This window comes from Xenopus laevis, chromosome 8S (genome assembly GCF_017654675.1).
Source record: "Xenopus laevis strain J_2021 chromosome 8S, Xenopus_laevis_v10.1, whole genome shotgun sequence".
In the NCBI taxonomy this organism is placed as follows: domain Eukaryota; kingdom Metazoa; phylum Chordata; class Amphibia; order Anura; family Pipidae; genus Xenopus; species Xenopus laevis.
In genome coordinates, this window is record NC_054386.1 from 21,397,915 (window position 1) to 21,542,093 (window position 144,179).

General features: G+C 39.5%; 2 protein-coding genes across 4 annotated transcripts; one reads left to right on the forward strand and one right to left on the reverse strand.

Moving 5' to 3' along the window:
- Positions 1 to 331: 331 nt before the first annotated feature.
- On the forward strand, positions 332 to 72,762 carry ttc7b.S (tetratricopeptide repeat domain 7B S homeolog). 3 transcript variants are annotated; one of them, XM_041575346.1, is made up of 21 exons: positions 337 to 618; positions 2,049 to 2,203; positions 4,458 to 4,626; positions 9,581 to 9,711; positions 11,322 to 11,443; positions 21,182 to 21,260; positions 22,692 to 22,864; positions 24,695 to 24,758; positions 26,485 to 26,622; positions 28,274 to 28,357; positions 28,811 to 28,915; positions 31,042 to 31,159; positions 33,289 to 33,346; positions 34,900 to 34,972; positions 41,144 to 41,304; positions 45,023 to 45,139; positions 46,023 to 46,120; positions 50,580 to 50,633; positions 56,507 to 56,647; positions 61,097 to 61,299; positions 70,893 to 72,762. In XM_041575346.1, the coding sequence occupies exons 1-21, from the start codon at positions 498 to 500 to the stop codon at positions 71,112 to 71,114; spliced, it is 2,586 nt and encodes an 861-aa protein (XP_041431280.1). In that variant the 5' UTR covers positions 337 to 497; the 3' UTR covers positions 71,115 to 72,762. The 3 variants fall into 3 exon arrangements, with proteins under 3 accessions (XP_041431279.1, XP_041431280.1, XP_018087918.1); XM_018232429.2 differs by lacking the exon at positions 50,580 to 50,633 and having other exon boundaries at positions 339 to 618; XM_041575345.1 differs by lacking the exons at positions 50,580 to 50,633; positions 56,507 to 56,647; positions 61,097 to 61,299; positions 70,893 to 72,762 and adding an exon at positions 47,967 to 48,787 and having other exon boundaries at positions 332 to 618.
- A 41,481-nt stretch (positions 72,763 to 114,243) lies between these two features.
- On the reverse strand, positions 114,244 to 125,033 carry calm1.S (calmodulin 1 (phosphorylase kinase, delta) homeolog S). Its single transcript, NM_001095590.1, is given in 6 exon segments — positions 114,244 to 114,628; positions 116,278 to 116,413; positions 118,062 to 118,168; positions 119,232 to 119,375; positions 121,097 to 121,127; positions 124,938 to 125,033. Coding segments are annotated over 6 exon segments (450 nt in total). The 5' UTR covers positions 124,941 to 125,033; the 3' UTR covers positions 114,244 to 114,599.
- Between the last annotated feature and the right edge of the window lie 19,146 nt (positions 125,034 to 144,179).

A 144,179-nucleotide genomic window follows, 5' to 3' on the forward strand; every position in this document is an offset into this window, starting at 1 on the left:
TTCTCTTTTAAAGCACAACATGGTTAGAGAATATATTTTCACATAAGAAATAGAACATTATTCTAGGCCTGTCTGTCCCTTGCTGCACCTTTGGTTCTGTCTCTTGAAACAATGTAGTGGAAGGCTGCCTTGTGTTACATCTTTTCAGAAGTCAGAGCCACCAGGTTAGAGAATAGAAGTGGGCAGAGTTGCTTCAAGTAGCAGTTTTATTTACAAATGACTATAAATGTGTAATGTACTAGTGGAACGTTGTGTAGTGTTGGTTTTATTTACTTGTAAAGTTTTCCTGAAAGTGGAGGGTTGTGGGACAGAAAGGCTGATGTGCTGTGACTGAGCAATTTGCTTGTGTAGTTCCCTATTCCACAGCCTGGCGCCGCTCTCCTCTCAACTCTCCTGTCAGAGACTCTTTGTCGGCCGGTAGCTTCTACTACTTACCCGGGCCTCAGCTGGGGCCTCCCCGCCCACCGTCTCCAGTTTACTCCGCAGTCTGACTCGCCATGGCTACCAAGAAGGCCGGTTCCCGCCTAGAGACGGAGATTGAACGCTGCCGATCTGAATGCCAATGGGACCGTATCCACGAGCTAGTGAAGCAGCTCTCCGCCAAGCTCATCTCTAACGGTACGGGGAATTCTAGGAAAGGCCCGTGATTCAACTGCGGCCTACTCGCCCTCGGCCTTTCCTAAGCAGCCGACCGATGTGAGGTGGCAGTAGACGAAATTCTTTATAGCCCTAACATAGTTCTAATTGTACCTCAGGGCTTGTATCAGATATCCCTGTGTTGTGCAGGTGTATTAGGTAAATTCACCCGGAGAAGGCCCTGCTCTCACAGGTCTCTCATATAGTTTAGTTTCAATGCAAGATTTATACAGAAGCCTTTGCAGTCATGGTGGCAATTTATGCTTAGGCCGGGTTGCCAGGTGTAATTTTCAAAACCAGCCCAAGTCAGCTGCAAAACCAGCCTAAAACTAGCCAAGAGGCATTCAACAGTAGCCCAAAATTAGCCCAATATGTGCAGTGATAAATAAATGAATATATGTGAATATTCACCTTATTTTCACTGGTTCGCAAATTTTTCCATGAAGCAAAATTGGACAGATTCACCCATCACCAGGGGCCTAACTACAGAGTTGGGTCCAGGAAATATAGGGGCCCCATAAGGCCTAATACATATACAACTTTAATAAATATTGGTAAAACAGGTCAGCCTCAAGACATTTTGGTAGCCAGCAGATTTTTGTCCCAAAATTTTCTCAAATTGAGGAAAGTCATCGGAAAATGCGAGAATGCTTAAAGGGATACTGTCATGGGAAAATATATTTTTTTTCAAAATAAATCAGTTAATGGTGCTGCTCCAGCAGAATTCTGCACTGAAATCCATTTCTCAAAAGAGCAAACAGATTTTTTAATATTCAATTTTGAAATCTGACATGGGGCTAGACATATTGTCAATTTCCCAGCTGCCCCATGTCATGTGACTTGTGCTCTGATAAACTTCAATCACTCTTTACTGCTGTACTGCAAGTTGGAGTGATATCGCCCCCCTCCCTCCTCCCCCCAGCAGCCTAACAAAAGAACAATGGGAAGGTAACCAGATAACAGCTCCCTAACACAAGATAACAGCTGCCTGGTAGATCTAAGAACAACACTCAATATTAAAAACCCATGTCCCACTGAGACTCCTTTACATTGAGTAACATTGAGTTACATTGAGAAGGAAACACAGCAGCCTGCCAGAAAGCATTTCTCTCCTAAAGTGCAGGCACAAGTCACATGACCAGGGGCAGCTGGGAAATTGACAAAATGTCTAGCCCCATGTCAGATTTCAAAATTGAATATAAAAAAACCTGTTTGCTCTTTTGCTCTTTTGAGAAATGGATTTCAGTGCAGAAGTCTGCCGCAGTAGCACTATTAACTCGTGCTTTTTGAAAAAAAAACAAAACATGTTTTCTGATGACAGGATCGCTTTGAAGGAGAAATTAACCTGTGGCGGAATAACCCCCAGGTATCCCTCCCTCCTCCTCCTTCTTAATTATTTATTTTCTATTCAGATGACATGGCTGAACTTCTTCTGGGAGAGGCCAAACTTGAACAGAATCTTAAGGATAACCCCATCAGACAAGGAAGAAGTCCTCGAGGACCACGGCCTAAGCTCACAGATGTCCGCAAGCACCTCACAGCTGCACTGGACAGAGGCAATCTTAAGGTACCAATATTGTATTCTATTTAAGCCAAATTAAATGTTAATGTTTGTTCATGGAATCAACTTATCCATGATGCAAAGATGTCCATCAGATTGTCCATCCAACATACATGTGCAAACATATTTCCCTTTTTGTTTTATGTTATGTTTGTTTCAGGCATACTTGAGAATCGTGTTTCTTCACAAGATCTAATAGAATTCTATAAGAATTCTTTTCCATTTTTGCTCTTCCTTCTGAGGAACGGGGGGGGGCGGAACATAATTCATAAGCATGATAACCCTCTGATCTAATAATGCATATTATGGACAGGTCTCTATTGTAGTGTTGGGTAAACTTATTTTTGCAGAGAAAAAATATTAAATGTAATGTCACATTATGTGCTTAATATGGTATTTTACTCTTTTTCTTAAATTAATTTCTAGTGTGCTGTATTAACACTTTCTTATTACAAGTAAGAACCAGGGGTAAATGGAGAAAACTGCACATATCATTGCCCACTCAGCAATGAAGAAAACAATTAGTTTAATGAGTCTTGATTTGGTATGAAGCCAGTTGGTTAATACCATAAATAATCTAGATAGATGCAATGTGTTCAGCTTCTCACTAACAGCAAGAACTGCCTAGAGCTGCATTAAAAATCTTGTCTAAATCTTGTCTAATATCTTCCAATTCTGTGTTAAATAATTATTTTGGTTATGTGAGGGTAGCGATGAGGATTAAGCCAAACTATGCATGGAATTCTACTAATTTGGACTGGACTTTAATTCTGTACTGTGACTGGTATTATGGGGTACTGTAATGGCCTAAGTCATGATAACTCTCTCAGTACTACTACTACTGATATGTAATACTATGTAACTGATTTTCTAGTTTAGTTAAGCGTCTTGTCAGGCTGAGCCACCAAGGTTACTAAGGTGTCCAGCAGGATCTGAATAGTTGTAGTTAGCTTTAGTTAGGAGCCATGTATTTTGGCACATGGGCCACGGTATATAAAAAGTGCACCTATTCTAAAATTTCTAGATAGCTAGCAAAAGCATGAGTAACAGTCAAAAAACACAAGCAATTGAAATATTACACTTAGTTACACTATATAGTAATTATATTATTACCATATTGTGCAAGAGGCAAGTGTTAAAAAGATTGTACCAACAGGGCATGACAAGGCTTTTCCTACAAGTTTCCCAGTCAAGTTTCTTTGCATTCGTTTGCTTAAAGGGGAACTCCACTACAACATAACTTAAGCCTTTTGAAAAGTAAACATAATTTCAAGAAACTTTGCAATATACATCAATTAAAAAATATGCAGACTTTTCATGATTTTTAATGAATTCTGACAGTTCCCTGAGCCTAGCCCCCTGCTCTCCATCTGATCTGACTGACTACTTTGCTGAGCTGGCTGACTACTGTTACTTTGTATAAACAGCCAGCTGTCCTTAGCCTACATCATCCAAACCCCACAATTCCCTGCACACGTGAATTCAATAAGGAAAGGAACATCACAGTGCAATGCATTGTGGGTTATGTAGTTCCTGCATGCTGTCTGTAAGCTGTGAAGAAGTTTGTAACATCAGGGTTTTAGTCCCTCCTTCCCTGCCAGGATTTCAAATGATGCAGAAAGAGAAGAACTGTTAAACAGCTGGATTTCAGCATAGGAAATGGCATTTATTCATTCTTTTTGAAGAAACAGGTGACTGTGATGGATATATTAGGGATTTCTGTGTTATGTGGGCCTCTTTATCAAATTTTGATTTGGAAGCCAGAGTTCCCCTTTAACCATTGATTAGCAAATTAACATATATAAATCTCCAATACCTATATTGAGTTCAATAAAAAACAGAATTTCTCCTTGAATCATATGGCCATATTGTCCTTATCTGCAAAGTACAACATAGGATGAATTCTATGAAAAGAAAAACAGCAGTTGGTTATACGCCTGAAAAACAGTAAGATCATAGCTTGCATGTCTCACTATATAGCATCTGAATTGTCCAACTTCTGTGTAAGAGATGTGTTTTGAGGGTTCTAAATCACTGGGTTCATTTCCCAGGGTTCCACAACTTGTAATTGAGAAAATTGCAAAAGTATATCAGTTAACAGTAAAATTCTAAATATTCAATCTGCCATTGTTTTCTGTTATTGTTCTGTTCTTCAGTGGCTGAGAATACCCCATGTGTACTGCAGTGGAGTAGAGTGTTTTGACACGCTTAACCTTTCTATATACCACAGGTACTAATTAATTATTTTTTCTGCTTGTAGCAAGATTTAATGCAAGAAGTCAACCTGCTAATGGCAAAGCTGAATTATGTTGAAGGTGACTACAGGGAAGCCTTAAGCGTTTATGCCAGAGTAGGCCTGGATGACCTACAGCTTGTGGCCTCTCCTGCTTATAAGCTGAGGATGATTGCTGAAGCCTTCTCAACTAAAGGTAGGACTGTTGGTGTTGAGACCAAATGCTTATTAATAAGACCAGTTTAAATAGCAATATATTTTCATGGTACATTTAAAGAGGATGTTCACATGTTACAAAGTCTTATCAGAGTGGTAGGAATTTGCACAACTTTACATCTTAAAATAAAGCATTACCAATTAAGCGCTAATATGCATTCCTGTGTTGTCATTCCTTTAAACAGTAATCAGGTTGGCTGATGATTAGTCCATCTGACGATCTCTGTTAAGCTGGCCATAGACGGAAAGATCCGTTCGCACGAATTGAGGATTCGTATGATTTACGGACCGTGTGTAGAGAGTCCCGAAATTTTTCGTCAGGTCGATATCAGTCATTTGGTCGATCGGACAGGTTAAAAGATTTCTGTCAGCTGTCGATAATATCTCTGCATGTATTGCCGATCATACGATTTTCAGTGGGAGACTGTCCCCAGCTTTGGTCGGACATAACTTTCGTATGATTGCTGTCAGGGGCAGAACATCGGCTGATCTGTTCTTTTACTACTGTATGTGATCGAAATGGTTAGTGGCAGGCCGTGAGATGGGGAAGTCTGATCGAGGATTCGAACGATTGGATCTTTGCATCTATGGCCAGCTTTAGTCTGAAGTGAAAGACAGAGTTGCTGCCCCTGCTCCAGAGGCATAACCACTAGCCTCTATGGGGCAGATTTATCAAGGGTCGAATTTCGAGTTCATGGGATTTATTTTAAACTGCAATTTGTTTAAAAAAAATATCTAATTTTTTTGTACTTGGATGAATAGGATCGACTCGCAAACTCGAATCGAATTCGATTACGGTTTTTTCTCAGAAAAAGCCTTGATTTTCAGGAAGGCAGCAAACAACAAATTGATCCCAGGATGTCCCCCATATGCTAAAATAGCAATGTGAAATTTGAATTTTCACTTTCGACCCTTGATAAATCTGCTCCTATGTGTAAGGCCACCTAAAGGCAGGCATTTTTTAAAGCATTATAATGGACAATCTTTTACTTTTGAACATCTCCTTAAGTATCACCCACTTTTTTATTTATTCGCATAATGAAAGAAAATATATTTTACCTATGTACTGTAATCAAAATATTTTAATGTTAGTTGCTATTGACAGCAGTATTTGTCTGCCAGTTTTAGTCTTTTTATGGCTAGTCTTGCATCTTGAAACAATTCAGCAAAAGCCAAATACTGTACCTTTGAAGAAACATGAACAAAAGCATCATGAGAGCTGCAGGCTTTGCTAGAATAGAGCCGGGCTGTGCTACACTGATTCAAGTGTCTGAACTAAATGTAGAGAAAGGAACAACCATGTATTGCTTTAAAATTACTTTTACAAATACCTATAATCCACTTTTTTGGGGGTAGAATTTCCAGAGTCACATGTATTATAATATAGGGCATAGGTGCTCAATGCAATTACAGTATCATTGGGGTGTATGTGACCAACTGAAGGGGCAACTTGTTCACATCCCTGACTGTTAAAGGAACAGTAACGTCAAAAAATAAGTGTTTTAAAGTAATGAAAATATAATGCAGTGTTGCTGTGCACTGGTAAAACTGCTGTGTTTGCTTCAGAAACACTACTATTGTTTATATAAATAAGCTGCTGTGTAACAATGGGGGCAGCCATTCAAAGGAGAAAAGGCTCAGGTTACACTGCAGATAGCAGATAAGCTCTGTCTGTCTAATTGTGTTAGTTAACCTGTGCCATTTAGCCGTTTTTCAATTTCCGCCATTGCTCCACAACAGCTTGTTTATATGAACTGTAGTAGTGTTTCTGAAGCAAACAGATCAGTTTTACCAGTGCAGGGCAACAGTACATGATATTTTCATTACTTTAAAACACTTACATTTTTTGGTGTTACTGTTCCTTTAAACAGCTGGATTTCAGCATAGAAAATGGCATGTATTCATACTTGAAGAAACAGGTAACGATGGATATATTAGGAGTTTCTGTGTTATGTGGGCCTCTTTATCAAATTTTGGTTTGGAAGAAAGAATTTCCCTTTAACCATTGATTAGCAAATTAACATATAGAAATCTCCAATACCTATATTGAGTTCAATGAAGGTTAAAGCAGAATTTCTCATTGAATCATATGGCCACATTGTCCTTATCTGCAAAGTACAACATAGGATGAATTCCATGAAAAGAAAAACAGCAGTTGGTTATACACTGAAAAACAGTAAGATCATAGCTTGCATGTCTCACTATATAGCATCTGAATTGTCCAACTTCTGTATAAGAGAAATTATGTGTTTTGAGGGTTCTAAATCACGGGGTTCATTTCCCAGCGTTCCACAACTTGTAATTGAGAAAATTGCAAAAGTATATCGGTTAACAGTAAACATTCTAAATATTCAAATTATAGCATTCTGCAGGCTTATGGTTCAAGGGCAACTTGTACACATCCCTGTTTTTCTAGAAAGTTTTTTTCCTTTCAGCCTAAGTAATAAGGGAGTATTAGGGATGACCTATATATATATATATTCGTAGCAAGCTTTTGGTCCATGCCTTTTCTTCAGCTTCTGGCCTATACATTAGCAGACTTAATGTCATTGGTTATATTTAAATGATGCGGATGCCATAAGGTGAGTTTGTCACAACCACCTCTGACCCGCTTTCAAATTTAATGTTGTACTTGATGAGCTGAGTGGTTGGCTTTTAATGAGTTCTATTTCTAGAAAGGCTGTGCATGACAGGTACAGAGAAAGTATCAAATGAAAGAGAGAGGGGTGGGGGATAGGTGCAGAAAACAATACTCCAATTAACTGCTGTGGAAAAAACAATGTGATGCATGAAAAGGACAGACAGGTCAGTGGGAAGGTCTTTCCCTGTAACCTGAGAATGGAGGAAATAAAAATTGTATTTCACATGCTGTTGGGAACAGTGTAATAACTTCATTTATAAAGTGTTGCTTGTGTAGTAGTCACATTTTAGTTTTTAATGAGTACTTTCGTCCCACCTGGTTTTGGACAAGCCAGACTTGCATTTATAAAGTGCAGTGTCGCACTTATGCAGAACAAGTTGTAGAAAATCACTGGGTAATGCACAGTCCAGCAGACAGGTCAAGTCAATCGGCAGACAACGCCAAATTGCCCCACAAGCACGGAAAGGATTAAACAGACACACCTTTCCATGTAACTAGCAAAAGGGGTTAAGATACATTTAACATACACAATTCCCTTCGGGTAAAAAGGTTTGTTTGCAAAGACAAACGTATTAAATTTTATATGTAATAATCCAAAGTGGACCGTGCGTAAACTATACAAAAAGATCAGATAATATTACAAAATAACAGACAGAGTAGCAAACAGTTACAAAATAAAAAAAGGATAAAAATATAAAATACAAAAACCTACATGCTGTACATCACCCACACAAGGGTCTTCCATGAGTTCTGTTCCGGGAGGACAGAAGAAATAGTGATATATACACCTCCCAATGCAACTTGGTCCCCAAAGGCCTAATGTTTTCTACAGTAACTGGTACTTCTGTTGTGGCTATTGCTGTAGCAGTACCAATGTGCCTTGAAGTATCCATTTTTGTATAACATACAAATTGTCCACTACAATCCTCTAAACATGTACTGAATGTTAGCATAGTATTTGGGATGGCTTTGAATATTGCAGTTAACATGTGCCCTGGTATAGCAGAAATGTAATTACAGTGACAGCTGTAAACGCATCATACTGAATGGTACAATCCTGCAGTGGGTCGGGTACCCAAGGGTTACCCGCAAAAACCTGTGGTACCCTGCGGGTTGCAGGTAGACGTTTTGCGAGCAAGTATAGATGCGGTTCGGGTCACGGGTCTTCTCAATAGTGAGTTTTACTCCTTTTTTTCTGATCACGCCTACTTCTAATGATGTCACTTCCAGTTTACAATTACAACACTTCCTGTTTCTTGATAAAATGATACCTCTTCCAAATGGAAAGAGGCAACAGTTAAAGCTCAAACAAAGAAAAATTTTGATTTATGATTATTTGTGAAGTTCTGTGACATGCTAAAGAGTTGTTTTGGCATATTTCTTTAAACAGAACAAGATTTAATTTGGACACTTTCCTGCACTACAGATTAACTGGGGCATGTATTTACTTTACTCCATGGATGACCAACCCCAGCCCACCACCTCTTTCACCCAATATGCCCCTCGAGTGGTTTCCCTGCTTTAAGTACTTTGGAATCACTATTCATATTCACCCCAATTTAGACCACCTCAATTTACAAACTCTCTTACTTCACTCACAGCGCAACACTTCGGCAGGTGAAGTTACGCTAACGTTACTGCGCCAAGCAAAGCAAAGTTGCGCTAGCGTTGCCTAATTAGCATACAGCGGGAAGTTAAAGTACAATGGACGTATATGTTGCAGCAAATACATTGCACTGCACAAGCCCAGGGAAGCTAGATAGAGTTGTTATATTGCCCTACACATGAGTTTATGTGCCATATGTTAGGAAATGTAGGGGGAAGCAGGTTACCCCAAAAAAAATTTACGCCTATCACCCTGAAAAAAGAAAAGTCAACAGCGTTTTTTTGGGACTTTTTCAACTAAATTTAGAGGAAGTCCTAGCTACTCTATTTCACTTCTGGTCTGAGGTGGCGAAGGCAAGTCTGGCGCAAGAGGTGTTAGAACCTGCTGTGTTAAATTGTTGTAATCACACAGCTGTGTTGTGTATTACACAACTATCATATTTCATATTTCAGGGGGCAAACTTGTTTTATTAGTGACCTTGGGCTAATGCACACTACAACCCGCTCATTTTCTACTGTGTATAAAAGTTTGCAAGATAGCTTTGGAAAATAAGGTACCACACTTGATTTTATACTTGTAGTATCCAGTAAAGCAGATTTAGGAAAGCCAGTTTAGTGTGGCTGACTCTAAAGTGTCAGCCTAAAATGGGCATGGTTAAATTTTGACTTTTGTGTGTGTTTGTTTTAGGTCTTTGTTTGGAGAAACTGCCAAGCTCTTCTTCCACTAATAGTCTCCATTTGGATCGTGACCAGGAAATTATCACTTGCTATGAGAAATCTGGAGATATTGCACTGCTGTACCTTCAAGAGATGGAGAGGGTATGTATCAAAGAATCTGACCCCATTGTTTTTTTTGTTTTGTTTTTTAATCCTTCCCCTTTCAAAGCTACTGACATATGTCTAGGTATTTAAAGGTAATGTAAACTCAACAATAAGGGGGTTATTTATCAAAATCCAAATTTTTCAGATTTTTTTTAAATAAAAAATGTCCGACCAAACTAGAAAGAATTACCAAACACACGATGGCAAGTGTAGCGGGGCGAACCCCTGCATGTTTAATTCACATCAATGATGTAACGTTTCGGGGGCGGACCCCTTCGTCTGACGTAGGGGGTCAGCCCCCGTAACGTTACATCATTGACGTGAATTAAACACGCAGGGGTGCGTCCCGCTACACTTGCCATCGTGTGTTTGCTCATTTCTTCTATATGTGCATATTGGAGAGGTGCCTCTTTTCCAAACACCAAGCATAAATCTTGGGAGAGGCTGGGGAAAATAGGAATCGTTTCTGCACGACCAAACTAAAGTCCACTATTTGCCCTTATTTATCAGTAAAAAAACTCGGAAAAATTAGATCGGGAAAAAAACGCGACTTTTTCGGATTGTTGCATGAAAAACCCGAATTTCATGAGGGTTAAAACATCTTCAAATGTTTAAGGGGACATCTGCCATTGATTTTTACATGAATTGGGCAGGTTTTAGATGGAGTATTTTCGGATCCAGACTTAGAACAGATTTGGGCCATAATTAATCGAAGAAGTCACGTTTTTGTTTTTTTTTGGTGTTTGCAGTGTGAAAACGGACGCCGTTACAAAAAAAAAAAAAAAAAACTTGATAAATAACCCCCTAAATGTTTGTCCAATGAAAGAAATTGGTATTCAAATCAAATTTTTATTATAGATTAAAACCAATAAATATATGTCATTATTTATTTGTAAATAAGCAATGGCTGCCTCTGCCTCTTTCTATTTTGTACCATGGTGGGACTACATTCTGAACATTTTATAAAAAAAAAAAAAGCCTGATAATTTTAAAAGAAGCCAACTCGTTAACAGACTTGTGAAGAAGTATCACTTATGCTTCATTGTTCCAGAAGAGACAACGAACAGTGCAGGAAACAACAGAAAAGTAGTGTTTCAATTGCAATTAAATTTATACAATTTGTTCCTACAAAGAATCTAACTCGACATAAGCCTTAAAATGTCTGTGTCCTGAAAAATCATCTTTGTCTGTGGAGAGCAGTTTGTTGCAGATATTCCTATTTTTTCAACTGGCCTGGATCGACAATATTTCAGATTTACACCTTTTATATTATAACATGGCAGGCTGCAGTATGCAAAACATTGAATCTCTCCAAGTAGCTGCACCTCTAACAAGTTATTATAAAGGAGAGAACTGCTGCCTCAACTGAATGGATGATGGCTGTACTGTGATACTATGTATTGCAGCTTTTGTTTCCAGCAAGCCATCCTGTCTTCACCATTTAGCTACATGCTCCACTTTTCCTGGTGTTTAAACACCTACTCTAATAACTTTGAACTGCATTGAGTTCATAAAATAAATATGTAGCCAGCCAACGTCACAGTTCAGCTATCCAGTGCCTGACCCAATACCAACAAAATTTTTTTTCTTTTGATTTCATTTATCAGGTACAAACAGTCAATCTCCAGAACCGGAGTCCCAAGCCGGGACCTGCAGCCCCAGACCAAGAACTGAGTTTCTTCTTGGAGACTGGCCTCCAGCGAGCGCATGTTCTCTACTTCAAGAATGGGTAAGTTACAGCTAAATTACCATCTGTAGTCATTGTTCACTATTGAAGCCATATTTTTCCACAAGCCAGAGTATATGAATGGGTCAGTTGTTCTTTTTTTTTTACCAAAGTGACACTATCATTTTTAATGTTATTGAATAGTCAAGGACATTTCATGTAATATCAGTGATTGTTGCACAGGTCTAACTTGTTTTTATTGAGTCATGAATATCACAAATTAGTCACTATAGCCCAATGCAATGTATACATGCAATGTGTATACTGAGTAGGCATGCACCGAATCCACTTTTTTGGATACGGCCGAACCCCCGAATCGTTCGTGAAAGATTCGGCCGAATACCGAACCGAATCCGAACCCTAATTTGCATATGCAAATTAGGGGCGGGAAGGGGAAAACATTTTTTACTTCCTTGTTCTCTGACAAAAAGTCACGCAATTTCCCTCCCCGCTCCTAATTTGCATATGCAAATTAGGATTCGGATTCGGTTCGGCCGGGTAGAAGGGTTCGGAGAACTAAACACTCTTGCCAATAAAAACCCCTACCCTCCATAGTCCCCCCGCACAGGTCTTAACACATATAAATGCCCCTAAGCCGGTAATTACCCCTTGTTGCAGAGTCAGTGCAGCGGAGCTCATGGGGGCCATCTTTGGCGCTTCGGTAATCTTCAGGAAGTTAGCGCCGTATCTGCGCATGGCAAGTTGGAGCATTTTCCTGGTTCGTTTCAACTGTGCATGCGCCGAAAGTGGAGAAAATTACCAAAGCGCCAGAAGAAGACCTGAAGATTACCGAAGCGCCGGAAGATGGTGCCTGTGAGCTCCACTGCTCTCTCTGCAACGAGCAGTAATTACCGGCTTATGGCGCATTTTGTTATAACTCACAGCTTGTTCACATTGTATTCCCTCTCACCACTGTCTACATACAGACAATCACATTTGCTGCAATAGTCTGTGCTTTGCCTCAGAGGGATCAGAGGACCCATCGGGAGCCACTGTTAGTGGTTGCTGTGGCATATTCCATTTGAGAAATATAGTGCCTTTTATTACATATCGGGGTTAATTTCTCTTTAAAGTCATCTAAAATTATGCAAAGCTTTTCTATATTTTTTGTAAATAGAATATTTGCTCAATGTAGAAGTGTGAGTTAAAATGATAGGGACACATTGCCATTAATAAGAGGAATTGGGTCAGTGTCACATAGGGTAATGACACGCATATTGTTTTGTCTTCTATTTCTTAGCTATTTCAGTATTTATCCAGTGAAAAAAAAGCTACAACATGCAACAGTAAATGCAGGAAAAAGACTAGTTAACCAACCTTTTGGAATGTCCAGTGTCTCTTATTTACTTTCTTACTTTTTTCTTTTTTGCTTTTATATGTTTTTATCACAATTTTCTCATTTATCTGTATATTAATGAAATTCTTCTGCAGTATGCATTTGCATGAAGATGAACAGTATGTATACTAAATTAACAACCTCTGTCAACCCTGTAGATAGTCATTAGATTTCTGCATGAACATCATGTTAAAAGTAATTCGTAGCGCAGAAATAAATTCTAGAAAATACAAATCAAACCTTGGTTTGTAAATGATTAAGTGGTATAGTCACTCCAGCACATGAAAATGGATAGAGGACTTTGGTTCTGTATTCATTTTGGAGAACTTCAAACCTTGGAGCCTTTAGATTTTTCTTTATCCTATAATAAATTAAAGGGGCTTTATATATGAATTTAAAATACTATTAAAATATATATCATTTTTCTTGTGTGATGTTTAGCAGAGTATTATATGCTGATGCCTGTGGACCATATTATAGGTATAGGACCTTTATCCAGAATGCTCGGGACTTGGGGTTTTAAGGATAACAGATCTTTCCATAATTTGGATCTTCATACCCGACTTCTATTAGAAAATAATTTTAACATTAAATAAATCCAATAGGCTGAAGGATTAATTATATCTTCGTACAAGGTACTGTTTTATTATTACAGATAAAAAGGAAATCATTTTAAAAAATTTGAAATATTTGGACAAAATGGAGTCTATGGGAGACGGACTTTGCGTAATTCGGAGCTTTCTGGATAATGAATCCCATATCTGTACAATGAACTTTGAAAACTACCTTTGGCTGTACTTGATGCCTAACTGTTTAAGTAACTGTAATCACAACCTGCTCCAAGTTTTGAAATTTTAGTTTAAAAGCATTGTCAAATTTCAGTGTAAATTGTATCTATGCGTATCTAATAAGCATGAATGAAACTAGTTAAAACACAGTAGACCTAATAGGGATTGACTGTGTCATTCTTAGATTATGCTCATGATTTCAGTTGTTTCTCAAAGCTATGAAAATGCAAAAGGTATGCAAAGTCATCCTTGTTCTTTATCTTCGGCAGGCTTACCATCACTTCACAGTATTTCTTGCCATAAATTCTGGGGATAAATATAAATTGAAATAGATTCTCACCCATATTCTTCTTCCCCAAGAGTCCCCCGTCACCACTAATGTCTATCATAGGCAGTGTTTATTAACCACATCACAACTGTGTACCTGAGGAAGGGGTCGTTTGCCCATAAATGTTATACAAAAGACTGAAAATAATAGTTGATAACCTCAATAGCAAGAATAGAATGTGTGTTGGGTTCCATAATTCTGTGTATATGAACTGTGGCTCGCTAAACAGATGCTCCCAGCACCACTCAGTGGGTGGGCCAGACTTTGAAAAACAAAAAAGAGTCAAGAGGAGTGAGCAATGTCATTCCATATCACAGATTACAGATTGGTAAGGCACAAGATGCATAACTCATTAGGCAGCAAATCGGAGTCAAGATCTGGCTGGCTCAGTGCAGGCATTGGGATTTGCGGTGTAGGTATCTTCCCATACTTGCCAAATCCTTTCGTATCTCTGGGGACAGCCTCTAGTCCAATATGTGAGTTTAAAGGAAAATTCAACCCGTAATAAAAACAATCCCTACCCTGGGTAGAACCCCCACCCTCCTCCCCCCGGGCAAATGCCTATAATTTTTTACTCACCCTGCTGTTCAGATTCTGTCCTCAGAGTTCACGGCAGCCATCTTCTTTCTTTGGTATTTTTTGGAAGTTTTCGGCGCATGCGCAGTTGGAGTACATTTCCAGTCCGAACCACTGCGCATGCGCTGAAAGTCACAAAAAATGCGCATGCACAGTGGTTTGGGACCGGAAATTTACCGTCAAGATTTCCGGAGAAGAAGATGGCTGCCGTGAACCCGAGGCCAGAATCTGCATGGAGGGGTGAGTAAAAGGTAGGCTGGGGGAGGAGTGAGGGGGGTCTACCCAGGGTGGGGGAGGGTTTTTTTTTAAATTCTCTGTTCGTAAGAGACCGTAGACTTGCAATTGTTACCCTCCGTTCCTTGAGCATTGGTGCTGTGTTTACTAGCCACTTTCTAATTATCAGTTTTCGTGCATAGAATAGGAGTGTACAGAACATAACGCTTTGATTGTTTTGGGGAATAATGTCGTCAATAACTCCCATGAGGCAAATCTTAGGTGAAACGACTCGGGGGAACTCTAGATTGGAATGTAATTCACCCACTATATTCCCCAGTAATGTTGTATGTGTGGGCAAGAGAAACAAGGCACTGGGCTCCTGGCATCTTGGGCAATTTGCCATGTTTCCTTGTTGAAATTTGGCCAGTCTCTCAGACGAATAGTATAGTTGGTGTAGGATTTAGAACTGTATTAATTTGTCTCTGGATGAGATTAGGTAATTGTATGCTTTGGTTGTGGCTTCGTCCCAGGCCACGGAGTTCAGACTGATCATCGCTGCTTTCCATTTTTCAAAGGAGGTTTGGACAGGGGGTGGTTTCATTGCTATTAGGCTCCTATAGCATCTAGTCACTAGTTTATGTTGGTTGTCAGCCCAGAGGATTCCCTCTTTTCCCGGTGGTTCATACGATGTTTGCAGTTGCTGGAATTGTTGGTAAAAAGCATGGCGTAGTTGTAGGTAGGCACAGAATTGGTGTATTGCATTTTTAAACTGTACCAGATTGTAAAAAGATTTACCGAGTGGTAAATACCATTACTGTTTTGTAAAACAGGATCATTGGCATTGTAATCTTTATTCAACAGCTGCATCTATGGCCTTTTTGCTTGGCAATGACCAAAAATAATGGCCTTTATTTGGCTGGGTATGTTATTATTATTATTATTGGGAAATATTTTCTTGATGGTTTTATTCTCCAGTGTCAGTATGAAGTATTTATTATTGTTATTCAACAGTAAAAAAAAGCCAAAAACAGAAGAATTGCATTCTCATTGTAGTTTCTGGATGGCAGGTAGGGTGTAATGCACAGTAGCTGCAATCAATTCTTGTGGCTATGATTCAGTTACCAGGCCCTATAATTACCTGCGGTTACTAATAGCTACCGTTGCTTCAGAGGAAAATAAAACATTGACCGTGAGAAACACAAGGCACAGAGTTGTTATTGTGTTCAATGTGTCCCATGAGACCTGTTCTAGGAGGTTTGATTTTTTTAAAAACTCTCAAGGCGTAATAGAAGGTCAGATATTTAATTAATACAACTTTGTCAGTAATGAGTTGCATTTTACTTGTCACTTTTTAGTCTGTGTGTCAGATCAGTTTATTTTCATTTGTTGTTTTTCTAAAAAATGTAATATTTATGATTGCAAGCGCAGTTGCAGGCCCATATATTTCCCTGCCATCAGTCCCTTGAAAAACCCCATTCAGATGTTAATCCTCTTGGTAACCACATAAAAAAAAATGTTTAGATATTTAAAATGGGAGTAAAGGCAGGTTGTTTCAGTTATGTGTTGCCATCCTTGTGGCCCATACATAGACCAATAGGTTGCTGACTTGGTCTGGAGCTCAGACAGATTTGTGCCCATCATTTTGCACAAACATGCAGATCTTTATTTGTATTTCCTCATTCAGAAACCAACAGGACATAAATGGACAGATTTATTTCCAAGGGTCGAATTTGACCATTTTTTTCATGGTCAAAACTCTCAAATTCGAATTGTGAATTATCCAAACTCGATTCGAGTTTTTATTTGGATTTAAAGATTTATCATGCTCTGGCCCTTTAAGAACTCGATTTAGACTGTTCGCCACCAAAACCTGCCGAGTTCATCTATAAGTCAATGGGAGACGTCCAGGGACCAATTTGGATATGTTCGTAGTAGGGATGCACCGAATCCACTATTTTGGAATCGGCAAAACCCCCGAATCCTTTGTGAGAGATTCAGCCGAATACCGAACCGAATCTGATTCCTGATTTGCACATGCTAATTAGGGGTGGGAAAGGGGAAAACATTTTTCCCCTTTGCATATGCAAATTAGGATCCAGATTCTGTTCGGACAGGCAGAAGGATTCGGTCGAATATGAATCCTGCTGAAAAAGGCAGATTCCCGAAACGTATCCTGGATTTGGTGTTTTTTTTTTTTTTTTAGAGAAAAAAAACTCAAATCAAGTCTAATTCAAATTTTCGACTTGGAAAAATTTGTTTGAGTTTTAGATATTCGTTTTTTTTATTTTTATTAAATAACCCCCCAGTCGAAGTTCGAGTATATTCGAATTGAATCGAGTTTTAAAAACTCAGGGGAATTCGAAATTCAAACTTTGATAAATGTGGCTCAAACTGTCTTTTCTCTTTGCATGAATGTTAGAAATTGTTCTTTTACATTAAAGCGGTTGTTCACCTTCCAAACACTTTTTTTTCAGTTCGGTTGTTTTCAGATTGTTCCCCAGAAATAAAGACTTTTTTCAATGACTTTCCATTATTAATTTTATACTGTTTTTCCAAAATCTAAGTAGTTGTATGTTCCCGTCTCTTGTGTTTCAGTCTGGCAGCTCAGTACTTCAGGTGCAGACTCAAAGGGTAAGGCCAGACGAGAAGATTCGGGGAGATTTTGTCGCCTGGCGACTTATCGCCACGTCTTTTGCGCGACTATCTCCCCAAACTGCCTCAGCGTCTTTTTCCCATAGGCTACAGCGCAAAATCGCCTGCGCTAATGCACACGCGGCAATGCGTTTTCAATAGTCGCCCAAAGTTGCTTCACTGAGGCGACTATTGAAAACACATCGCCGCGCGTGCATTAGCGCAGGCGATTTTGCGCTGTAGCCTATGGGGAAAAGACGCTGAGGCAGTTCGGGGAGATAGTCGCGCAAAAGACGTGGCGATAAGTCGCCAGGCGACTAAATCTCCCCGAATCTCCTCGTCTGGCCTTACCCTAAAGTGTTACGATTTTGCAACATTTAGTTGATACATTTCTCGGCAGCATCTCTGGAGTATTAGCAACTATTGTATCAATTCTAACAGCTGCCCGTAATGAAACCCAGAGATTTTGCTCAGCAGGGACAAAGATAAGAAATGTATAAACTAAATGTATCAATTTATAACAGTTTACAGAGTCTGCGACCCTTCTCACCGAGCTGCTTTAGAAGGTGAAAAATTACACTTTACACTTCAATATTAGAAAAATGGTGACACAAAGAAAATAGAAAGTAATCGGAAAAAGTCGTTATTTCTGGTGATTTAACTGAAAACAACTCCTTTAAGAATGACTTATGATTTGCTATTTACTCTCATTTGTATTGCCATTTTAAAAATGTTTTGTCGGTCTGCATAAACTAAAATGTTTTTCTAAATAGTAAATGTAAACTCATTTGATCTTGCAAGGATCCCACATTCTGCTTCATGGCATGTTGTCAATAAACTGCTTGGGAAGCTTTCTTTCTCCCTTAAGACACACAAGCTATCACAAATATAATTTCTGTGTAAATTTTTGAGCGCCAGCACTGACCAAATCTAACAACCACTGAAAGTAGAGTCCTGCATCAGGTCAGGTTCCCGCAGGTACCCGTGGAATACCTGCAAAGTGGTTGGCTTTAGGGCAAAAAGTCCCCGATTCCTTGACTTAATCCCTCCCACCCTCCCTTGTGGTTCTTCTAGTTTTTTTATTTTTGTTGTGAAGATTTGACGCGCTGGAGTGACGCCACTTCCGGTCAAATGTGACGTCACTAACGATTGAGTGCCCCCCTGGTCGGAGCGTTAGTTGTCCTATTGCAGGTCGGGTAGCGGGAAAATGCAGGTCAAATTGTGGGTACGGGTTGGTTATAGGTTTCAAAAAATGGACCTGCACAATACTCTAACTGAAAGTGCTTTGTAAACTATAAAATTCTAGTTACCATGAATTAGTCTGTAATATGCCACTGTGGTGGATTATACATTACTTCACAATTGAGACCCACTAGAATTTAAGCTTGGATTTATTAGAGGCTGTCTATTTAATGCATGGCATAGAGAATCAGTCAGTAGTTAATGCACTGCTGTTTTCTTTAGTGTTGGAAGAGTTGATCACTGTCAGCAGTGAGTGCATTGCTGAACTCTGTCCAATGCTTCTCATCTCTTTGTTGGAATTTTTAATTTGAGATAGAGGCAAATGTGCAGGGGTTGTTTTGCGCAGTTTGGAACTGCTGACAGGATTTATGCTCCACTTTCTCTGCATCCAATTTCATTAAAAACAAGCATTATTGACCTAAAATTCCTCCCCTTTGCAGAGGTAGGGAGGGGAAAGCAGTATGGACAGCTGTCAGTCAGGATCTGTCATTGCTAAACCCTTACCCATGTTCATTTGAAGTTTACATTCTGTATTTTGCGCATACTTAGCGGGTTCACTTGGTGCAGATCATAGTAGAACAGTGGGTATGCCATACTTTTTATATGCTTGCAGTTTTTATATTCCAAAGTGAATGATTGGATGGAAGTGCAGTGATATTATGGTGGCCAATTCTATGTCAAGCTAGCTAGGTTCTGTTTGGGCATAGGCCTTAAAATACCAAAGTTGTGAGGGTAATGTTGTTGCAGGTTAGATTCGAGTGTAGGTTGATACCTCCCAACTGTCCCGTTTTAGAGGGACAGTCCAGTCCCTCTTTTGACAGCTGAAACCGCAGTCCCTCGTTTGTACTGGAAAGTCCTGTTTTTCTCTGCACTGAACAGCCAGAAAAAGAAACAAAGTTTCTAACTTAATTGGCTTTTGGCAGAGTGCCCAGAACAGCCACAGCAACAGATAAGATAATTTTGTAACAATTTTGAAAAAAGTAATTTTAACAATATAAGATAACAGGTCCCTTGGGGAAAGTTAAGGCCCCCATACACGGGCTGATAAAAGCTGCCGACTTGGTCAGTTGATCCGTGTGTAGAACCCCCCGATGGACTTTCTCAATCGATATCCGGCCGAAAGTCGGGCAGGTTAGAAAATGAAAAGATGCGGTCGCGCGATCCGACCACCCATTTGGCCTGTTCTGATTGTTGGTCCCTAGAGACCAAGATCGGATCAGCCCGATATCGCCCACTTCAATGTGGGCATATCGGGGGGAGAGATCCGCTCGTTTGGCGACATCACCAAACGAGCGGATCTACACGTCTATGGACACCTTAAGACTCACAGCTTAAAGGGCATTTCACCTTCATTAGAAAAACTGAAATAACTGAAAAAAACACAGAAATATTTGCAAACTTTCATAACCTGCCAAATTTTGTAACATGGACATGGTAACTACGGGGTGTGGCCACAAAATGGGCGTGGTCAAAAAATGGCAGCGCTCAATGATTTTCTGAAATGTTGGGAAGTATGGGTTGAGTTTTTTTCTGACCTAATTATTCGAAGATACTGCACATGATTGCTTGGAAAGGATTTAAAATGGTGGGCTTTTTAATGCCTTTGCGTTTTTTAACTCCGGAGGAAGTTTGGATATTTTGCATTCTTTATAGGCCGTGAACTAGCATCTAGCGAGCAAGTTGTTTTGAAAAGGTTCTTCTCACCACTGTTTTTTTCAGCAATAAGAAAAGGTTTTAAGGCCCATTTAATAAGGGTCGAAGTTAATTTTCGAATTTTTGGGTCCTTCGACCATTGAATAGACCAAAATTCGATTTGAATTGAAAATACTTCACAAAGTCGACCATTGAAAATCGAAGTACTGTCTCTTTAAAAAACTTCGAATTTGACACTTCGCCACCTTAAACCTGACGCATGAATCAAAATTTTCTCCCAAAAAAAACCTCAAATGTCAGGAAGGCTATGAACTTCTCCAAATGACTCAACGGACCTCTGCCATGTGAACTCGGCAGATTTTAGCTGGCGAATATTCAATTTAGGACTGTTTCCGTGGTCGAGGTGTGATAAATCTCACATTCAAATGCACATTTGATTAGGGGGCTTAAAATGTGAATGTGTGAATTTTTAAACTCAGAAATTCTAATTTGAATTCAAATTGGCTATTCGTCCCTTGATAAATCTGCCCCTTAGTGAGTACAAGTTGTGCAGGATAATGGCAGAGGCATGTGTGGAAATTTAGGATAATATTAAAATTAATCTATAGGACTCTTCAATTTTAAACATTGATTTGGATATTGTTGCATTGCCCTTAAGCACGATCCAGTTTATTTAGCTAATATTAAGGTACATAATTTGCTTTTATATGTCTATGTATGAGTCTTTAGTGCATTTATTGTGTTTATTAAGTTCAATATCAAAGTGAAAAAAGAATGAATTTAAGTTACAATAGTGTATCTGTCTAATTACTTAATTATTTATATAAAATGTCTCCTATAAAAATAATATTCCGCTCTGTATTCTCTAAAATTTATATTAGAACTAATAAACTAGTTTGTAAGTTCAGTATTCCAAACCTATTTACCATACAAATTTCCAAGTTCTAAATGCTGCTCTCTTGTGTATTCAGGAACCTAACACGAGGTGTCGGCAGATTCCGAGAGCTGTTAAGGGCTGTGGAGACCCGAACTACACAGAACCTGAGAATGGTAAGAACTTTTAAACAAAACGTTATTGTTATTGGTGTGACTTAAGCATTTTCATATCTACAAAAATAAAAAGGCATTGGATTTTTTTATGTAATTTAAAGCATTGCTTTTCACAAACTTTACTAATATCACAACAACACTGACAGACAGCGATGCTTCATATTTTTAATGACATTGGTTATTGGCATTGCGACTGATCACGTAAATACTGGAAACCTGCCGAACTGCTTCAGGGTTTAGATAGGTGGCTAGTACAGTAGTGGGTTTCATGTTTGTGTATCTTTTCAAGAAGCTTATTTTGATTCTGAAAATGTATTTTAGCTGCTAACTTGTGCAAATGCTGCCTCCCTTCTTTCTTACTTCTTCCTTAATTGTTAAACCAGATTACCGGTAGATGGAAAACAGTGAAATCTATTTATAAATCTATAAGCACCGTTCTTTAGAAATTGTATCTTTCTGTCTTTAGACAGAAATTGTATCTTTCTGTCTTTTTAGACAGAAATTGTATCTTTAAGTCAATAGTACAGATTAGAGTCCTGTGCGGGTCCAGTTTTGCAGACCCTGCAGTGCCCTAATTTTAGGCCTGACCCGTGAAAACTAGAAGTGATGTCACTGGCATACGGAAGTGACATCACTGTGGAGGTGGATCAGCCAGCTTGGGGGAAATAGTTACATTTAACTGCAGGATGCTTAAAGGAGAAGGAAACCCTTTTGGCACAAACCCCCCCCCCCCTGGGCAAAAGGGCAAAAGCCCCTAACTTGTTAGTCACCCCTCCATGCAGGTTCTCTCTTGGCGAGTTCATGGGTGCCATCTTCGTCCGAGCTCTCTTCTTCCTGTACTGATCGGCGTTTGGCGACGCATGCGCAGTAGGAGGCATTTGCTGGTTGGATCTACCGCGCATGCGCCTGAATTTCACAAAGTTTCCGATTTCTTTTTTTTTGGAAACTTCGTGACTTTCGGCGCATTCGCCGTAGATCCAACCGCCAAATGCCTCCTACTGCGCATGCGCCGCCAAATACAAGAAGAAGAGCGATCGGACAAGATGGCACCCGTGAACTCGGCAAGAGAGGACCTGCATGGAGGGGTGACTAACAAGTTGGGCCATTTGCCCGGGGGGGAGGTAAGCTGGGGGGGAGGAGGGAGGTAGGGGGGCCTACTTGGGGTAGGGGTTTTGCACCAAAAGGGTTTCCTTCTCCTTTTAACATAGGTGGGGTAGAATGCAGTCTGCAATCAGCCCGAGTACTCAGGGTACCTGCGGACAGTCGGTCTTTCCGCCCTAAACTACCTTGCGGGTATTCCGCGGTACCTGACCCCGATGCAGGACTCTAGTACAGATAACCAGATTTTGCTTGCTGACTGAAGGATAAAAGAGAAATTCACATTATTGAACTGCACTTTCCATAACGTTTAGTTTCTTTCTCTTGTTTCAGACAATCGCCAGGCAGCTAGCTGAGATATTGCTCCGTGGCATGTGTGAACGGAGTTACTGGAACCCACTAGAAGAACCACCCAACCAGTCCCCCTTGGATGACCCTTTCCGACATGAATTTAACACAAAAAGTTATACACTCAGCAGGAGACCTAAAGTTTACATGGGAGAAAAGTAGGTCGCTATGTATTGTGAATTTTTGCATTGGAAAACATTTTCATTTAAAGGCCACCTGGCCCTATGAAATGTGTGACACATTTATTAGTAGAGAGCAAAACTAGTAACTTATTTAAAGACAAATACCTATAATTTTGTCAATTTTCTTTTCCCCGACAAGTTAAAGAAAAACTTTACCCCTAAAATAAATATTTAAGCAACAAATTAAGTGGCATATCAAAGAATCTTACCAAACTGGTATATATATTTAAGTAAATATTGCCCTTTTACATCTCTTGCCTTAAACCACCATTTCGTGATGGTCTATGTGCTGCCTTAGAGATCACCTGACCAGAAATACTACAGCTCTAACTGTAACAGGAAGAAGTGGGGGAAGCAAAAGACAGAACTCTCTGTTAATTGGCTCATGTGACCTAACATGTTTGGTTTGTCTGTGTTCACTGTGAATACGACATCCCAGGGGGCAACCCTTTAAAAATGGCAATTTTCTTTTAGGATTACCCAATGGCACATACTATTAAAAAAGTATATTGTTATGAAAATGATTTATTTACATGAAACAGGGTTTTACACATGAGCTGTTTAATGCAATATATCTTTATAGAGACCTACATTGTTTGGGGGATATAGTTTTCCTCTTTCCAGTGAGGTCCATTGGCACAGCTGTACAGGGTTGGATTGGGAAAAAACGCTGTGGGACCCGACACTTGTGGGCCCAGCTGGTTAAGATCCTGTTTTTTGCTTCTTGACCTTCCACTGCCCTGATTGCGTCTGCAAGAAGAACTAAAGGTGGCCATGGATGCAAAGATCCTATCGTACGAATCGAGGATAGGGCCGAATGTTCAGATTACCCCCAATATAACCATGCCCGTTAGTGGCATATCGAGGAAAGATCAGCTCGTTTGGCATTGCCATACTATTTCAGTGGTTTTAACTTGTTTGTAAATTAAATTGTATTTGTTTTTCTGTCCCTTTGTGCATTGCAGAATATAACTCTTGAAACTTTGTAGCAGGTCACTAGTGATGGGCAAATTTGACCCGTTTTGCTTCCGCAAAAATTTGAGAGATTTGTCAAAATGCATTGAAGTCTATGGATATTTTTTTTGATGCTCGATGCGCCGTGTCAAAATGTTTTTGTCGCACAACAATTTTTTTCGCCCATTGGAGTCAATGGGCGTCATTTTTGTTGTGAAACTCGCGGAAAAATTGCGCTCATCACTACAGGTCTAGAATAGAAAGAGATGGCTTACAAAAGCAGTTGTACTTAAAAACATTTTTAAAACTATTGAAGATTTATAATTAATGTACATTGGCAAGTTTCTTATAAAGGTATAGGACCTGTTATCCAGAATGCTCGGGACCTGAGGTTTTTGGATAAGGGTATTTCTGTACTAAAAATTTATTTAAACATTAAATAAAGCAATTAGGATTGTTCTGCCTCCAATAAGGATGAATTGTATCATAGTTGGGGTCCAGTACAAGGAACTGTTTTATGATTACAGAGAAAAAGGAAATATTTTTTTTACAATTTTGAACTATTTGATTAAAATGGAGTCTATGGGAGACGACCTGTAATCCTGAGCTTTCTGGATAATATATATATAATTTAATTAAGGCTTATTTTTAGGCTTACATATCCTTTAATGTATCTCTCTGTACATGCTATGAGAAATTGTATGTTTCAGCTTTGCTTAAATATAAATGCAGCCTAACTGGTACCAGACCAAGCACCTTTATAGAAATTATGAAAATGGAAGTGGTATCATTTTGCATTCACCTGTTTATTTCTATATTTCTCAAATGTTGATCATTAAATCTATTTTACAGCATTTTCTGCCCACAAGAAAACACAGAAGAGGCTCTCTTGCTCTTGCTCATCAGTGAGTCCATGGTAGGTGATTGCTTTAAAAGTAGGGCTATGGGCACACAGGCTGTTGGCTCTGGCTATTGTCAGTCTGTGTATTTGTGCAGGCTGAGAGAAGCAGATCTGCTCAGCGCCCCTGCTCCATTGATTTGAATTGATCAGCCTGTGTGCACTCACACACAATGGAGCTGAAGCAGAGGTCAGTATTTGGGCTGACCTTAACCTGTCTGTGACCGCACAGGCTGATTGGATTCAAATCAATGGAGCAGGGGCACTGAGCAGATCTGCTTCTTTTAGCACATCCTAGTCCCAAAGAGCAGTTCACAGAGAGACACCTAGGGACCGAATTATCAAAATTTGAGATTAGAACTCCCCACAGAATAACTCAGAAAAACTTTTTTTTTAGAATCGTATTTATCGATGGAGTTCATTATTTGATAAATATGCTGTTAAAAATCGCACATTTTGAAATTCACACACATTTTGAAATTCTGCCCCCTAATGATGAGTTGCTCAAAGGCTTAGTTTAAGCTTTGTGTGTTCAAATGTAGAGAAGCAAGAATGCAGAACAGTTGAATATGAAAAGAAAAAATACGCTAAGGGGTTCCGATTTTTCTTCTGGTCAGAGTTTTAAAGGAAAAAACTAGAATATTTTGTGATTTATCAAACCCTGATGGTGTTAAAAGTCCGAATTAAAAAAGTACTCCAACTCAGACCTGCCGAGTTAATGCATAAGTCAGTAGCAGATGTCCCGTTGATATCCTGATCTGCGCTGGGTTTCGTTCAGTAATCAGAAAATTTAGTGGTTTTCCGAAGTCCGAAAAAGTTGCAGGTTTTAGTGACAAATCCAAAAAAGTTGCAGTTTTCAGCAACAAATCTGAAACATTTGTACGATTCGGATTTTTTCAAGATTTTAACAATTTCTCACACAAAAATTCAATTATTTTTAAATACTTCGGACTATTGGTACATAACAGCTCAGAAACCAGCGCAATTAGCATGAGAATTTAATAACTGTCACTGTAGCATCAGCTTAAATGACTGATAAACCTCATTTTCTGGTTGTTTATTTGCAATGACCCCTAAGCTTAACTTCTCAAAAAATGCTCAAAGAACACGGAGCTTGTGCATGTCACAGACACTCCCAACAAAATCCAAAATAGGAAACTCCTGTGACAGCCTTAAAGGCCTGGGTCATTGTTATTGTAGAGATACTGATCCTTTAGGCTGGTGCAATAAGTTCAGTATATAAAATATGGCATTTCTAGCCGTATTCATTTTTAGCTCTTTTTGGTTCAGTGCCTGTTACCTATAATCATTTTTTCCCCACAAACTTTAATAAGGATCCTTCAAAAAATGTTTTTGCTTATTCAGCCTTATCCATGGCAATTAACTTCCACTCCTATAATGAAATGAAAGACCTCCCAAGGCAAAAGTATAACCCATAATATCAAGCAATTGATTCTGCTGTGTGTCTTGTGAGCCATTTGCTCTGATCTGTGGTCAGAAAGGAAATATAAATATTTTTATGTAGAAAATATAATGCTTTCAGATGTTGACTACATAGTATTACACTGTTTTCTGGTGCATGTAACAGTTTTTATAACAGCATGGAGAGAAGGCGATCGTGTTCTTGGCTTATTGGCACAACAGTTTATTAACCTGCTTTGCCATCAGCTATAGGATGTTTGATTAAGTTACATAGATCATTATAGAGAGATTAACCTGGAGATCTTTTTGTGATTTATTTCAGGCTAACAGGGATGCAGTGTTAAGTAGGATCCCAGAGCACGAGAATGATCGGATTATTAGTCTTCAAAGTGCTTCTGTAGTGTACGATCTCCTCACTATTGCCCTAGGTAGAAGAGGCCAGTTTGAAATGCTTTCTGAGGTAAGTTACTTTTCTTTTTTTTTACTTGACAGGAAAAAATCAAGGCATTTTCAGACTATAGGCAAATCCATGTCTGTGCCATTAGTTTTGAAATTCATACCCATCAGTATACAATGCACACAGCATTTTGCCTAGCACCGGTGCTGAACAGCTTTGCTTTGTACATTAGAGGGCAGGAGTTACTTTTGTTATATTTGTCTCTGCCCTCTCATTCATTCCCTACCTTCAAACACTTACTAAATCATGCTGCTTTCACCTTCCTTTTTTTTCACTCTCCTCTGGGTGTGTAAATGCCAAGTTCTTAAAATTCTTCTTAAAATTTAAAAAGACAGGCCAGTGCATAAATTGTTTAGAAGACAAACCGATGCAAGAATTTTATTATAATGGCGTAATTTTTTTTACAATGCTACACCACTATACATCATCTCTTTCTAATTACCAAGTACACCCCAAAATGTAACCTTCGGTTTGCTCATGACCTCCTCCTCACTCATAACTTCTTCTCATTCTAGCATTCACACTACACCCACTTTTCTTAACTCTCTGTCTGCCCATTAGACCCTTATGTGACTGTTTTCGACCATCGAGTGGGCTACTATGACCTTCGACCACGACTTCGAATCGAACGATTCAAACTAAAAATCGTTCGACTATTCGACCATTCGATAGTCGAAGTACTGTCTCTTTTAGAAAAAACTTCGACCTCCTAGTTCGCCACCTAAAAGCTACCGAGCTTAATGTTAGCCTATGGGGAAGGTCCCCATAGGCTTGCCTAAGTTTTTTTTTGGTCGAACGATTATTCCCCAGTCAAATATCGAAGGTTAATTAACCCTTGATATTCGACCCTTGATGAATTTGCCCCTTAATGTGTAAGATATCTTTCTTAATCCAATGTGTGTGCATCCTCCTAAAGGTCATGTGAAAATATCTAAATTTGCAGTGAAACTGTCACTAAAATAAAAGTTGTTCATGTATTAAAAAGCTTTGGTTTCCATTGGCCTGTAAAATAGAAGAGATGACTGCACCATAGAGAATATTTACTTTTAAAGATTGTGCTAAATCTGCAAAAAAATGTCAGTGTATTAAATATACTTACTTACAGATCCCCACTGTAAATAGTTTAAAGTCTAGTGAGGCCATGATCCGCAAATTAAACCACCATTAGTTGCTCTGGGATCCTGAGGGTTATGGTTCACAGCTGTTCATTGTATTGGCATATTTTGAGTTTGATTTTGCAGGGTAGAACTCCATGAGTGATTTCGGCTCAATCCGATGTGCTGCGCAAAAAACACAGGCGTCAAGTCGGATGCGATGGAAATAAGGTAAAAGATGGAAATGTTGGATGAAGTCGCAGCGTTCATCCAACGCGACACGACTGTCGGATGCAGACGCAGCGCGTCGGCTCGCACTGAAATCGCCGGGGGAGTTCTACCCTCAATGTCATTGTTCATTTGCAGCAATACTTATACAGAAATATGCTTTTTTTGCTTTGAAGCTTATATTTTAAAAGACCCTTTAGATGTCATGCCTGCTGGGAACTGTTAATCTATGTTCTAATTTCCATCTGCAGCTTGAAAGTTAATGTAAATGTTGTGACCTATAAAGCAGAATGCTATCCCTAAACATTTCAGCTTGTTTGTTGTTGTTTCAGTGTTTGGAACGTGCCATGAAATTTGCATTCGAGGAATTTCATCTTTGGTATCAGTTTGCCCTCTCTTTAATGGCTGCAGGGAAGGTAATCAAGTTTTGCCTTTTGCTTTCTTGCCTTTCAATAAAGTCAGGCCTTTGTTTAAACAACTCCAGGTATTGTAACATTTGCTCAAAACATGCTTTTTAGTTATTGCAAACACATTATCCAGCAGTGTGCATTTGCTAGTAGTGCTTTAATATTTTCGTGCACACAGACAAAGGGCTAGGTTACTGCCTAGTAATAATTACAGCATGTTATAAATTGTTTGTCTTTTGAAATGATTAGGGCTGCTAGCTATTTGTTACTTGGAATTATTTTCTGCTTGCAATTATCGAACAGTTTATTTAAATTGATTTGAGCTGGTAAAATACTGGATAAGTTGTAAAGATAGTAGTTTACCATGATGCATGACATTGCCTCTTCATTCATGAACATCTTAAATGGCTTTATTTGAAGAAAAAAAGGTACACTGACAAGCTCCTCAACTTTTTTTTTTAGTCTGCCCATGCTCTGAAGGTTTTAAAAGAATGTATACGCCTGAAACCAGAGGATGCCACCATCCCTCTCCTAGCTGCCAAGCTGTGTATGGGATCCTTGCATTGGGTAAGCTCACATATTGCATGATTGCAAATCTGCTTATCTGCATCTTGCAAATATACAGTGACACAAGTGCATCCTTTCTACATAGATAAAGTTGTGCAATGCATTGCAAGCCTTGATAACTCTTGTACAAGGAATGTCTTATAAAATATATCAGAAAATACAGTAGGTAGTAATTTATTGCAATTGTAGATACATGTGTTTACTTTAAAGGGATACTGTCGTGGGAAATGTTTTTCCAAAACGCATCAGTTAATAGGGCTGCTCCACCAGTATTCTGCACTGAAATCCATTTCTCAAAAGAGCAAACAGATTTTTTTATATTTAATTTTGAAATCTGACATGGGGCTAGGCATATTGTCAGTTTCCCAGTTGCCCCCAGTCATGTGCTCTGATAAACTTCAGTCATTTGCTGTATTGCAAGTTGGAGTAGAGCCAGCATTACACAATGGAACTTCTTTCAAATAAGCTATTGTTTTCTCCTATTCACTGCAATCTCTCAAATCTCAAAACCCAACTTGGTTCGTAGTATATTTTGATCTGTACAATGCAGAAACGTCTGATTTTTAGCAGAGTACGGGAGATCTGAGGCACCAAGAACAATTGCCCCCACTGTATACAACGTATCTGGGGCAAGTTCCTACTGTCTTCCACTGCATTTAAAGGAAAACTATACCCCCAAAATGAACACTTAAGCAACAGATACTTCATATCATATTAAGTGGCATATTAAAGAATCTTACCAAACTGGAATATATATTTAATTAAATCTTGCCCTTTTACATCTCTTGCCTTGAGCCACCATTTCGTGATGGTCTGTGTGCTGCCTCAGAGATCACCTGACCAGAAATACTTCAACTCTAACTGTAACAGGAAGAAGTGTGGAAGCAAAAGACACAACTCTGGCTGTTAATTGGCTCATGTGACCTAACATGTATGGTTTGTTTGTGAGTACAGTGAATCCTACGATCCCAGGGGGCGGCCCTTATTTTTTAAAATGGCAATTTTCTATTTATGATTACCCAATGGCACATACTACTAGAAAAGTACATTATTATGAAAATGGTTTATTTACATGAAGCAAGATTTTACATATGAGCTGTTTTATGCAATATCTTTCTATAGAGATCTACATTGTTTGGGGGGTATAGTTTTCCTTTAACATATTTGGCGAGGAAATTCCCACTGCCTCTCATTGTATTTAAAGGGGAACTATGAAAATGAAAATTTAATATAAGCTTCAGCATACTGAAATAACAAGTTTTGTAAATACAATCAAATATTCGGTACTGTTTCTGAAATAATCAAGTTTATGTTCACTATCCCTCTCTCTGCATCTGTTTCTCTTCATTCTCTTTTCATGCAGCAGTTGGGTGTCAGATATTCATTGACAGTTAGATCCAATATATCTTATAGTGGGCTCCCTTTCCTAGCAGATGTATTAAAGCTCACTCAAATAACTGATTCCAGTACAAACAAAATTTAACAAAGTAACTGCCTTTTGAGCAAATTCTGCATGTACATCTTCTAGCCAAAAGGAGCCCCCTATATGATATATTGGATCTAACTGTCAATGATTATTGGACACTCAATTCCTGCATGAAGAGAGAATGAAGAGAAACAGATGCTGAGAGAGAAATAGTGAAGATGGACTTGATTATTTCAGAAACAGTACAGAATATTTAATTGATTGTATTTAGAAAGTTTCTTATTTCAGTATGATGATAGAGCAGATTTATGACTGGTGACATATCTGGTCTGCCATCACCCTTAAGGGTTTTGACACATTGGGAGATTTGGTGATCATGGGAGTGGGTGGGTGACAAATCTCCTGAAAATACCTTTTCTTTGGTTTCCGTGTGAATTGCAGGTGGTAAGACATATTAATTGCATAACTGCCAGGAATTGCAGAAGAACTCAATTTTGGTGGTTACGTGATCTGTATGTTTAAGGAGATTTCTTCAACACCAGCATTGACATTGATGCTATTAACTAATGTGTTTAACCAGTTACAAAGTGCACTTCTATGTCCAAGTTAGTTTTCATGTATACATGCTAACATTTCAGATATGTTTTGCAAATGTTTTATAATTTGGATGTATTTACTGACAGTTTATCTGACATTTTAGATGGAGGAAGCTGAAAGATTTGCTAAGATGGTTGTTGACTGTGGTGGGAAGAGCCCAGAATTTAAGGCCAAAGGATACCTGGCCTTGGGACTCACATACAGCCTGCAGGCCTCTGATGGTAACTCTCCATTCATATTTCTTTCCATGTAATGCTCGTAGTGGAGATACTTTGGATCATTGCAAATATGTATTTGGTTTTTTTTATTGGCATTTTATCCTCTCACTCCCCTCCCATCTTCTGTGACTGAGATAGAGACATAGTTTTTTTTTGTCACCATTCCAATGTGTGTTCATCCTTCAAAAGGTCATGAGAAAATATCTGCATTAGCAGTGATACTGTCCCTAAAATAAATGTTGTCCATATATTAAAATGTTTCCATTGGCCTGTAAAATAGAAGAGATGACTGCACATAGAGAATATTTACTTTAACAGATGATTAGTTTGTGCTAAATCTGCAACAACAAAAAAATTCACTGTTTCAAATATACTAATTTACAGATCTCCACTGTAAACAGTTTAAAGCCTAGTGAGGCTATGATCAGCAATTTAAACCACCATTTGTTGCTCTGGGATCCTGAGAGTTATGGTTCACAGCTGGCCATGGTATTGGCTTATTTTTTGTTTGATGTTTAAATGTCATCATTGATCATTTGCAGCAATACTTATATGGAAATATGCTTTTTTTGCTTTGGAGTTTGCTTATTGCCTATACAGAGAGTGACTGTCCATTTGTGTCATCTTTAGGGATGCACCAAATCCAGGATTCGGGCAGGATTCAGCCTTTTTCAGCAGGATTCGGCCAAATCCTTCTGCCCAGCCGAGCCGAATCTGAATCCTAATTTGCATGTGCAAATTAGGTGCGGGATGGGAATCGCATGACTTTTTGTCACAAAACAAGGAAGTAGAAATGTTTTCCCTTTCCCACCCCTAATTTACATATGTAAATTAGGATTCGGTTCGGTATTCGGCAAGGATTTGGGGTTCGGCTGAATCCAAAATAGCGGATTCTGTGCATCCCTAGTCATCTTAGTAGTTTCTTTGCAGTAAGCAAAGTTCAGCTGGTAGATTTTTAAAGATAGTGCGCCTTTACGTTTTTTTTTCCTTTCTTTAAGCCATGATGATTTGTGGCAAACCCCAAAAATATTTCAAAAACAACATCTTTACACAATATCTATGGTGTTATTTAAAGGAGAATTAAACCCCCAATGAGAAAAGCCCAATCCACTACCCCCCATAGTGAATTAATTTAAAAAAAAAGTGTCCCCAAATGTCAATCTCACTTGAGCTCCAGGGCTCCATCTTCCGCATCTTCAATTTTCTTCGGGTCCTCTTCCCTCACTTTGGCAATTGCCAGCTTTCCAGTTGGCGAGAGTACCGGATTGGCTCCAACTGCACATGCGTCAAATAGCTCAGTGTGGGCGGCTCCGAAGAAAAGAAGATGGCAGAAGATGGCACCCTGGAGCTCTGCTACACTACTCTGCATGGAGAAGTGAGATTGATATTTGGGGACACTTTTTGCAATAATGCACTATGCAGGGAGGCAGCGGAAGGGGTGGGGACTTTGGGGGGGGTAGTGGATGGGGCTTTTTTCATTGGAGGTTTCATTCTCCTTTAACATATTTTACCCATAAACCTGCATAGCCGCTAATTATTTATCTTGTGCAGACCGTCCGATATCTGGTAAAGGAAAAGTAACTTAAAAGATTAGTGTTTTAAAGTAATGAAAATATTATGTACTGTTGCCCTGCACTGGTAAAATTGATCTGTTTGCTTCAAAAAACAATGCAATAGTTCATATAAACAAGCTGCTGTGTAGCAATGGCGGAAATTGAAAAAGGGCTAAATAGTGGATAACCGATAACATCATTATGTCCTATGTCCTGTGTAACCTGTGCCTTTTCTCCTTTGAATGGCCGCCCCCATTGCTACTCAGCAGATGCTTTATATAAACAATAGTAGTGTTTCTGAATCAAGCACACCAGTTTTACCAGTGCAGGACAACACTGCATTATATTTTCATTACTTTAAAAACACTTTCATTTTTGATGTTACTGTAACCTTTGCCTTCATTTTTTACAACTCAGCAGAGATCAGTTACAGTTTTAAAATAACATAATTATTATAATAGATTTTCCTTGACGTGCATACACAATCCATTGTATATGGGAATTGGTGAAAATGTTGACATGCCCAGCCTGCACAGTGACATGGATCAAGGACAATAACTGTAACTTCTTGTCTTACAGCCTCATTGCGGGGTGTGCAGGAGGACCTGCAGCGGAAAGCTCTACTTGCATTCCACAGGTGAGTAGCAGGATTGCACTATGTGACATCGCTGGAAGTCTAGCTTCTCGTTGTCAAACGTGTACTGAGATAAGCTGTGTATAAAGTGCATGTATAGCAGAGTTCTAAAAAAAACTTCAGTTGTGTATGATTTTTTTTTAAAAAGGAATGCTACAGGCTTTTTTATTTTTACCAATTATTTAGTTGTCCTAAATATTCAGGTAGCAGTCTTCTGTCCTGTAAAATGTTTTCCATGAAGCAGGTGGAATTCACATTTTTTAGTGCTATTTTAATATATTGCTGCATTTGTCTGGATAGTGGTAAAATTAGAACTAACCTTATATTGTGCATACTCTTTCATTTGCCTGTGCAATATACCATTTTTTGACTGAGTAGGGTCTAATAATTATTAAAAAAAAATGTAGAATTTAAATTTTTCTCTGGATAATAGTTTTTTTTTATCTCCCTGTTATGTTGGATACCTTTTATGATGATTGAAATGGTACTTGTACGACCCATTGCAAAGGTTTTTTTGTCAACTTGGGGGGGGGGGTGTGATTTTTCACAAATTAATTTTTTTTTTTTTGTTTTTGCTATAATGGCTTATTAAAAATCAGTACTGGTCCAGAAGCCACACACAGCTAAAGAACATGTGATGACTGGCAGAGGGATCAACCTTTCATAGCTGCACTGCACATGGTGCTTTGAATTTAATATTATAATGTGTGGTAATGGAGCATTTTAGCTGCCACTGTCTTCTGGCAAACAAATGTATGGTAAAGGCTATATTTAGGTAAAAAAATCTTCATATCATAGATCAAGGATCCCCAACCTTTTTTTACCCATGAGTCACATTTAAATATAAAAAGTTGGGTGAGCAAGCTTGAAAAGGTCCCAAGGGTGCCCAGTAAGGACAAAACTTGGTTATTTGGTAGCCCCTATGGGAACTGGTAGACTACAGGTGGGTCTTATCCCTCCAAAACAATTTGCCATGTAAAAAATGAGCACCAGCTTTGAGGCCACTGGGAGCAACATCAAAGGGCTTGGTGAGCTTGATGTTGCTCGCAAGCCACTGGTTAGGGATCACTGTTCTAAATATATTATACAGTGGAAGGCAGTGGGTACTGACCCCAAATACATCAAGAAATGTATCCCTAAATTCACTATATACTATGACAGTCAGTTGGTCTTTACACCACAGACCCCCCCCCCTTACAAAAGCATGTTGAAGTCTGGAGAAGGATTTAGCATTCAAATTTAGGCATAGGGTTAAAATTAGATGAGAAATGGTCTGCACACCTAAAAGATCCACCTAGTGGGGAGAGAATTTAGAGATTAGCATTGAATACCAAAGGTAGTGGCTCCCTGAAAGGATTTGCATGATGATTTTGTGGTTATTTCTGCAAGCACAGGACCATACATAATGAACTAAGATGGACATCCACACTCTATTATCATATGCTTTGAAATTAACTTTTTAAACTGGTAGGATGATCAATGCATGCAGCGTGATATCTTATTAAAAACTACACATCACAAATCTTATCATTCATTTCTCAATCCTTTCTTTCTAGGGCACACAGCTTGTCTCCTACTGACCACTTGGCAGCTTTCTATTTGGCACTACAATTAGCAATATCCAGACAGGTGAGTATCTCGATTTATATATGTTGAGCTCTGCAGTGACAGGGAATTACTATTATCTGTGTACTCTTAGTTTCTAGTCTTTCTGATATTCCATTCATAGTTCAGTGTTGTAGATGGCTGGCCACTGTATCGAGGCCACTTACAAACCCTCTTATGAATGAAATATATAATTTCACAAGTAATTCACCAATGGCCACCAAACATTGTAATGTTTCTGTTGAGTAGTAGTATGCTTCAAACACTAACAGCAGTATATGAATCTACAAAATGAGGTGGTGCTCTGTTGATTTCCTTTTGTCTTCAGGATGGCCTTTCGACATGAAGATGTGGACAGTATACTTATAACATACCAAAAACTCTTGCTAATCTGTGAAACAGAGAAGTAAAGATAAGTACTGTATGTCTCTAAAGGCCAGTTGAAACAGATCTTTAGCTCTCCTGCACAGAAGTAGAAACTAGGGATGCACGGAATCCAGGATTCGGTTCGGGAATCGGCCTTTTTCAGCAAGATTCAGATTCGGCCGTATCCTTCTGCCCGGCCAAACCGAATCCTAATTTGCATATGCAAATTAGGGTGGGTGGGGAATCGCTTGACTTTTTGTCACAAAACATGGAAGTCAAAAATGTTTTCCCCTTCCCACCCCTAATTTGCATATACAAGTTAGGATTTGCTTCAGTATTTGGGGATTAGGTCGAATCCAAAATAGTGGATTCGGTGCATCCCTAGTAGAAACTAGGACCACAGAATGTGTGGATCGAAAATGTTCACATCTCCAAGAAATTACATAGTAAGTTAGGTTGAAAAAAGACACATGTCCATCAGAGGAAGGCAAAAAAAAAACCCCATCTGAAGCCTCTCCAATTTGCCTCAGAGGGGGAAAAAGATTCCTTCCTCGCTCCAAAATGGCAATCGGACTAGTCCCTGGATCAACTTGTACTATGAGCTATCTCCCATAATCCTGTATTCATTCACTTACCCAAAAAGCCATCCAACCCCAATTTACAGCTATCTAATGTATCAGCATGTGAAAGCATGTGACCTTGTGTTAGCTGGAAAGACCTACTGGTAACTAAAGCATTAGAGAGACTATTATATGATCCCCTTATATATTTATACATAGTTATCATATCACCCCCTTAAACGCCTCTTCTCCAGCGTGAACATCCCCAATTTGGTCAGTCTTTCTTCATAGCTAAGATTTTCCATACCTTTTACCAGCTTAGATGGGGCCTTAAAGGTGCTCTATAAAGTGGAAGAATGACCGCTTTCTGCTGTGAATCAATGCCCCTTTTAATACAGCTCAAGACCTTATTTGCCCTTGATGCTGCTGACTGACATTGCTTGCTACAGCCAAGTTTATCATCTACAACAGTGATCCCCAACCAGTAGCTCGTGAGCAACATGTTGCTCTTCAACACCTTGGATGTTGCTCCCAGTGGCCTCAAGCAGGTGCTTATTTTTGAATTCCTGGCTTGGAGGCAAGTGTTGGCTGCATAACAACCAGATGCACTGCCAAACAGAGCCTTAATGTAGGTTGACAGTCCACATAGGGGCTACTAAATGGCCAATCACAGCCCTTATTTGGCACCCCAGGAACATTTTTCATGCTAGTGTTGCTCCCCAACTCATTTTACTTCTGAATATTGCTCACGGGTTCTAAAGGTTGGGGATCACTGATCTACAAGGACTCCAAGGTCCTTAAGGGTATAAGTGGCTTGAATATTTTTACATCCCAGGTGCATGACTTTACATTTATTACCATTGAATCTCATTTGCTACTTAGCTGGCCAGTTTGTCAAGATCCTGTTGCAAGGTTGCCACATCCTGGATGGAATTTATTGGGCTGGATAGTTTTGTGTCATCGGCAAACACTGATACATTACTTACAATACCCTCCCCTAAGTCATTAATAAAAAAGTTAAATAAAAGTGGACCCTATACCGAGCCCTGGGGGACCCCACGAAGAACCTTACTCCAAGTAGAGAATGGACCATTAACAACTACCCTCTACCCGATCCTGTAGCCAGTTTCCTATCCCTGTGCAAACAACTTCATTAAGCCCAAAAAAACCTTAGTTTAGAAAGCAGTCGTTTGTGGGACACAGCATCAAATGCTTTGGCAAAATCCAAAAATATCACATCTACTGCCCCCGCACTGTCCAGCATCTTACTTACCTCATCATAAAAAGCAATCAGATTAGTCTGACATGACCTATCCTTCATAAAGCCATGTTGCTGCTGCTCATATTGTCATTAACTAGGACAAAATTTTGAATGTGATCCCTTAACAAGCCTTCAAATAATCTGCCCACCACAGATGTCAAATTTACTGGCCTATAATTACCAGGCTGAGATCGTGTATGCCATCAGACCCTGGAGCCTTGTTTACATTACTTTTTATTAAAGCTTTATGGATCATATCCTGAGTCAGCCGCTGACTAGATTGAGCTGAGCCATCAGTGCAGCTATGAAGTGAGCCTGGTAACTCAGACTACTCTATTGTATACACTGAAGAATTGTCTATTGCGATAATGTTACAGAGTCATGCTTCTGTCACTAGGCATGCATTGCAAGAAAACCCATGTGTCCTGTTATTAATAATTTTCTGCTCTCTATAGGAAGGATCACAATAGTTTCTCCTTAATTTTCTATTCTAATGTTTGTTCTTTTATTTGCTTTTGTATGTCTTGGCCAAAACCTACTTCTCACAATCTGTAAACTTGAAGCACTTTTATTCTTCCAGTTAGTTTCGTTTAGAGGCTTGTTATCCCTTCAAGCTGCAAGTAATAATGTTGCGGAGTCATGCTGCGAGTAAGGTTTCTCTGTTACTAGGCCTCCTACTGTCACTAGGCATGGATTGTATGAAAGCCCCATATTTCCTGTTATTAATAACTGCTCTCTGTGGGAAGAATCAACATACATGTCCCCTTCATTTTCTGTTCTTTTGTATTTCTTGTCCTTAACCCACTTCTCACTATCTGTAAACTTGGTGCAATTTTACTCCAGCAGTTTATTTCAGTTAGAGGCTTGTTATCCCTTCATGAAAACACTGTTCTGTACTAAAGAAATATGAGTGGCTACACATAATACCATTGAAGGCCTTGGGGTTCTTATTTGTTGAGGTTTAATAATACTGATAGAATGGTAGGTGTGCTTAGAATAAATAGACCAATTATGTTGCATGATCTACTGTGTGTTGTGCAAACTGTGACTGAGCTTCATTGGCAGAGCTATAGCAACAAATAATGCAGTCTTTACCTATCAATGACTTAAAGGACATGTTAACACTCCCCCTTAGTAAATTTGATATGTTACCAGACAGTTTATATGCTTTAAATATCTGCCACTCTGGGCACTCACGGGTTAAAATTCAGCTTGTGGAATTCCAATAGTCCATTCACTATCCTTCCAATACAGCAATCACCCCCCTTCATGATGGCCTTGGCCTTTGGCTCATTACTCATGAGCAGTTTGATCTTCTTAACTTGATGCATGCTCATTAGTTTCAAAGTCCTCTTCACTCTGATTGTAGCCGTGTTCTGATTCACTGTCTGCAAATTGCAGATCGCAGGTATCGCTGTCCCCTCCTGAAACTTGATCTTACTGAGAGGAGACAGCTATACTATGAGAACTCCTTCTGCAAGAAATTTAAATCAGATTTAAAGGACATGTAAACCCTTAACACAAAAATGTAATCACTGAACAGCCTCTTTGAAATCTTTAGATAACTGCCATTCTGGTTGTTCAAGGGTTAATAGTAAGGCTGCAACATCCCCTTAATCACTTAGGATTCATTCTGCTTCTCTAACCCACTCTGCCCCCTCCCTGCTGCTGAATAAAAAGCTAAATAACTCAAATAACCACAATTTTTAAAAATATGAAATGAAAACCAATTGCAAATTGTCTCAGAAAATCACTCTTTACAGCATACTAAAAGTTAATATAAAAGTGAACAACCCCTTTGTAAAATGAGAGCACCTATTTTATCAAATTATCATAGCATAGAGATTTGGTAACCTGGCTTGCTTGGCTGCTATTGCGCAGCGTGAGGGGGAATAGAAAAGAAATCTGAAAACCCTGCTCCCACTAGCCTTGTTATGAAGTTCCCCTAAATGAATGTGTGTAATCCGGATTTTAATCTATTATTCACAGCTTTTAATTTGCAGTATAAAGGATGTTTCTTTCACTGGCTTAACAATGTTATTTTAAAGGATTTTTTTATTTTCTAATAATCTGCAATCTGACATAAAAGCCTCAGCGGGTAAATCCTTAAGGGCCTCCACCTTCACATTTAATTTCACAGATTGAGATTGCCTGATCCAGGCCGTGGTGGTATTTATTGCAGCATCTGTCAGTCTAGTGAATTGTAGCAAGGCCGACACTTTCTAGGAGTGGTATGGCCTAAAAACATCTTTAATGACTTAGGAGTTCAACCCATTTCATAAAAAAACATTATGAAGACTATAACTAGTTAATTGTGAAATGGCATTTGTCTCCGCTCATTGGTATTTATGAGTTTGCCTGGTGTATTATATCGGTGAATAATGAAATTACCCAGTTACACTTGACTATGAAGTGTAGTGTGTTAAAGGAGAAGGAAAGGCTAAAATGAAGTAAGCTTCATCAGAAATGTCTATATAAATATACCAGTAAACCCTCAAAGTAATGCTGCTCTGAGTTCTCTGTCAAAAGAAACACAACATTTCTTTCCTTTTATTGTGTATACATGGCCTTCTTTATCAGACTTCCTGTTTTCAGCTTAAACCTCCAGGGCTATGGCTTGAGCATGCTCAGTTTACTCATTTCTCCCTGTTCCCCTCCTTTTTGTCCCCTCCCTCCTCCCCTCCCTGCTGTAATATGAGCTATGAGTTAGCAGGGAGAGACTTAGGCAGTGATGTCACACCAAGCTAATATGGCAGCTACTATCCTAAACTAACAGAGAGAGCTTCTAGAGCTGTTTACTCAGGTATGGTAAATCATTCTGCAGAATAAATATAGTTTTATAGCTTGCACAATTGTGGCTTATCTATTGGCAATAAACTGCTGTTGTAGCTTTCCTTCTCCTTTAAAGGAATTGTTCAGTGTAAAAATAAAACCTGCGTAAAAATATAGGCTGTGCAAAATAAAAAATATTTATAAGTTAGGCAAAAATGTAATGTATAAAGGCTGGAGTGACTGGATGTCTAACATAACAGAACACTACTTCCTGTTTTGCAGATCTCTTGGTTTACACTGATTGGTTACCAGGCACTAACCCATCAGAGACTTTAGGGGGGGCCCCATGGGTCATAACTGTTGCTTTTGAATCTGAGCTGAATGCTGAGGATCAATTGCAAACTCACTGAACAGTTATGTCCCATGTGGCCCCCCTTCAAGTCACTGACTAACTCAGAGTTAGAGAGCTGAAAATGAAATGAAAAATTTTTGGCTAACTAACTATTTTAGAAACATTTTTTATTTTGCACAACCTATCTATTTAGACAGTTTTTAGTTTCACACTGAACTGTCCCTTTAAGGAGGCTTGTTTTTAAAGGAATTGTTTAGTGTAAAAATAAAAACTGGGTAAATAGATAGGCTGTGCAAAATAAAAAATGTTTCTAATATAGTTAGTTAGCCAAAAATGCAAAGTATAAAGGCTGGAGTGATTTGATGTATAACAAGTCAGTCAGAACACTACATCCTGCTTTTCAGCTCTCTTGGTTTACACTGACTGGTTACCCTGGCTACAAGGCTGTAACCAATCAGAGACTTGAGGGGGGGCCACATGGGTCATATCTGTTGCTTTTGAATCTGAGCTGAATACTGAGGGTCAATTACAAACTCACTGAACAGAAATGTACCATGTGGCCCCCCTTCAAGTCGCTGACTAGCTCAGAGTTATAGAGCTGAAAAGCAGGAAGTTGGATTCTGGCTGTTTTATTAGACATCTGTTCACTCCAGCCTTTATATATTACATTTTTGGCTAACTAACTATATTAGAAACATTTTTTATTTTGCACAGCCTATCTATTTACCCAGTTTTTATTTTCACACTGAACTATACCTTTAAGGGGTGACGTGCCATTTCAGAGCTCACACATATAAAACATGAGATGAACCTTCATGTGCATTTTAATTGTAATGTACTTATGTTGCATAGCTTTGCATAACATGTTTTTGGTTTGCATGTAGATCCCAGAAGCTTTGGGCTATGTCCGTCAGGCTCTGCAGCTCCAGGGAGATGACTCCAACTCTTTGCACCTGCTAGCACTCTTGCTTTCAGCTCAAAAACACTATCATGATGCTCTGAACATTATTGACATGGCACTCAGCGAATATCCAGAGAACTTTATGTAAGTACAATGACAGCGTAGAAATTGTCCTGCTGGTAACACATCATCACCGCCCCTATATTATAAGTGACAGTAACCAAATATGCACATTATCTTGGTTTTCTATTCCTCTTTACTTTAAAGGTATCCTTAACCTAAAATAATGTAAATTTTATGGCATAACAAAAAAATAGTAATTCTAAACATATAACAATTTCCATTTGTTTTATAGTTTTTTTTGTAAATGTAATTGCAGTTGAAACTAAGGGGCAAATTTACTTATCTCCGAAGTTGTGCCAGCGTTGGCTTTGCCGCACATCGCCAGGCGTAGATTCGTCAGGGCTGCGCAAATTCACGAAGATCGGAAATTGCGCACAAGTTACCGATCGTTTGCGAAGTTCCACTAGTGATGTTATGATCAGTGGTTCGAAGTTATGCTAGCGATGCCTAATTTGCATACTGTGGAAAGTTAAATTTCAATGTATATGTTGCAGCAAATACATTACACTACACAAGCCTGGGAAACCTTCATAAAATAAGAGTTGTTATTTTGCCCTATACATGTGCCCACTGTATAGTTTAGGTACCATATGTTAGGAAATGTAGGGGGAAAGGAGGGTACCCCCCAAAAAAATTTACGCTCTTTTTCAGCCTATCACCCTTAAAAAAGTAAAAGACTCCAGCGTTTTTTGGGACTTAGAAAAAATGTTAACTTTTTTTGAAGCAAGTCCTATCTACTCTATTGCACTTCGCCTGGTCTGAGGTGGCAAAGTAAAGTCTGGCGCAAGAGGTGTAACGTTCACGAAAATCCGCAACTTAGTGAATTAGCGTAGTTTTTTCACTGAAAAAAAAACTCGAATGTCAGGAAAGCTGCAAACAACTCCAAATTGATCCCAGGACCTCTCCCACTGTTTAAAACAGCAATTCGGCAAGTTTTAGGTGGCGAATAGTCTAATTTGAGTTCTTAAAGTGCCAGAGTATGATAAATCTCGAAAATCAAAGTAGAAATTTTTAAAAGAACTCAAATTGAATTTTAACAACTCCCTAGTCAAATTTGACCGTTTTGGCCAAATTCTAAATTTGAATTTTCAATTCGACCCTTGTAAATCTGCCCATACAAGATTCATTCATTCACTGGTATGGGTGCTATAATGCACCATAGATTAGGGTGTCATATTATTTTTCTCTTCAGATTCTGCCAGCTCTGATATTTATTGATGTATTGGATCATTCATCTGACACCAAACTCCTGCAAGAAGACAGAATAAAGAGAAACAGATGCTGAGAGAGGGATAGTGAAGATAAACTTGATTATGACAGAAATGATGCAGAATTTTTAATTGTTTGTGTTTAGAAAGTTTCTTACTTCGGTATGAAGAAGCTTATATTAAAGGTTCATTTTCGCAATAGTTCCCCTTTAAGCAGAGTATTCAGATGTAAACCCTTAAAGCACTTAACCTAAACCCCTCACCTCTCCTTGCGCATACCCTTTAAATGTGAAAAGATTACATGCCAACATCCACTTCACTCCCTTAAATTATCAGATGTAGATGTGGAAACTCTAAGTACCGTTTTCTGTTCAGCAACTGATGCGCTTACATTAGTTACTGACCAGCTGCTGCTGGGGCTTTGTATTTCTCAATAAAATATTCATTGCTTGCTTCATGTATGAGGTTTTCATTGTTAATCATAAAGCATTGCCTTACAGTGTCAATATGCTTATGTAACCTGAGAAAAAGACACTTTAAAGAAAGATAGCTGGTATTTCCATGCAGCTGTCTAGCAACAATAGTATCTGACATGCAGGAGGCAAGTAGAATTGAGAGAACACATTAAAGGAGAAGGAAAGGCACTCCAGCCTTTATACCAGGGATCCCCAACCTTTTGAACCCGTGAGCAACATTCAGCAGAAAAAGGAGTTGGGGAGCAACATAAGCATGACAAATTTTCTTGGGGTGCCAAATAAGTGCTGTGATTGGCCATTTGGTAGCCCCTATGTGGATTGTCAACCTACATTGTGGCTCTGTTTGGCAGTACAACTGGTTTTTAGACAACCAAAACTTGCCTCCAAGCCTGGAATTCAAATATAAGCACCTGCTTTGAGGCCACTGGGAGCAACATCCAAGGGGTTGGGGAGCAACATGTTGCTCACGAGCTACTGGTTGGGGATCACTGCTTTATACACTAACTATATTAGAATCATTTTTTATTTTGCACAGCCTATCTATTTACCCAGTTTTTATTTTTACACTGTACTGTTCCTTTAAAATGGACTGGCATATCTTTGTGGGATTAAAGGAAAGTAAACCTCAGAGATTTTTCCTTTGCCGAGTTCCTCCACTGGATCACAAAATCAAGATATAATTATAAATCAGCACCACAACGCCCGTTTTTTTTTTCTTCTTTTCTGGGCCCACAAGAAATCCCGGGTCACACACGATTTCATAACATGCATCAAGGGCCACATAATTAGAGGAAACATATGCAGGGCCCCACGGTTTGGGGACTTAAACACCACTGCAGCTTGGAATTTTGCAAGGTCATGGTGTGTGTGTGTGTGTGGCTGCTCACCCTCTTACAGCGATTTTGTTACTTTTCCAATTAAAGGAGAAGGAAAGCTACCAAAGCAGTTTATTGCCAATAGATTAGCCACAATAGTGCAAGCTATAACACTATATTTATTCTGCAGAATGTTTTACCAAACTTGAGTAAACAGCTCTTTCTGTTGTTTAGGATAGCAGCTGCCATAAGAGCTTGGTGTGACATAACTTCCTGCCTGAGTTTCTCCCTGCTCACTCATAGCTCTGGGCTCAGATTACAGCAGGGGGTAGAGAAGCAAACTGAGCATGCTCAAGCTCTAGCCTGGAGGTTCATGCTGAAAACAGGAAGTCTGATACAGAAGCCCATGTGTACACAATAGAAGGACAGAAATGTTGTGTTTCTTTTGACAGAGGACTCAGTGCAGCATTACTTTGAGGGTTTACTGGTGTATTTATATAGACCTTTCTGATAAAGCTTACTTAATTTTAGCCTTTCCTTCTCCTTTAATGTGCTGATATTGCATCTAGACATAGTTTGAATCTTGACAATGAGTGTTTCAACTGAGGACATTTTTCCGTACATTGTGGTTCCTTTCTTTGGGTTATTGCGGCCTGCCACTTTTGGTACTAAACATTTAGATGCTTTCACTCCAAACTCACTTCACTTGGACAGGGCAGAAATTTGACAAAAGTGACCCGCTAGAAAGGTGTCATCCTATGATAGTGCTAAGTTGAAAATCAGAGTTTTTCATAAAATATTCTACTGCCAATCTTTGTTGCTGGATAATTGATAACTGAGTGCTTAATTATACACGTCATCACTGGGTGGAGGTTAAAAAGTTATTCTACTAATAAGAAGTGAGTGGATAATTTTGGCCATATAGTGACTATAATAAGAATAACAATTTTACAATAAAATATTTTAGAAGAGTTGAGTTGCCTGCCTTTAACCCATTGTGTGCTGGACCATTTTTATCTTTCTTAGCATAACTGCCCAACACACACACAGGGTGAAAGGCATAGAGTCTACTTTACTGGCGTGCTAGTACTTTGTATCATATATTTTATATTGCCTGGCATGCAAAGGATTCGCTTCCATTTTGTTTTTGGCTCAAGGCATGTTGCAAATATATTTATTTAGATTAGCTTTAATATCTTTCTAAAAATATGTTAATTTTAGATTTTGTTACCAATTCCAGATTGTTATTTTCCAAAGTAAAACTGGAGTCTTTATGTCGGGGTCCCGATGAAGCCCTCCTGACTTGCAAACATATGCTTCAAATATGGAAGTCCTGTTACAACCTCACCAACCCAAGGTATGGCCTGTGTCAACCTGAGCCTTTTATTGCTGTTAGAACTACCTCTCTGTTATAGTCAGGTTGCAAAATTTAATTTAACAGATTATGATAATTGCATGTTAACATGTTTATTTAGACGGTGAAATTTTCTGCCACCATGTGCAAAGGGAGCCAGAAAAACATGGAATATAAATATATTGTGGAGAAAATGCTGTTGTGATATGATATGCTCTGTCATATTACATGATGAGAGTGCCAAAAATGGGAAAAAAAACTTAACAGAATCTTGCAAATGTTGCTGGAATTCATGTGAATCATGTGTTCAATGCATTACTGCTATTCAATAAACCAAATTTGTTCTAAAAACATAAATAACAAGTTTAATTTGTGAATATCCTGAGTTTAGCTCCACTAGTGTGCAGCTTTTAACGATTCAAATGTTAAGTATAGTAATACTTTTCTCTGCCCAGTACTGGATCCTTGAGCGAAAAGTATAAATAAATAATAGAATTCTGGCTTATATTACAGGATTTTGAAGGCAGAGGTGAGAGCCTGGTAATTTTTTTCAGGAACTTTGTCTCTTTTAGTAAAGAGAGCATAATTGCATTCCACGTAGTAGTGTTTTTCCTTTTGCACTAGTATAGAGAGACATGCTTGATAATGCTGATTAATATATAATCTACTTTTGATGTATTTAACAGTCAGACGTTTGGTTGAATCTTCAGCAAAACTCTTGAAAAATATAAAAAAGTTTTTTAAGAATTTTAAAGCAGGTATTCTTAGATTCTTATCTATGTTGGTAACATGCACTTACATATACCCAATATATTATGTTTATTGTCATTGAGTTACTTGATGTCGGTAAAAGGATTATGAAGTCTGTTGTTCTGATGTTTTACAGTGATTCTGGCCGAGGGAGCAGTCTGTTAGACAGAGCCATTGCTGACAGAAGACAGCTGAATACAATGACCTTACCTGATTTCAGTGATCCAGAAACAGGTGAGCTTTTATTTTCTCGTTGCTACATTTTTGCAGAATTCAGAACATTATATATAATAAAGGTACACTTGTTTTCTAGCCATAAGGGCTGAACCACACCGTGCGCATTCTTCAGATCCGACGCGATGAGAGGAAGCGCAGGCAGCACGTCGGATGCGCCGAATATAATGTAAGTAATACAAATGTCGCATGTACAAACTGTGTGCATACGACACGAATGTCGGGTGCAAGCGCTGCACGTTGCGTCTTCATCCGATTGACGTGTCGGATGCACGCAGTTTGTAGATGCGTCATTTGTATTACTTACATTATATTCGGCTCATCCAACGTGCCGCCTGCGCTTCCTCTCATTGCGTCAGATCTGAAGAACGGGCACCGTGTAGTTCAGCCCTAAATCCTAGGAACAGTTGTAAGCAGTAAGCCATGTTTTTACAATTATAAATACAAATTGAACCTGCTCTGCAAGGTATATGCTATATGGTATTTTGAGATTTCAGACATCTGTCATTATCTTAATCTGTCGTAATCCACATAAAATCCAGTAACAAAATAGAATTATCTTTTACATTAGGTGCAACAAAAATAACACAGGATCAGTATTCTACCTGTCAAAGCTAGGTAGTACAGCATTCTTACAAAATGTTCAACTTCTTAAAATACAGATGGGAAAAAGCTTTTATGTGCTATGCACACAATTCAGGAAAAAGAAGGTCCAAGAAGCAATAAGAATCTCGAATTCTTACTTGGAACCTCTGGACCAGTATACCTGACTGAAGCCTGCAAAAATGGCCAACCATTTTGTTATGTGTGTGCTTCAGATAAATTAGCTTATTCACTACTTTGGCCAGTTCTTATTTCTTAGTACCATTTTTATGTGAATACATGTGGTGTATATTAGTTTTATCCTTGTATATTGGAATATTTATTTTTCTAGGTTGACAGTTTTGTGGTTAGCATAAGTCCACCGGTTAAAGTAGTTGCTGCATGGTTTTCAGTGGACCATCCAATTTAGTTATTTTTACAAGCATGAGATGTTTTATATGGAAACATATTATTTAAAAGTAGAAGGTCATCTTATATAGAGTAAATTTTAAGCAAATAATTCTAATTGTTTTTAAATGATTTACTTATTATCTGTAATAATAAAACAATACCTTGTAGTTAATGGTAACTTGGTAACATAAACTCATATTGGATTTTTTTTGGGAAGACTTATATGTGATTCAAATTTTTGAATTCCCCCTTTATCTAGGCCCCAATTATTCTGGACACTAGTGTGACTATATCCCCACAGGGCCATGTGTTAATTTACATAGAACCTGACATGCTGGTAGGGCCGGAATGCTAAGGAGCCATAGTCCAGTTTTTTTTGTACAAAATTACAAACTGAGCAGGGCCTTGTCTCTCTTAGGGTAATGGCAGATTTCAAACAGTTTGTCAGTAAATTTTAGCTTTAAGTGTGTGGACAAAATGCTTCCCTATTTAAAAAAAAAAAATGAATAGGAATAGACATCCAAGCTCCAGATCATGTAGGACATGCTGAGGCAACCAAGCTACCCAAAAAGCACTGCCTGCCATTACCCTTACACCAAAAGAGCTTTGGCTATAAAGGTTTCATTCTAAAATGCTACTACTTCTTGTTCTGGAGTGGGTTTTATTACCTGATCTGAAAAGGTAAGTAACATTTTACACCATGAAAATATGCCATCCTATAATTACTAGATTGTATTTCTGGCAGAGATAATTGCTAATATCAAGATACTATTAAAATCCAGTGTTCCGTATTCATGCTTACCACCACGACCCTCTGGCTTTCATTATATGTATTCTTTTGCTTTTCTTTTAGAATCAGATTCCTCTTCCCTTTCAAGACCTGAATCTCCTCTCCATTTATTTGTCTCCTCTCATCTTCCTCACTGTCCTCCCAAACCTGAACATATAATAAAGGCTCCAGCCAGCTGCGAGACCCCTTCTGGGCAACCTGAGCCTCCACTCTGTAACCTGATTTTGTCAGCTGAATGTTTTTTTTTTCTATATGATATTTCTGATAATCTTCAGACTGTAGCAATCATCACACAAAGGTTCACACTGGTTATAGTAAGAGTATCTTTGAGATACATAAAAGCAAGTATTTGAACAGTAAATGTCTGCTTAGTAGAACATCCCAATGCAGGTAGAGATTTCAACCTGTAGTTCTCTAGCATTCCCTGTCTGAGGGTTCTTGCTAGGGATATGTGAGCTCCAGTATGATATTGACTAATTCTGTCCTACCTCTTACAAGGTAGTTGTGCGTAGGCTCAGGTCAGTAACTGTTACATTCATAGCATGATGGTACAGTTCTACAACCTCTCTATATAGATTTACAGCAGGGAAAGTATCAAACACGTCGACAGTTTTCTCAGTAAATATATTTCTAATGGGGCTACTGACACGGAATGCACTGATATGGGGCAGGATTGCAATACTGAGAATTCGGCAGGTTTCTTGGCTTTCCATGCCTTTTCGCACCTCCTTTTCTTCATGTATTCAATACTTATTCCCTGTGTCGTTCCACTGTACTACACATAACTTAATTTATGGACTTATTTGATTTGAGTTCTTTGTATCTGTGGGTTACATTTACATCTGTTGTAAATTTCATGTCAATAGGCCCTTTAGAAACATATTTACTGAGAAAAAAGTTGCCGTGTTCAGTACTTATTTTCCCTGCTGAATATATAAAGAGCAAAACAGACATTTCACCAATATGCCCACCTTGAGGCAATACAGGCAAATTATCCTTAATTCTACCCGAAGAAAATAGGTTTTCCAGTGACAATTATGTTTCCTGACAATATTACGTTCCTGTGCTGATATTTGCACCATATACTAAAAGGGGTCAGTGGGGGGGGGGCGGGTTTGTTAAATATCAGGCCTTGTGATACCTGCTTTTGCACATGTATAAATACAGTCTCCCAGTTTGCAATTGCCTTAAAGTCTTGAGATTTGTTTTTGTGAAATTCCGGGAAGAGATCAGGCAAGCAGGATTGCCATGCATTGCAGTCAGACGTGCAAAGCAAGACTGCTGGTTGGGCCAATAAGTTGCAGGTTAATGCACACTAGAGTTAAGATGGCCATAGATGCAATGATGCGATAGTACGAATCGTGGATTCGTACGATTTTAGGACCATATGTGGAGAGTCCCGACATTTTTGTCCGGCGGAGATCGGTCGTTTGGTCAATCGGACAGGTTCGAAATTTTCTGTCGGCTCCGGGTAATATCTCTGCTTGTATTGCCGATCGTACGATTTTCAGTGGGAGACTGTCACTAGCTTTGTCTATCGTACGATTGCTGTCAGGGGCAGAACATCGGCTGATCTGTTCTTTAGATCTGAATGGTTAATGACAGGTCGGGAGATGGGAAAGTCCGATCGTACAATGATTCGTACGATCGGATCTTTGCGTCTATGGCCAGCTTAAGTTTTGATAGGTTAGATCATTATCTGGAGAAACACCAGTCCCTAAATTTAAGGGCAGAGACACACGCTCAGATTAGGGGAGATTAGTCGCCCAGCGACAAATCTCTTCTTTGGGGCGACTAATCTCCCTGAACTGCCTCCCGCCGTCTAGAATGTAAATCGCCGACGGGATGGCAATTAGTGTGCTTCATTTTCCAAAGTCCCCTGAAGTTGCCTCACGAGGAAACTTCGGAAAATGAGGCGCTCCAAGTGCCATCCCGCTGGCGATTTACATTCTAGCCGGAAGCAGTTCAGGGAGATTAGTCGCCCCAAAGAAGAGGCGTTTTTATCGCCAGGCGACTGATCTTCCCAAATCTTCGCGTGTGCCCTTACCCTAAAGCAGGGATCCCCAACCTTTAGAACCCGTGAGCCACATACAGAAGTAAAAGGAGTTGGGGAGCAACACATGCATGAAAAATGTTCCTGGGGTGCCAAATAAGGGCTGTGATTGGCCATTTAGTAACCCCTGTGTATATAAGCACCTGCTTTGAGGCCACTGGGAGCAACATCCAAGGGGTTGGAGAGCAACATGTTGCTTGCGAGCTACTGGTTGGGGATCACTGCCCTAAAGCTTAGCACAGGTGCATTTCTTAATTGTTTCTCTGTCCTGTTTTTGTTAGTCTCATGTCACTACTCTTGCATTACTAGTCATGTATGTACACAGGGACTTAATTAAATACAGCCCATTCCCCAGGTTCTCCATACTGAAATGACTAGCAATACTGTAACAGTGCAGTATTTGTAGCATGACGTAAAGCAGGGATGACATCAAAATCCAGTCTCATCTGCAGGCTCTCAATTAACACTTATCTAATTATGCAACAGAGTTATAGTTGTCTTGTTGTCTGCAGATTGTCAGAAATCGTTTTCTTTTTTTGTGTTTTCATGTGCAGTCTTTTGCTTTGGCATTTTTATTTTGTATTACAGATCAGTTTTAATTTGTGATTTACATTTGTTTGAAGGCTGTTCTTCAGAGGCTCCTCACACTCATGGCTTTTACTCTCTGTTTTCTGTGTGTAAGTAGCCTGAGACTCCCAGGCACATCATTTGCTTACAAAGTAGATCCTGCTATGCAGTATTAGTCACGCGACCTACTATTTGTAATTTTTAAAAATATGTTACTGCTAATAGGTCATATAATAATACCATGTACGCTAAGGCTCACAGCCACTTGCTGCTCTAGGCTCTAATGTCTTACCTTAACTTTTCCTCTTAATTATTAAAGAGAGAGTATTCATTTCTGGAGGGCTGCAACCTACAGCTATTTTAGGAACCCTGTTTATTTAATAATGATTTTGCAAAATTAAGGTAACTCACCTTGGCCAGGTGGCATTCACACTGTAGATTAGCTGCATAAATTCCAGACCACCAGGGTGTAAAGCTAAAATGATTCCACTGTTTAAAATGCATCACTAAAACAAACTAATATTGTTTATTGTGAAAATAAAATAATTAGATGCTGATTTTGTAATTATCAGAGGGCACCCATTATATTTTCTGACTCAGGATTAGATTTCTGGATTAGATTATGGCCAGCCTTCTTCTGTGAACATGTAAGAACTACAAAAGAATCAGTAAAGTAATATTTGTTGTAAAACATTGTCAGCCAATAAAACAACCAAAAGGGGAGAATAACCTATAATATATAACATATTTGTTACTGACAAATGCTGGTAAAATCCTAGTTTAGGAAAGTGGACAGGTTTTCAGGCTTTTCATTGGTGAATAAAAGACAACAGCTTTTCAGACCAGTCATGGCTGCTCTTACAGTTGCTCATATGAGTAAGCTGAAATAGAAAAATAAGACGTGTGCAAAGTAAAGTACAGTAGAACCCCCATTTTACATCCCCTGATTTAAAATTTACATTTTCCTGGATTTTACACAATTTTTTCTGGTCCCCATAAAAACATAAAATGGGGGTTCTACTGTATGTCCATTTTTTACTGCACATCAGTTAAAAATAGTGATTTTAAGAAATCATATTTAAAAGGTTTGTACTTCCTTTAAGGGTTAGTTCACACAAGGAGATTCGGGAGATTTTGTCGCCTGGCGACTAATCGCCTCATCTTCTGGGTGACAATCTCCCTGAACTGCCTCCACGTGTCTTCCCATCGGCTGTAATGAAGAATTGCCTGCGCTAAAGCACATACGGCACTGCGTTTTCAGAAGTTGCCTCACAAGGAAAATTCGGACAACTTCGGAAAACAAACCGCCGCTTGTGCTTTAGCGCAGGTGACTTTTCATTATAGTGGATGGGAAGACACGCTGAGGCAGTTCGGGGAGATAGACGCCCAGAAGACGAGGCGATTAGTCGGCAGGCGACAAAATCTTCCCGAATCTCCTCATGTGAACTACCGTATATACTCGAGTATAAGCCGAGTTTTTCAGCCCCCAAAATATGCTGAAAAACTCTACCTCGGCTTATACTCGGGTCAAGCGCAAAAACGGCGCAAAGAATATAGTCGCCGGCATCTAAGAATAGTCTCAAAGTATATACGGTACTCTTGCCAAGAATATTCGCCGGCGTTCAAGAATGGTCGCCGGCATCCAAAAACGAGACGCCGGCACCTCCAATGGGAGCAGAAACCCTCAATTTTTTGATTGAAACTTACCAGAATCTGCTGCATTTCTCACCGTCGGCTTATACTCGAGTCAATAAGCTTTCCCAGTTTTTGGAGGTAAAATTTGGTACCTCGGCTTATACTCGAGTATATACGGTAACTCTAAAGCAGTAGATTTTTGCCATTTAAACCCCCATGGAGGATCAACTATTGCCCAGGGCCTCCCATAGCCTAGAATAAGGTTATAGGTATGGGTAACCAATGGTGTACCAGTCAGTCAGTCATAGTTCTAAAACCTAATTTTAAAGACTAATTTATAGTTAAATATCGAATTTCTTATGCTTCAAAATGACAGTCAGGACAGTCTTAGGTTCTATTCTTTCTCAGACGGGGTTACTGTGTTTTAAAATGTTCCTGCTTGTACAAAAACATAGGTGAACTAGAAGTCTTTCTGCTATTCACTAGCTGGAGTGAAATAACTACTTTACAGAGATCTAGAGAATAAGATTTTAGTCATCATACATAAACACTTCTGACCTCAATACAGGTGTATGGTCTTGTGCTTATTTATGAAATTGGAATGGACAGAAATGATTGTTAACAGTCCACTGAATAAAGGAAAATCTGCATAATTCTTATGCTGAAAAGGCTTTCCTGGCACAGGTCCCTGCCTGCAGCACAATTTGTCCCCAGCCTCAGTACATTTAGAATTCTATTAGCAGTCATTTAGAAAAGCTTTAAAATGTCCTATTTTTTAACCTCAAGGCACCATAAGGGTTAAACTAGAGACCAAATCCATGAAATTATTTAAGGCAGTTTCGGCTTAAGTTACGACTTAATATACATTTTAACTATACAATAAGGGAAGTTAAGTAGAAATATAAAGGAAAATAACTGGTGCTATATGTTGCTACATGTGCAAAGTTCTCAACAAACCTTAACCACCAGTTGCGTAGTCTTCCTCGCTGTAGTGACATTAGACCATTTATATCTATTAATTGGTTGCTGTTAGTTAGTGTCTAGGGTAAACGTTTTTCGATATAGGTCCTCTATGTGATAAAATATTCATTACTTCAAAATATAGTTTAAACTACTCCAGATAAAATGTTGGAAATGGCTTCTTTCTTAAAGGGGAACTCAGGCTTCCAAACCAAAATTTGATAAAGACGCACAGTTTTTCGGTTCCTTCAAAAAGTATGAATAAATGCCATTGTCTATGCTGAAATTCAACAGTTCTTCTCTTTGTGCATCATTTGAAATCCTGGCAGGGAAGGAGAGACTAAACACTGATGTTGATACAACTTCTCCACAGCTTACAGACAGCATGCAGGAACTACATAACCCACAATGCATTGCACTGTGATGTTCCATTCCTTATTGAAATCACGTGTGCAGAGAATTGTGGGGTTTGGAGGATGCAGGCTGAGGAGAGATGGCTGTTGATACAAAGTAACAGTAGTCAGCCAGCTCAGCAAAGTAGTCCGACAGATCAGCAGGAGAACAGGGGGCTAGGCTTAGGGAACTGTTCCAAACCACTAAAAATCACGAAACGTCTGCATGTTTTTTAATTCATGTATAATGCAAAGTTGCTTGAAATTATGTTTACTTTTCAAAAAGCTTAAGTTATGTTTGTGTGATGTTCCCCTTTAACCTGCCTATTTATCCAGCCCCAATATGGCTTTTATAGAAAATCTGGGTTATTTCTGCCATGGTGGTGCTTTTCCGGGTTTGGCAAATAGCTGCCCCTTAAAAGCTTCATTTTTTTTATTTATTAATTTTGTTGAGACACTTCAGTTGTGCTTCTGCATTATCGATTCAGTACAAAAAGTAGTTTCTGATTTAGCCTAATTAAAATAGCAGAACATGTGTCTGGCACAAATCTGTATGCATTATGTCCTGGAGAACCGGTGTGTATTGTGACTTTAAGCAAGCAAAGCATACTTTCAGCTTTATGCCACAAGTTCTAGCAACTCCAACAGACAACCCAGGTTTGTATTAGAATGATGTGTTTAAATTTTAACAGATATAAATATATTCTACGTCGTCATGAAAACATTAGTAATATGCATTCAATTGCAAAAAATATGTGAGTGTCTCTTGCATACAAATCTGCAATTGAAAATGTTTATTGGTGGGAACTTTTATGTTTCCTTTCACAAAGGCCTTTTCACTATTTAGGGATGGCATTGTAGACAATATTTTTACCCCAAACACTAGAGGACAGCTTGTTCATTTCCACCCCCACTCACATTTACTTGATAATCACTGTATTTGTCATGGAGCAATTTCATTTTCTGTAATGATCCCCAGCTTTTCATCTTCATTCTGTGCAGGGATAAGGCTCTTGGTGAGTTCTTGGCTTTGAATTTCATCTCCCTAGCAACAATTAGAGTCATCACAGCACACTCAGAGAGAAACCACTGGTGACAGCGGGATAACCATCATGTTCTCACAATAGCTAAACCCTTAACCCTCTTCCAGCCCAAAGACTTTGCAACGTCATTAGGAAAACAGAACACACACTTGAGTTTTTCCAGGATATAATTAAATGATTGGGTTGCAATTGTACTTGTGGCTTTAGAAATAAAATTATCTTAAAATGACACACAGACATATATATATAGGTTGTCTTTACTACAATAATGAATATCAATATTTTCCTTTTCCATTAATAAAATCATTAACAAAACTAAATAGTTTTTATATAAAAAAAAAAAAATGTGCTGCTGCTTTTCAGTGCATTAGTAAAAAGTAAAGCTTGGCATACGTTTGATGGGGATCATAATAAATATCTCTGTTTCTTGGGTTTACAGGCAAAAAGGAATTTAGTGTGCAAGGGTGAAAGCTATATTGATCTCCCCTCTCTTCCTCTCACTATTACGCTGAAGAGCCAAGGGAAGCAGGAATGAGGTGTGAAATATAGGTGCCTCTGGTTACATTTTACTGCATTGTTATTTTAACAAATAACAGACAGTAAAGGTTTTTAATTTAACTTTTTTAATTTAAATAACAGAATGCACCAGTGGTTATCGATCACATTGCTGGGCTTTTTCTTTATTTGCATCTCACAATTGTTTTTAATTAGGGATGCACCGAATCCACTATTTTGGATTCGGCTGAACCCCCAAATCCTTTGCGAAAGATTCGGCCAAATACCGAATCCTAATCCTAATTTGCATATGCATTTGCATATGCAAATTAGGGGTGGGAAGAAGAAAACTTTTTTACTTCCTTGTTTTGTGACAAAAAGTCACACGTTGTCTCTCCCCACCCCTAATTTGCATATGCAAATTTGGATTCCGTTGAATCCTGGATTCAGTGCATCTCTATGTTTAATAGAGTGACTCTTTGAGGCTATATATATATGTGTGTGTGTGTTATTAATCAGGCTTATGTTAAGCAACGGTTTAACATAATATAGTAATTTAATAACATTTAGGAGGCACAGGTTTTGGCTGCATCAAAAGCAGTTATCGGTTTACAGTAAGAAGTTATTTAGTGTCTTTAGACCTTTTGATTGTCCATGTGTTGTGTAGTAGGTTGAATCCCAAATGTTGCCATTTTAGTGTACGGAATGTAGTGGTTGGTAAGTTTGCACCACAAATACAAGATGATAGGAATGGAATAGAGGAGTTTAAAACTAGGGATGTACAAGAGAAGCAACAATTTTAGTATGAAGGAACAAAGCAATAGATCTGATTAAGAAAAATGCGTACACGTAAAAAATTGTTGCACCTATTGACTTAAATGCGTTTTGCAAATTTTTCAGCTAATCTAAAGTAGATTGATTCGCTTATCACTACTCATTGGTTGCTTTAGGTCCGGGGATAACAGTCTGAATTTGAAGTTTAAACAATGCAGGGACCAGTTAATCTCTGTAGTGATACCTTTTAAAGCTTACACATGGTAAGCAGACACAGCAGGCCGACTTTGATGTGGGGGGCCACACAAGGGGGGCACCAGTTGGACAGCCCTGATATAGATAATTGCAATGATGCAATGCAACACCTATCTCCGTAAATCAGCCCAATTTCTTTGTAAGTGGAGAACAAGGTTTGCTTGGAGCTTGCTAACAGCACAGAGCTTATCCAGGCATGTTCCAAGCCGCATATTTGGACATGCACTTAAATGTTTCAGCACAGCTTCCCTTGCGTTGTTTGTTGCTTCATGTACATGCCTGAATTTGTTTTTCACCAATATTGTCAACTAACCACTTCTATATCTTGCACCAAGCAGCACTTCTTATGGTTTAAATTCATTTTTACTTTCCTCTATTAATTCTTGGGACCTGCTAAGTCCTTGTTTTTTTCCTATTTTCCCTTTCCAGGTTCAGTCCATGCAACATCAATAGCTGCTTCACGTGTGGAGCAGGCACTGTCTGAATTTGCCTCATCACTGCAAAGCAGTGCTCCAAAGCAAGGCCCACTTCACCCATGGATGACACTGGCACAGATCTGGCTTCATGCAGGTAAGGAGATACTCAGAGGTACAAAGTAGAACTGTTGATGTTCTTCTTGCCCTCCAAAACACTAATGTAAAAAAGTTTAAATGTAAAAAAGTTTTTTATTCCAGAGTTACAGTTTCAGCCTTTATTCCTGAGTCTGTAATTCAGGAATGGATGAATATTTGGTTTCTGCACCCAGGCAAATTAACTACTTTTAGAGACTGCCGTTATCACTTGGTAATATATATATATATATATATATATATATATATATATATATATATATATATATAGATATAGATATATATATATATTTATATATATATAGTGGAAAATGAAAGCACTCACGGCAAAAGTTCAGTTAACGCTCCTTTTTACTACGTAACAGCAAAAATTCATAGAGCATCAACACCAAGATATCTTGTGAAAAATCCAAAGTGTATTCAGATATTTATGGACAGCCAAAGTGACTTTTCCTTCCCTACTGGGACCAAGCAACCAAGCTCACAACACACACACAGACCTAACCAATCAATAAGAAGTGACATCAAAGCCTGTCTTTGAACTGTTTTTAGTGAATGGGTTTGTCTTGGATTATATGTTAATTTTAAGCATGATTATTCCACATTGTTATTTTACTATTGAAGTATGTTACTTTACTTGTCTATAATATTGAATGTTTGCCTTATCTGGACAATGTTCCTCATGTTGACATACCTAAAGATGGCCATACACGGTCCGATAAAAGCTGCCGACAGACCCAAGTCGGCAGCTTATTTGCCCCTGTGTGAGGCCCTCCGATGGGCTTCCCCGTTTGATGTCTGGCTGAAAGTCTGTTCATTGATGCGGTCCCGCTATCTGACCGCCCATACTGCTGCATTATGATCCAATAGTTGGGCCCTAGGGCCCAAGATCGGATCAGCCTGATATCGCCCACCTCAATGTGGGCATATCGGGGAGAGATCCACTCGTTTGGCAAAATCGCCAAACAAGTGGATCTCTATCTGTTTGTTAGGGTAGTGGCCCACATCACTCACTCAGTCAATCCACTCTCATCCTTTCAGGCCTGTATCCACCATGATAAGCACTGTATCAGCCTGTGCACAGACACACACAGCAGATTTTGCCATGAAAATTAATAGTCTGCACATGGACCAATGCAGTGCCTGTCAATGCAGATACAAGTTATACCAGATGAGAGTGGATCTGGTGTGGCATTATTCAATGGTTTATGTCCGTATTTATTGGTTTTCATTTATGTAAATGCTAAGCCTTTCTCTGCCAGCTAAAATAAGCCTTAGATGAGAAAGGTAAGAACATACATAATTACAATATTTAGACCAATACAGCAGCTTATCTGCCAGTGTATGTGGCCCTCCTACAGGCCTCCCCTACCAATATCTGACCAAATTAGATTTTCCCGTCCCATTGAGAATAACATCGGCTATTTGAGGACCTTGTCACATCGGTTAGAATCCCATCATTGTAATCCAATCGTTTGACCATAAGGATTAGCCCGATATCGCCTGCTTTTGGTGGGCCTATTGGGGGGGAAAAATTAATCGCGCCGAGTGCCATCCCGCTGGCGATTTGCATTTTAGCCGGCGGGAAGGCAGTGGAGGCAGTTCGGAGAGATTAGTTACCCCGAAGTAGGGTTGCCACCTTTTATATTTTTTTTTTACCGGCTGCTAGGGGGCAGGGCCTCAAAAGGGGTGGGGCGTCAAAAGGGGCAGGCGTGACGTCAAAAGGGGCGGGCCACGCGACAGAGACCCGCAGACGCTAGAAGAGGCAAAGAAAAAGGTAAGTTGCAGGGGATTGGGGGCAGGCCGAGGGCTCCTTTTGATCGTATTACAAATTTACTGGCAGCTACATTGCCGGTAAATTTGTAATACCGGCCCCGGCCTTGGCAGGTATTTTACCGGCTAGGCTGGTAAAATACCGGCGGGTGGCAACCCTACCCCGAAGAAGAGGAGATTTGTCGCCGGGCGACTAATCTCTGTGAATCTGCCAGTGTGCCCGACCCTTAGAGTTTATAGCCACCTTTAGTTGTGAAATCAAGCAGCAAATGCCTGCTTACAGGAGTTAGCAAGCATGCATTATTAAAGGCCTGATGTAACCTCAAGGTCTGATGACTGAGAAAGCTTAAAGTGCTGCCAGGAGCATTAGAACTGATCTGTGATGCTGTCTGTACTTAATTATCTACAAATAAGGGATCAACATCTGACAAGTGATCACAGGGTGCAGGTTAGATCCTTAAACACTGAACAATGTCTCTCCAATGTCTCTGTGATAACACCATTGCTATACTGTAGTACATACAAGGTGGTAAATCCTTTTTCCGTTCATGATTTGTCACACAATGCCCTCATATGTATCTGAAAAGAAATCAGAAAATGCCTCACAGTGATCTAATGGAGAATATTGGCTGCTTAAATTATTTTAGGATATTTTAATAGGCTACATTATACTGTCTTTCCTTAAAACCAAAATCACTAGCAACACACATTAACTGTATTGTCATTATAAATATGCACCACCTGGATGTATTTTCAGATAAAATCTTTTTTCAGCTCCTTAGAAATTACAAAAAGGCTATATTTTGGAAATAAATTAGAAGATTAAATATTTTATTCAGGTACCTCATTCTGAATGAGACAGCCATTCTATTTCTATATCAAAGGCTCAAATGCACAAACTAAACCGTTCACAGAATTGTGCAGGACATTGCATCCTTCTATGTTTCGAAAGTTCAATTAGGATGCTTTCCATGTAAAGGAAAGCCTGGTGAAGCTTTACTTAGCTATTGTGCTACCTAGCTATAGTGATACCTAACACTGGGTGAAATTCAGATTTCTCACATTTCAAGCTCAGAGAAAAGTCTTAAAATGTCACTTGACCTGTGTTCTCACACCAAAGAGCCACAATATGCTCCTACTGTCGTCTACCTGTCTGTTAAGATAAATACAATTAGTCTAGGGTTATTTTACAAAACAATCTAAGAAATCCTGTTAATCTTATAGAAATAGATTTAAGAAAAAAAAAATGAGTCCAAAGTTGGCATTACAAAGAAATCCGACTATGTCATTACAGAATATATTCTAGGGCTCGTTTGTTCATAAACAAAACATTCTTTATTTTAAATTTAACATCCCAGTGTTTTTAAAGCTGGGCAGTTTATGGCTAGAACAAATTCTCATTTTTAAAGGAAATAGAAGGCAGTTTTCATTGGGGGTACCAAAAGTTAGGCAACCCAAGTCATCTATATATTACCTGACACCCCAGGCCGGTGCTCCTATCAGCAGAAATCTGCACCAGCCCAGGGTTCTTCCAGCGAGCACCACGGAGTAATCCTCCTCCCGGGATGTCAGGTAAGTAAATATAATCACTTGGGGTGCCTACCTTTTTGCACCCCAAGTGTAATTTGCCTTTTGTTTTCCTTTAAGCATTTAAAATACTTTTCAAATGTTGCCAACAATGAACAAGTGCCACGCTCTGTGTTTTACTGTGGCAGACAACAATGAACAGTTATGTTTCAAGGGGTATTCTAACTTTACACACGTTTTGTGTAGTGTGAATTAAAATGTTATTGTCCACCTCTGAGTTTTCGCTCATAGTGTGGCGGCAGAGAATGCAAGCAAGTTTAACCATCTGATACTATGTTGAATGTACCGTTGTGATTAGCAGATCATACTGTACCAACAGTTCACTATAAATACTACTGTAGGCAAGGAAAAATATCATTGGTTGCAACCACAACATAATCGTAATTGCTTACGAGTCATGATATTTTTTTGGTCCTAGAATTTTATTGTACTGTTCTATTATTGTTTAAATATAATGAAAATATCTTGAAGTGGTTTTCTTATCATCCATTTCATTATATAAGATTTGGCATTAATTCAATCTCAAAGGCCTTAGGGTATATTTATCAAAGAATGAAGTTCTTCTGTCTACTTGTCTGTATTCATTAAGATAAATAAAACAAGTCTAGGGTTACTTTACAAAAAAAAATTCAAGAAATCCTGTTAAACTTGTTGAAATTTTTTTTAACAAAAGAAAATAGAAGTCCAAAGTTGGTATTACAAAGAAAGACAACTATGTAATTACAGAATATATTATAGGGCACGTTTGTTCATAAACCAAACATTCTTTATTTTAAATTTAACATCCGTCTTTAAAGCTGGGAAGTTTATTAATTAGCCAAATAGAGTATATTCTACAGGATTAGTCTCCTTAGTCCTTGTCCCTTTGCAGTGTCACATTTGGAAATGACAGGTTCAGTAGAAGAAGAAAAATACTGGACAACTGACTTATTTTACTAAAAAATAAACTGCTACTGGGTGGTGGATTAAAAAAAGTGGGGAAAACCTTTCAACCTCGTAGCTTTCCACTAATAATGTTGCTTACAACCTTCCCCTAATGCTCACTGTACAATAGCATTTTACTGATCTTTTTTTCTGCACTTCCCCACAGCTGAAGTTTATATCGGAATTGGAAAACCTGCTGAGGCCACAGCTTGTGTCCAGGAAGCAGCTAATCTTTTCCCCATGTCCCACAATGTGCTGTATATGAGAGGTCAAGTGGCAGAGTTACGAGGAAATATGGATGAAGCCAAACGTTGGTATGAAGAAGCCTTATCTATTAGCCCTACTCACGTGAAGAGCATGCAGAGACTGGTAAGTCCCCCCCACAGGCCTTCGCTGTTGAGTAAAACATATTGCAGTTCAAGTTTTACTTTCTTTGCACTTGAGTTCAATATTGAGTTTGGTTGGGATATGCAATATTTCTGTTTTAATTTTTTTTTAGAAATCTGCATGTTTTGTAATTTATTTGAAATTTCTGTGAAAAAAAAATGAAAGTACTTTTATTTCAGTCATTTTGGTTCCTTGGACCAATTTTTGGGAGGAGGAGGAGAAGACAGTTAACCACTTACTCTTCCCAAATAACCAGTATAGTGAAATTCACCCTTTCAATAAAAATACAGGCAGCAATTAACACAATGGAGGGCTTCTTGTTTATATATCTGATCTTATTTTAAAGAAATGTAGCAAAGGTAAAACAAAATGATCCGTTAGAAGTTCAACTCTTTAAGTGCCACATCTTGACCTGCGGATAGATTCTATGATATGCAGCACTTCAAGGTGCAAAAGTTGATGTGTGGCCTTTACAGCATCTGCTTTGTTTCCAGCCGCTAGACAATGAGCTGAGGGAGAAATAAGTGGCCCTTGGGGGCCCAGTACTAAACATCTGCTGTTGCCTCTGTTCCTGTGCCCCAGCACCACTCTGCCATTTTAGGTTACTGTATATGCTTTTATACTAACAGACATTTTTGGGGGTTGGAGGGGCATTTACACACTCCTAGTGCGCACACAACTTGGGGACTATATGCATGCACTTTTTCTTACTGTTTTATTCCCAGTATGACCAATGCAAGCACAAATTATACTGCATAATTACATTTTTATTTTATTTGTGACATTAATGCATTTTTAATAATTTTATTACATTTTCATTTCTGCATTGTTGTTGATCACCTGTCAATTTTTTATTACTCTTAGGACACCAGCTATTCATTTTATTGTTTGTTTATATCTAAGGACATATGGGAGATAAGATTTTTTAAGTTGCATGCTTTTCCATGACTTTCAGCCATTATATTATCTTGACCGTTCAAACGTGAGCTTAGATTTTGCAGTTTGATTATTTTGAATAGAAATGGTTTACCTTATATTTACTGCTTCACTGCGTAGATAAAAAATACATTGTTTTTTTGAGTCAATTTAGGGGCAGATGCATCAAGGGTCGCATATCGAGGGTTAATTAACCCTCGATATTCGACTGGGGAATGAAAATCCTTTGACTTTGAATATCGAAGTCGAAGGATTTTGCGCAAATACTTCGATCGAACGATCGAAGGAATAATCGATCGAACGATTAAATCCTTAGAATCGAACGATTCAAAGGATTTTAATCCAACGATCGAAGGATTATCCTTCGACCAAAAAAAGTTAGGCAAGCCTATGGGGACCTTCTCCATAGGCTAACATTGGGTTTGGTAGCTTTTAGGTGGCGAACTACGGGGTCGAAGTTTTTTCTTAAAGAGACAGTACTTCGACTATTGAATGGTCGAATAGTCGAACGATTTTTAGTTCGAATCCTTTGATTCGAAGTTGTAGTCGAAGGTCGAAGTAGCCAAAAAAACACTTCGAAATTCGAAGTTTTTTTTCTTCTATTCGTTCACTCGAAGTTAATGAATTGGCCCCTTAATGTTAGGGGCTTTTAACACAAACGTATTTTTCAGTAGACGTGTCAGCCATGTCATGCCTTGTTTTGGGTTCTCAACATGCCATATAGTTTTGGTAATTCTATGCATACTGGGAATTAACTGTTCAGAAGAAACCTGCCAATCATTTTAATGATGTTTTATCCTACCACCTAAGGAGATAATGGATATGCCTTGCAGTTTAGCAATTTAGAATATACAGAGATGCATTTACTCATTCTGAATGTGTACTTTCCCAAAGTGTGTTGCTTACTGAAGTCAATTTACTATTGGAGTTTTTAACCACACATAGAATGCAAGTGGTGTGTTGATTCTGCATTGGCTGAAGTGTCTGCTATGACAGTTTTTAGGATATGTTTTCATTTAAGTGTCAAGACATGCCACATATTTTGTTACTCCTATGCAAACTGGCTATTGAACTTTTCAGAAGACCCCTGAAATTCAAATGTTTGATGTTCTATTTTTGCTATGGCTGTGTTGGAGATAAATGGGAATTTTTAGTTGATTTTCAGAATTTACAAAAGAAAAAAACTGCTAACTTTAGCAAAGCATTGCAGTTTGGAGGAGATAGCCATTTAAATGTCATTAGAATTTTCCTGGGGTAAAGTACTGTTGGGGCATTTTTGCTCTTGCAATCTAAAGTATGCTTGTTGTGTCCTAAACAGATCATATTTATTACACAAATCCTATTTATGGTTCATATTTGATGCCTACTACCATATTAGCCTGCATCTAGAACTGAGACATAAACCACTTTCTGAAGTTACACAGATACTACTGATTTTGTGTTCTACAAATATAATTTTGTTCTTTTTACTTGCTGAGATTCATATTGTCAACAATGGGAAGCGATCCAAATAATTCCCTCGTGTTGTTTTGGAAAATTTATCAGCTTCTCAAGTGTCTTGGAGAGGTCACGGTGTCTTACTAAGCAATTACATGGTTGTCTTGACATTCTATCATGCTAAGGCTGTTTCAGTGCAGCACATGGAGAGAAGTGTTTCAAGAGTTACTCATCATATCGCCCGAGAGCAGCACTCCTCTGTGTGCATGCAGTTTCATGGGACATTCCTCTCTGGAGGACTTTAAGAGGAGTAATGAGTCAAGCTGTCAGCATGACATTGTTTTACATGTGCTTCTAAGTGCAGAGATAAAAGCAAAGATGAAATTGCATTGTGCAAAGTGCAGTATGAGGCCTTTTCTGTTTTATTACTGTGTCAGAGTACAAATCATATGGCCTTTGTCCTACGCATACATTTCAATACTTACTCCCAGTTTTGTCTTTATTTTCTTGAGGGATCACTTATGTTTTGCTTAGTTCTTCTTTTTTTTCTTGATTTTATTCAATCTTTTGCTTTTTCATTCAGTCATATTAAGGTTTAACCATGTTGGGGTGCTGTATAGTGATGGCCGAATTTCTCCCGTTTCGGTTTGCCAAAAATTTGCATATTTCCCATGAAATTCAAAAAGAGAAGCAAAGGGTGGCTTTCATCACTGAACAAATTATGTGGTTGGATAATTAAGGGGCTACACTAATAGCTTTAAGCTGCCCAAACATTTACTCATAACATTTTCAGTGCATGTACAGTATAGTGGCTCCCAACACTTACAGTTGGCAACTGGACACTTTCTCAACTTTTCTGCCACTTCCCAGCCTGATACACAGTTGTGTTCTGGATAATAGTGTATTAAAAATGTGAATAAAGCTCAAAATCCTCATAATAGTTTTTATTTCCATACACGAAAATGCATTGGACATTCTATTCCAAATCAAAAGATGAAGAAAAGTGAAGAAAATTAGGCTGTTCCCAAAAATAGCAGTGTCTGCATTCTTCTTTACAAACTCAAACATTCACTGTATAAACTGAAAAACATTTCAAGATTTTGCTTTCCTTTGAATCACTGAACTAATATTTAGTTGTATAAACAGTGTTTCTGGGAACTGCTGCACATCTGTGTTACATGGAGTCCTCCAACTTCTGGCACCTGTTACATTCCACAATTCTTCTGCATTTCTTGGTTTTGCCTTAGAAACAGCATTTTTGATGTCACCCCACAGTCTTTCTATTGGATTAAGGTCCAAGGATTGGGCTGGTCACTCCATAATATCAATCTTGTTGGTCTGGAACCAAGATGTTGCTCATTTACTGGTGTGTTTGTGGTTGTTGAAACCCCAATTTTAAGGGCATTTCCTCTTCGGCATAAGGCAGCATGACCTCTTCAAATATTTTGATGTATTGAAACTGATCCATGATCCCTGGTATGTGATAAATAGGCCCAACACCATAGTATGAGAAACGTCCCTATATCATGATGCTTCTGCCACCATGTTTCAAGGTCTTCCCAGTGTACTGTGGCTTGAATTGGGGGTCATCTGACAAACTATCTGCAGCCCCTAGACTAAAAAAAAGACCTCAGATTTCACAATTACCTCACTAATTGAACTAAACACTGCTATTATTTTAAACAAGCCTCAATTAATGATTCAATTACACAGAATCAGCAGCAGGCATGTCAAGACTGTTGGGTCTGTTGGTTTTCTATTACTCTACTACACCTACTAGTAAATTATTTGCCATGTAGAAATATCATTTCTACCAAAAACAGCGATTGATCAAGTTAGTGATGTCGGACTGCTATTATTCTGATCACAACTGTATAAATTCTATATGCTTACAGGGGTCAGAGTCACAACGATAATCCTAAAACACGACCAAATCCATGGCCTCTGTGGGCGACCAAGACATTGTTAAAGTGCCATATGTATTGGTTTCAATATGTGTAATGATGATGAGATGATAAAGATAACCAGTCATTATTATGTACCAAAGCCTTAGGGTAAGGTCACACTGGGCATTTCGGGGAGATTTAGAACGCCTCCCTTCACTCTGCGCTGGCTAAAATGCAAAATCGCAGGTGCTAATCACACGCAGCAATTCGTTTTCCGAAGTTGCGACTTCGGAAAACGAATTGCCGCGGGTGATTAGTGCTGGCGATTTTTCATTTTAGCCAGCACAGAGTGAGGGAAGGCGTTAGTGGAGATTGGTCGCTGCAAAGACGAGGCGATTAGTCGCCAGGCGATTAAATCTCCCGAAACGCCGAGTGTGACCTTACCCATAAGCATATCCATGGATAAAGTACTTTTCTGCTTAATTCATGCATGAGTGCAGATAAGTGCTAGTCAAGAGATAAAAAGCTTTCATCAAAGCTCTACTGCCCTAGGTAACAACTGGCCTGCTTTGTTTATGTACTGGGTCATACTGGCTCAATCAGACAAAGGGTCACCACCACATTGTCCCCCCCCCCCATCATTCTGTTTGTAGTGATGTGCCTTTTACTCTCTATATACAAACACAAAGCAAACTCTCCCTGAATATTTAAAAGATCAGTGTATTTCCATTCCTTCTCTTTGTATGTTAAGCAGCTGTCTATCCAAGCACAACTTTTGTATCACCACCCATAGCCTTCCTTTTCTATTTTAACTCCTTAGAATATAGGTGGGCATGGTATGGTAAGCTACAGTCAGAGCCATGGAACAGGATTGCCTTACGGTAAAATTGTTCCAGAACCGGTGTTCCCCATGGTTGTACAGGAATACTTGTCCCTATAGGTGTCACTCTATCTCCTTAGATTATCCTTCTGTATACAGGGCACTCTCTTGTGCAGACAGACAAGGAAGTGAAAATACTATTACCATTTATAGTGACTAGACTGGAAGAACTTTTCTTTAATAAAAAAAATTCAAACAAAAGAGGGACAACAAAAACAAATGATTGAAACAGATTTAGCATGCAGGCCAATGTTTCCCTTTGACATTAACAGCAACAAAAACTTGTTCATTGAATCATCACTTGATATTGATGTGTGTAGCCAAGGATTTGAGTACCCAGTGGGGAAATTACTTGGTATCTTTTTCTCAATGGAGACATTAAAATAAGTTTTCTGAGTAGACCCTAGTTATGTCACTGCCTGAAAGAACTGCCTGAGGTAGAGTCCTTCACGGGTTTAGTTTAGTAGACCCCACCCGGACCTGCGGACTTGCACATCGTCATATTTCCCTGGCTATCAGAATCGGACTGAATTAAAATTTCAGCTTTCTGCTTAATTAGCCTGCTCCAATGTAGCAATGAGTGACCAGCTGTATTCTCTTGGGACAATTCCGTTATTATCCTCTGTGATGGGAGACCATTCTTACCTTCTACTGGTGCGTGGGTCGAGAAATTTTCGTTCCAACTCCCCCTTGTTCCCGTTCCCCCGCTAATTATTGACCCGCGCCTGCCCCTTCCTGCAGTGATGTCACAAAAGGGGTGGGACAAGTCTACAGATTTTGGAGCCGGAAGCTGGCAGTGCTAGGTCACGGGCGGGGAGAGCAGGAGAATAGCCGGACCCCCCCTGCAATCCGAAGATTTAGTGCAGGAGCCAGCCCGAACCTGCCTGACCTGTGGGTTTCCTGCCTGCCCACACATCACTATTATGTTCCCTCACCTTATTGTTGCCTATATTGTGACTTGCATGAGGTAAATGGGATTGCGTGAGGCATCCTTCATAAGCAGCTGTAGCCTCTACCCCAGGGTGCCCAGATTTTGTCACCTCGTGATCTATTCTTGCCACCTAATGCCATCATGAGATCTACCTTAAGCGCTCATAGCAGGATGGCACAGTGGCAATTCCATGTATAAATTCTCCCAGTAACCCAATTCACCAAAATGCAGTGACGTCTATGGTTGGCTTTTATGCGTGACAATTTTTTTACCCATGACAATCGTTCCTGTAGTCTACCAGGAACTTTAGATCTTGTTTGTCTAGAATAATATGCTAGGTTGCCTCACATTTTAAGTCTTTTGCTTGTCACTCATTCCTTCTGTACATAAAGCAGCCAATCCTTCATTTTATAGAACAGTAAGAACATCAGCATTGCCCAGTGTTTTTCTATTAGTGATGCCCTGTGTATTGGAACATTCCACAATTTATTCGTGTGCATTCATTTTTGTCTCTTTCAAATACATGACCTCTCACTGAAGACACACATGTAAGCTTCCCTTTGTATCTTTAAAGGGTAACTTGCTTCTTGAATTGTTGCTATAGTAATGTAGCCATGCAGGCCCAATAAAATGATTATCAAATCATGAAAAATATATGATGTGAGCACTTAAGGTGAACTAAACCTGAACTAAAGAAGTAGGGCAGGAATGTTGTATTTAATTTTTTTGAGGGACCATTTGGCAGGAACTTCCGTGGAGTTATCTATTACTCCCTTTGTCTGCTTATTCTTCTTCTGACTCTTTCCAGCTTCCAAATGGGGGTCACTGATACCATACAAAACTCTTTATTACTCCTCTTTTTTATTACTCTCATTTAAATCTGTGCATGGTTGCTAGGGTAATTTGGGCCCTGGCAACCAGATTGCTGAAACCACAAATAATGAAAACCAATTACAAATTGTCTCAGAATATTACTCTCAAAATCATACTTAAAGATAATTTAAAGGTGAACAACCCCTTTAAATAACTGTTTCCTGAATTTGTATTCACTTTGTACTTTTTGCTTAACGCTTTCTTTCCTAATATGTTTTAGATTACTTGCTGTGACATGGAGCAGGTTTTTAAACAATGGACAGATTTGCACATGCACAGTAACCCATGGCATCCAAGCATTGACTTTTGTTAGCCACCTGCCAGTTAACAGCGAAAGCAAACATTTGATTGGTTGTCATGGGTTACCGCTCAGGTGCAAATTTGTCCAGTGTTTACAAATGGGTCGTATTGTCGGTAAGCCTTCCCTATTTGCCTTTTAAAGTCTATGTCTCCCTGAAATGTTTACATAACTACTAAAAGGAATTAGTCTAATTACTCTCTTCAGTGCTCAGCACAGGCATTATTTTGCGCTGTGTACACTGCCTTCCTCTGGCCCTGAATTGCTGCAGGTCTGTGTCCAATGAATTGGATTGCATTCTGTTGTATTTTATTCATGAGGGACAGGAGGTACATGGTTATCCTATGCACTATAGTACATGGGAACGACAGAGCTGACCTGCACCCCCAACACCATGCTGTATTTGATACACCCCTGTGCAGAAGTGATCTGTGTATCAACACTAAGGGCACACTCTTGTGCCACTTTGTGATCTTGCACTTTTGCCAAAGGAATAGTAAATGACCACTTATAACCTTTTAAATCCATATATAACCTGCCTAACTGCTAGTTGATCCAGTTGATCTAGTTACCACATCATAAAAAGCAATCATATGTGTCTGACATGACCTATCCTTCATAAAGCCATGCTGATTGCTGCTAATAATGCCATTCACTAGGACAAAATTATAAAATGTGATCCCTTAAGCCATAAAATAATTTGCCCACCACAGATGTCAAATTTACTGGTCTATAATTGCAAGACTGAGATCGTAATCCCTTTTTAAATATTGGAGTTGCATCATCTTTCCTCCAATCCATAAATAGAGGCCGGTATAAAATCGAACCAAGCTCGCTTAGAACCCGGGGTGTATGCCATCTGGCCCTGTTGCCTTGTTCATGTTAATTTTTAATACAGCTTTATGAACCATATTCAGAGTCATCCACTGACTAGATTGAGCTGAGCCAATAGTACATCTATGAAGTGAGCCTGGGAACTCTGACTCCTCTATTGTATACACTGAAGAAAAGAACTGATTTAGCACATTTGCTGTATCTGTTACAGCCATACCTGTACCATATATAAAGGAGCAACACTCTCAACCCACATGTTTTTAATATTAATATACTTAAAAAACTGTTTGGGGTTAGTCTTAGCCTCTGCCACAATGCTCTCCTCATTTCCTATCTTTGACTTCCAGATTGTGGTTTCACAACATTTATTATAGTGTTTATATTCATTAAATGCAGCTTCTGTCACCACAGACTTGTAGTTTTTAAATGCCTTTCTGTTCTTTCCTATTGACTTCTTTCCTTCTATATTAAGCCACACAGGGTGGTTCTTGGTGCTTCTTCTTAAGGGAATAAATTGAGAACAGTAACAATTTAATATTTTAAATGACAACCATTTCTGTTATGTGTTTTTAGCAGAAAATAAGGTCCCAATCTGTGCTCTGAAGGCCATCCCTTATGAACTTTTCTGAAGTTCAGGGTTTTTGTTCTCCCAGTATATATTTGTTTTTGTTTTTTTGCACTAGACATTAAATGAGATCACATTATGGTCACTATTAACCAGGGGTTCAATTACTTGCACATTTGCTATACATTCTGGGTCTTTAGAGATCACTAGATTCAGAATAGCATTTTTTCTGGTTGGCAACAACTTGTGCCATAAAATTGTCATGCAAAAAGTTTATAAACGTGTTCCCATTAACTGATCTGGCTGTACTGTAGCTCCAGTCAATATCTGAGTAATTCAGATCCACCATTATCATTATTTTCCCTAAACTAGCAACCTTTTCTATTTACATCAGGAGCTTAGCCTCCTCCTCACTTACATTAAGTAACCTCAACCCTTTATAAGTACGTGACATCCTATACGTAGCATCATTATACTTCCCTTTGCCTTGTCTGAAAAGGGGAATATTACAATATAATAATTCCATAATGTATTTTTTTTTTATATTTGATGATTTATTTGTTCCTCACACTGTAACACTCATGCTGTGAGTCATGGACAGATTCCATCTGCTGTAACTGACCAATTCCAGCATCATGCCTCAATAGAAATAATAAGGTTGGGTTGAAGAAACACACTCAAACCATTCATAATCAAGCAATATATTTAAGAGTTTTGGATATTTTATATGTAAAACATGTCCTTTAAACATATTGTGTTTAATACCTTTTTTTCCCCAGACAGAATGCTGAATTTGTTTTTAGCAGCGCACAAACTGCAAAGGTCAGGTGACTGAGCTAATCGACGCTCATCTTTTCCTGTTCTATTTTATTATGTTGTAGAACAACATGGTATAACTCCTAATTCATTTTTTGATTTGTTTTGTTCTTTCTCAGAGTCTGATTCTTCACCACTTGGGAAGGTACAGCTTGGCGGAGAAGATCTTACGAGATGCTGTGCAGGTGAACTCAACAGCCCATGAGGTGTGGAACAGTCTGGGGGAGGTGCTACAGGCTCAAGGCAATGATGATTCTGCCACTGAATGTTTCCTGACGGCTCTGGAACTGGAGGCTAGCAGCCCAGTGGTACCCTTCACCATAATTCCCAGAGTTTTGTGAGAGAGCTTGGCAAGGCATATAAACCCAGCTCTTATGGTGCATGCTAAGCAATGGGACAGCACAGCCCTAACACTTTGCAGTTTATCTACAATCAGGTGAGATTCAGTCTGCATTTGATTCCCACATTCCTAATGTTAGATGTTCACTTGGTAAGAACAAAGTAGCTACGCAATCTAGTGGTTCCACCTACCATCTAGTCCCATAGGGGCATGCAGTGCATTACAAAGTAATCAGATGCAAGAGAGGAATGAATACAGCTCTTTTGTGTTTTGCATTTTGGGTGACGACATCTGAACTCCTTTCACGCCATTGTTACTGTATGATCCTGTACAATGTGCGTGGCAATGCTACATTCAGCTAGCTCGTGCATGCTTAAGTACATGTGATTTTAGATGAAGAGCAATAGCAAAGAATGACTTGACTTTTTAACGGTTAACGGAAGGACTAATTAGTTAGGATAACTGCTTTTAGGGCAGATACATTAATACTGTTGACTTAGAGTAGTATGAAATAGTGCTCCAGTTTGACTTGGGGTTGGAAGAGGCTTAATAAAAGTGCAACGGTCATGTTAAAAAGGAGTCTGTTCTTACAAGCAGTTTACCTGGCAGTGAGAAAAGGTCCCCATACACGGGCCGATAAAAGACAGAGTCGGCAGCTTATTGGCCCGTGTGTGGGGCCATGCGACGGGCTTCCCCGATCGATATCTGGCTGAAAGTCGGGCAGATCTCGATCAGGCAGGTTAAAAAAATCTGGTTGGATCGTGGCCGCATCTATGCGGTCTCACGGTCCCTCTGCATCGGATCCGTAGGGCCCACAATCGGATCAGCTCGATATTTCCCACTTCAGTGTGGGCATATCAGGGCGAGATCTGCTAGTTTGGCCACCTTTCGTAGATCTCTACGTCTATGGCCACCTTTAGTATAAAGAGTAGAAGTGCTATAAGGCAGCCAGGCCTTTCAGACCTCCCAAAACAGATTCGCTGTTCATTGTAATACTATCTTGTAGCCATATGCTTGCTAGTGCCAAAAGATGGCAATAACTGAAATAAATGCACAGTGTCGTTGTCCATCATTTGGTCTAACTGGACCTCAATAACAGCCAGACATTCAAGGTGGGAGAGATGGTTCCAATTGCTACCTTGATGATGCTGGCCATCACCATGTTACAGCTTTCCCTCTACACATGACTTTCTTTTTAGCAAGGACATATATTTAAAGAACATGTTGATTTAGAGTTACTTTGTCATTGGCAGTCTGTAGAACTAGAAAAAACATATACGACATCCCCATTCCAGTAATGATAGCCCAGTTGCAAGGCCTAGATATGCTGTATGGTACATGTACCCACACTCAGTACTCCATGCTGTTATTTCTGGCCCACAAATGTGAATCTGCTGTATTTTTCTATCACTGCTGGTCATGCTCCAGTCAGTAGCTGTCCAGTGGCAAATTGTTGAAAGGAAGAGACATTTATATTTTCAAAATGATATGCCTGTTACAAGACCATAAAGAAATATTTGTTGTATTTGTTTTTTTTTTTTATGTGAATTCAGAGTTTATTTATCAATATGTACAAATGGATTTTTGTTCTGACATTCCTTGTGATTAAATGAATCTATGCTGATGTCAATAAAAAGTTTTCTAAGTGAGCCATGGGCTTATCTCCTGTGTAAATGGTGAATGTGGTGCAGGTAGCTATGTATAATGCATGATTGGGCTGGGCAAGTGCAAAGGAGCTCATATTGCTTTAAAGTGGACCTGTCATCCAGACACAAAAATCTGTATAATAAAAGTCCATTTCAAATTAAACATGAAATCCACTTTCTATTTTTTATTAAATCATTCATAGCTCATTTAAAAATCTCAGCTGTCAATCAAATATTGTCTGCCCCTCCTCTATGCCTTAGGCATAGAGGCGGGGTAGACAATTACTTTTACTTTCCATTCAGCACCTCCTAGATGTCACTGCTCTCCCCACATTCCCCCATTCTCTTCACCATTTAATTGTGTAACCAGGACATGGGGATGGACATCAGGTCCCCCATTCTGGTGCACAAACAAGATTCTGAGATGATACAAGCCTTGTCTTAATAACAGTGTCCGCAAAATGGCTCCGGCCTGCTTGTTGTAATTATGAACTCCCAGACTGATGGAAACAAGATTCAAATAATTTATATTGTGTAATTAAAGTTCATTTTGCTTGACTAATGTGATAAAATAGGATTTTGAATAATTGTTGTGGGTGACTGGTCCCCTTTAAAATTATCATTGGTAGGGGGGGTCTATATAGCTAGTTCATTATATATAAATGAGTCATAAGAACTTGCCCCAGTTCCCAAGGCACCAACAGTAAACTATATGTTTAAACTATAAGTACCAGATGGTATGAAACGCATAAGGTGGGCCATATGGGGTATGTATCATTTTAATGTGATATTTAATAAATCTTGACTTGAGTCTTGGGACATATATCTTGGATATATAGTTCATATTGCTTTAAAACATCTTTTTTTGGGGGGACAGAGATGAAAAATATGTGAAAACCCAAGCCATAAACATTTCATGGAACTGGTAAACATGAGACAAAAAGGACGGTATGTAACAATCAGACATTTTCCTGAATTACTGGTCTGGTGCATATAGAATAATGGAAATTTGGTTGCTATGGGTAACCATATCTGTTCTTGCTCCAGCATCAAACCATAGTACAGTACTCTCCCTAATTGCACAAAGGGGCCGATTTATTATGTGGTGTAAAAAATTGAATAATTCACCATACATCGCTGTATAAAAAAAAAAGGCCTAAACTACTGCTGGAACTTACTTACAAATGTCTGAAACAGTGTAAAATAATGCTGGCATTCGCATGGAGTAAAATAAAACATAACTTTTTTCTGCATTTTTTCTTTTTACACAGCATAATAAATAGGCCCCTAGATGTGGCTTGTGCTGCAAAGATTCCAATGTTGTAGCCATCATGGAACGGAACATTTACTAACAGTGGGCAAATTTGTCCTATGAGGCTTTGCAGCATACTGTGCTTATGGTTTGACCTCTGCAAGAAACTCAGCACTGTGCCCAGTTTTTTTTTAAAGGAACAGTAACCCAAAAAAGTTTTAAAAGTAATGAAAATATCATGTAGTGTTGCCCTGCACTGGTAAAAAGGATGTGTTTGCTTCAGAAACACTACTATAGTTCATATAAACAAGCTGCTGTGTAGCAATGCGGAAATTGAAAAAAGGCTATGTGGTACAGGTTAACTAATGGATAACAGATAACACCATTATGTTCTACAGAGTTTATCTGCTGTGTATCCTGAGCCTTTTCTCTGCCCCATTGCTACACAGCAGCTTATTTATATAAACTATAGTAGTGTTTCTGAAGCAAACACAGCAGTATTAGCAGTGCAGGGCAACACTGCATTATATTTTTATTACTTTAAAACACTTTAATTTTTTGATATTACTGTTACTTTAACTGGGTGATTTTTTTTATTCCCATCACAGTGGAGCAACACTTTTGGGTCTAGTCCCTCTGTGTACTAAACCAGTGCCTTGCCCTTCATTTCAATTTATATTCTATTTTGTTTCTTTTTATGTTGTAACTGTGAAATATGGCAGCTAGCCTAAAGGCCAATGAACTGAACAGGCTGCAGGTGTAGCCAAACGCTTGTTCATAATCTTTTGGGCAGCACATTCAAGCCAAGTCAGACAAATGGCAGATAACGCACAATCATAGTGACATTAAACATTCATGGAATTCATTTAGAGAAGCTTGGGGTGGCTACTGCATTACCCTTTCAGCTGGGAATGATAAAGGGATGCATTTCCATATTACAACAGGTAAAATAAGAATATGGTCAGGCTGTTATTTTCTGCATAATGCCATAATCAAATCTATCACACGTTCATGATTGTGTCTTGACGGGTTTAAATAAAACTCCCACCCACACACTGACCTATATTTCCTGTTCAGTGAGTGTTTATTTTTTCTGTAATGAACAGAACATGAATTCTCTTAGGTTCCCAAGCCACAGCTGCAGTGCACTGCTATATAGGTCTGGGCTTCTGAGGATTCTCCAGAACACGGGCTGCCTCTGTCCACAATGAGTAGTATGCGATTGCTGAGACATCAAATTGATGGGTTTTAAGGGCCACATAAGTTCAGATATATTAAAATCGGCATAACTAAGTTCATTCCAGCACAGTGACGAGGTCAACATCATTTCCTATACAGGTATATATATGGAACATCATCGCCTATACAGGTATATATATGGAACATCATTGCCTATACAGGTATATATATATGGAACATCATTGCCTATACAGGTATATATATATGGAACATCATTGCCTATACAGGTATATATATATGGAACATCATTGCCTATACAGGTATATATATATGGAACATCATCGCCTATACAGGTATATATATGGAACATCATTGCCTATACAGGTATATATATGGAACATCATTGCCTATACAGGTATATATATGGAACATCATCGCCTATACAGGTATATATATGGAACATCATTGCCTATACAGGTATATATATGGAACATCATTGCATATACAGGTATATATATGGAACATCATTGCCTATACAGGTATATATATGGAACATCATTGCCTATACAGGTATATATATGGAACATAATTTCCTATGTAGGTGTATATGGGACATCATTGCCTATACAGGTGTGTGTGTGTATATATATATATATCTATCTATCTATCTATCTATCTATCTATCTATATATATAAAGAAGTCCAAAAGCCGGCACAGCACGTCAAACGGTCATGGTTGCCTGGGTGCAAAAGGCCCAAAAATGAAATGCAAATATGAAAAAGCTCGCACTCTCAGGTCTTATCACATCAAAAAAGTGTTTATTCAGAAAGTAGAATAACTGACGTTTCGGCTTGCACTCAAGCCTTTCTCACTTTGAGAAAGGCTTGAGTGCAAGCCGAAACGTCAGTTATTTTATATATATATATATATATATATATATATATATATATATATATATATATATATATATATATATATATATATATGGAACATCAATTCCTGTACAGGTATATATGGAACATCATTTCCGATATAGGTATATATGGAACAGCATTGCCTATACAGGTGTATGTGTATATATATATGTGTGTGTGTATATATATATATATATATATATATATATATATATATATATATATATATATATAGAACATCATTTCCTATTCAGGTGTATATGGAACATCATTGCTTATACAGTCATTTCCTGTACAGGTGTGTATGAAACATCATTTTCTATACAGGTGTGTATGGAACATCATTTCCTATTCAGGTGTATATGGAAGAGTATGGCTGCTTTGTTACACATGGTCTATCATTCTGACAGACTCTATAGACAAAAGCTTTTGTCTAGCCCAGTAGGAAAGCATTTCTGCAAGACACAAGGCATGGTTTTATAACATAAGTGACTGGACAGAGATAATTACAGGTTTGTGCACTTGTACAACGCTTGTGTTTGTAAAGTTCCTCTTCTGCCTTTTGCTAAAGTGCTACAGATGTACAAGCTTTAAATTGCTGAGTTCCAGTTTTCAACAGAGCCTCACTGGCCTGAGCTTCAAACTGCTCAGCTTAATTTATGTCTGGGTAATAATCCAGCTGTTTGATAACTGGTTTTCATAAGCACATTCATAAGAGGCAGTGATGGGCCCCAGCAGACAAATGCCCACTACACTAGTTATGGGCTAAAAAATGCAGCCTTTCTGTTAAATGGGTTGTTCACCTTTGAGTTAACTGCTAGTATGATATAGACTAGAGAGTGATATTCTGAGACAATTTGCAACCGGTTTTCATTTTTTATTATTTGTGGTTTTTGAATTATTTAGCTTTTTATTCAGCAGCTCTCCAGTTTGTAATTTCAGCAATCTAGTAGCTAGGGCCAAATGACCCTAGCAACCATGCATTGATTTGAAGAGGAGATTGGAATGTGAATAGGAGAGGCCTGAATACAATGGTGAGTAATAAAAACTAGCAATAACAATATATTTGTAGCCTTACAGAGCAGAAAGCCAATAATTAAAAAGCTATACATAAGGAAGACCAATTAAAAAGTTGTTTACAACTGGCCATTCTATAACATACTAAAAGCAAGGTGAACCACCCCTTTAAAGTAGGGATGCACCAAATCCAGGATTCGCCCTTTTTCAGCTGGATTTGGCCAAATCCTTCTGCCCAGCCAAACCGAATCATAATTTGCATGTAAATTAGGGGTGGGGAGGGAAATCACATGACTTTTTGTCACAAAACAAGGAAGTGAAAAATGTTTTTTCCTTTCCACCCCTAATTTGCATATGCAAATTAGGGTTTGGTTCGGTATTCAGCCAAATCTTTTGCAAAGGATTCGGGGGTTCGGCCGAATCCAAAATAGTGGATTCAGTACATCCCTACCTTTAAAGATTATTGTGTTTACAGCCAGCTGTATGTAGTCAGACGGGGACAGAAGGAAAAAACGAAAAACTCCATTTACCACTAAACAAGGAAACAATGTAATTCTCTCCCTGAATCAGTTGTACAGGCTGATACATTAGATAGCTTTAAGAAGGGGTTGGATGGTGTTTAGCAAGTGAGGGAATACAGGGTTATGGGAGATAGCTCATAGTACAAGTTGATCCAGGGACTGGTCCTGATTTTGGAGTCAGGAAGGAAATTTTCCCCCTCTGAGGCAAATTGGAGAGGCTTCAAATGGGATTTTTTGCCTTCCTCTGGATCAATTTGCAGATAGGCAGGTTAAAATAGTTTAAAAGGTTGAATTAGATGGACTATGCTACTAGTTCAGTGTTTGGGGGTTGTCTGACAACTGTCTGCTGCCCTTAGACCCAAAAAGAACAATCTTGGTTTCATCTGTCCACAAAAAGTTACAACATTAGGCCAGTCAATGTGTTCTTTAGCAAATTGTAACCTCTTCTGTTGCTTTCCTATTACTTTGTGCCTACCTCTGGATCAACTGGCAGTTAGGCAGGTTTAAAAAAAAGTTAAAAGGTTGAACTTGATGGACGTGTGTTTTTTTCAACCTAACTTACTATGTTACTACACCTACTGGTAAATTATTTGCCATGTAGAAATAATTTCTACCAAAAAACTGATTGGTACGGTTAGTGATGTCGGACTGCTATTATTCTGAACACAATTGTATATGGATCCATATGTTGATAAACTTGTAGAAGAGTTGGAAGTGGTTGTAGTTTACTACAATTAGGCTTTAATGTTGCCTGGCACCAAAGCAAGACACACAGGTACTTATGTACATCTGCCTCATCATTAGAGAGTTCCCTGGGCGAATTAAGGATTCCACTTACAGTGATGACTTGTCAGGTCTCGGTTACTGCCGTTCAGTTATATAGTTTTGTGTATGATGTGAAGTTGGCAGTTTTCTCCAATATTCTACAGCAAAACAATGGAATGCTGGGCAGGGTCCTCTTCACCTCTTGTAGCGAGGATCACATTCGGGGATGGTGAAACAAAGGCATGGTGAAACAAAGGCATGCCCAGACAGTGCTGAAGGTGCACGCATTCCAAAATATTTTTCCCTGAGGGTATTCCTGTAACGTGTTCTCAAAGAATGAACATGTGCGCAGGGCCTGCAATGGTATGTGATTCACACCCCGGAGACTGAAGGGACATGTTTTAGCTTGACAGATATGATAGTGGGGTATACGTCTTGCTGCAACACGTAGTCCTGATGTTCATGAATGAGGCTTCTCCATAATGGAGGCAGAATTATCATTTCCATGCTGGAAGTTATAGTACAACAGACTGGACATACCAGGGCTCTTATAATACAATGTTTCCCCAGGTTCCATCAAGCCAGTAAAGCAGGAGTGCCCATACTTTTCTAATGTGAGGTCTACTTTTAGTAATGTTGTCCCATGAGGATCTACATCCATAAAAGTATTGTTAGCATTCTGTTCCATGGAAAATATAACTTAAATACTGATTTATGCGAAAATGTATATTGTTATATTTAAAAAACAACTATTCCTTATGTAACCTTAACATAATAAATAGTTGAATGAAAAGCATGAAACATGAGGGTGATTTAGACAAGTTGTTTGCTGACAGTGTCTTGAGATCTACTGATCACCAGCTAAAGATCTACCTTTTGGGCACCCCTGCCGTAAAGCTTTCAAACAGAATTTTCAGACTGCAGAGTTCAGGCAGACAATGTATCTTTGTATACTTTTTTACTCTAAGGTAGAACAGGAGCCCACACTTCTTTGTATAAATCAATTATCAAAAACCAGCATTCTTCTACTAGTGAACTACAACTCCCCTGGCAGACTATGACTGCTGCTGTTGTGTCCTCTGTGAATCGTTACTAGTTATCTGGGTAGGAGAGGATTCCTTGGGGGAAAGTTGCCCTCTATCCAACAGTCCAGGGGTCCCCAACCTTTTTACCCATGAGCAACATTCAGGTCTAAAAGGAATTGGGGAGCAACACAAGCATGAAAAATGTTCCTTGGTGGTGCAAAATAAGTGCTGACGGGACATTTGGTAGCCCCATGAGGACTGGAAGACTACATGGAACTCTGTTTGGCAATACATCTGGTTTTTATGCAACCAAAACTTGTCTCCAAGACAGGAATTGAAAAATAAGCAGATGCTTTGAGGTCACTGGGAATAACATTCAAGGGGTTGGTGAGTAACATGTTGCTCCTGAGCCACTGTTTGGGGATCACACCAATAGAAGTTGCATTTTCTGGGATAGTCCTGTTGCCTATCCCCTTTCTGAGAGCACCCAGTGTCAGTGCTACTGCTTGGTTTTCTTATTTTATCTTCTACATACCAGTATTCCCTCCCCCCAAACCTGCGCTCCAGAAATTCCCTTTAAAGTGCTTGGAAGAAGCTATTCATTCATTCCTGTATAAAGATAAAATGCACACATTTCATAGCCAGGGAAATCGTTTGCTTTATGGGAATGTATAATATGTAAACACAATGTTGATACGTAGAAAAAGAGGGGGCATGGGTGCATCAAGTGCAATGCAGATTAAGTAAAGATTATTGCCAGTCTTATATAAATACATCCCCAGGGGGGATCCATAGGCCTTCCACCAGCTATGTGAGCACTGCTTGGTTAAGAGAACATTAACTCAAGGGACAAGATACAGAAGCAGTGTCGGACTGGGGGGCCCGGGGCCCACCGGGACTTTTGTCAAGGGCCCCCCTTGCTGAGCCGCACTTTACCGTGCAGTGCGCTCCTTTCCTTCTGTGCGGTGCTGGCGCGCATGCGCAGACGGCACGGCGCTCCGGCTTTTTTTTTTATTTTAAATAACACGATTGGGGGTCTGGTCCAGTCCGACCCTGTACAGAAGAGGGAATTATGCTGTAATGTTAGAGAATCTACACCCTTTTTTCTGTTTGTCTAATGAAAACAAACATAGATAGTTGAAAGCATTACTATTACTTCAGATTCGTAAGGCTGATAGCACCCGGTAAGCATCCCCTGTCACCTTTCGGTCTGTGCTACTGAAGGCAAAATCTCCCCAAAAAAGACTCTCCAGAGCATAACATCAAGATTGCGCATGTAAAAATTTGCAGCGATTTGGCTTTGCTGGAAAATGTAAAGGAGAGCAATTTCCCATGATTACACCAGATCGCTGCAAGTACAGCTATGGGACCGGTTATTCAGAATGTTCGGGACCTGGGGTTTTCCGGATAACTGATCTTTCCGTAGTTTGATTCTTCATTCCTTAAGTCTACTAGAATATCATGTAAACATGAAATGAACCCAATAGGCTGGTTTTACTTCCAATAAGGATTAATTATATCTTAGTTGGGATCAAGTACAAGCCACTGTCTTATTATTAAAGAGAAAAAGGAAATAATTTTTAAAAATTTGGATTATTTGGATAAAATGGAGTCTATGGGAGATGGCCTTTCTGTACTTCGGAGCTTTCTGGATGGGCTTCCAGAAAACTAATCCCATACCTATGCTGCAATCTTATGTTATATTATGGAATGTATTTTTAGGGTGTTTATTGTCCATGGGAGCACAGGTGACAAATCTCCCCGTGTTAGTTCAACTATGGCTCTCACACACCCTTAGTAAATTAGAGTAACGACACCTGGTGCTTGAGAAAGGGGCGTGACCCCGAAACCTTGCATTTCACAATAAACACGGAAGGCAGCTTGCTTGCAATTATCCTGTGTGCCTTGGGATTCTTTCTGCTAAATCTCCCCGTGTGCCATAGCCCTAAAACAAGCTCCAGCCAAGAATCCAAGTCCCACAATTCCTTGGCATGATTCTTCACAAAATAAATGGGGCACAATACTGTTAAAGCAACATCTGCTGTTTAACACCAATGGTGTTAAATTTGTGCTTCAGAGCTGCGATTCCAGTCTGATAAACAGCAGCTTTGCTAAAAGTTACATGAAGCAGAATTGCATAAGAGTTAATTACAAACCGACTAGATCCTGGGAATCCTCTAAATAGAAGTTGTGCAAGAATGCTGTAATTAGAATAAGTATTCTCTTGTCTCCAGTGCACATTCACATGAGAGCAAAGGCATCAGTATGTGTGTATGTAAGTATGTATGTATAACTTTGTTTGTAAAGCGCTGTTAAGGAGCCGCAGCGCTGTTACAGTGCATAAGTACAATATATATAAAAGTAGATATGGGGGAGACAAATCACGTAATAAATAGATACAGAATCATGGGACAAAGAGCTTAAGTGCTATGTGTTAAGAGACGTAGTGGGAAGGAGGTCCCTATAGCAATAGTTATGTGGATAGCAGAGCTTGCACTTCTGAGACTGAATGCAGGGCACAGGGGTTTGTCTGTATTTCTCATATTAAAGGGACAGTTTCAAGGCCGGGAAATAAAGGGAATTTAACCTTGGTTCCCGGCATCTATAGGGGGCCTTTTGCAAAAAAAATATACTTGGCTACAGGGCCGGATTTGCCCTGAAGGCGCCCGGAGGCCGGGGTCCTCCTTCGCCCCCGCCCCTCTCAAAGGATCGCGCGCATGCCGCCACTTAATTGATGTCGCCCTAGGCCCGGGCCTTTGTGGCCTCTCCGCAAATCCGGGCCCACTTGGCTAAAAGTTCAGTCAATTGATATAACTGGAGCAGCCAATTTGATTCCAGAATCTACAGAGAATACAGAATCTAAAGCAGAATTCTTTCCCATACATGGACCCAATTTATTAAAAAAAAAAAGCGCAGCCCTTGAAGGGATTAATATGCCTGCCAACACTGAACTCCATGGCTACTGGTGAGTGGGCATGTGAGACAGATATAGAGAAAAGAAAGAAAACAGAAAAACATAAAACAATATGCGCACTAGGTCCTACCAAACATATAATACTTTGTTATGATGATTCTACTTCACTCATTTCTACACCTTATCATTCTCCAGCTGAGGAAGGGGCCTTCCCTACTAGAGTTCATGAAAAGAAGAGACTGCCCTTATTGAATATCCAGGTGTCTCATTTATTAGTGAGCATTTCTTGACCAGTTTGCTGCTCTGTATATATTCAATTGTATGCATTACTTTGGTGACTGATGAGTGTTTGGCTATCACATGGATCCATGTAACCATGAATACTGTATATGTTGTATTAAGCACTGAGCTGGGTGGTTTTGCCTCTGGCCTTTGGACATGGATAAATAGTTATATAACATAGTTTAGCAAGCATTAGGGCTTATTTTTGTAGTTTAAAATGTTACTGGCATTTCTATGGTTCAGGTATATGGACTAGGATCTACTATCCAGAAACACATTATCCATGAATCTCTGAATTTCGGGAAGGCCATCTCCCATAGGGAGTTAATAGTGAACTTCCGCCACTAGAGTGAAATTCCGCCACTCTCCATTAATTTCTATGGGATTTTTATAGGCGTATTTATCAAAGGGTTAACTTTCACTTTCACCCATTGATAAATACGCCTTTCAAAATCCCATAGAACTGAATTGAGAGCTGCGGAATTTCACTCTAGAGGCGGAACTTCACTCTTTGATAAATTTACCCCGTAGACTCTATTTTAATAAAATCATTCCAATTTTTAAAAATGATTTCCTTTTTTTTCCTCTGTAATAATAAAAACGTACTTGCCCAAATCAGATATAATTTAGCGCTAATAGAGGCAGAAAACAATATTAGGTTTATTTAATGTTTATATTATTTTTTAGCAAAATTAAGGTATGGAGATCAAAAATTACAGAAAACTCCAGGTCCTGAGCATTCTGGAAAACAGGTCCCATTTCTTGTAGCTGCAAAATGAATAGAGAAGAGGCCAGTGTTGCAATATTGTGCTATCCCATTGTGCCTAAAGCCCTGATCTTACCAGTATTGCAGTCATAGGGGACTGTTTGGCTCTAGAGATTTTTGACCTATAATTACTGCCCCTCATCAGTATGACGTTATGACTGACAGCAGCAGATTTGTATTTTAATCCCCACAGATGGTCATTTTAGTAACATTGCAACAATACTAATCACTGTGCCGAGTGACTGATAGAAATATGGTAAAGTCGTCCTTATTGTATTTCTTACTGCTCTTTAAAACCTATAATATGGAGAAAAATCACCAAAAGGCTCCATATGTTCTCTCCTGCGCACTTACTTATCCCTGGGGTTTGGCATCATTATCTGCTTCAAATGAGCCCTGACAAAGCTTTTCAAACACAGATTAGTGATATGGTGAGACATCATAAATATATCATGATTATAATGATATAGGACAGTGAGGTTCACGCAGCAGAAAAAGCCTAAGCTTTAGGGAGATCAACCCAAAAGACTTCTAGAGTGACTGAATAGAACATCTCAGGGATGCTCAGTCTTTGAACAGCCAGTAATGTGAAATAAAAAGAGTTTTTGGTCCCCAACTTAACTGCAAAGTCTGGATATTGAAGGTACCTATCTGATTTATAAAGATATGAACATAAATTTGGGGTTTTGGAACATGAGCCATTTGCTACATATATAAAACATGCTGGAAGGGAAAATCAGTGAGTTTTACATCTCATTGATCCTATTGACTCCAAGTTCCACTAGACTGGCTCAAGACTTCTAATTAGGGATGCACCAAATCCAGGATTCGTTTCGGATTTGACCTTTTTTCAGCAGGAGTCGTATTCAGATGAATCTAATCCTAATTTTCATATGTAAATTAGGTGTGGGAAAGGAAATCACGTGACTTTTCGCCGTAAAACATTCTTTCCACTTTTTCCTTTCCCACCTTTAATTTGCATATGCAAATTAGGATTTGGTTTGGTATTCGGCCGAATCTTTCGCAAAGGATTTCGGGGATTCGGCCGAATCCCAAATAGTGGATTCGGTGCATCCCTATTTCCAATACCTGGGACACCAGATATAATCAACATTATTCTAATGTTCCAACATGTACTTCAATAAGGGTTGTTTTAAACCCAAAGCAAAAATAATGCTTAGGTCATGAACAACCCAATAATACAAGTTTGTCACACTTGCAAGACCTGCTCAGTAGCCCTGTGCTACAACAGAGTCTTTCTTTACAGTAAATGGCATAGGCTCACACAGGCCCGGATTTGTGGAAAGGCCACCTAGGCCCGGGCCTAGGGCGGCAGGATTTTAGGGGGGCGGCATGATGCCCAACCACACCCACATCGGTTCAAAAACACTGGTGATGTTCTAGAGATACAATCATTTTTTAATTTTCCCATGCGCCAATCCCCATTGATGATGAAAATTTGCACACTAAAGGGGAGGGGACAGGGGTGACGAACAGCAGTGGGCCTAGGGGCGCCCACTATTTAAATTCGGCCCTGGGCTCACAATATGCATTATTCTGTAGCTAAAATTTAAAGGGGCAATACATGGTGTTTGACTAGATGCAAGTTCTTTCTTATGCATCAAAGGGATTCTGTCATCAGAAAACATGTTTTTTTCAAAACCCATCAGTTAATATAGCTACTCCAGCAGAATTCTGCACTGAAATTCATTTCTCAAAAGAGCAAACAGATTTTTTTATATTCAATTTTGAAATCTAACATGGGGCTAGACATTTTGTCAATTTCTCAGCTGCCCCCAGTCATGTGACTTGTGCCTGCACTTTAGGAGAGAAATGCTTTCTGGCAGGCTGCTGTTTTTCCTTCTCAATGTAACTGAATGTGTCTCAGTGGGACATGGGTTTTTACTATTGAGGGTTGTTCTTAGATCTACCAGGCAGCTGTTATCTTGTGTTAGGGAGCTGTTATCTGATTACCTTCCCATTGTTCTTTTGTTTGGCTGCTGGGGGGGGGGAAAGGGAGGGGGTGATATCACTCCAACTTGCAGTACAGCAGTAAAGAGTGACTGAAGTTTATCAGAGCACAAGTCACATGACTTGGGGCAGCTGGGAAATTGACAATATGTCTAGCCCATGTCAGATTTCAAAATTCAATATAAAAAAATCTGTTTGCTCTTTTGAGAAATGGATTTCAGAGCAGAATTCTGCTGGAGCAGCACTATTAACTGATTCATTTTGTAAAAAAAAAAATTTTCCCCATGACAGTATCCCTTTAAAGAACCATCACCAGCTCAATTTCATAGTTGGGTCTTCTATTTCTATTTGAGAAGTGCCACGTGATCAGTTGCACAATGTAAGGCTTTGCTGCAATTTTAAGACGTGTAAATAATTGGGAACTTTAATTACCGTAGCAACACTACTGCCTTTACATTTAACAGAAAAATTTCATGACTCGTGTTGTTGATGACCCAAGTAAAAATAATGCTATCACATCCAGTAATCTCTGATAATTAAGAAGGAAGTGAAGGAAGAGCAAATGTGCAAGTGATACAACACCAGAGAAATATAGACCATATCATCATTGTAAACATAAAATGGATTAACAAATCATTGATAATCATAGTGAAATTTTCCTAACAGTCTTTAAAATTTTTAACAAACTGAAATTTGTCAAAGCAGATAAAAGTGTCATTTAATCAGATGTGTTCATTTTCTATGAGGTATCCCGATCCTTAATCTATGGTGCAAGCTGCATGTGGGGGGGAGGGGCCCAAATATGTTCCATATTCAAAAGAATTGTTAAATGTAATATTTGGAAATGTAAAACTGGCCCCGTACTTCAGAAGCCTAATAAAATCTTAATGGATTTAGAAAGCTTGGTCCAATATAATTCATGCTGCTGTTAGTGATTTTCATCTGGTATGGTATCAGTGGATTGGAGGTAAATCGTAACTGTAGGATTACGATCTCACCTGGCAATTAAAGACCTATAAGTTTAACATTTGCAGCAAGCAAGTTACTTGAAGGTTTTTAATACATCACAGTTGAGATTATGAGCTAGAATGGCATTATCAGTAGGAATCAGAATGGCTTTACTATGCTTACGTCTGTTGTTAATGCTCTATGTTCATGGATAGGAAACTGGCTGAAAGATCACATCACAGAGAGTAACTGTCAGTTGGACTACAAGTGGGGTGTCACAAGGTTCTGTATTGGGCCCACTTATTTTTAATCTGTCCATTAATTAATTAATTGAATGAATGCATCTAAAACAACATATGTGTTTTCTAGTAAAACTGCAGTTCACAGGGCAATTGAAGACATCAAAACTGACAGTCTGGGTGCTTAAAAGGATACTGTCATGGGAAAAACATTTTTTTTCAAAATGAATCAGTTAATAGTGCTGCTACACCAGAATTCTGCACTGAAATCCATTTTTCAAAAGAGCAAACAGATTTTGTTATATTCAATTTTGAAATCTAGACATATTGTCAATTTCCCAGCTGCCCCAAGTCATGTGACTTGTGCTCTGAAAAACTTCAATCACTCTTTACTGCTGTACTGCAAGTTGGAGTGATATCACCCTCCTCCCTTTCCCCCCCCCCAGCAGCCAAACAGAAAAACAATGGGAAGGAAACCAAATAACAGCTCCCTAACACAAGATAACAGCTGCCTGGTAGATCTAAGAACAGCACTCAATAGTAAAACCCCATGTCTCACTGAGACACATTCAGTTACATTGAGAAGGAAAAAAAGCAGCCTGCCAGAAAGCATTTCCCTCCTAAAGTGCAGGCACAAGTCACATGACCAGGGGCAGCTGGGAAATTGACAATATGTCTAGCCCCATGTCAGATTTCAAAATTGAATATAAAAAAATCTGTTTGCTCTTTTGAGAAATGGATTTCAGTGCAGAATTCTGCTGGAGTAGCACTATTAACTGATGCTTTTTGAAAAAAAAACATGTTTTCCGATGACAGGATCCCTTTAAATTACTTTAATGTTTATGTAAGGGTTGTGTACAATGCAGAAGAACAGAACTCATTATTTGCTAAATTATTCCAAATCTGGTCCAACATTTTGGAGCAGATTTAGAGGAACTGGTAGCTGTGCCAACTCCCTAGGCCTAAGGCAAGTGTCTCACAGTAATTGAAAAATTAAAGCAAGGAGCCACTCCAAAATTTTAACGCACAGGGGAGCTTTGTTAATTTATTGTGATTCCCAGTGCACCATCTACATCTGGGGGATGGTGCACCCTTCCTTCATTGGGAATATTCCACACAAAATATTTTAAAGCAGGGCAAAAAAATAGCTAGACTAGCCTATTGGCCTTCATATAAGCCAGTGTGTAAGTGCAAATATCCAAGTTTCCCTTTAGCAGTGCCACCAGATGCTCATAGATAAAAAAAATTATATGTTTCACAGATTTAAAAATAAGTAATAACAATGTGCATACACTATATTTTCTGTATTTCAGGCATTTTGCTGTACCATGTGTTTATTGCCAAACAAAAGATTAAACAATTCTGTCTAATGTATACACTAATATTTGTATTACTGATTCTTTTTGTTGTTGTTTTGTGGCCCTTACGTGTAAGTTACCAACACCTGTCCATAAGGTCCTGTATATTTTTCTTTTTTCTCCAGTCAAGACTCATGGAATGATACTGGCACACCAAATGGTCAGGCTCCTTATACTGATGGTACAGTTGTTAAACAACCTTTTGCACTAATAATATTGATCTACTTCATGTTATTGATAAAACTCTTTAATTGTTGCCAAATTTGAAAATGTTGGCACACAGGGGAATGAAGTTGTAATTCCAGCAAGAGGAAATTAATATTCATAATGTACTTAGCAAGAAACATTCTCCTATCTGACTGTAGTTGAAGGAGATCATTTAACCCCATTGTGCAGAATTTCAGTACACATTAGAACACCCTACTCCTACTGAAATCCAGTGGGTCAGGTGTCTTTCCACAATCCACGATTGTTTCATATAGAAGCTAAACCACATATGAGATGATCACAATGAAACTAAAGCTGGCCATAGACGCAAAGATCTGATTTTCGGGCCGTATGTGGAGAGTCCCGTCATTTTTCATCCGGCGGAGATCGATCGGACAGGCTAAAAGATTTCTGTCGGCTGCGGGTAATATCTCTGCGTGTATTGCCGATCGTACGATTTTCAGAGGGAGACTGTCAGTAGCTTTGGTCGGACATAAATTTCGTACAATTGCTGTCGGGCAGAACATCAGCTGATCTGTTCTTTTGTACTTCTTTTGAACGGAATGGTAAGTGGCAGGTCGGGAGATGGGAAAGTCCGATCGTACGTTGATTCGTATGAACGGATCTTTGCGTCTGTGGCCAGCTTAAGAATTCCACCTTTTATGCCCAGTATTGAAAGGGGTTATAAGCAGGTTCAGATGGGCTGCTACTGCAATAAGGCAAGGTGAGAACCTTGATTGAAGGGTATATACCTTGCCTCAAGGGGCAGCAAGTGACCAGTTACAAGGGGTTGCAAAAAGATAGATGCATAGATTCGGGGAGATTAGTCATCCGGCAACAAATCTCCTCTTCTTCGGGGCTACTAATCTCCCCAAACTGCCTCCCACCTGCTAGAATGTAAATCGCCGGCGGGATGGCACTCGGAGCTTTGCCTAACGAGGAAACTTCGGGCGACTTCGGAAAACGAAGCGCTCCGAGTGCCATCCCGCCAGCGATTTACATTCTAGCCAGCGGGAGGCAGTTCAGGGAGATTAGTCGACCCAAAGAAGAGGAGATTTGTCACCGGGTGACAATGTGCCATTGTGATTGGATTAGTGGAAGAGTTTATATCCCAAGGACTTCCCACACCAGCTCGGATTCAATGATTACTCAGCAAGTCCAGTTGCTCTAGAATTACTCATACTAGATATACCATGACCTGGATGAATGAAACTCTTCTTAGTCATGTTGTTTATAAAGTGTGATATATTGGTTTCAAGCAACACACACTCCCCGGCATGTGTCAGAGTCCATGAATTGTTGTGCAATTATGTGCACCTGAATACTGACCTAATGTTTGCAGTCAGTACCTAGTGACCGTTGGCTGTGTTTGTTATCTCCCAGGGTGATGTAAGAAGAATGGCCTCTGGAGAGTCTTGGGCGTCAGCTAAGGAAGTGAATTTTGGTTAAGCTGGGCAGCTATTTCTGAATGAACCCTTGTCTGTTTTAAGACCCATAGCAGAATCTCATCTCCAAAGGATCTCACTACTACTCACTAAGTCCTTAAGGTGGCCATAGACACACAGATCCGATCGTACAAATCGAGGATTTGTACGATTTTCGTATCATGTGTGGCGTGTGCCGACATCTTTCGTCCGGCGGAGATCGGTCGTTTGGTCGATCGGTCAGGTTTGATTTTGACCCGACCGATCCCGCTGGAGCCCATGGCACATCATAATCTGATCGTTCAGCCATATGGCCGAACAATCAGATTACCCTCGATATAGCCATGCCTGTTAATGGCATATCGGGGAAAGATCCGCTCGTTTGGCAACATCGCCAAACGAGCGGATCTTTGCATCTATGGCCACCTTTACTTACATGAATGAAGGCTTGAAATTGCTGCACAAAGAAAATTAAATGGTGCCAGCCTGTCAAGTCCTATAGTATAAACACAGATTTAGGGCAGAGACACACGTGGAGATTCAGGGAGATTAGTCGCCTCTTCTTCAGGCGACTAATCTCCCCAGAACTGCCTTCCCGCCGGCTGGAATCGAAATTGCCTGTTGGATGGCACTTGGAGCGCTTAGTTTTTCGAAGTCGTCTGAAGTTTTGCGAGGAAAATCTAGAAAACGAATCAATGCGAGTGCCATCCCACCGGCGATTTAGATTCTAGCTGGCAGGAAGGCAATTCGGGGAGATTAGTCGCTCGAAGAAGAGCCAATTTGTCGCCGGACGTCTAAATCTCCCGAATCTCCACGTGTGTCTTTGCCCTAAGAGCAGCAAAGGCAAGAACTGCTTCCTAGGTAAAAAAATGGCACCAGAAATGTATTAATGATTACAAACATTCATTCACAATAATGCTAGATTTATTTGTGCCTGTAAGTTACCCTCTCACTTTAAATGTAAGCTCTGCAGGACAGAGTATTTTTAATACTTTGGTCTTAATCATTAATGTAACTGTACTTTGTATTTATTTTAACTTATTATTGTTAACTTATTATTGTTGGTCAAGCTCTTCTCCTGCTCTCCCCGTCCGTGACCTAGCTCTTCCTGTGCAGAAATTTATAGACTTGCGCCTGCCCCTTTTGTGACGTCACTATGGGCGGGTCTATAATTAGAGGGGCAGCAGCGGGCCGGGGGGCGGGTCCAGAAATTCTCAACCTACACAACACTAATCCATGTGTCCTTCTGTGAGCCTTGTCCTGGGGTAGAAAGGGCTGATTGAATCAAAGTTCATTTAGTACAGCCAGAAATCTCAAAATGTGTTTTATAGATCTGGTCTGAGATAGACAGGAAATATTCACAGCTGTAAAAAGTAAAACAGAGCTTCAATAATAGTCATAGAAAAGATTATCCATGTGGCCTTCAGTATTACCTGGGATCTGTACAAAGTCCTCCTCTGCTCAAAATTCCTGCATACGCCTATAAATGTTTTATCTGGGTACAATCCTCAGGCAACAACAGTTCTTCAACAGATTTTTCTTCTTATTAGAAAAGCAAACATGAATATTGTCAGTGTGATAACACAGTTACATAGTTATATTAATTTATGAAATCTTCACCCCCTAAAGGGATGCAAAACAATTATTCTTCTCTTCAAAAGCTTACACCAAGCCACTGGTACAATGAGGTTGCCCCTAACACAGGTCTCCTCTTCTTAGTATTAAGTACTGCAATGCTTTTACAAGCAGAAAAAAACTCCTAGTACCATGAAATGTCTAAATATTAATTAGTATTAAGTACTGCAATGCTTTTACACGCAGAAAAAAAACTCCTAGTACCATGAAATGTCTAAATATTAATTATTAACAATTAGTGGGCTGTTGGAAGCCACAGGGGAATCTGTAATAATACAAACCCAGTAGTAAACAAGTCGCAAAGATCCATGTCATATGAAGAAAATGGCTATTTCCTCTTAAAGGAATAGTTCAGTGTAAAAATAAAAACTGGGTAAATAGATAGGCTGTGCAAAATAAAAAATGTTTGTAATATAGTTAGTTAGCCAAAAATGTAATCTATAAAGGCTGGAGTGACTGGATGTCTACCATAATAGCCAGAACTCCTGCTTTTCAGCTCTCTAACTCTGAGTTAGTCAGCGACTTGAAGGGAGGCCACATGGGACATAAATGTTCAGTGAGTTTGCAATTCAGCTAGCATTCAGCTCGGATTCAAAAGCAACAGTCATGACCCATGTGCCATCCCCCCTTATGTTACTGCCTGGTAACCAATCAGTGGAAACCAAAAAGTTGTGTTCTGTTCAACATCCAATCACTCCAGCCTTTATAGATAGATTCTATAGATTCTGCATACCCAATTTACCCAGGTTTTATTTTTATACTGAACTGTTCCTTTAATGTGGTTGGTGACCTTAAATATAAAAATGGCTGCAAGCCTGAACTAGGATTCAAAATAGGCCCTAGCATTTCACCACACAAAGGACCACAGCCTGATAAATAGTGATTTTCTGTGGCAACTTACTGGAGCCCTTCTGGCATTTGCCAGAATCCACAGATTGCCAGTCTGGGTGCACTAGCCATTTCAGCGATTGTTCTGTGCTATTAGTGTTGCCACCCGGCCGGTATTTTACCGGCCTAGCCGGTAAAACACCAGCCAAGGCCGGGGCCGGTATTACAAATTTACCGGCAATGTAGCTGCCGGTAAATTTGTAATACACTTAAAAAAAGCCCGTGGCCTGCCCCCAGCCTGCTCCAAATGTACCTTTTTTCCTGGGCTTCTTGCCAAATTCACGCGTTTGGCTCCGCCCCTTTGACGGCACAATCCGGCCAGCCAATAGCGTGCCCCGGCCTGCCCCCTTTATCATCACTGCCCTGTCCCTTTAAGACCGCCCCTCCACCTGCCGGTTATTTTAAAAGTGGCAACCCTATGTGCTATAAGGACCGAGAATGCTCTCCAGAGACACACAATCAAGTGAACCATTTATGGAGGTTATACAGGAGACCCAATGGGAATCTTTTTTTCCTGTGTATGGGGTCCTTCAGCCGGCCTACCCAACCCATATCTGAGCAGATACTCGGTAGATGTTGATCGAACAGGTTTGAATATCATCAGGGCTCTACAATAAACCCAGGGGCGTAACTACAGAGGAAGCAGACCCTGTGCCTGCTGGATATATATGTATATAGGTATATAAAGCCCTTCTTCATATACAATTTCAATATAAATTGGTACAGGTCAATCTCTAGACATTTTGGGGGCCTGAAAAATAATTTGCTATGGGCCCCAATACCTTCTAGTTACGCTATTGAACAAACCAATGTGGTCCCCCCCTCAATGGCCTATATCCCTGTCAAATGTCTGATGATGAGAGCAACGTTTTTAAAGGAGAATTCAACCATTTAAAAAAAAAAAAAAAAACTCTACCCCCCTCCCTCCTCCTCCCCAGCCTAACTGCCCCCTGGGGAAATGCCCCTAACCATATACTTACTCCTCGGCGCAGATTTAGGCATCGGAGTTCTACGCAGTCATCTTCCGGGTCTTCATGTCTTCTTCTGGCGTTCAGCAATTTCCATCCATTTCGACGCATGCGCAATTGTCGCAAACCAACAAATTGCTCCAACTGCGCATGCGTTGATTCACCGGTCTCCCACTCAACTTACCAAAGGCCCGGAAGATGGTTGCCTGGAACTCCGATGCCTGAATCTGCGCCGAGGGGTAAGTATAAACTTAGGGGTATTTTCCCGGGGGGCAGCTAGGCTGGAGGGGAGGAGGGTGGGGGGTAGGTTTTTTTTTTTAAATTCTACTTTAAAGGAGAATAAAGGTTAAAAATGAAGGGGGTTACAAAAAAATTTTAGGCACACACCTCCTCAGATTAAAATTGTTCACTATTTACCTTGAGTAAGCTCCAGTCCAAGGTAGAGAACTATAAGCAACAAAGAACGTTCTCCACCTGCCCAGGGCTGCACATAGGATTCCTGGGACCAAGAAACAACATAGTGGCACAGCATGGCATTCTATAAGAAAGTTCCTTAGGGAAGAGGTGAGCTGCCTTGGGGTAAAAGGTAAGCAATTTTATTCACCGACAGGTGTCAGACTGACTCCCTTCTGTCTGTAGTTTTATTCTGCTTTAATGGGAACAGTCACACCAACCGGTAGCGCACACGGGGCCCTTGACGCAACAGCCCCGGGTCCCCCAGTCGGACCCTGTTTGGAATGCTATTTATACAGTGCCAAAATGAATGCGGCACTTTACAGTAATATAATAAACCAGGGACAATAAATAAACAAGGTGAGCAAGCAAGTAAGACCTAGTCACAAGGATAGCAATGACGTGATGATTTCCCTCAGCTTACTTTGCACCTCACTGGGGAAGCCATAACAGATTTAAATAGGGCGACTAAAGATCATATCTAGGGAAGCAAACAAGTGACAGATCAAACGCAGACTGCTGTTATGATCAGCACAAGAAGGCTACAGGTCAGAGGATTAGCAATAAGTAAGCTGATTAGCAGAACTCCAAGCAAGCCTCTATATTCCCACAGGCACAGCTACAGCTTTGGGAGTCAGACACAGTTAAAGGAATTGTTCAGTGTAAAAATAAAAACTGGGTAAATAGATAGGCTGTGCAAAATAAAAAATGTTTTCAATATAGTTAGTTAGCCAAAAATGTAATATATAAAGACTGGAGTGACTGGATGTTTAACATAATAGCCAGAACACTACTTCCTGCTTGGTTTCCACTGATTGGTTACCAGGCAGTGAGTAACCAATCAGTAACTAGAGGGGGGACCACATGGGTTATAACTGTTGAATCTGAGCTGAATGCTAAGAATCAATTGCAAACTCACTGAACAGTTATGAACCATGTGGTCCCCCTTCAAATCGCTGACTAACTCAGAGTTAGAGAGCTGCAAAGCAGGAAGTTGTGTTCTGGCTATTATGTTAAACATCCAGCCTTTATACATTACATTTTTGGCTAACTAACTATATTAGAACCATTTTTTATTTTGCACAGCCTATTTATTTACCCAGTTTTTATTGTTACACTGAACTGTTCCTTTAGAATTATAAACTTCAGCCTGAGCCGGATAGAGGTTGATCAATGTGTTTCTGCTCACTTCTGTATGACTGTGACCTGGATCTACACAGCAATTTCCTCCTTAGCTGACTACCCAGGGAAGTACATTTCTATTAGGGATCCAGGATTCGGTTCGGGATTCGGCCTTTTTCATCAGGATTCAGCCAAATCTTTCAACCCGGGCAAACCGAATCTGAAACCTAATTTGGATATGCAAATTAGGGACGGGGAGGGAAATTGCGTGACTTTTTGTCACAAAACAAGTAAGTAAAACATTTTCCCCTTCCCACTGCTAGTTTGCATATGCAAATTAGGATCCGAATTCCGTTTTGTTTTCGGACAAATCTTATGCGAAGGATTTGGGGGTTAGGCGGAATCCAAAATAGTGTATTCAGCGCATCCCTAATTTCTATGGTGTCAGTTCCTTCTTGTACTTTTTCTTTTGCAGCTGAAGGGGAATGAGAAAATTCCACTGGAGCAGAAATGACTAGGATGGCATCGTATAGAACCTAATCCTTCTTTTATGAACAATGCTCAGTGTGTTATTTTAATGTTAAAATTTCATACATTTCCCTGCAGTCTTGGTAAAGCTCAGCAAGCAGCCTTCCTGTTATTTGTAGCTTGTCCCTGCCCAGCTTTTTCCATCAGCTGCTGTTTATGTTTCTCTGAACCCATATCTGCCCTCCTACCTTTGTTAAAAGTACAAAGGAATACATGAAAAACGAGCCCGCAGATGAAAGATTTGTTTATAACGTGCAGAGTTCAGCAGCACAGAGAGAGCTTGGATTATACTGAGCAGCTGGTGCTGAATCAATAGGCAATGGCTCCAAAGAAAAGACTATTTCTGTTATCCCCCTAGAATCAGGAAACAGGAAACGTGTTCTGCCAAACCAACAAATGAAACTTGCCCACACAGAGTGGCATATTCCCCTTGGCTGAATATGAAGCTCTTTGGACTCATTATAGATCGATTAAATCTCAAGTACAAATGCATGGCTTGCATATTATCCTAGACCAGCATGAGTATGTTATGCCGGGACTGTATTTATATTAAATTATCAAATGGGCGTCGCTGACCCCCTCTAAAATGCAAATGCTCCATAAGACTACAAATGTATTGTTATTGGTACTTTTTATTATTCATCTTTCTGTTCAGGCCTCATCTATTCATATTCCAGTCTCTCTTTCAAGTCAATGCAGGGTTGCTACAGTAATTTGGACCTTGGTTACCAGACCGCTGCCGAATTAAAAACGAAATAACTCAAAAACCTTAAATAATAAACAATGAAAACCAATTACAAATTGTCTCAGAATATCACACTCTACATCATACTAAAAGTTATCTCAAAGATGAACAACCCCTATAAGGGCTGATTTATAAAGATAGTGCTTAATTGCACCAGCTTGGGCAAATTTGACCCGTTTCGTCAAAAATTTGCCGCCGGCGAAATGACGCAGACGCTATACAAGTCTATGGGCGTAATTTTCGAGGCAAAACAAGGCGAAACGTTTCTTAGTAACCAGTTATTGTTTTGCCTTAATTTTCTAACGTAAATACAGATAAAAACAAATCTGTAAATTATTATTTTCTTCTATGTAATAATGTAGGTTGGAAAAAAAAAAACACATGTTCATGAAGTTCAACCTTTTGGTCTACATGAAACCTGCCTATCCAGAGAAGGAGAAAAAACCCCACCTGAAGCTGTCTTGGCTTGTTTTTGCAGTCCTCACATGGGTCAAATGATTGGATCAACCTGATATCTCCAACCTCAAGGTGGACATATTAGGGAAAGAGCCACTTCACCAAACAAATGGATCTTTCAACTTAACGCCAACTTTACACCTAAATTATTGGTGGGGCTTGAGTAGGCCCTTAGTATGAATTTATGTTCAAATCAGTTTGTACCTAGAGGAAATCTAGAAGCCGTATAACTGGTCGTTGGCTTCTTCCCATAGGTCCTCACTAAGAGTTGGTAAGTCACTCTGCTATGTACCATATGAAAGGGTTGGTGGAAGCATAGACATATAATTGATGTATGGGGAAACAATTCACCACATCACTAAGATTTTTAATTTTCTCACCAGAAACAAATTGTGTCTGATATATAGAACTGTTGCAGCAATTCCTTTTTCCACAGTGGAGAGAGAGAGAGGGGGGATAATGAAGGAGGCTTTGTCTTAGTTAGCTTTAGGGTTAGTTCACACGAGGAGATTCGGGGAGATTTTGTCGTCTGGCGACTAATCGCCTCGACTTCTGGGCGACAATCTCCCTGAACTGCTTCCTCGTGTCTTCCCATGAAAAGGCAACTAAAATGCTTAAAACAAACTACAACTTAGAAGACAGAAAGAACATGCAATATCAGGAGATTGTATCTTTGTATAGATGATAGACTAAGGGCTAGTCCACACGAGGAGATTCAGGGAGATTTTGTCGCCTGGCGACTAATCGCCTTGTCTTTTGAGCGACTATCTCCCCGAACTGCCTCGGCATTTTTCCCCATAGGCTACAATGCAAAGTCGCCTGCGCTAATGCACACGCGGCGATGCGTTTTCAATAGTCGCCCCAAAGTTGCCTCACTGTTCGGGGAGATAGTTGCTCAAAAGATGAGGCGATTAGTCGTCAGGCGACAAAATCTCCCCGAATCTCCTCGTGTGGCCTTACCCTAAAAGGAGGCTTCAGAATATATCAACAATAATGTAATGACCGCTTCAACCCAGGCAGATTGAAAACCTTGCCAGTTGCTATATCCAGAGGTAAAACAGTTAACATCCAGTTACCACCCCCCTTTAACCGATTATCTTCAGCTGATCATGTGTTTGTTGTTCAATACAGGACATTCTAAGCTATGAAAATCCAAGTCCTCCAGGAGCTTAATCTGCTGTTTCATGCAAACAAGACTCATTTGTTTTGTGATTGCATCACTAGCCTTTGCCAGAGGTCAGAAGGGACATGTTAATCCTTCTGATTGCTGGCTTCCTAATTGCTACATAATGACACATGAAAGGTGTTTAGAACCTCAATCTCCAGCACAAAGCACAGCTCTATATATGCTAGAGCAGTGATCCCCAACTAGTGGCTCATGAGCAACATGTTGCACTCCAACCCCTTGGATGTTGCTCCCAATGGCTTCTAAACAGGTGCTTCTTTTTGGATTCCTTGCTTAAATGTGAGCTTTAGTTGCATAAAAACCGTGAGTACTGCCAAACAGAACCTATTATAGGCTTCCAGTTCACATAGGGGCTGCCAATAGCCAATCACAGCCCATATTTGGCACTCTCAGGAACTTTTTGCATTGCATTTGCTTACAGTTGAATGTAACTCACGGGTAAAAAAGGTTGGGGACTCCTGTGCTAGAGACTGTGGCTTCTCTGGCCCAGTTGAGTATTAATTTTATGAGTATATTAAAGATTATAAGATATTATGTCCTACAACTACTAAATAAAAGTCACTGAACACCAAAGAGCTTATGTAATAAAATTCTGCAAGTTGTAATAAATCAGTGTAATTTTTTTAGCCACAATGCAATGTTCTTGCCCATTGCACTTTAGTTGGGGGTTATGAAAATTAGCGTCTGCTGTGCCAATCCTGGCACAGGTTGTAAGTGTTGTTGTTCTGGAGCATGTAGCTCACAAGTGCCAAGTGTGTATGATTTAATTGGTGCAATTTGGTGAATAATATATTGACTTTCTGGATCAAGCGCAGGTAGGGTTGCCACCTGGCCAGTATTTTAGCGGCCTGGCTGGTAAAAATGATGGCTGATCCCAATGTTATTAATAGGGAAAAAAGATAAATATATGGGAAGGCCGGTATTTTTTTTCCAAGGTGGCAACCCTAAGTGGAGGACTCCTTTGCACATTTCACCTTATACATAAAAGCAGGTACAACCAATCAAAGGTGCATTATAGGTGCAAATACATTATTGGATGGCAAGTTTAAAGGTGCAATTTTATAAACATTTTAGCATCTAGCATCTCACCTAGTAACTGTAAATTAGCTCTCAGTTTCTCTTCTCTTGTGACCTATGCACTTCCTACAGAAAAAATATAGGTTTGCTCACCAGAATTGTTCATTGCATATATTATAGATATTGAATAACTCCTGTTGGAGCCTGATTTGCTGGGTAGCCCACCTTAAGGCCTAAATGACCTTATATCACATATAAATCATATATATTCACATACAGCGATATTTTATAAGAAGCAGCTACGTGCAAAAGTCACAGCTAAAAATGCGGAACCTAATAACTCATACCAGCAGCAAAGGAAATAAGATGCAGACAGTTATTAAGTATAGGGTTATTAAAAAACGGAAGTAGCTTAGAGTTAAGTCTGGCTGAAGTCATTGGGATAGACCACCGAGGTCCAGACCCAACACTCCCAACATTCCAAACTGGTAGTGGTATATTCTAGCATGACAAAGTATGTTCACAGTATTGTCGGATCACTCTTGGCCAATCAAGTACAGTTCAACAAACTTGTATTCCCAACAAGGACACACAGTGAGAGTAAAGATATAGAGAACTCCACAGCAACACAGAATAAGTTTAAATTGATCCAAATATTAATATTTCTTAAAATAGATGGTTCTGGTCATATTCAGTGCCGGATTTACAAAGTGGGCGCCCCTAGGCCCACTTGCGTTTATCGCCCCTGTCCCCTCCCCTTAATTCGTGCAAATTTTCATAATCTGGACCGCAGCAATGGGGATTGGTGCATGGGAAATTTAAAAAATGATTGTTTTTGAACCAATGTGGGTGTAGTTGAGCAGCTTGCCGCCCCCCTAAAATCCTGCCACCCTAAGCCCGGGCCTAGGTGGCCTTTCCACAAATCCGGGCCTGGTCATATTTGACATAATATACCAGTCAAACATCTTGTTATTTTTTTTCTGTGCTTATAGTAACCACCAGTAATTATTCTCTTATTTTGACGACAGCTAGCCAAAGCTTTTTTTTTATATTTTGGATGTTAGTCTTGAATGGATGGACCAAATGTGGATGAGACTGGATTTCTAAATGAATGGGGATCTCAGGTGAGGCTGAGTTTTGTGTAAAGCTGGCCATAGATGTAAAGATTTTTAAAATATCCAATTGTTATCGTGAGACCACGATTATCTCGAAATGTTTAAATGTACAATGTGTCCATCAACTAAAAAGACCAATTTGCCAGCAAAACTGAAGGGTAGCTGCCTGCTTGGCCCTGCAAACATAGATAGATTGCACTGGGACCGAAAAAGATTTTGTAACCTGGCCAATCAATTTCCTGACAGATGCCGGACGAAAAATTGTAAGATGTACGATTGTTCGGATCCCACTAACCGCACGATAATTTGATGGATTGGTCGGACTTAATTAAAATTGGTAGTTCGGCAAGAAAAATCTTTGCGTCTATGTGGACCTTAAGATTACCAAACAAATTGAAACATCGGGGACACTTAACTAATACATGCAAGCTGCTGGGCTGCGCTCATTGTAATCTGATTGTATTTCATTTAAAGGCAGTCAGTGTGGCCCTACTTGCTGGATTTTCGAGAATTGTCCCTGATTTTTCAAACAATCAATCAATCAACCTCTGTCTTGAGCAGACCAGGGCTATGACACAAAAAAAAAAAAAATCTCCTAATTAGAAATTTTGGGAGATGGCAGATTTCTCTTTAGCTTCATTGACATTTTCTGACTTGAATATAGGCTTCTATATCTGGGAATATATATATATATATATATCTATATATTTTTTTTTTTTTTACAAAAATTGGTTTGTGTATGGCTTTTCTTACTAACACAAGGGTACATTTGTGTCTAAGAGAGAAACAAGTATATAGTGTAGTACAGTAAAAATAGCAAATCAAAACATGTTTATATTCACCAAGAGGAACTTACTCAATCACCAGTGTATCAATATATATATGTGCCAATATGTACCCCATTTATGTGACTATATACACCTGTACTGAGTTGCATACCAGTTGAACTACTCAGATCACCATTCACGTGAGTTATATTCCAAATTGGTTTTCAAATTAAATTTAATTTAAATTGAATAAAGTGCTTTATTTTTTTTGCATTTGTGCAACTATAATTCACATACTCATGCCAAACACTGGGAGGCACATTTATTAAGGGTCGAATTTTGAATTCATGTGTTTTAAAACTCCCATAAATTTGAAATTGAATTTTCTCAGCTCGGACGAATTGAATCGACCTGAAAACTCAAATTGAAATAAAAAAACGTTGAACGTCTTGAAGGCTGCATCACCAAATTGATCCCTGGACCTCTCCCATTGACTTATACAGGTATGGAAACTGTTATCCAGAATGCTCGGGACCTGGAGTTTTCCGGATAATGGATCTATCTGTAATTTAGATCTATACCTTGTCTACTAGAAAATCATGTAAACATTAAATAAACCCAATAGGCTGGTTTTGCTTCCAATAAGGATTAAGTATATCTTAGTTGGGATCAACTACAAGTTTCTGTTTTATTATTACCTGCTTATTTATCCAGGTCACCAAATGAGTAGATTTTGCCTAATAAGGCCACCCAACATTAAATAAACCCAATAGGCTGGTTTTGCTTCCAATAAGGATTAATTATATCTTAGTTGGGATCAAATACAAGCTACTGTTTTATTATTACAGAGAAAAAGGAAATACTTTTTTTTTAATAAATTTGGATTATTTATTTGGATAAAATGGAGTCTATGGATTGAAGTCCTAGGGAAAACCCTCTACTTCTGGCTTTGAAACCGTAACACTACAAGCTAATACCATGCCCTGGGCAGAGTCAAATATCTCATGTATAGTTCATTGAACTCTACCTCTGGCTTTGAAACAGGCACATTGCAAGTTTATTGCCTTTATATGGCAAGGTCACACTATGAGATCACTATGAACAATTTTAATTGAATGGAATGGGAGATTGCCACAGAATACTTTAAAATCCAATTAAGCACTGACAAATGACTAAACAAGCATTCTCATCCTCTGTCCTACACATCAATGGCCTGCTCCACTCTTTCTTTATAAGTATGATCTGGGAATGAAACGAGTCTGTTCTGTTATAACTGTATAGACGTAATCGCTTTCAAGCTATTTCTGGTGCTGTTGAGATGGATCTACTCATTTAATATTGCCCAAGACAAACACGTTTCCTTTATAGTTGTCTGACAAGAAATGGTTAATAAAGTAACAAACTCGGAATGATGAAAAGAGCCGGGAAGCAAGAGCAATGCATAATTCTGCTATACATTGACAGGGTTTATGGCTTAATGACCCTGGACTGCAGATTATGTCTTTGCCAATAGGCCCTGCAATGCAGAGACAAGCAATTTTCTCCAGGTGTATTCAATAGGCAGAAAGCCACGGGCAGGAACATTTATTCAGCAGCAAATTCCATTACTGGCTCAGAACTGAGTGACTGCTGGTCTCTTGTTGACTATTTAATGCACCTTGTAATACGTTATAGCCGTGATTTTCTGTTCTATATTCTGAAGAACTATTAATCAAACACGTTTAAGTTTAAAATAAAGCAGTATTGGACATAGTGTAGATCATTTATCAACCCTACAGCTGAATGTGTGCAAAGTGCACCCCTTTGGCCCATTTCAAAGAGCATTTGCACCAATGGGATTGATGGTGACATCTTCTCTCTGCGATTTATGTCAGATTAAAAATCTGGGGCCATTTGAAAATCCCAGTGTTGTCAGCCATAAAGAAACCCTGTAGTGAAGGATGCACAAACTAGGGGGTCGCAGAGGATACACAAGTCTAGCTCTTCCTCTGGATTCAGCAAAGGGTTGTGCCCTAGGGAGTAATAAGTGATACAGCATGGGGAAAATGCAATGTTTTTGTTCAACCCACTGAATTAAAGCTGAAAGTCTGCAGTTCAACTGCATCTGAGTTGTTTCATTAAAAATTCATTGTGGTAATGTACAGCACCAAAATTAAAAAACAGTTGTCTCTGTCCAAAGAATTATGGGCCTAACTGTATGTCTTGATATAGTGGGGCTCATTTATCTAAATTTAAAGATTAGATGTAGATTTATCTAAATCTAAATTTGCCCATGGGCAGTTACCTATAGCAACCAATCAGTGATTATCTTTTTAAAGACAGCTGCAAGTAGAACAATGAAAGCAGCAATCTGATTGGTTGCTATGGGTTACTGCCCATGGGCAAATTTGCCCAGTGTTGATAAATGACCCTCACTGACTGCTTACACCACCATAGGTTCTAACCAATTGCCCTCTGTTTGTGTTGTGCTACTGCTGTTACTCCCTTGCCCTCATCACTGTTATGTGTGTGCCATGCTTTCAGTCTCTCGTCAGCTACCAGTCTTGTCTCCAACTTGATCTTAAATCCATATAGTAATTCTACACATGTTACCATATGTATAGGATTAGCATTGCAGGATTCCTTATGTACTGTGGGAGTAATGTAAGTTATCTTATGTACGATGGTAGCAATCTTGGCTAATTTACAGGCATTGACACCAACCTTATCTTGAAAGGATTACCTTGATCATTAAAGCTGATTGACAAATACAATTTCTATATTGCACCAGCGCAGTCACCTATAGCAAACAATCACCAAATAGTTTTCAAAAGTCTGCTACAAGTTGGAAAATGAGAGCAAGTATCTACTGGTTGTTAAGTGCACTAGTGCATTCTAGCAAACGTTTTATTAAATCGGCCCCAGTGTGTGAAACATTCTGCATTATAAGATCTGTTAACTATGCAGTGCATTACTGCAGTAACGTAACTATAAGCCGTGGGGTCTGGGTGCAGGCTATGCCCAATCCACTCTCGAGACAATTTTTGCCTGCAATTTTTTGCCTGCGGACCCTAGTGCAGTTTCACCCCCGCAGCAATGGTACTTCCACTACTGCATAACTGGTTACCATGTATACTTCTGAAGCAATGGCAGTTACTTTATTCAACCTTAGAGCATTGTGGGATAACAGATGGACAATGAGGCCATTGTGAGCTAAAATGTGAACTTTGGGGCTACTGTAGAAGATGGTATGCACTTAAAGGAACAGTAACAACAAAAAAATAAAAGTAATTTAAAGTAATACAAATATAATGCACTGTTGCCCTGAACTGGTACAACTGGTGTGTTCAGGGCCGGATTTACATAGCGGGCACCTCTAGGCCCACAACATTCGTCGCCCCCATTCCCTCCCTTTTATTTGCGCAAATTCTCATTATCTGGACTGCTGACCCCACATGACTTGGGGCAGCTGGGAAACTGACAATATGTCTAGTCCCATGTCAGATTTCAAAATTGAATATAAAAAAATCTGTTTGCTCTTTTGAGAAATGGATTTCAGTGCAGAATTCTGCTGGAGCAGCACTATTAACTGATGCGTTTTGAAAAAAAATGTTTTTCCCATGACAGTATCCCTTTAATTTTAGCCTTTCCTTCTCCTTTAATTTTTTGGTGTTACTGTTCTTTAAGGGCAGCTGTAGACTACCTAATATTTTGCTTTTCGGGCTATGCATGGTGTTACTGTGAGTATCAGCTTTTATCAGCGTGTGATATTAATGCCTCATATTTGTCCCTATTTTTTGTTATGGGAGACATCTGTATGAAAGCAAAAATATGTTGGCAGCTATCACTTTGCCCAAGTACTGACAATTTTTGCAATAGCCAATAAAACTGGTACCAAATAGAGAACTATATTTGAGAAAATAAAAAAGGATTGTACAGATCCCTGCACAGATTGTACATGAGTGAAGCTCTGTATTACACACGACTTGCTTTTTTCCATGGAAAAGGCATCACCCTCTGCTCCTGGATTGTTACATTTACATACAGTACTAGGGGTTTCCTGACGGCTTATCCACAGGGAAAGCAGATTTACAAAGCCCTGTCATTTGTGGTAAGACTGACAAGCTTCTGCGCACAAGGGAGGGAAAGGTTTTTTAGACCATATAAGGCACTATTGCTTGGCGAGTGTATGCAAATAGCAGGGACACGGCAATTTCACATTTCCTAGTTAGAAGAATGCGTTAGAGTCGGTTATAGGAAGCACATGTAACCCTTTCACTGACGGGAGCCACTGACAAAACTCAGCTCACGCATTTCACACAAGTGTATTTCTTTGCAGGAGGGCTAGAAGCAACATGAGGAATTCCAGCATTCCCACTTAACAAAGGTATATTCTTGTCCAGGCAAGTGCAGTGTTTGTGCCCTGCAAAACCAAAAAAAAACGGTTGTTAAATCCTTTGAGGCAGCACAATGTGAAGGATAATGTATAGGCAATTAACTTATGGGAAAATAAATCACAAGCTCCTAATGACATTCTCCTGACATCAGCAGCCACCGTCAGAGATACTATACAGTCCCTAATGCACAGGGGTTGTACTTGGACTAATAGACAAAAATAGCAACTCAACTGGGGCCCTAGTCAGGGTGGTGATTAGTACCCCCTTTTCTCCACTGTCAAAGCTGTTGTTCAAAGACATGGCTGCTAAACACACTAAAGTAGGGGTCCTGCAACTGCCAGGCCATGTACAGTACTGAACTGGGCCGCCGAACAATTAATGTGGTAACCTGAATTGGACGCCGACCCCTCCGACACCCTCCCCAACCCCCAACCCCCTCCCCTTGCAAAATAAATTGGCTCTTCTTTGGTCCGCAGCTCAAAAAAGGTTGGGGACCCCTGCACTACAGGGTTCATTTAAAGCTGGGGTCCCCAACCTTTTTTACCCGTGAGCCACATCCAAATGTAAAAAGAGTTGGGGAGCAACACGAGCGTGAAAAAGTCCCTTGGGGTGCCAAATAAGGGCTATGATTGGCTATTTGGTAGCCCCTATGTGGACAGGCAGCCTACAGGAGACTGCTTGGCACTATACTTAGTTTCTATGCAACTAAAACTTGCCTCCAAGCCTGGAATTCGAAAATAAGCACCTGCTTTGAGGACACTCAGAGCAACATCCAAGGGGTTGGACAGCAACATGTTGCTCACGAGCTACTGGTTGGGGATCACTGAATTTTAAAGGGATACTGTCGTGGGAAAAACGTTTTGCATCAGTTAATAATGCTTCTCCAGCAGAATTCTGCACTGAAATCCGTTTCTCAAAAAAGCAAACAGATTTAATTTTGATATTGTCAGTTTCCCAGCTGCCCCAGTCATGTAAGTTGTGCTCTGATAAACTTCAGTCACTCTTTACTGCTGTACTGCAAGTTGGAACAGGGTCAGACTAGGGGGCCCGGGGCCCACCGGGGCTACTACCCCAGGGCCCCCCTCCAGCCCCAACCCTGCTGCGCTGGTGCGTGCCGCGTCTGTGCACATGCTTGCGTCGCCGTGCATGTTCACAAACTTTTTTTTGCCACAACCTCTGACAAAAGGGGTTGCGGCATTAAGGGCAGATATGGGTACGAACCTGGGCCGGCGGGGCCCACAAGAGCCGGGGTCCACTGGGTTTTTTCCCGGTGTCCCACCAGGCCAGTCCGACACTGAGTTGGAGTGATATCACCCCTCCCCCCCAAAAGAACAATGGGAAGGTAACCAGATAACAGCTCCCTGACACAAGATAACAGCTGCCTGGTAGATCTAAGAACAGCACTCATAGTAAAATCCAGGTCCCACTGTGACACATTCAGTTACATTGAGTAGGAGAAACAACAGCCTGCCAGAAAGCAGTTCCATCATAAAGTGTTGGCTCTTTCTGAAAGCACATGACCAGGCAAAATGACCTGAGATGGCACCTACACACCAATATTACAACTAAAACAAAATACACTTGCTGGTTCAGGAATGACATTTTATATTGTAGAGTGAACAGTGTCATTTAGAAATAAAAACGACATCATAAAAATCATGACAGAATCCCTTTAATGACAGTGAGTGCAAAGTTCAGACAGAAGGATGGTGTCATGTTCTTTGCACTTTGCACAGGGCCAGATTTACATAGCGCGCGCCCCTAGACCTGCTGTCATTCGTTGGCCTCGTACCTCCCCTTTATTCTTGCAGATTTTATGAGTGATGGAAATTGGCACAAAACAATCGTATCTCCTGCGCATCCCCAGTGTTTCTAAGCCAATGAGGGTGCGGTTGGGCAGCATGCCGCCCCCCTAAAATCCTGCTGCCCTAGTTATATCAGTATATGCATGATAACGCCACTTGGTTAAATATAATCACACTGTATCACCTTTTTATTTAGGTGTTAAAAGGTGTTTCCTTTTTTTTAACATAAGGTATATGCTTATAAAACAATTCTTAATTTTCCATTCTCGGGACCGGGATGGACTAGTCTAGACAGCAGCCTCTCTAATTTTCATTGCTGTATTGCCACAGGCTGCATTAGATAGGGTCATGTAATGTCTGACTAGGCTTTATAGTAATACTGTAAGTATCAGCAGGAAGGAAATGTGCTCCTCAATTTGCTGAATTATCTTACTGAAAAGGATTTAACAGAAACCATGCGTTTGTTCTAAAGGTACTCTAAGGATCTTGCACCCTTAAGGGCAGTGGCACATGAAGCTACTGGGGGAGATTAGTCGCTCCTTCTTCGGGCGACTAATCTTCCCGAACTGACTCCCCACCGGCTAGAATCGAAATCACCGGCAGGATGGCACTCAGAGCGCTTAGTTTACTGAAGTCGCCCGAAGTTGCTTCACGAGGAAACTTCGGGCGACTCCAGAAAATGAAGCACTCCGAGTGGCGTTCCTTTTATAGACCCGCACCAGACCGCCACCTGCAAAGAGGAGTGCGGGTCTCGCGCGTATGGGCCCGGCCCACATATCACTACTGTTTCAAACTGATACATTAAGTTCATACATTTCTTATCTTTGTCCCTGCTGAGCAGAATCTCTGGGTTTCATTACAGGCAGCTGTTAGACTTGATACAATAGTTGCTAATACTCCAGAGATGCTGCAGAGAAATGTATCAACTAAAGTAGCAAATTTTAACAATTGTTAAAACTAAATGTAACAATTCAGAATCTGAACTAGTGATGTGCAGGTCGAGAATTTCTTGACCCACACCAGACCCTAACCCGTCCCCTCCCGAACCGCACCTGGCCCGGGCCCGCTGCTGCCCTCTTTTTATAGACCCGTGTCCGCCCGCAGTGATGTCACAAAAGGGGCGTGGCGGGGGATCAAGCGGAAGTCTATAAATTCCGGCACTGGAAGCAGGCAGTACTAGGTCGCAGGCGGGGAGAGCAGGAGAAGAGCTCGACCAGGACCCGCCCACGACCCGAAGATTTTGTGCAGGAGTTGACCTTAAACCGTCCAACCCGGGGGTAAACCTTTGGGTCCGTGGGTTTCAGCCCGGCCTGCACATCACTAATCTGAACCTGTATTACTGAGCTGCAGCTGACATACCAGGGACAGGTGAACAATCTGAAAATAACTGAAATGATAAAAGTGTTTGGAAGATGAACAACCCCTTTAAAGAACAAGAAATGTAATTAAATTCCACTCTCAGACACTATAGTAAAGCTGATCAGAAGCACAGGGTGAGATATTGGGAGAATGCCTAATCCCTCTCCTAGATAGACAAGAAAGATCCAGTTAGGATCTTATTTATTTATTAATCAAGTCTCGCTACATACAGTAAGAGGGTGCTTCAATCATGTCTTACATAACATAAGCTATCCAATACTAATATTTATTGGGTATGAAAACAAATTTTGTTATGGGGTGACAGTATGCATTTAAAGCCTGCCATGGTAATACATTATTTAAGTTAATAACAGTGTACAATCAATAACAGGATATTATGTCTGATATTTAATTATGTCATATTATCTAAGAGAAAAAACTTGTGCCAGCAGTTCCATATCCCTTTCTCTGAAAAACACTTCTCTTTTGTCCACTTGGAACATAGAAAGCCTCCAGCAAAGTTATTTTCTTTAAAAGCCAGCCTTAGTGAATTCATTCGCAGTGCACTGTAGTAAACTGCTGGCTTTTTAAAAAACGAATACAATCGTTGCTCTTGTGTACCTGGTAGATGTGGAACAGTCATTTCAGGACTAAGCATGAACTGGTATAAGTCCATAAACATTCCTAGTTAGTGCTCAGCAGTGACCTTTACTGGCCTAAAGTGGGCTGTTCCAATACCTTGGGCGTTTGGGTCCTGCACCCAACTTTGGGGTAAATTCACTAACGGGCGAAAATTCGCCAGCAACGGCTTCGACACCTTCACCACACTTTGCCAGGTGCTAATTTGCACAGACAACGCTAATTCACTAAGTTGCAAAGTTTCGTTGCCGGCGCGGAACGCTTGCGAAGTTGCACTAGCGTTAGATAATTTGCATACGGCAGGAAGTTAAATTTCAATGGACGTATATGTTGCAGCAAATACATTACATTACACAAGCCCAGGGAACCTTAATATAATAAAATAAAGTTGTTATATTGCCCTACACATGAGCCCAGTGTATAGTTTATGTGGCATGTGTTAGGAAATGTAGGGGAGACAGACGGCACCCCAAAAAAAAATGTACGATCATTTTCAGCCTATCACCCTGTAAAAAGGAAAAGACGCCAGCGTTTTTTGGGACTTAGAAAAAAATGTAAACTTTTTTTTAGACCAAGTCCTATCTATTCTATTTCACCTGGTCTGAGGTGGCGAATGCAAGTCTGACGATAGAGGTAACATTCAGTAAAAACAAAAACGTAGTGAATTCGCATAGTAACGCTCTTTCGCCAGAGCGAAAATACGCCTGGCGTTAGAGTGCTAGAGTCTATCTCCTTCGCTAGCATAATTACGCCCGTTAGTAAATCGGCGAAATGACGTCACAATGGTGAATTTTGGCCAGCTTTAGCCACTTTGCCCTTTAGTAAATTTCCCCCATTAATTCTAAACAGGAATTTAATGTGGACCTACTGGTGCAAAAACTGGGTATATGTCTTGGGAAGTGGTCAGTTCTTCCTCTCTTGCCTTTGGGGGAATGATCTGATAATGATATCTCCCTCCAGGATAATTTACATCTTCCCAGTACACACCAGTAACAGACTGAAATAGCCAGTGTGAAATATTCATGGCTTTCCTCTGGAACATAAACAACTGCTGCTACTTAGGGCCACTGTTTGTCTGAGCCACTGCAACTAGTCAGCTGGGACCTGCCGGATATTAGGCTCTCGTTTTAGGAAGCATGCATGGAATCCCATCGTCTGCACTGGACTAAGGGGAATCAGGGACTTAAAAGGCAACCCAGACACTGAATTGGATAATGTCAGGTACCATTGTCCTGGCTTATTTCTCTTGAGCCATGACAAGCTGTTATGAAGGCAGAGAGAATTTTGCTGCAAGGAAGAATACACTGCTCATTCATCAAATTCTGTTTGGCCATTCAGTGCTCCGTGGCACAATTTGTGAATGTCTTAACTCATCTGGTGCAACAGTGGCATGCAGGCTCCTTTACTTAGGGGTTGTTTAAAGTAGGTGTAAAGGCAAAAAAATATAGTCCCATGTTTACATTCTTTATTGAAAAAGAAATCTATCTCCAATATACTTCAATTAAAAAATGGCTACCGTTTTAGTGAAATTCAGCCTTTATTTACTTGACTGCTGCAGATAGGAAACCCCCTCCCCTTGCAAAATAAATTGGCTCTTCTTTGGTCCGCAGCTCAAAAAAGGTTGGGGACCCCTGCACTACAGGGTTCATTTAAAGCTGGGGTCCCCTGTAAAAAGAGTTGGGGAGCAACATGAGCGTGAAAAAGTCCCTTGGGGTGCCGAATAAGGGCTATGATTGGCTATTTGGTAGCCCCTATGTGGACAGGCAGCCTACAGGAGACTGCTTGGCACTATACTTAGTTTCTATGCAACTAAAACTTGTCTCCAAGCCTGGAATTCAAAATTAAGCCCCTGCTTTGAGGCCATTGAGAGCAACATCCAAGGGGTTGGAGAGCAACATGTTGCTCACAAGCTACTGGTTGGGGATAACTGAATTTTAAAGGGATACTGTCGTGGGAATCCGGGTGTTTTATGAACCGTAACCTATGGCATTCAATCCTGTTTTTGCTTTCAACAATTAGGTTATCACAGGCCTTTAGCAGTTAAGATCTGTGCCTCCAAAGATGCCCCAGTAGCTCCCATCTACTGTATATTGTGGAGATATTTATATTTTTTGCCTATTAATAACATTGGGATCAACCATTATTTTTACCGGCCAAGCCAGTAAAATGCCAGGTGGCAACCCCATGTGCCACCCCACTGACTTAAGCTGGCCATAGATGCAAAGATCTGATCGTTCGAATCCTCAAACGATCGGACTTCCCCATCTCCAGACCTGCCACTAACCATTCCGATCAAATAAAGTAGTAAAAGAACAGATCAGACGATGTTCTGCCCCTACACCAATCGTACGATAGTTAAGTCCGACAAAAGCTAGTGACAGTCTCCCACTGAAAACCGTACGATCGGCAATACACGCAGAGATATTATTGGCAGCCGACAGAAATTTTCTAACCTGTCTGATCGACTGAACGATAGATGTCGGAACACTCCACACACGATCCGTAAATCGTCCGAATCGAGAATTCGTACGATCGGATCTTTGCATCTATGGCCAGCCAGGCATGGGAGTGTGTCAGCGGCAAAAATGTTTTCCCATAGTTACTTACCTACATTCCGATTGGTTATTTTTTTGGTTATTCTATCCTCCGATTGTTCGATTTGGAGGCTTCACCAAAAAAGGCGCAAAGGCAACGTATATAAAGACGAACTTGCGGATCGGTCCTCGTTGTTCGACGGGAGAGGATTTCAATAGTTCCCCTTTAAGCTCTCATTTTAGTTTGTACAAGCGGATAAAATTGTTCTAGAATAAACCACCAATATTTGCGGGAGGCTCTAACATTGGACATTAATTTCCAAACCAGACATTTTTTCTGACCTGCAACCAAAGAAAGCACCATGGCACATCCTTAATAACCACAAATAATGTTTGATTTTAATTTGACTTTATTAGTTTAGTCAGTCGAAATACATGACAGCCATTGCTATTCCAGCTTTTCTCACCCATCTATTTCTTACCCCTCCCCGATTAGCTTGTATTGGCCTGGAGCAGGAGCAAACAACTACTATAGGCTCTGTAGTAAAAGGCAAGGAGGAGAAATGTAGCAGTGCAGCACACACCCACACTAAACATCCAGGGCTCAGGCTAAGAATAAACCTTAATGATGCCAAAACTACACATAGAGATTTGTTCATTCACATATAGGGCACTTATCTTCCTGCTATTCAAGTCGTTTGATGATTTAGACCAGGGGTCCCCAACCTTTTTTAACTGTGAGCCACATTCTAATGTAAATAGAGTTGGGGAGCAACACTAATGGAAAAGCCCCTTTGGGTGCCAAATAAGGGCTGTGATTGGCTATTTGGTAGCCTCTATGTGGACTGGCAGCCAACAAGAGGCTCTAGTTGACACTATACTTGGTTTTTATGCAATTAAAACTTGCTTCCAAGCTGGGAATTCAAAAATAAGCCCCTGCTTTGAGGCCACTGAGAGCAACATCCAAGGGGTTGGAGAGCAACATGTTACTCACGAGCTACTGGTTGGGGATCACTGATTTAGACCCTCTACTCCATGTTCTTTGGTGTTCTGTTTGGAACAGTTGCACCGTTTATCACAGGGATGGGGCTGTATCCATTACACTGGAATACTTGTCATGTATAAACCAACAACACACACGTGAAGCCAGTTTTAAAGCGGTTTCACTTTATTTTAGCAGTTTTTAACTTTTATTTCAGAAGTATTCATTAGTGTAGGTACTCTCTAGTAAGTGTATACAGTTGAATAGTAAGCTCCCTAGACAAGGCTGACATTATGGTTTCACACATGGTTTTGTTATACAGATTGTGTCACTACAAGCCAAGTCTCATTGGACAAAGAGTGGGACGGACACAACGCAGCTGTACACTAGAGTAGGAATACGGTTGTGTTCATCACAGCTTAAAACAACTGGAAACAGCATGCATTTGTACAGCGTGCACAATCGTACAGATCCCTCAATAAATCATCTACGTATCCGCAATTCGCTTTCTATAGAATCCACTGCAGGAAGCTGACAAATCTAGTTACACCTTCTGAAGTGCCTTAAGCGGGAGACCGTTGTACAGAGTAGTCACATGTAGCCAATGACTTTCCACTGCGTAAACACAACTCCATCTGTGCAACAAAGCCATTGGATCAATAGGATAAGGCTAAAGTCCGAGCAACATGGGTCAAATTTGCCATTTAGTTGTGTAGTAAATGGACATTTAAGTATATGAAGGTAAATCACCGACTAGGCTTTAACACAGGTTAATACCTAGGAGTCACTTTTATTCCTCAAAACAAGTTCATTTTACAGCTAGAATGTGCCATTACACGTCTGTACTGGTTTGTGCATGCAACAATGGGTCATGTGCAACGCCTACAACCTTTAAAAAAAAAAATATATATATATCACAGAAGTTAAAAGCATAGATTGATGCAAACATTTAGTGGCAGATTTACCAAAGGTTGAATTTTGAAGTAATGAACTCCCATAACTTCGCATTAAAAAAAAAAAAAAAAATTTAGACGTTTCTTTTTTTGCCGGCAGTTTTTGCTCAGATTCGAATCGAAGTAACATCTTATTAGATTCAAAGTTTTTTAACTTCGATTTTTCAAAGTCCACCAGTTGACTCCAACTGGGTTCTAGGAGGTCCCACATAGGCTAAAACAGCAATTTGGCAGGTTTTAGATGGCGAATGGTCAAAGTCGAATTTTTAAAGAAACTGTAGATAAATTTCGAGATTCAAATTTCAATTTGAATCTAATTTGGAGTATTCCCTAGTCAAAGTACACAAAAATAGCTTGAAATTTGAATTTTATTTTGCTTCAACCCTCAATAAATCTGTCCCTAAGTGAAATTTAGACATGTCGCAAAAAACGAAGCATTCGGGGAAAAAAAATAAATGGCTATTTACAGTATAATCTCTGCCGATTGTATAACCTTCAGCGAAAAGTTTACACATAGCAACAGCCTTTAGCGAGATTACAACCAAGGGATCAATAAGAAATCAAGTGAAGCTGTAGAAGGGGGAAGACAACGTTACAGATACAACTAGGGAGTTCTCTTCAGATAGCGAAACAATGAAAATAAAATAACTGTACATGGATGAATAAATTAGTTTTACAAAAAAAAAATACGATAATGGTCTTTTATTGGAAAAAAAAGAAAAACGACCTAGAATTTACAACTTGGAATGAACATTTGACATTTGTTGAACAGCCATGTTGATCTTTGTGCTGAAGTTCTATACAGATATCGGTTACTCGCCGGCTCCAAGTCACGTACAGACGATTTTAAAACGAGTCCAATAATGCCTTGTTGGTGAAGGATTCTTAAAATGTTGTGAACGGTAACAGCCTGACACCCGTTTCACTTTAGTGCAATGCAAACGATGTTAAACTAATATTAGAACAGACGCCATCCAGAGTGAAGCGATTGGGAGGGCACCGAGTACAAAAGAACCATCATTTAGGGGCTTTCCTTATAATTTGCATCCTTCAGCCATTACGCTGCATACCATTCTGAGGTATAAACCAATTTAAAAGTAAACCAGCTATGACAATTTAAACTACAAATTGAAACGTACTCCACTAAAGATAGTGGATCGAGGTTTTTTTTTTTTTTTAGGTTTTAAATACAAAGGTCTGACTGTGCTCAATTGTCAAGCTGCATGCATGTAAAACTGGCCAGCCCAAACAGTGGAGTAATCATTAGCAAACGGAACGTAAGGAGTCCGCCAAGTGCTTCCTTGTTGTAAGATAGTACAAGTATTTATATACTGTACAACTGATGTTTAGACTGATCTTTTTGGAAACAGGACCACCAACCATTACATGCAGATTTTTTTTGTGGACAAGGTTATTTCTTGACATTCAGTTTTGCTATACAGAAACAGAATGAGTAAATGAACATTTTTGCAAGAGGTAAGTAAAAGATTCAATTTGATTCTTCTAGAGGGGGAAAAGGTGAAGAGGCCTCATTTTGCGGTCATCATCTGTACGAATTCTGGGGGGAAAAAAATAAAAAATAATAGTTTGAGAAACAATGGATATTTGAGTACCACAGCATCATTCAAGCAATCCCAAGAGATTGAGACTAATGTTACGACTAGCAGAATTAAACTTGCTACATGTAACACAAGTACAAGATATATAGAAAAAAAATGGCACATAAGATAAATTTAAACTGGGGGGGGGGGGAATTGCTGCAACAAGACAACTGGGAGTAGGTTTTGCAACATTTTCAGACTGCATGCGCAGTTGTTCCGGACCGGAATACTCCCAACTGTGATGAAAATGCCGTCAAGACACAAACATTACTGGAGAAGAAGATGGCTGCCATGAACTCAGAGGCCAGAGCCTGCACAGAGGGGCCTACCCAGGGGGGCCTACCCAGGGTAGGGGGTTTTTTTTTTAAACTATGGGTTGAATGTTGAATTCTCCTTTAAAGGGCACAGCAGCGTCTACACACAAGAATTCTTCCAGAGAAGTTAGTTTGAGGCTTCAAGGCAGCAAATTTGAATGTGTGAAGTAATTGATTTTAATTACAAAAGTTTCTTCTTATTTCAATATAACAAAACTTATATTAAGTTTTCATTTTTGCAATAGTTCCCCTTTAAGTTTCGGTCACGGCCAATAGGGAATAGGACTGCATGCTTCTGTGAATATAGAAACCAACGGCCACTGTGCTGTAAAGATACTTGTATTGGCATGTACAAGGTGTGAAATGGGAGACAGGCCGGGGGGGGGGGGGGGGTGGATCTTGGGAAGAGTATGCGTATCAGTTAGGAAGTCCTTTCAGACCATCCAGTAAAAATCTGCTGATGCACCGAGTCAGCATGTGCTTGTACAATTATTAGATGAGTGGAGAGAAACGTCACAGCAACAGCCTGAATAGCTGAACAAACAAAATAGCATTTGGCTATCTATTTGTATGGCCACTCATGTACAGCTGTAATACTGCTCCTTGCAAATAAATGCTCCCTCAGAATGATCCAAAACAGTGTTTAAGACTCACTGCAAACAATTTCTTTGTTGTGCAACAAATCTGCCAGGTCTAGTAATCTACAACAAGCAACTTTTTCTGAGATGCTATTTGAAAGTAGGGATGCACCAAATCCATGATTTGATTCAGCAGAATCCTTCTGCCCGGCTGAACCCTAATTTGCATATGCAGATTAGGGGCGGGAGGGAAATCACATTGTCACAAACCACCACATGTTTTCCCCTTCCCCCCCCTAATTTGCTTATGCAAATTAGGATTCGGCATTCAATCTTTCGCGAAGGATTCAGCCGAATCAAAAATAGTGGATTCGGCACATCCCTATTTGAAAGCAGGCATTTATTGGTCGTCATGTTCATCTACAAGTGGTTTCCCCAAGGCAATTAGAATAGTAAAAAAAAAAAAAAAAAAAAAAAAGATCCCTCAATAAAAAAAAAAGATCCCTCAATAAAAATAAAACATTTTGTGAATAATGGAGATTTACAAGCAGATGCTGTGTCAGCAGATCTTTTAGTAGTTTAATCTAAACAAATTGCAGATTTGTGGCTTTTGCATATAGGTCAGTAAATCAATACCAGTGTGTTTAGGAAAAGTAGGAACGTCTTTCCTGATGTACAGTAAAAGGTAGGCGATATTTTTAAATAAATATTTACCTTCGTAGTTGACTTGGCCATCACCATCTATATCTGCTTCCCTGATCATTTCATCTACTTCTTCATCTGTTAATTTTTCTCCTAGATTAGTCATTACATGGCGGAGCTCTGCTGCACTAATGTAACCATTGCCGTCCTATAATTACAAGAATAAAACAATGAAAGTCATTCCATATGTGAAGCAAACATTACACTTTACAAGACTTGGTTTTAACTTACTATTTACTGGTCAAAATAGTCCAAAGTTATTTAAGGCCACAGTTAAGTCTGATATCACCTAGATTCTATGATGTAGATCTTATGAGGAGATAGCTGAAGAGCACAACAGTCTGTATGCCAGTAAGACTGTCAAGAAAAATCTGAAATCCCAGAGAGACCACTGTCAAAACTGCACCACCTCTCAGTTGTCACTAACTGCAGTGCAGACTAGTCCAAACTATAATGGGAAATCGGGAATTTCCACAGCATCCATACACTATCACTTGGGATATACCATGGGGTGTGCCGCCAATGAGGCGAGCTGAGACGCTCGCCTCAGGCGGCAACACTGGAGAGGTTTCCAGGGGAGGCAAAAAGCTGGTCCTGCACCTTTAAGAGCCGAATTCCTGTTTTTTTTAAACCGGAAATTCAGCTTTACCAATGAGAGAGCGCGCAATTGCGCTCTCTGCATTAGTGTTCCTGCCTCCCCTCCTGACAGGTAAGTTGGCGAAAGGGGCGGCATTGCAGGAGCCGTCTCAGGCAAGAATCGGCACTGGATATGCTGCCTGCAGTGTTCAGCTAGCAAGAGCCTTTGTGAAACTAGAAGATGTGGCTTCAGACAAGCACATGCCACAAATCACCTGGACATACTTCACACAAAAAAAACTCCAACCTATTTTGTAACATGTTTTTATCCTATGTAAATAGAAAATGGAAATCTGGCATGTTTATCAACACTTACATTCTAATATCAGTATAATATATTGCTTGTTATCAGCTTTAGAATTTGAACCTACATTCCAATGGGGAAGACACATACGCTATGGAGTAGCTAATTTAGATTAAATACCATTGGAGTGGTGGAAGATGGGGAGATTAGAGTCGCCAGCAGTATCGAAAATTTATCGCTTGGCGACTAAAATCTCCCAAAATGCCTTCCCACCAGCAAGAATGTGAATCGCCAGTGGGATGGCATAAGCGTTGCTACAGTTTAACAAAGTCATCTCAAAAGAAAACTTCAGGCAATTTCGGAAAACGAATCAATGCACATGCCATCTCACCGGCTATTCACATTCTTGCCAGTAAGAAAACGATCTCCGATAAGAGTCCTGCGCGGGTCCATCTTTTTTTTTGGAACGTGTACTCGACCCATACCCGCATTCTTAACAGATTGAACCCGCAAGAACCTTATCCACAACCGCGGACCATCAAGAAACAGGAAGTGTTGTCATTGTAAACTGGAAGTGACATCATTGGAAGTAAACGTGGTCAGAAACAAAATTGCTATTGAGAAGACCCACGGCCCGACCCACAAAACAGTTTATAACCGCACCCAAAACTTCTACCCGCAAATTTTTTCGGGTAACCTGTGGGTACCTGACCCCCTGCAAGACTTACTCTTCGATTAATCTCTGTGTGCCACCACCCTTAAATGTTCAGATTCACTATAACAGTATGATAAGACCTCTTAAGTCACTTGCCAAACTACATATCATAGTCATGCAAAAAACTTGTATAATTACATAAGATGCCAATTTGAGATTTCACTAGATAGCCAAGCCCTTGTGTATGCTTAGAAACTATACCTTGTCAAAAACTCTGAATGCCTCACGAATTTCCTCCTCGCTGTCTGTATCTTTCATTTTTCTTGCCATCATGGTAAGGAATTCTGGAAAGTCAATTGTTCCATTGCCTGAAAGAAGTATTCACAAGTCAAATACTAGTCTTGGGACATTAAAAACTAAAGCTAAAAGAATTAGGAAACAAAAGATAGTATATTTAAAGGGATTTGAATATTTAAAGGGGAATCCCACACATACAACAAGCTTTATGAAAAGTAAACAATTTCAAGCAACTTTGCAATATACATCAATTAATATGCATACTTATGATTTTTAATGGTTTGGAACAGTTCCCTAAGCCTAGCCCCCGCTGATCTGTCCGACTACTTTGCTGAGCTGGCTGACTGCTGCTGATACAAAGTAATGGTAATCTGTCCTCTGTCATTCTCAAAACCCCACAGTTCCCTGCACACATGATTTCAATAAGGAAAGGACCATCACGGTGCAATGCATTGTGGGTTATGCAGTTCCTGCATGCTATCTGTAAGCTGTGGAGAAGTTGTTACAATTTGTGTTTAGTCCCTCCTTCCCTGCCAGGATTTCAAATGATGCAGAAAGAGAAGAACTGTTAAAAACAGCTGGATTTCAGCATAGAAACGGCATTTATTCATACATTTTAAAGAAACAGGTAACTGATACATTAGGGGTTTGTGTGCTGTGTGGGCCTCTTATCAAGTTTTGGTTTGGAAGCCGGAGTTCCCCTTTAAACTGTGTCTGTAGAAAACCACCAAGGTCACCACAATCTAAGCACACATTGCACTCAGATGGCCTACCATGGCCAGAAGGTTGGCCAACTTGGACAACACAGTTGTTATGGGCTACTGAAACTTTTAGTTTGCAACTCTTGTTTAACTGAACTTAAGCGATGTTATAGCTTCTGTCACAGAAACAGGCTGCAGAATATATAAAAATAAAGCAGCATAAACAAGTTATTGTTATAGTTCTTCCCATAGAATATGCCTGCCAGCTGATCAACTGTATGTAAAATGTTTAACACCTACAAGGCTTAGTCATTGAGCTTTCGGCCTTTATTAAGGCATATTCATAGATAGTTTCAGCCATTCAATACCTCTGAACACATGTTAGTTTCTTGTACAGAGTTTTGACATATCTTGAAGACTTTCCAGAGCTTACCATCAGCATCTACTTCATTGATCATATCTTGAAGCTCAGCCTCGGTTGGGTTCTGACCAAGAGATCTCATAACTGTCCCAAGTTCTTTAGTTGTGATGGTACCGTCACCATCTTTGTCAAACAAGGAGAAAGCCTCCTTAAATTCTGTTATGAAAAACAAAAAGTTACATTATGAGAATTAAATTAGAATTAAAGTGGACCTGACACTTTTTATTAAAGTATTCATAGCTGTTGTAAATGCAATTAAAACTCCCAGCTGTCAATCAAATATTGCCTGCCCCTCCTCTATGCCTTAGACATAGAGGTGGGGCAAACAATTACTTTCACTTTCCATTGAGCACTTAGAAGTCACTGCCCTCCCCACATTCTCCCAGTTCTCTTAACCATTTAATTGTGTAACCAGTGCATGAAAATGGACATCAGGTCTCCCATTCTGGTGCACAAACAAGATTCTGAGATGATACAAGGCTTGTCTTAATAACAGTGTCCACAAAATGGCTCCTGCCTGCTTGCTGTAATTATGAATTCCCAGACTGAGACAAGATTCAAATAATTTATACAGTAATTAAAGTTCATTTTGCTTGTATACCATGAATAGGATTTGGAATATTTTTTTTTGGGTGACAGGTAACCTTTGAACTCAAACAAGTTTTACAGCACAGAAACCAGGACAAAGATATTGTATCCACTCTGTCTTATCACTTTAGTTGCATATAGCAAAATGTTAGTGTGGTTTAAATGCTTTTGTAGCTCTTTTTTTTTCTTCAATATTTTACAACATTTAAAAACTATTAGGCAGCAAACAATGTTAATGCATTTTGGGGACTTACAATGGCATTTTGCATAATTTAAAATAAACATTTTGAGACAAGACAAAAAAATCCCTCATCTGCTTTTGGACAGTTACTGAAGGGGCTGAACTGGCTAGAGTCTTAAAAGTGCCACATTGGTGTGAGTTTTAAATGGACCTTGCGTTCTAAGTTGCAGATTTACAGGCTGAACATCCTTCTAAAGTGTTGCAGAATGTCAGCACTACATAAATGAAGGCTAATAAAGCATTTCTATAATTAATTGGAGCAGGGAACTGACAGTCAAGTCAAACGTTTACACATCTTTAAAAGATAAAGCAATTACTGAACACATACTGCTCCATAAACATGTAAATCTCTAAGGCAACAAACATGCAAGATATTTTAAAGTAACTGTTCAGTATAAAAATAAAAAATGGGTAAATAGTCTGTGCACAACAAAAAATGTTTTCAATAACTGTTTTTGAATCTGAGCTGAATGCTGAGGATCAATTGCAAACTCACTGAACAGTTATGTCCCATGTGGCCCCCCATTAAAAAAAAAAAAAAAAAAAAAATTGCTGACTAAGTTAGAGAGCTGAAAAGCAGGAAGTTGTGTTCTGCTATGTTAGACATCCAGTCATTCCAGCCTTTATACATTACATTTTTGGCTAACTAGATTAGAAATCTTTTTATTTTGCATGGCCTATTTTCCTTGTTTTTACACTGAACTGTTCCTTTAATGTATAAGTTTACAAAGTTAGAATGATTCTTTCTACAGGACAGTACAATTATAGGACCTTTTATCCTGTAACCATCTTTAGTCCACTAAATTTTTTTTTAAACCCAAATAGGACTGTTTTGCCACCAATGACAATTAATTATATCTTTGTTATGATTTAAGTACAAGGTACAGTTTCCTTATTACATGTAAAGGGAAATAATTTTAATCAAATTAATTATTTTAAAATGGAATCTATGGGAGCTGACCTTCCTTTAATTCAGGATTTATGGATAATGGATCCCATACCTATAGTTGATAAAATCAGAAAATACTGTGAAACAGTGTACACTTACCAGCAATCTGTTCTTCTGTCAGTTGATCGGCCTATTAAAAAGGCAAAACACAGCAACATTACAAGTTGTACACAATAATTCACTTGTTAATAAGGATGATCAAGTATCAGCAGATAACTTATTTTAATTGATCCTACTTCAAATTAAACCATAACTTTTCCAAAGTGCATAGGTAAATATATATGTATAAAATACAAGTCATTTTGTAAATTAAATCCTTATAATACACACAAAAGGCAGCCATGAATATCCTGTAAATTATATCCTTATAAACAGTGAGTTCTGATGTCATTTCTCTCACATGACTCATTGAAATTTGTGTATTATAATAAATAAAGTACCCCCAGTTGCAAAATATGAGGATATTATAAGTTACCTCTGAGTTCCATGACCTGTATAAAAACCACTCGGCCTTGTGTTTTATATGGTCAGGAAACTCCTCGGTAACTTATAATATCCTTATATTTTACAAGAGGGGGTACTTTATTCACTATATAAAGCGTACTTGTTGTGTACCAGTTACAATCAGTGCTTAGCGATGTTATTTCTTTCACATGACAAGTGTGTATAATAAAAAAAAAAAAAAAAAAAAAAGTACCCTCATTGTAAAATAAGGATATTAGACGTCACCTTGGAGTTCTATGACCTGTATAAAGTATTCTTATATGGTCATAACTACTTGGTGACTTAAAATATCCTTATATTTTACAATAGGGGGTACATTATTCACTATATATTGTATGGTTCAGCAAACACGTGGTTTACTTTTTAAACATTGCAGCTCTTTATGAATGATGCAGGTCTTAACAAAAGAAAAATCCCACTTCAGTTTCTATGAAGTATAGCAAACATGACTTACAAGGTTAACAGGCCATAACCACAACCTTTATTACCGTACATACATTCTGTTCAACAGGCTGAACACACCAGTCCCTTGTGTATAAATGAAAATACATATCCAAAGCAACATTTATTTAAATCTACATTAAGGGGTTAACATTTGCACTTACGTATTTTTAGTTAAAGCTTAAACAGCACTGCTACATTAGCATTTCAAATATTTGCACCACAAGCTAACTGAATGCATGGGCAGAACATAAAACTAGTACCCTAGGGAATAACTGTGCTAAACATTTTAAAGAATCTGGTTCTATATTTAGCAGTTTCATCTTTGTAAGACAATGAACGATATACTACACAATTTTCCCCATTTGCAATAGTTTGATCTGCCTGGTTGCATATAGTTTCTGCAATACCGTTTTAAGGATCAGAACCAGAGAACAGAAGGGACACAAATAGTGTTTTTAATTGCATTTACAAATCTATAAGCCAAAAAAATATTTGTCAATGTATATTGGAAAGCGGTTTAGAATTACATGTTTTATCACGAAAGAACATTTGGGTGAAGATTGCCTAAGATAGATATGTAGGGGTCTCTCTCTCCTAATGCAATTTTACTGGAAGGCCTAAAAGCCACCTGTAGTATGTAGAAGAGACACCCACCCTCAAACAATGTCTTAATTGTTAAGTAATTCAATAATAAAGCCAACACAATCCATATCATTGTTATACAAGGATAAAGCACATTCTTATGCCAATAAGGATCCCCAATTTTTTTTTTTTTTTTTTTTTTTTTTTTTTAAAAGCTCAAAGCAGCTCAGAATCATTGTCAAAATGTGGGTCAGGTACAACCACATCATTTGTGGCATAATATACAATTTCTTTACTTTTCCTTTGACGCCTGAAGAAAGAGCAAAAATCTGTGTGACATCTCCCTATCAAACAAAACCACAGTAATTAATCTGAACTACTCTGCTAGCCATTAATTCTAGTCAAATTATTGGGCAGTGGCCAAAGTAGCAGTCACCTTCCTTTCTATGCAAGTGAAACAACGTCATTAACGTCAAAAAATAAAAGTGTTTTAAAGTAATGAAAATATAATTCAGTGTTGCCCTGCACTGGTAAAACTGCTGTGTTTGCTTAAGAAACACTACTATTATTTATATAAATAAGCTGCTGTGTAGCAATGGGGGCAGCCATTCAAAGGAGAAAAGGCTCAGGTTACACAGCAGATAGCAAATAAGCTCTGTCTGTCTAATGGTGTTATCTGTTATCCATTAGTTAACCTGTGCCATATAGCCGTTTTTCAATTTCCACCATTGCTCCACAGCAGCTTGTTTATATGAACTATAGTAATGTTTCTGAAGCAAACAGACCAGTTTTTTACCAGTGCAGGGCAACACTACATGATAATTTCATTACTTAAAAACACTAATTTTTTGGTGTTACTGTTCCTTTAAGCAGAGTGTCCCTTAAAGTGATACTGACACTTAAAAAAAACAAAAAAACAAACTGCTTTTTAATATACGAATACAGTCTTCTATCCGACAAGAAAATCAAATCTGTACGAACATCTGGGCAATTTTCAGCCAGATATCAGTCACGTGGGCCCTTCAGGGGGCCTCATACACAGCCCACATCGACATCTTAAAGGAGACATATCCGATAAGCAATATATGGTGTTGCTTTTACATTGTGCTAAAAATTACCATCTTTTTTTATTGGAGCTCCCTATAGATGTTATTTGGTGCCTGTTTCAAATGAGGGGTGGGTGTGTCCCAACCAGAAGCACAGTAGGAGGGGGACAGCCAATCACAGCCCTGCAGTCACAGAAGCACAGACAGGCTTCTGTTCCCTATCAGGTCCTGCTAGCTGCTGATTGGTTCCTGTCCTACAGGAGACATTGAGAGTCGTTGGCTCCCCTGCACAGCCTGGGAATTCAGGGAGCAGGAAGTGGAAGAGAAGGGAGGGATTATTAGGGTTTTTGCAGAAATAATCAGCCTGTAACACTACTTTTTAACCACAATTTCTTCTAGATCTAAAGGAGTATAAAGCACAGGTACATTCTTATTTTTTTTTTTTATACAGTGTCTCTTTTAAAGATGTTGAAAGCAGCCCTCTAGCTGAACTACACAGCTCACCACAGTCAATGCGGGAATCAACCAAACTGAGGGTAGTAAAGGTCCCAACAGGTCAGCAGAAGAGTTCTAGGGTTTCCATGAGCACAAACCTCTTTAAGAGAACTTACTAGAAATGGTTGGCACAAAATAGAGGCTTAAATACACGGCCAATGGGTCATGAAGACACAAGTCACACACAAGCAGCCTGAGGGCCAGTTCGTTTGGATTTTTCTGATCTACAAACTGAGCCTGAGGCAAAATCCTAGGGCCACTTCCAAGCACAAAGGAGACAAGTCAGAAAGGCCAGAATTCCTCAAGCAACTCCTTTGTTGTTTTTTTACAGTCATTAAACGTCACTGAACATAGACAAAATGTCGGTATGAATGGGAGTAGAGACATAAGAGAAGCAGTAAGGGCGTTTCCTCGTGCACGTGCCATAATGAGCTATAACGCGCGTACTCGCTCACACCACCACGTAAACTTTTAATATGTAATGCACCTGGGAGGAGGGATATTTATACGAGCAAGCAAAGACTGGAGAGCGGCTCATGCGAACTACTTTTCCCACAATGCAACACCAAACGCCCAAGGATCTCTGCCCCGCAGGGTGTCGGCCGCAAAGAAGAGGGGCGCGCCGCATGCACGCGCGACACCTGAGAAGCGCGTAAATGACAGCCGGCTACGCGCTTGTTTCCAGCCCACTTACCGGCATGAACAGAAGCCGCTAGTTAAACAATAAAATACGTGTATCCCAAGGAACTATGACGTAGCAGCACAACAGTATTAAAGAATTGCACTGGATGCTAAAATGAGTCGTAGCAGCCTCTGTATCCACAGGCAAAGGTTGAACAGAGCGGGTCATGAACACCTCCAGTACCTACCATAGTGGTCTCGATATGCTCGTGAGGGATATACAGTGAGTTACTCCCGGTGTCTCCACAAAGCCGCTTAAGTCAATGTGCCCAGCTCACGCAGCTCCACAGAGTGCTAGGGGTGTGAGTAGAAGCCTCACCCCTTTATAAGCCCGTATCCCTCCGCAAACGGCCACACACTAGCCGAGATCCGGCCGGTACTGCAGCTGCTGAACACGCCCATCACCTGCATAGCCGCGCCCACCAGTGGAATTACATCGCCGCGCGTCTGCTTTGCTCGACATAGCCACGCCCCCTAGCACGCTGCTCCGCTCATATTACACTGCGGGCTGAGGCTGCGCCCTGTGCGGTGAGAGGGACTGGAGGGCCCCAACACCGGCAACTCTGACACTCTCTCAGCGCCACACATTTACATTGACAATAAATGTAATAAAGGGGTATTTGTGCGCCAGATGTGTTGCTTTTGTGGGCCTACTTTCTGCACATGCCAGTTGCTTTCCTGGTAGGCGCTTCATAACTTGACCTTATGAGGTTGGGAAATAACAAGTACACTCCCAGTACAATTCACCAGCAGCGTCTGACTACACCCCCGGGAGATGCCTCTCTGTTGCTGCGGGTGGATGACGTTTTCTAAGCAGTTTTGGTGCAGGGAGAGGCTGCAGAAAGTTTGGGGTATGGGGTGGAGCAACAGTACAAAGGACAAGTTGCAGAACGGAAGAAAGACATTACAGTAATTTGCTTTATTTGTCCCAGGGAGGGAACACTCTAGCTCGGTTGCATCCAGTGGTGTAACTATAGAGGAAGCAGACCCTGCGGCTGCACGGTTGCACTGGAGTTAAAGGGGCCCCATGTAGGGTTGCCACCTTTTCTGGAAAAAAAATACCGGCCTTCCTATATTCTTGCCGTTTTTTCCTATTAAAAACATTGACATCAGTTTTACAGGCCAGGCCGGTAAAATACCAGCCAGGTGGCAACCCTATGAGGCCCTAATTCCTATACAGTTTCAATCAGGGCCGGATTTGTGGCAAGGCCACAAAGGTCCAGGCCTAGGTCAGCAAAATTTTAGGTTCGTCCTAAGGAGCACTGGGTGCTCCGGTACTTGAGAGAGTGCTTGCGTGCACACGGGGGTTTAGCGTCTATGGAGCCGGGCGCTAGGACCATGTAGCCTGCGCTAGGACCATGCGGCCACAGAAGGGGTGCGAGTGCGTGCTAATCGTCCGGCGCTGGCCTCGGGACACCGCTTCATCAAATCCGGCCAGGCCCGGATTTGTGGAGAGGCCGCCAAGGCTCGGGCCTAGGGCAGCAGGATTTTAGGGGTTGGCATGCTGCCCAACCACACCCACATTGGTTCTGAAACACTGGGCATGCTCAGAAGGTAAAAAAAACGATCAGAATTTCCTGTGTGCCAATCCCCATTGCTCTGGTCCCAATGATGAAAATTTGAGCGAATAAAAGGGAGGGGACGGGCCAACGAACAACGAGGGGTCTAGGGGTGCCCGCTATGTAAATCTGGCCTTGAATCCGGCCCTGGTTTCAATAAATATTGGAAAAACTAGTCAACCTCTAAGCATTTTGGGGTCCTGAACAGGGGCGATCCTGGGCATTTTGCCACCCAAGGTGGCCTTCGTTCTGCCTCCCCCCACAACACTCACGTTGCACCGGAGGGCGTCGGGGGCTTCCACATCGCTAGTGCAGCGAGCGCAATAGAGCTTTCTGCACTAGAAGAGCCGAATTTCCGGGTTGAAAAAAAAACGGAAAATCAGCTCTTAGTTATCAGGAGCGGCATTCTTACAACCAGGGGGCTGCTGCCGCCTGAAGTGAGTTTCTCAACCCCTGGGCCTGAAAAATTATTTGTTGTGGGGCCCAGTAATATCTAGTTACCCTACTGGTTGCATCTCCTGTTTTTTTAAAGCTGTTAGTTTACACACATTGACAATTGCCAAATGCGCATGCTCTGAATAGAGTTTTACTTCCAGCCACGCCATTTTACAGTCCTGTAGTTGTAAATGGATATCCCAGCAGCCCTATTGTCTATATAACGTGTATATTGTGTTGATATAAATGTTTTATTTCTGCAGCTGATACCAAGGAAGTCCTCTGCAGGTGCAGCTGAATGGAAAATACTAGCAATGACTAGAGAAGACAGTCGGATGGATAGCTTTATGATGATTTCATGTTTCTGTGTTTCAATGTATTTCCATGAGAAACCAAGTCTATCCAAATTTAGGCAAAAACTGGCTTTATCAATCTATTTAAACATGCCTACCCTTGATCAGGTTTAGGAACGGAGAGGATGGATGTAATTAGTTGGCATCATCTAGAATTTCATCTGTGTAGGTGCCATGTTACATGTTATAACGATCTCATTGTGTTTCCTCTGTTAAATGCAATTATACATTGGTGTTAGGTTATACTGGTGAAAGATGCTCTTATTAATATTAATCACATCAAATGAGAACTAGAGTAGACCCTTTCGGTGGGATAGTGGCGGGGCAGCAAGTATTCAAGCTGAATCTAAATGAATAAATCAATATTTATGGATCGTTTAATTTGGCCTGTTTTTTTTCTCTCACAAGGATAGATAGTGCTTTACACTTTATTTGCCCTGCCACTAATCCTTTATAATCTGGATTTAAAGACAAATCATTTGTAGAAGTATTTAGCACATGCTTTGGAATGGGTCACATCAATGACAAACATGATTCACAGTTTTTTCTTTTTGACATATGTCTTATCAGATGAGGCATTTTCTACTGCAGTTGGTCACTTTTCCACTAGTACTGTGAGTTATCTTACACATGCAGTGATGCTTACAAAATATCTGGGTCAGTAAGAACCATTTACCAGTCATTTTAGTTCTTGATTTTGCTGGGTGGACTTGTTATGTGTCAATAACCTGTAAACCTTATTCACCCTGTGTTGGTATTTTTTTAAACAATGTAGCTTCTTTTGTAGATACAGTTAATTCCATGTTACCAAATATCACATGAACCCTTAGACATATTTAAAATACTGTATAGATCAACAGATCTCTTCACTAATTAGTTTAGTATTCAGCATGCACTTCATTACCTTTGAACAATAGAAGGTGGTTACTGTAATGGCTTGATAAAGGGCCCAGTGGAGGCCCGAAACGTTGCCGTTTTGTTTATGAGATTAATAAATACTAATCACTTAATCAATTGCAACAGTTGTGCCACAGGTTTCTTGCTTTGTGATATACATTTTTGGGCTTTTTGGGCAGTATTGAGCCCGACACCTGAAGGCACCTGGCACCAACTCGGTGGTACAGACCTGTGACAGCACTCCAATTTTGGGATTCGATTATACCTGGAGGTAGTCCCTAATTATGGTTAATAGAAACCATAATTATTTTTGTTTTTCCAATACAAAGTACTTGTATCTAAAACTTGCAACTTTAATAAGTAGGTACATTTGTTGCGAAACAAAAGCAAAGTGCAATGCTGGGTAATCCATCCTTTGTTAAATAACCACTTAAAAGTCTTAATTAAAAAAAAGAACAGGATCGCTCTGCTCAAGCCAAAATCAAAATATACTGCATAGGAAAATGTGTAGTTTAGCTAGAACTCTGTTTAGAATAAACACACTCAGTGGTGCTTGCACTTGCTTTGGTTTAGAAACCCAATGAAGGCTTGTTTCAATCCCTATTATGTTGTTTTTAATGAGTGAGATGGCTGTGTTGCCGTTGTTAAACAACAGTGAAATGCTCTCTTATTTTTATGCTTTCCCACTACTCTGTTATTTTGAATAGTTAATAGCTTCCTTTGTCAAGTGACAAACAAAACCATGTAGTATAACGTTTAACTTCATTTCATAGTTGGAAGTTCTCAAATGCACTAGATAATCTATTAATCGGTAAAACAATAAACAATAGATCATCAAAACATGATTCAAATGAATGGATACGTTGGCTAATAATGAGCATTTGACAAGCAAGAATGGAAAGAATGCATAACAGAAACATATTATGTATTTTTTAATTTTTTTGCCGTGAGATTTGCTGTGGGTGTGACAGCCATCAACACAAAAACCCAGCTACACTTAGAGAATATCTCTAGCAGGGTCGATATTCAGGAAGCTTAGTTGATGACATAGCAAGCCAGCTACAATCTTGTAAATGGAGACTATTGACACAGAAAACAAACTGCACACCTTAATGCCAAACTATTACCCACCCTGTTACTAGTTAACTGTTTAAATAAGGACAAGGCCTGACACAACTGCAAAGCCGCTAAACTCTAGATTAAAACTAGGCATGGATAAATCCCTGCACTTTGCAAAAAATTATATATTTTTTATTCATATCCAGAACAAGCCATAGCTCAAAGTACAGTATCTTCACATTTATACCACTCATTTTCCCTACTACCAATGCTTGTGGCTTGAATAAACATTCATAAGAAAACATAATTAGAATATTATTGGGCTTTGAATGTAATTTGCAATAATTCACAGATTTGAAATTATATTGAAGCAGATTTTGTTCTTAGTATTGAAATGCTTCTGTTCATTTGAAGTTTTACAAGTACTGTATTTGAGATGATCTACATGAATACCAAATGGCATATTCAAAAACAATGATGGAGGAGTCAATTGTAAAAAATAAGAGAGGTTAAGAAAATGGGGAAATTTTTAAATTAAGTTAGCTACAAGCCGGCATGCCTGTAATTGGCCAGCTGTCCATCTGCCATAGGGGACTGGTGTAATATGCCATAGCAAGTCACTATTTATTTGGCAGGTGGCTTGCTGTCTGCTCTTCTATACACTTGAAATATCAGAGCCTATTGGAAATCCCAGTCTGGACTTGGTTAGAAGTCTAGCCATCCATAGCAATCAACCAATCAGAAGGTAGCATCTATTGGCTAGGCCACCTGAAATGCAAAGTCTCTTGCAGACAAATATGCTGGTAGGCAGCCATTGCTGGTTTGTGTGTTCCAACTTCCAAGCAAAACTCACTTACTGTCAGACGCAATTGCCATAGACAGTGTTCCATTTAGCGGGTACAGGAATTTTGCTTGCCATGGTTCTCTGTAAGAAGTTCAAAATGTGTGCTCCATAATAAGCCTTATGGCCAAGTCACTACTTTGCAGTTAGCTGAGTGGGAGTAAAGCTGGACATAGACGCAACGAATCCTCAATTCGTACGATTTTCGGACCATGTGTGGAGAGTCCAGACATTTTTTGTCCCGCAGAGATCGGTCGTTTGGTCGATCACCCAGGTTAAAAGATTTCTTTCGGCTGCCGATAATTTCTCTGCATGTATTTCCGATCGGACAGTTTTCAGTGGGAGACTGTCACCAGCTTTGTCAGACATAACTTTCGTACGATTGCTGTCAGGGGCAGAACATCGGCCGATCTGTTATTTTACTACTGTATGTGATCGGAATGGTTAGTGACAGGTCGGGAGATTTGCATGTATGCCAAGCTTGAACCACTGCAATGTGGTAGCCAAGCTTCTGGTACAATGCTACTGATACCCCGGAAGAATCATAGTGACATAGAATAGTACATAGTTAAATCGTGTTGAAAAAAGACAAAAGTCCATCAAGTTCAACCCCTCCAAATGAAAACCCAGCATCCATACACACACCTCCATACTGTCACATAAATTATAAATACCCATTCCTATACTAACTATACTAACTATAGAGCTTAGTATCACAATAGCCTTTGATATTATGTCTGTCCAAAAAATCATCCAAGCCATTCTTTAAGGCATTAACTGAATCAGCCATCACAACATCACCAGGCAGTGCATTCCACAACCTCACTGTCCTGACTGTGAAGAACCCCCTACGTTGCTTCAAATAAAAGTTATTTTCTTCTAGTCTAAAGGGGTGGCCTCTGGTACGGTGATCCACTTTATGGGTAAAAAAGTCCCCTGCTATTTGTCTATAATGTCCTCTAATGTACTTGTAAAGTGTAATCATGTCCCCTCGCAATCGCCTTTTTTCCAGAGAAAACAACCCCAACCTTGACAATCTACCCTCATAATTTAAGTCTTCCATCCCTCTAACCAGTTTAGTTGTACGTCTCTGCACTCTCTCCAGTAGAGTAGGTAAGCAACTAAAATCTGCGTAGGACAGCAGCTGACTTAATTGCACTGATGCATTTTGAATGCCGGTGACACCAAGATCAGACCATTAGCTTCTATGCTTCTTTGTACCTTACCCCATCCAAGGCAATGTGTTATATTTACATTCTTGATACTTATCTCTGTATTTAGTTACAGTGTCATTGTACCTTAAAAGCTTGCAAGTTTAGTATTAAGAAATGCACAGTTACCAGCACTACTACTTAAATGATCAATATTACACATATACTAAATTCATTGTTAAAGGAACAGTAACATCAAAAAATTGAATTGTTTTAAAGTAATTCAAATATAGTGTAGTGTTGCCCTGCACTAGTAAAACTGGTGTGTTTGCTTCAGAAACACTACTATTGTTTATATAAATAAGCTGCTGTGTAGCAATGGGGGCAGCCATTCAAAGGAGAAAAGGCTCAGGTTACACAGCAGATAGCAGATACGCTCTGTAAAGCATAATGTTATCTGTTATCCACTATTTATCCTGTACCACATAACTTTTTTCAATTTCCGCCATTGCTACACAGCAGCTTGTTTATATGAACTATAGTAGAGTTTCTGAAGCAAAGACATCAGTTTTACCAGTGCAGGGCAACAGTACATGATAGTACATAAGAGTCGCAATGTTTTGTTTAACCAAAATTTTAAAAAAATATTTAAAATATAATTATGTATTCATATTGTTCATCCGAACGATTTGATGCTTCTTTTGTAAAGGTGGTCGTACACGTAGAGAATGGCCAAATGAGCGGATCTCTCCCCGATATGCCCACATTGAGGGGGGCGATATCGGGCTAATCCGATCATTGGGCCCTAGGGTGCGATCCGACAGGATTTTTAACCCTGGTCAATCGACATCTAGCCGATTTTCTGCCAGATATCGATCGGGAAAGCCTGTCTGAGGGCCCCACACGGGCCAATAAGCTGCCGGCTTGGTCTGCCTAGGGCGCCTGGCCGGATTGGCCCGGCTCTGTACTTTTGGAACAATTTGAGATAAGCAAATAAGTAATTGTAACAATATAAGATAACAGGTCCCTTGGGAAAAGTTAGACTCACTGCTTAAAGGGCAATTCACCTTCATTAGCAAAACTGTAATAATTGGGAAAAAAAACACAGAAATATGTTCAAACTTTCATAACCTGCCAAATTTTTTTAAATGAACATGGTAATTAGGGGGTGTGGCCCCTGCGCTACGCGCAACAACTTTTTCGTCCCTCTTTTTATCTCCAAAATGTTGTATTTATTGATATGAATAGGGTTGCCACCTGGCCCAGTATTTTACAAAATAATGGTTGATCCCAATGTTATTAATAGGGAAAAGATAAATATATAGGAAGGCCGGTATTTTTTTCCAGGGAAATGTGCCAACTCTATAAATGAATTAGGGTCTCATGGGGCCCCTATATCTGCTGGGCCCCCCTGCTGCTTCCTCTATAGTTAGACCCCTAATGGCAACAGTTTGTCAACAGTGAGCAGCTAAGACTGCCCTACTATAGCAGTATCTTTCAGTACATCCACACAGTAGGACTACTTTACATTGGGACTACATTTCAGCGCGGAGGATTACACAACTGGAAGCCTCGTTACACCGCACACAAGCTCGTTGCTTAGTTGGCGCTGTGAGGTCTTCGTATAGATTATGTGTGGAGTGCGGTGATTGGCCATTGGAACCCTGCAATGCTTTCTCGGAAGAGATGAGCGCGGCTATTGGTTGCGCTGTACCTGCAATGCGTCAAGTGCTGATAGTGGCGGCAGTCTGTACAGAACTCTGTACTGGAGGCCAATGTAATTGTTGGTCTTATTACCGTGTCGCTAAGAGCTGCCGGTGTGATGTTTATATACTCTTTGCTGCTTAGACTGGTGGCCGGATGATATACTGACTTTCATTGCAATAGGGCAGAGCTCGGTTCAACTCACACACAAATAAATGAGCGTCTAGCGACTCCGCTGCCTGTTGCACCCGGACTTTATTATTATTATTATTATTAGGAATAAAGCGGAACAGGTCGTGGGGTTTGTGACAACTCTGACAGATTGATATACAAATAACAGAGTCATCCTGTATTCATTCATATAACCCCAGCCAGTTTACTGTAGCTCCTTACACACATTATGTCATTCTACAATCAATTCACAAGCAAGGCTGAAACAATGTTGTAGAGAGGGATATTCTGAGACAATTTGCAATTGGATTTCATTTTTTATTTGTGGTTTTTGAGCTATTAAGCTTTTTATTCAGCAGCTTTGCGGTTTCAGCAATCTGGTTGCTAGGGTGCAAATTACCCTAGCAACCATGCATCGAAAGATTAGCGATAAGAACCAATAACAAAAAAAACATTTGTAGCTTTGCAGAGCGTTTGTTTTTAGATGGGGTCAGTGACCCCCGTTTGAAAGCTGGAACGAGTCAGAAATAATTTAAAAAAATATATATACAAAATAAATAATGAAGTTCAATTCAGTTGCTTAGAATTAGCAATTCTATAACATACTAAAAGGGGTTGTTCACCTTTAAGATAACTTTTAGTATGATGTAGAGAGTGATATTCTGAGACAATTTGCAATTGGATTTCATTTTTTATTATTGAAGGTTTTTGAGTTATTTCGTTTTATTTTCAGCAGCTCTTCAATTTCCATTGTAACCTGGTAACTAGGGTCCAAATTTCCCTAGCAACCATTCATTGATTTGAAAAAGAGACTGGAACATGAATAGGAGAGGCCTGAATAGAAGGATCAGTAATAAAAAGTAACAATAACAATACATTTGTAGCCTTACCGAGCATTTTTTTTAAGAAGGGGTCAGCGACGCCCGTTTGAAAGCTTCAAAGAGTCAGAAGAAGAAGGCAAATAACTATAAAAATTAAATAAGGAAAAGCAATTGAAAAGTTGCTTAGAATTGTCCATTCTATAACATAATAAAAGTTACCTTTAAGGTGAACCACACCTTTAAAAGTGAACCAACCCTTTAAATCGAAGAAGACCCATAGGATACATTTTGCTGATTGGTCACAGCTAATTTGATGTATACAAATCAAGTAATCTTTGATATAGCAGTTTAGAGTAAGATTGATTAATGATATATTGCAAAGCTAAGTGAACTTTACTTCTTTTGTTGCAGACATACTTGTCGCTGAGTCATGTGTGGACAGGTTTAAAGGGTTGGTTCACCTTTAAAGGAGAAGGAAAGGCTAAAATTAAGTAAGCTTTATTAGAAAGGTCTATATAAATACACCAGTAAATCCTCAAAGTAATGCTGCACTCCTCTGTCAAAAGAAACACAGTATTTCTTTCCTTCTATTGTGTACACATGGGCTTCTCTATCAGACTTCCTGTTTTCAGCATAAACCTCCAGGGCTAGGGCTTGAGCATGCTCAGTTTGTCTCTCTCCCCCTCCCTCCTCCCCGTCCCTGCTGTAATCTGAGCCCAGAGCTGTAAGTGAGCATGGAGAGACTCAGGCAGGAAGTGATGTCACACCAAGCTAATATGGCAGCTGCTATCCTAAACAAACAGAGAGCTTCTAGAGCGATTTACTCAGGTATGGTAAAACATTCTGCAAAATAAATATAGTGTTATAACTTGCACTATTGTGGCTAATCTATTGACAATAAACTGCTTCGGTAGCTTTCCTTCTCCTTTATTAACTTTTAGTATGTTATAGAATGGCTAATTCTAAGCAACTTTTCAATTGAAAAGTTATAGTTTTTTTTAACTATTTGCCTTTTTCTTCTGACTCTTTCCAGCTTTCAAATGGGGGTCACTGACACCTTCTAAAAACAAACACTATGTAAAGCTACAAATGTTTTTGTTATTGGTACTTTTTACTACTCATCTTTCTATTCAGGCCTCTCCTATTCATGTTTCGGTCTCTTTATTCAAATCAATGCATGGTTGCTAGGGTAATTTGGACCCTAGCAACCAGTTTGCTGAAACTGCAAACTGGAGAGCTGCTGAATAGGGATGGGCGAATTTGACCCGTTTTGTTTCGCCAAAAATTTGCCGCTGGCGAATCGTCGCAGATTTCCATTAAAGTCTATGGGCGTCAAAAATTTGACATGCGGCGAAATTTTTTTATAGTTGCGCAGCTTTTTTTTTTGGCGCACGCAGCCATACAAGTCTATGGGCGTCAATTCTGCAGCGAAACAAGGCGAAAAAATTCGCCCATCCCTACTGCTGAATAAAAAGCTAAATAACACAAAAAAACACAATTAATACAACAAGGAAATCCAATTGCAAATTGTCTCAGAATATCACTCTCTATATCATATTAAAAGTTAACTGAAAGGTGAACAACCCCTTTAACAATCAGCATTTGCCTCTAACTACATCTGGACATAACATTTTTTATTTCCTAAATGATAGACAGAACCAAATGGCAGTTATGCTTTAGGTATTAAACACAGCTCATATTTCATTAAAGGGGTGGTTCATATTTAGGTTAAAGGGATACTGTCATGGGAAAAAAAAACACATTTTTTTTCCAAAACGCATCATTTAATAGTGATGCTCCAGCAGAATTCTGCACTCAAATCCGTTTCTCAAAAGAGCAAACAGATTTTTATATATTTAATTTTGAAATCTGACATGGAGCTAGACATATTGCAGTTTTCCAGCTGCCCCCAGTCATGTGACTTGTGCTCTGATAAACTTCAGTCACACTTTACTGCTGCACTGCAAGTTGGAGTGATATCACCCCCCCCCAGCAGCCAAAAAACAGAACAATGGGAAGGTAACCAGATAGCAGCTCCCTAACACAAGATAACAACTGCCTGGTAGATCTAAGAACAGCACTCAATAGTAAAATCCAGGTCCCACTGTGACACATTCAGTTACATTGAGTAGGAGAAACAACAGCCTGCCAGAAAGCAGTTCCATCCTAAAGTGCTGGCTCTTTCTGAAAGCACATGACCAGGCAAAATGACCTGAGATGGGTGCGTACACACCAATATTACAACTGAAACAAAATACACTTGTTGGTTCAGGAATGAAATGTAATATTGTAGAGTGAATTATTTGCAGTGTAAAAAGTGTCATTTAGAAATAAAAACTACATTATAAAAATCATGACAGAATCCCTTTAACTTTTAGTATGTTATAGAATGGCCAGTTTTAGGTAACTTTTCAATTAGTCTTCATTATTTGTTTTTTTTATAGTTTTGGAATGATTTGCCTTCTTCTTCTGACTCTTTCCAGCTTTCCAATGGGGGTCGCTGACCCCATCTCACAAAACAAATGCTCTGCAACACATTTATTTTGCTACTTTTTATTACTCATCTCTATTCAGGCCTCTCCTATTCATATTCCATTCTCTTATTCAAATCAGTGTCTGGTTGCTAGGGTAATTTGGGCCCTAGCAACCAAATTGATGAAACTGCAAACTGGAGAGCTGCTGAATAAAAATTGAAATAAATAAAACAACACAAATAATAAAAAAATTAAATTGTCTCAGAATATCACTCTCTACGTCATACTAAAAGTTCATTTAACAACCCCTTAAGTTGCGAAAATATTTTTTTCTCCAGCAGTTGAACCACAGAATCACCCCCTGTGCCACAAAAAAAGCTATTTTCTGTATTATTTTGCTAACTATTTATTAAAGCCTGTCTGTAATATTTCATAATCCATGTGTTACATAAGCAAACAATGCTGCGTTTTCAGGGAAGACTTTTCTTTTATTTGTTAAGCAAAGAGAAAGAGAAAACAGTGAGCAAAGGAAAATTTCTATTGTAGGTTTGGTAATAAATTTCACATGGAAAAAAACATCTAGTTCACAGTGATTCTTGTTTGTGTTCTGGGGGTTGGCAGGCATGCATGAGATAACAATCAAATCCCACAAATGGATTACACACTACAATGTTTTCTCTATGTAAAATATCAATAGCTCATTTTGTAATGTGAAAAAAAGATCCATTTATTGAGAATTTTTCAGCTGACCTGATAAAGTTTAACCTTATCCGTTCACACAATTCCACACCAACATATAAATATTTCTGGTAAAGTAAGAAGTGACTTGGAAAATGAAGGGTAGTGTGATAAGGTTACATGCATTACTCACCATGAATATTTCAGGTATAGGAGTGCCACAGGATCACATTACCCTTCACAATTTATATCCCAATACCAAGAATAGATATTGGTAATTATTCCAAACTTTCATTAGAAACATGCTGGTACATCTTAGACTGTTAAAGAAAATCTGGATAAGAGACGAGATGGGGCATGGCATTCTGTGTGATTATAAGGGTCAGGGCACACACTCAGATTCGGGGAGATTAGTCGCCCGACGACAAATCTCCACTTCTTCAGGGCGACTAATCTCCCCAAACTGCCTCCCGTCGGCTAGAATAATCACCGGTGGGATGGCACTCGGAGCGCTACGGTTTCCGAAGTCGCCCGAATTTCCTTGTGAGGCAACTTTGGGCGACTTCGGAAAATGAATCGCTCCGAGTGCCATCCCACTGGCGATATCTCCCCGAATCTGAGCGTGTGCCCTGACCCTAAAGCAGCTAATCATTAGTCATTATTAATGTTAGGAGCAAATCGTATCCATATATACAGATAAAAACAGCATTAATAAAAATTGACTAAGTAAAATATTAATGTAATATCTACCTTCAAAACATGTCTTTAAAGGGATCCTGTCATCGGAAAATATGTTTTTTTTCAAAATGCATCAGTGAATAGTGCTACTCCAGCAGACGTCTGCACTGAACTCTGTTTTTCAAAAGAGCAAATTGATTTTTTTATATTTAAATTTAAAATCTGGGGCTAGACATATTTTCGGTGTCCCAGGTGCCCTTAGTCATGTGACTTGTGCTCTTATAAACACATTCACTCTTTACTGCTGCACTGCAAGTTGGTGTGATATCATCACAATGGAAAGTTAACCAGATTACAGCTGTCTGGTAGATAAGAACAGCACTCATTAGTAAAAATCCATGTCCCGCTGCGACACCTTCAGTTACATTGAGTAGGAGAAACAATAGCCTGCCTGAAAGCAGTTCCATAATGCAGCACTGGCTCTTTCTGAAAGCACATGACCAGACAAAATGATCTGAGATGGCTGACTACACACCAAAAAAAAATAAACTTGGCTTAGGAATGAAATTTTACATGGTAGAGTGAATTATGTGCATTATATGGTAGAGTGAATTATGTGCATTGTATTCAAAAAGACCAACCGAAATTAAATCTGAGTTTTTTTTTTGGGCCGGATAGGTCAGTTTTTCGATCAAATTCAAATCGTACGATTCAAAGTTTTTCCCAAAAAAAACTTAGATTTTTCAAAATCCACCAATTGATTCCAAATAGGTTCTAGGAGGTCCCTCATAGGCTAAAACAGCAATTCAGCAGAAAAGAGACAGTACATGATAAATTTCGAAATTCGAATTTTCAAATTTTTTTCAATTTTGAATCGAATTTGGACTATTGCGTAGTCGAAGTACACAAAAATTATAAATTTGATTTTTTTTTTTAATTCAAATTTTCAATTCGACCTTTGATAAATCTGCCCCTTAGTGTAATTTAGAAATAAAAACTGCACCAGAAATTATGACAGAATGCCTTTAATAACACAAACTGATTTTGGTTTGAGTCAGATATTTTGCTCTGGAAGCAAAGTTTGTAATTACAGATACTGTGATGTATGGTGTTACTAATATTTAAAGGAATATAAACAGACACTGTATACTATGAATACCCTTAGTTGATCTACACTGTAATATTACATATATCTTGGGTAAGCTCCAGTGTGTGGCCTTTATCTATAAAGTATCATCATCTCATGGATATGTTTATATGAATTACAGCCGATCACTTAAAAGAACCTTCCATGTGATTAGAAGGCTTTAAATAACAACAACAAAATATTATATATTATTATTATATAATATATTATTGCTTAACTGGGGATGGACAGAGCAGGGAATAGTACAAAGACTCAAATATCAGAGCAGAATCTCCTGGCTGTCAGGTTTCCAACTGTGACCTGCCAGTTCCCATTCCGTGGGAAAAGGATGGCAAAAGATCCTAGTGATTTCTAAAGCTTTTCAACGACCTGGGTTTGGATCGAATACAAATATCCCACTAACAAGGGGAAGGTGAGCCTTAGGACTGACATTCAGACTACCCTGGCATTTCAGGGAAACAGAGACCCAGATAGACTCCCACAGTGCAGGGTAAATAGTGTGTGAACAACAAAAATGTGCCATTGTACTGGCATTTTTTAATATACTATGAAAAAAAACACCAACACATATTAAACTTTAAAATCGCAAAGTCTTTATTTAGAAATAACTTACTGAAACTCCGCTTGCGCTCCTCTTCAGAAAAGGCGATCGGGTGATCCATCGCGCGGTGCTCGATTTCTCCTCCCTGCCTTCCTTATAGGAGATAGCCAGGGAGGAGAAAACGGGCGCCACAGGATGGATCGTCGGTGTGTCGCCTTTTCGGAAGAGGTGCACAAGCGGAGTTTTGGTAAGTTATTTCTAAATAAATAACTTTTTTTATGTTACTGGTCCTTTACATATAGAAGGAATGTACTGAAAAAGTAGTGTTTTGGGTTGATTTATTCAAAATAGTCCTCTCCATCTGTTCCACTTCCAGCTGCCTCCTTTCCCAGAGAGTCAGAGGCACTCAGCACATTGCACTGTAGGATAGGAACCATATATTATTCATTATTGCCTACAAGATTGGGGGGTTCACTTATCCTATATGTCTCCTTTAAAGCAGCCCCTCTGACATTTGCCAGAATCTACAGATTGCCAGTCTGGGCCTGGACTATCCCCAAGGTTCATTTTAAACAAGAAGTTATGGAACACCTTTCTTGCTTTGTTGCTATACAAAAAAAGAACAGTAACAGTTTCAGACAAGCACCGGCTTAATATTTTTAAACCTAACTGTTCTCTGCAATACCCAGGCATAGGCATTTCTACTGAGTCTGGTTAGAATGTGTGTAATAAAAATGGTAATTGTGCGCAAATGTAAATGCTAAAAATCTGCTGCATAGTGTGGTTAAAATGTAGGATACAAAGCATACCTCCCAACTGTCCTGTTTTTAGAGGGACAGTCCCTCTTTTGACAGCTCAACCCGCAGTCCCATGTTTGTACTGGAAAGTCTCGTTTGTCTCTGCACTGAACAGCCAGAAGAAAAAAAAACTTTTCTGACTTAATTGGCTTTTGGCAGAGAGCCAGAACAGCTACAGCTCCAGATAAGATACTTTTGTAACAATTTCTAGATAAGCAAATAAGTAACATAGTAACATAGTAAGTAAGGTTGAAAAAAGACACAAGTCCATCAAGTTAAACCTTTTAGTTTTTTTGTTAATCTGCCTAACTGCCAGTTGATCCAGAGGAGGCAAAAAACCCATCTGAAGCCTCTCCAATTTGCTTCAGAGGGGGAAAAAAATCCTTCCTGACTCCAAAATGGCAATCGGACCAGTCCCTGGATCAACTTGTACTATGAGCTATCTCCCATAACCCTGTAATTCCTCACTTGCTAAAAAGCCATCCAACCCCTTCTTAAAGCTAATGTATCAGCCTGTACCACTGATTCAGGGAGAGAATTCCACATAAGCCCCAGTATATATTTGGTTTATGCACCAGACATTAAGGGGCGCATTTACAAAGCTCGAGTGAAGGATTCGAATTAAAAAAACTTCGAATTTCGAAGTGTTTTTTGGGCTACTTCGACCATCGAATGGGCTAGTTCGACCTTCGACTACGACTTCGACTACGAATCGAACGATTCGAACTAAAAATCGTTCGACTATTCGACCATTCGATAATCGAAGTACTGTCTCTTTAAGAAAAACTTCGACCCCCTAGTTCGGCAGCTAAAAGCTACCGAACTCAATGTTAGCCTATGGGGAAGGTCCCCATAGGCTTGCCTGTGATTTTTTGATCGAAGGATATTCCTTCGATCGTTGTATTAAAATCCTTCGAATCGTTCGATTCGAAGGATTTAATCGTTTAATCGATTAGCGCTAAATCGTTCGACTTCGATATTCGAAGTCGAACGATTTTAGTTCCTAGTCGAATATCGAGGGTTAATTAACCCTCGATATTCGACCCTTAGTAAATCTGCCCCTAAATGAAATAACATTGGGTCACTATTACCCAGGGGTTCAATGACTTGCACATTTGCTATAAGTTCTGGGTCATTTGAGATCAATAGATCTCACTTGACATCTCCATCAATGTCATGTGCAATGTGAAAATAAGAACCTGCAATGGATGTTCGTGTGTTTCAGAAATTGCCAACTTCATGTTCACTTTTGATGAATCTACCAGAACTTAAATATCACGATCCAACAATGAATTCTCGGGGAGGAACAAAAAAGAAGTAACGCAAATGAACAGTAGCAATTTATTGGTTAAGAAATTTGCCCTTAGTAACTCTAATGCTAAGGGGTTATTTATTAAACCCTGAATGCCAAAAACCCGAAAAATTCATGTTTTTTTTACTTTAAAATCAAAATTTTTTGTGGAAAAAAAAAGCCCACACATTTTCCGGGATTTATTATACCCCGAGAATGGAAAAAGCTAGAATCCGAAAATCCGGCATCTCAGAACTGCCGAGGTTGCATATAAGTCAATGGGAGAAGTCCCGAAGATATCTTGATCTGCACTGGGTTTCGTGCAATAATCAGAAGATTTCATGGTTTTCGGGCAAAAATCAAAAAAACATTGAGTTTTCGGGTGGAAAATTCGAAAAAAAAAATTCGGGTTTTTTCCTGCACAGAAAATTTTCGGGAAAATGTATTGATGAATAAGGGGAAAAAACCCATGCGGATTTCGTCTGAGTATTTTTCAGAAAATAATGAGATAAATTTGGGACTTTGTGGGATTAATGTTCCTCTAGGAATCCAGTCTTGTATGCCTTTTATGCACAAGGTCAGACTGGAGGCTTGGGGGTCCACCGGGGCTGCAAATTAAGGGCCCTCCTGGTAGTCCCCGGGGGCCCCCTCCCGACCTAATTCCCGGGCCTGGCGTGTGTGAACTGTTCTAAATTGATATATTTAGGGGGTTATTTATCAGAAAATCGTGAAAAAAACAAATCGTATGAATTTTTTCAGATTTTCCAACCCAATTTTCGGATTATTGCACGAAACCCAACGCAAATCAAGATATCTTTGAGACCTCTCCCATTAACTTATATGCAACCTCGGCAGGTCTGAGATGCCGGATTTTCGGATTTGGACTTTTTCAATTCTCGGGATATAATATCTTGAAAAATTTGTGTTTTTGTTTTTTTCACTAAAAATTCAGATTTTATACTAAAAAAACACAAATTTTTTGGGTTTTTGGCATTTGGAGTTTAGTAAATAACCCTTGATACATTTGTTATCTTTGTCCCTGCTGAGCAGAATCCCTGAGTTAAAGGCAGATGTTAGAATAGATACAATAGTTACTAATACTCCAGAGATACTGCTGAGAAATGTATCAACAAGGGCAGATTTAAGGAAGGATTTGCCCCAAAAAACGTCTACTTTTCAAAGTCCACCAAATGACTCCAGATAGGTTCTAGGAGGTTCCCAATAGACTAAGGGGCAGATTTACTAAGGGTCGAATATTGAGGGTTAATTAACCCTCGATATTCGACCAGGAACTAAAATCGTTCGACTTCGAATATCGAAGTCGAACGATTTAGCGCAAATCCTGCGATCGAACGATTCAAAGGATTTTAATCCAACGATCGAAGGAATATCCTTCGATCAAAAAAACGCAGGCAAGCCTATGGGGACCTTCCCCATAGGCTAACATTGAGTTCGGTAGCTTTTAGCTGCCGAACTAGGGGGTCGAAGTTTTTCTTAAAGAGACAGTACTTCGATTATCGAATGGTTGAATAGTCGAACGATTTTTAGTTCAAATCGTTCGATTCGTAGTCGAAGTCGTAGTCGAAGGTCGAAGTAGCCCATTCGATGGTCGAAGTCGAAAAAACACTTCGAAATTCGACGTTTTTTTAATTCGAATCCTTCACTCGAGCTTTGTAAATGTGCCCCATAAACAACAATTCAGCCGGTTTTAGATGGTGAATGGTTGAAGTTGAAGTTTTAAAGAGACAGTACATGATAAATTTCGATTTTCTAATAGTGAATTTTTTTTCAAATGCGAATCGAATTTTGGACCATTCGATATTAGCTGTGTGGGTGGCTAGTGTTACCCCAAGAGTGGATCCCTAGGATTAACTCTGCTGTAACCTGTCCTAACCTGAAAGTTCACTGTGAGGTGAAAAGCTGTGTATGACCATGTAATGATACTGTGAAGAATCAAGTAACTTTTTGGGATCGTTTTTTGGGCCTTCTATGTGTACTTGTAAAGAGAGGGAAGCACCCCAAAAATAAGCTAGTGCTCAGACAAGCAGGGATTTTTAAATTTGTCTAATGTGGCCTGTCAAAGATGTCTGATAAGAACCCCTGAGCAGAATGTGTGCTGCTGAACTTTAAATAAAGAGAGGAAAAAGTGCTGTTTTATGGCAATGCTTTCCCTTTTTATTCTATGATAAGAATCCTGCTTGCCTAACATTACACAATCTTCCCACAGAACATATGTTAAAAAGTAATCTTTCTGAAAAAACTGCTTTTCAGCCTGCTCTTACTAATTGGATTTTTCAGTTAATGGCATGAATCATTTATTGGTGAAATAAAAAGTTAAGAGCCTTGACTTCCAGAGAGCCGTCATTCTAATCTCTGCAATGCACTGCCTTTTCCTCCATATCATAAGAGATGTAGTGTAACCTAATATTAATAAGTGGAACCTACTAATATTAATATCTTTTAAGTGCCCTGCTCCACAACTCCCACAGAACTGGCAAGAGCTGAACGGAAATTTCCTTGTATGAGATCACAGCAAAGAAATGTTTAACTGTTTGGTGTGTTTCTCAGCAACAACTCGCTGCTTTGACCTGGCCAAGACCAGAATAGGAGAAATCGTGTGTAATGTTTACATTAGAATAATGATGAATTGGTAAAATGAAAATGTTAGAGATACATAAACATGCTTACTGTTTGGTAATAGTATTTATAATATAGGGAATAATAAACCACCTTTAGGGGGTTATTAACTGAACTCGGAATGCAAAAATCATGAAAAATTATGATTTTTTTTTTCTTATAAAATCTGGCTTTTAAAAATTTAGGGGCAAATTTT

What these genes read in the sequence shown, in the direction of transcription:
- ttc7b.S (XM_041575346.1), top strand. Translation starts at nt 498, where the DNA reads ATGGCTACCAAGAAGGCCGGTTCCCGCCTAGAGACGGAGATTGAACGC. An exon ending in CTTTAATGGCTGCAGGGAAG is followed by an intron (nt 28,358 to 28,810) that starts GTAATCAAGTTT and finishes TTTTTTTTTTAG; the next exon opens with TCTGCCCATGCTCTGAAGGT. An exon ending in GAATATCCAGAGAACTTTAT is followed by an intron (nt 41,305 to 45,022) that starts GTAAGTACAATG and finishes TACCAATTCCAG; the next exon opens with ATTGTTATTTTCCAAAGTAA.